The sequence below is a fragment of the Diadema antillarum genome, unplaced genomic scaffold (genome assembly GCF_040938485.1).
Source record: "Diadema antillarum isolate AM-2024a unplaced genomic scaffold, OU_Dant_1.0 seq00000264_RagTag, whole genome shotgun sequence".
Classification (NCBI taxonomy): Eukaryota; Metazoa; Echinodermata; class Echinoidea; order Diadematoida; family Diadematidae; genus Diadema; species Diadema antillarum.
This window is the reverse complement of record NW_027271302.1, coordinates 662,506-799,584: the sequence shown is the minus strand read 5'-3', so window position 1 is coordinate 799,584 and position 137,079 is coordinate 662,506. Positions and strand designations below refer to the sequence as shown.

Genomic DNA, 137,079 nt, shown 5'->3' with positions numbered 1-137,079 from the left:
AGCTACAGCTGAATTCATCTTCGGCATCTGTACTATAATAAGAGCACTACATCATGAGAATACATGTGCAAAGGATAAGTTTATATTTTGATAAATATTTGAAGGAGTGTACTAAGTCCTTTATCATTAATGACATTAATGTCTGGCTGGACTCAGTGATGATTGTTCTATATAATGAAATTATCAATTCAAGGAACACACTAATGATGCACCTATGCTAGGTTTCAGTGAGTGATGCAAGATAGCAGCACAGAAAATCTTTAAAAAGAAAAATGGTCTGTTTTCTGATAATCTCAAGGAGAAAATAAAAGTGAGAATTTATTTTACTCTTTTTTTTTTCTTATTGCACTACAACTGGACCAGAGTTGATTACAGCCTGGAGTTCGATTGATGTGATGTTGTTGCAATTGCATTTGTTGAAAATACCATGGAAACAAGTAGATATATCCCAAGAGCTAATCATCTATTGCAATTATTAGGTTTTGAATGTTTCTTTGTAAGGTGGTGTTGGTTTGTTCTGTGAAGGCATCTCATAGGATGCTTACATAAGAGAAGCATATTACTGTAAAAGTGGAAATTTTCGCGGTGTTCAAATTTTCACCAGGAACTAGCGCGAAAATAAAAGCACGCGAATATTTTTGCTTGCCATATGTGCCTGTGCGTGATGTCTTGATTACGCGGAATTAAAAACACGCGAAACTCTTCCGACCCGGCCAAGCGCGAAAAATTAGTCACGCGAAAATATCCACTTTTACAGTAATTACATGGCCACAGCTCCTAGCACCAAGCCTTTCAGTGAACATGATATTTGTGTATGCAGAATAAAGTGCCAATAAGGAATCTTCTTCCATGTTTTAATGTATTATTTGATGCATGAATTTGCAACAGCTTATTTTTGCCACCTGGTGTTCAAAATGATGCTATATTTTTTTGATTTTTTTTTTAAAGCTTTGCATTGTGCCAGGGTATTTGTTTCTTGCATAGATATCTATGAAATGTGATTATTCCAATATGTTCATGACAGAAGAATCAATGCAAGGTGTGATTGACTTCAAAAGTAATGTAGAGTCATCTTTTCCCCTGAAGGGAACAAAACAGTATTGAATAATAAAGTCATGTTTATGTTTATTTGTATCAACCTCTACTTCACTTGTTTGTTTTGATGTTTGTTGTTTATGTTTATTTATATGTCTGTGTTTGTGTTTGTGTTGGTGTTGGTGTTAGTGTGTGTCTGTAATGTTTATGATTACATAAAAAGCAAAATTATTGTAGAAATATAGATAGTAAACCATTTAGGTTGATAAATACTTGTGGAACGTATGAAATACTGTTTTGTGATCCCACAGGACCTATGTGTAGCTTTTTATTTACATGAACTGCATGCTCATCAGCTTTCATAATTGAAAGACCCTTGATCCAACCATCCATAGGTCATGTTCCCAAGTAATGATGCTTTTAAATGAAGCAATGGCTGAATGTCAGTAATTTTATCCGATGTGATAAAATTAATGACTTTTAAATCATAAGCCAACTCTTTTTGCAAAGTAACAGATTGTTGATGAAGGGGATGGTAGTGATGTTATAGACGATTGTGAAGATTACATGAGTGATGGTAGAGATGATGGTGATGATGAGGATGATGAGGATAAGGAAGATGAGAATGAGGTTGATGAGGATGGGGAGGATGAGGATGATGATGAGGAGGAGGAGGAGGATCGTACAAGTGATGTGAATGATGATGATATAGTTGATACCAATATGAGTACTGGGATGATTAGTTTGTTATGATGATGACAAGTAGACCTGGAGGAAAGAGGAAAAACTGGTGTCTCTGATATTCCAATGTTGCATACTATCTAATGTCAGTATGGGGTCATGCTAGAAAGTTCAAAACTTTCCAGCACAAAGCAAGCAAAAGGTGTCTGACAATAAAGGCATTAGTGGCAGTCTAATCAACAGGAAATGATGCTTGGCCACACGCTCCAGCCGACAAAAGAATTTCTCATTACCTGGGCAAGAAGAAATAGAGGTGAGTAGTTCAAGAGTGGCTTTGGAAAGTTGGGTAAAGTTCACATGAAGTCCATTACAGCCATGGGTGGCGATGGGGTCTTTCTCCAAGAATACCAGGCACCTCTATCACACCAAGTTTTCAGGGTAGACATTGTGTAGTGATCTCTAGTAAACCACAATCAAACACAAAAACTGCACCTTGTTTTCTTATGGTGCTTCTGAAGAGAATATTTGCTATTAAAAGAGTTTGCAATTAACAGATTTTCACAGGTATGGTATACTGGAGAGTAATATCCATTCTGTGTGTGTGTGTATGTGTGTGTGTGTGAGTGTGTGTGTGTGTGTATGTGTGTGTGTGTGTTGTTGTTGTTGTTGTTAAGACAGAATAAACTCAGACAAGTTCGTATAATTTTGTTAGAGTAACACCACCTCGACCTATATGCCACAATAGTTTTATGCTGTACAGCTCTTCACATATAGCTGTTTGCATTCCCAAGGCTTTCATCCAAAAAGCCTCGGGCAATGAGCAAGTAGTTTAAATCTTATTGTGAAGGATTGGCGTTGCTAGTTGGCGTTGATGAGTTTGTACGTGCTCAGTCGTGCGAGAATTGATTGTGAATTTGACACCATTTTCCTTGGCACCATCTTCCTTGAGGCATTCCTGCTGGTTCAAGGAAATGTCAAATTACCCGTCTTTAAGTTCACACATTATGGTCATTAAAAGTGTCTCAACGCACTGACGTATTTTGATGTTCATTCCTTCTTAATGTATTTATTATTATTATTATTTGTCTTACTGCACACTTGAAAAGATTTGTTTTAATCTTTCGCGTGTGAAAAGACTAGAGTTTGAGAAAAGTCTTACATAATCATGACGGTACAGAAGTTCACTGGAAAGGATAACTGTACTATTGGTATAAATAAGCACAATCACTCTATATCTAACCATTGAGCGTTGCGATGAAATTCTTTATCTGTATATTTACTCATGGAAGTTTTCATTGGTATGAGGAGGTGACATCTTCAGATTATGAATACAGAATCACCTTGGAATTAGAATTGCTGATGAAGATTTTACATCACAGCTCGGGCGTGTATACACTGTAAAACAACACGATATAGATGCAACTTTATTTCTTTGTAAAAAAAAAGTACAATGACACGGTTCACATAAAGAAAGGGTAATTTCTCTTTGTCTTTGAAGACTGTACCTAGCACATACCTACACATGCATTAAACTAGTAATTTCGATTTCTCATTAAATTAGATCACCATTTTTCTTGTAGATGAAAGAAACAACACAAAGGTGTAGGACGAATGTTATTGAATTTGAGTTATTTTGTTATAGAGCCTACTCAATTCAGCAAAAGATATACTTGCAGGGGCCGCGAAAAACTCGGGGAAATACGTAAACACACACACACAAACACACACACATCATGTTACTTTCGGAGGGTTCTTCCCGTCGAAGAAAGAGGGGGCGGCGGGGAATACCATTGACCCAAGGTGTATGTGTGTGTGTGGGGGGGGGGGGGGGGGGGGTGGATACCATTGACCCAACGACGAGTACTACCCTTATGAACTCCCCCCCCCCCCCCCTACACACACGTACACATACTCAAAAACACTCGGCAGCCCTTTTATGTCGATCATATAGTTGTCAAGTATTGATCATTATCGTTACGATGATAATAATAGCAATAACTATAACAATAATTATTATGATGATTATCAATGGTATAATGCCATTATTATCACAGTTATCATTACCATCACCACAATGATGATGTGATGATATCATCATCATTTCATCAGCAGCAGCAGTAACGGAAGTAGTAGCAGACATTAGTAGTAGAAGTGGTAATAGGAGTGTAATGCTATACTGATTGGTGTTTTTATTTTGAAATTGACTGTGTCGCTGTTTGGAAACGATTTAGAAAAAAAAAGTTAAAACAATGCAGAAAGGATGCAGTGAAGTCAATTGTCAGCGAAGAGTCACATTCCCCTCTTTGTTTTACCTTTCCGGTCTAACTGCTCCCCAGACGGTGATGCCACACGCTCTGACACCTCACATGCAAGGATGCTTGGGAATGCATCTCATGCAAATAAGAACGGATGTCATTATCTCCCCAATCCTTGCAGCTTGCGACATTTATGACAGCTGTGGGCCTCCTTTTCCTATAAGAAAGGCAGTATCATCTATTGTAAAGTCGTTTATTCGCCGTAAAGAAATAAAACATATTGTGAACAGATGCGATGAAGCAGTTTAGTCGAATCTGGCATCTGAAAGGCAGCAAAATTGACACAAGAATGCGTTGAATTGTTTATGTTTATTATTATTATTATTATTATTATTATTATTATTATTATTATTATTATTATTATTATTATTATTATTACTATTATTATTATTATTATTACTATTACTATTATTATTATTATTATTATTATTATTATTATTACCGCTCCTATACAGTGCATAATACCTTTGATAGGGTTTCTATATGCACTTTACAGAGAGAAAGAAAAATAAAAGGAAATGATAAGTAAAGAAACTAAAAGATACTGCATAAATCAGCGTTTAACAACCATTATGCTACCTTTTACATTGATTACTACCTACCGTTTATACAATGATGTCTTTAGGATTTTTGTCCGAATTGTTTTCAATGTGGGTGGTAACGGTTACGTTGATAAAGAAGGTGTGTGAACAGCATAGCCTAGAATGGAAGGATGTTGATGGGGTTAGTTGGACTTCAATCATACTCATATAGCCATTATCACTCTTCATTGTGTCGATTCCATTGATTTGGGGAATAATGTCCGGTAAAACAATGACTCTTTATTTCTTTTCTTTTCTTTTCTTTTCTTTTCTTTTCTTTTCTTTTCTTTTCTTTTCTTTTCTTTTCTTTTCTTTTCTTTTCTTTTCTTTTCTTTTCTTTTCTTTTCTTTTCTTTTCTTTTCTTTTCTTTTCTTTTCTTTTCTTTTCTCTTCTTTTCTTTTCTTTGTTCTTTTCTTTTCTTTTCATTTTTCGTTTTCTCTTGTGGACAAGCATCTTGCACTGTTATTTGATTATTCCATCGATTTGGGGAATAATGTCCGGTAAAACAATGACTCTTGATTTCTTTTCTTTTCTTTTCTTTTCTTTTCTTTTTTTTTCTTTTTTCGTTTTCTGGTGGGCAAGCATCTTGCACTGTTATTTAGTTACAAACAAAGATAAAATATCCCTAAACAAAAGGGGGAAACAAGACAAAATATTAAAAAAAACGAAATTAGAAGTGTGTATACTAGCCTCTACAATTTTATGCGTACTTGTTTAGTTGAAAACAAAAATGTGTGCTGTCGCCATATAGAGGCGAAAAATGATAACACCCATGTATGACACACGCCACGTAAAAAACATTAAATAAATAAATTGATGATAATGATAATAATAAAGAAAAAAATGTTTTGAATTCACAGACTGGATCATCTATATGGATACCACATTGATGCAGGAAGTTGAACTGCCAGTAAATTCTTTAATGTATCTTTACAACCCCTCACACACTTCAAACTTCCCAGGTCCCTTGGGGTGAGCGAGCAGTGACAATAGCACTCCGGCTTGGCATACCAGGTCCTGTAATGTATGACACCTCCATGAGGACTACGGATAGGGTAAAATGTTCTGCGGGGGTCTAGAGGAGCTAGCCAAAGCTTTGATGTTTCTTATGAAGCAGACACTTAGCAGACGGTAATCAGCCATGCTCCAACACCCTCCCTCGTGATAAACTCTATAGCGCGAATACTATATACGAACTCGGCTACAGCTTTGGGTGTACATGACGTGATCAAAACAGGCTCATTACGATATTTTTTTTTATTTACTTTAGAAGTAAGGCTATGTTCGACTGCTTATGAGAAAAGAAAGTTCAACAAGAGATAGCAATACCCAGTTGTAGTTTAATGTAATCTTTCCGTAGCTTCAACTCACATTCACATATCACTCACTTCAGGTGGCTAAAAGAAAAGAGGGAAAAGAAAGGAGATCTACAGAAGAGAAATGCCAAAGCATCCAGTGCATGCCGTTTTTCTGTTTCATATTTTCATGGATGTGGATATATATTACGATCAATACATTCTGTCTCCCCCCCCCCCTCTTATTCTCTCTCCTTTCTTTTCTCTCGCAAAGAACTCGAGTCTCTTCAAGGAAGAAGACTAAGTGTAAGAATGGTGTGGAGTAAATCTTAATGCTATAAGACCCTCGTGTCAGTGCATGTTGCAAAATTTAGGCATAAAGACCACATTTCTTTTGACTGCTTCAGGGACGTCTCCCCGTTCCCTTATAACAATTCAAAACATTAAAATCAGCATGACGTTATTTCATCCCGAATGAATGATCTGAAAACTACGGCCACATTTGGCAGTGTATAAAACTACAACTGAGTAATTCTATCGGGACACTCTAAGTTGATCGGCATCGATATGGAAACAGGTGGTCACCACCATGAAAAGGAACAATCCTCCAACCAACCACATGTGACGTAGTGTTGGTTATAGGTACTAGGTCCTACTAAAGTGGCACAGGGCCTATTAGCGAGCTTTAAGCTAGAGCTGCGACGCGAACGCTAGGACGATGCCAATCAGGCCAAAAATGGTGTTCTGCTCATGCGCAATACAGCTGTTTCCATTGTCCAACCTGGGAGGCTGCGTCGTCTATGTAGCGTTTGCGTCGCAGATCTATATCTCGCTAAAGCTCAGTATATTATATACAATGTATAACTTGGGCTATAAACAACAATAACAACAACTCATTTTCAAAGCATGCAAAGTAAACACACTGCGGCGTAAGTCATAATTTAAACTGCGAAAGACGCAGCAAACATCACAGAAAATAGTACCAAGTGGGGAAAATAAAATTCTTGATTGCATCGCGGAAGGGGAGGTAAAGCTGCACTGCTTTTGTTCGCATCGTTTGTACATTATTCTATACCTGAATGGAGTGCATCCGCTCTAAGTTGAAGGTCGGAGTAATTCTGTGAATAATTCACAATCAAAATAGACAATCTCACTGGCATCCCCTCACAAGGACACGTAGGTGAAGGTTTTCAGCACTGCTTGTTTTTCTTCCCATCCCTCCTCCCTTGCGTCATGTTTGTGAGGATACAATTTTTTTCAGCATTCAATATACAAAAAGAAATTTAGTTAAATCAACACTCACTGATGTTGATGTGTTAGCTCACCAAAGCCAGCGACAAACACTAGGCCTAATGAATAGAATTTTCATCATCCTATCAGGCGAATTTGAAACCCGCGGAATGTGCATCTCAACAGGAAAAACACAAACACAAACAAACATACATTAATGAGACACCTGACAAGTTACAGGCTTCCATCGGAAATCTTTTACGCATTTCATGATTGTTTTAGAAACCGCACAAGGTTACTTTCACAGGTTGACAATCGGCAGTCAGATTTACCTGATAATTACATACTCAGCATCCCCAATATTTTATGTTTCTGTTGTTGATGTTGTTGTCATATGTTGACATCGTTGTGTTAGTTACTGTGGCGATCCCAAGCGGTATCATAATCAAAGCAGGGAGATTTATGGATTCCAGCTGTCCCTATATAAATGTGTCTACTACATTTTTCTCTTCATATTTTATTGATTTCAAAAACAAAACAAAACAAAGTCACAGGAGGTATAATCGAACATAGGCTGCTTAGGGTAAAGGAACATAGGTAACCAAAAGTTTGTCAAAATGATCATGATTAACTTCAATTTGTTAAAACAGTATACCCATAATAATATGGATGACATTACTAAATGATTGGTAGTCTACTACTAACATTTCTTTATTATTGGTCGACCTATTCGAAAAAGCAATACCTCAACAACACGCTGAGAATGATATGATCGCGTGTATACTGGCCTATAGTCATGATAGTGGTTATAATGTGTAAATTTCATTGGTCAGCTACAATGATACGAGCGGGGAGTTTCCCATTTTTTTAATTATGATGTATTTCGTAGAGATGCACTGTTCATTCCCTACTAGACGGTCAAACGAATTTCATTGATTTTTTATACTCCGCATGCAGTATTCCATCAGAGAACACATTTTGCTTATGCTAGACCGAGTTTTTCAAATCAGAATGATGATCTAAATGCACAAAGTCTTGCTGTATTTGAATAAAATTAAAGAAAGTGTTATTCGGTTCTTACTTACTGTTTGAATTATGTGCTGTTTTAATTAGCCTGTATTTGCATTATGTAATATTGGAGGGCCCTGAGGTTAATACAAGAAAATATTGGACGAGCTATGCACATAATATTGGACGAGTCGAAAACGAGTCCAATATTTCCTTGTATTAACCGAAAATAGGACATCCAATATTATCATTATTATACAAAAGATATTGGTCGAGTTCAACAAACTTTCTAAGTGGGTCGGAGGTTATGAGGTGCGTCGACAAAATAACACTTGTATTTGGGCTCTATAAATCCTCTGTATGGCTGATAATATATCATATTGTTTGTTGCTGTTGTCCAATGGCAGAGGGTAGTGTTCGGCAGTTGCTTTGTAGGCCTATACGTCTTTTCTTCTCTCTCTCTCTAACTTCAACTTCCCAATGTCTCTCTGTTTTGTCCTGTCTACTTGTTTCCCGATCGATCGTTAGTTGTGCGTGTGACTGATGTGGATGTGTGTGCTTCTATGTGTTCTGTGTTTTGAAGTGTATGATATCTAGGGATATTGCCATGACCCCGTCAGAATATCCATTAACCAATGCTCCGGTCACTCTTAAGGTTTTTCTTTTATATTGGTTTTATTTCTTCGTAGACTGGGCCATGACAAAAAATAGTATAAATAATAATTATAACGACAACAATAATAATAATGATAATAATAATAATAATAATAATAATGATAATAATAATAATAACAATAATGTTAATGATAATAACGATGATGATGTTAATAATAATAATAATAATAATAATGATAATAATGATAATAATAATAATAATAATAATAATGATAATAATATTACACTGGCACTTATATAGCGCATAATCAATTAAAAACTGCTCTATGCACTTTACATACATCAGCTCTCCAATATCGTTACATTACAATAAAATTAAATATGTCTTTAAGTTTCTCTTGAAAGATTCTGTTGATGTACATAGCCATAAATATGCTGGCAAACTGTTCCACAGTTTGGGGCCACAAAAATCAAAGCTAGCCTCTGCTCTTTTTGAAACAGCTGTTTGAATATGTAAAGTTGAAGTGTCTTCACTTACAGAGTGCATAAATTCTGTGAAAAAACAAAAACCAAACATTTAAAATCTCACAGAACTCTCAATGCACTGTACATCCAATCTAGACTGAAGACACACACACACATTTATTGTATAAATATTGGATAAATAAACTACATTACCAAGAGTGTTACAGGTGAATTAAGCAATTACAGTAAGAATACATGCACAATGTGCAAGTTGTGCAGTAGATAGGTTTAGAGCTATTAGCAAAGATTTCTATCATGAATCAAAGAACCTGAATCAGAAATCTCAAAAGTAATCATGCTCAGATTTTGGACAAAGAGCATTGTGGATATTTTATATACTAAGAGAAGTACGATATATAACCAGATACAGTAGTAGGAATCTATTAGCATTGTACAATGTCTTTAAATGTTAACTTAATTGGTCTACTGTCTATAACAGTGTTTCTCTTTGTTTCATCGTGTTTCATTAAAGCTGGTTCCCATCATCGTGTTGTCTCATTCAATCCTCTGTAAACCACAATAGATGATACTCTCTATTATCTATGAATACCTGACTAAATCAGGACCTCACAATTGTCATGTGGGCATTAGATATCAGCCTGGATAAAATAATTTTGCAACTCAAAATGGTTAACCATAATTTCCTCATTGATGGTAATGTTGTGATTATTTGTTTGTTTGTTTGTCTGATTCTCTGGATTCTCTTTTTGATAGTATACTGTGGACAAGCTGTAGAAATCTTGCATTTCTATTCAAAGGGATAAATCGATTATTGTACACACACACACACACACACATACACACACACACACACACACACACACACACACACACAAAAACACATAGCTCAAAGAGTTTTCCTCGCACTGTTCACTGACTGTTGTATGGATTTTGTATATCAAAGTATATGTGTGCCTGTTTTATTGTAACTGCATTTTTGTTTGAAATGAAATGAAATGAAATAAAATGAAATGAAATATGTGAAATAAAATGAAATGATATATGGAATGAAATGAAATGAAATGAAGTGTATGAAATGGAAAGGAGTGAAATGATATGATATGAAATGAAATAAACTGAAATAAGTGGAATTATATAAAATGAAATGAAATGAAATGGAATGAAGAGATCTACAATGAGACAAATGCAGCGCTGTGCAGAGAGGCCAGTTTGACAAAGTGTTATATCATTCATTGCAGTTTGCACACTATATTGCCATCCTGATGTCATCGGGAGGACAGCAGTTCATACAGCCTGCATCGTGGGTTATCAAAGTGTTAGATAAGAAGCAGGTCACAGTCGGTGATAGGTGATGGAGGCTCACTTGTTTCATGAACTTTTTAATTTGACAGTCTCAGTTGATTGCTGCAAAGATTTCAGAGATATTCTACTCCCCCCCCCCCCCCCCAGCAAACAAAAGAAATATCACTGTTAAAGTTCAACTATATTACACATTTCTTTTTTTACTTTATTTATTGACAAGGGAATGTATTATATTCTATGTGTTCATGAGTTTGTAAACTTATCTATAGATGCATCAAAGTGGGATTTTATGTGATGAATTGTCATCTTAATTTGGAGGGGAAGTCAAGAGTATTGGTTCTTATATTTCAAGGATTGGTACTTAACATGAAGGACCAAGGGACAAATGAGGCCTCCTTAGTTTCTCATTTGCAGGCCTATTAAAGATTAATGGCCAGATCACGAGTGGAATCTTCCTCTGTCAAAATGCATCTGATAATAGCAAGATCAAACAAAAAAAATCAACCGCCCAGATCGATCCACATCTACCATAGAGCCTATAGGTTGCCGTGGTGATTGATGACGATGGTTGGCAAAGCTGGTGGATTACTCCCAGATTAGCCTCCGAAGGTTGGATCTTCCCGCAGCTTGAACCACGCTAATACTTGCCTAAATTAGCGCGGATATGTATGCCCCCTTTTTGGGTGCCCTTTTGACTCAGCTCCCCTATCAAACCCTTGTTCCTCTCAAACAATGAACTCATCCTCAAATCTTGATTCTCATCAGTGTGTTCATCTTACCAAAGAATTATTCCTTTAACATTCTTCCAAGCAGCTTACCATGGAGCCATATATAGCTGCATCAGGATGAACATCCAAAGAACTGGTCATATAGCTCACTGTACAGTTGATCATCACGCCCTCGACGTCAGCCTGGAATGGGTCCCCCCCCCCCCTGTTCTCTCCCCCCCCCCCCCCCCCTCTCTCTCTCTCTCTTCCCTCCCCCTATGAGTTTAGCAAGAAATAATTGTATAACATCAATCTTCTCCTGTTTTGTGAAAAGTAACAGCCACAAGACAGCTCACAAGCAAGTGGTTATGCAACCCTCATTTAATGTTAACACAGTAACCTGTTGATGTGTAGGACATTGATTTTACCATCCAATTACTACTGCAGAGACGAAACTGCTGGTTTTGATCAGAAAAGCAAGATATCAACACCAAACATAAAAAACTAAAACCTTGTGGCACATCCAAGAAAACTAAGGCCACTCTAAGTCTTTCTCAATTATCTATATTTTCAAACTACTATACTTTGCAATAAGCATATATACCTCTTTAAAATTTCATCACAGATTTAATAGTTCATTGTCTCCTCTAGGCGCATACAGAATCAGAATCAAGACATTTCTGCTTGGATTTTCTACAAACCCTTCGCACTAAAAATAATAAAGACACAACAAATGTTCATTGTGTATATTAGTGTTTGGATTTGTCTCTGTCTTGTCATAGTCTCCCCAAGGAGTACTGTAAAAGTGGAAATTTTCGCCATGTTGAAATTTTAGCGCATTTCGCGCAACCAGAAACTAGCGCAAAAATAAAAGCACGCAAATAGTTTTGCTTGCCATATGTTCCAGTAGTTGATGTCTTGATTCCGCGGAATTAAAAACACACCAAACTCTTCTTACTTGGCCAAGTGCGAAAAATTAGTTGTGCAAAATTATCCACTCTTACAGTAACACGCACCATTTTATATAGTGATAGCATATCTTCAACGGTAGACCTTGAAGGAGGTCTAACAAAGAAATAGATGAAAGGCAATGAGCAGACAGGTCTACCCACAGGCTTAGAATCCGTGCGCAAGTGGGATGGTCCAGCGAGGAGCAAGATCTGGGGTAGATGTGTATAGAGGGCAACGAATAGTTGTGCCTGTTTGTATGTGGGTATGTTCATGTGTGTGCATCTCTGTAAAAAAGTGTTTTTTGTGTGTGTGAATTTGAGTGTGTGTAGCTCAGAGCTACTAGCTATGGTAGTAAATCAGCTTTTAGTTTTTCTCCTAGCTGGCAAGTAAGCTATAGATAATCATAGCAGTGATCATGAGGATCATGAGGATGACGATAATGATGATTATGATGATGATAATAAATGACAATGATAATGATTTTAAAAAATTGACACTGATAATAATAATCATAATAATATCAATAATGATGATAATAGCAATCATTATGATAATGATAACGGAAGTACGATGATAATCATCATTATCATCATCACCTATCTAATTCAGCATATGATTAATAACTTCATTTCCTTTCTTTTCCTTCTTTCCTTAATCTCTTTTCTGTTTATGCTGTGTGAGGAATTTCTCATGCAATTTGAGCACTCAGTCAGTGGTAAGGAGCATTGCTATTATTATATCTATCATTATCATTTTCATTATTATCTTCAATAAATGGCTAAATCATCATTATCATCATTATCTTTGTTATTAGTACACTCCACTGTCAGATTGCACCAAGCACCACTGACAGGAAAACTGTAAAAAACAAAATACGGTAATCTCTTCTTCATCTCTCTTTCCCCTTTCTCTCTCCCTCTCTCTCACTCTCTCTGTGTCTGTCTGTCTCTCTCTCTGTCTCTCTCTTCATACGGCCAATATCACTCTGACATCAACAACACAAATCAATGCATCAGAGGTTAAGTTCCATTTTATGTTCTTTTATGGTTTACTGAAATAAATTAGACCATAGGTATATCATTACCTTTGATTGTTACTCTTGACAAGTATAACCAAGGAGGTTCAAGAGAATGGAGTCAAAACCGTCTTATTTCCTTTGCTAGATGTTCGATGCCGCCGCTCAAAAATATTTGAAGCATGTGTCAAACAGGATCTGCCACGCAGATAGGAAGACAATTCACTCATGTCTTATCGCATAATCACTTTCTAAGGAAGATATGTATTTGTGATGGTAATTACTTTTCGCTATCCCTTCTTACAAAAGGTAGGTGGTACAGACACGAGGATGTGCGAATAGAAATTGCACAAAAAATGCTGAAATAAAGATGAAAATTACTTGACTGGGCATACCATGGCACCAATCTGATATATCTATCAATAACGAATGATACTTGAAGATTATTCCATGTTAGTTTTATTTGTGGAAATTAAGTGGAAAAGTGATAAAACCAGCTTTCCAGGATGGTACAGTTTTAAACATTTTCACATGATACAGCTCTGATTTACACTTTTGCACAAATTTCTGCACGGGATTGACTTTTGTTTTACATGGTTTATCATTTAGTGAAATTTCATTTCATTTAATAAATAAATAAGCAAAATATGGCCAATATTATGTTAACATTCAAAATGAATCTGCAGATTGCTCAGCAAGACGGCGACGTCAAACATCGATCATCAAAGGCACAAATGCACCGGTGAAATTCTTTTGTTCATCAATAGAAATCTGACAACTGTTTGATTAATTACAGCCAGTTGGAACTCCAACTCTTAAACCTCCTTAGTATAACTGGATGTTTGTAGTCAGCACACCTTCTCTGCAAACCCCATTACCATAGCACAGCATGCACCTCGTGTACAACTACTGTTACACACCTTACAGGCTGAGGTTGAAGATTACCATATCATTACCCAGATATCACTCTCAGTCTTAAAAATTTCTTGGTGTCTTTTCAGACCAATGAAGTCAGGATATAGAACATTGTATGAATATTTCAAATCAATAGCATTTGATGTAAAACTGTTTAGGTCCTATTACAAAATGCCAGGTAATCTATGTCAACCAGTTCTATGCTGGTGTGCCACCTGTAACTAAAGAATTGAACATTGCACACATTTCAGAATTGCTCTTAGATAGGCTGGGTATTTGAGTTGTGAAAAGTAACTTTTGAGGCCAATGTTAGAATCTGATTTCTGCTCATCTACATGTATATCACAAAGTCTGTGGCCAAGAGTGACATTTCAAATAGAAGAGCACAGTTGTAGACCTTAGCGATAATGTGTTCAAGCATAATGCAGAAGTTTCTATTAATTGTTCTACCAGTTTTTCCTGATAACCATAAAAGCTTGTCCAGGAACCTGCCTGACACAGCAAGATTTCATGCTGCAAACTGATTCCATATCATATCAAACAGACCGGTTCTGTAAGGCTGCGTTCACATAGAAGTATTCGCTATTCGCTATTCGCTATTCGGGCACCGAGTACACCATCACCCGCACCGTCAACTCACCATCCCATGCAGTAAGGATTTCTTCCTCCTACATCCCAGCAAATCTTATTAACAATTTCTAAACTGCATCAGAAAGTCAGTCTACATGCTTATTTTTGCTAAAGGGCAAATCCAGACCAAAATTGTCATTATTTCATAAACGAGAGACGGTATACGCTGCAAGAAAATCGAACAAGCTTGATTCCCACTATGCTATACTATTCTATGCTATTCGGTACTTTCGAATAGTGCCCTCTTATGTGAACCGGTGTTAGGAAATCCTATCGTTCGATTCAAGCTATTCGCGTGCCCTCAAAAACGAGCCCCCATTTACCCGAATAGTATACTTCTATGTGAACGCAGCCTAATGTACAAGTATTCTGATTTTATGCATGCTTTGTGCACAAAGGTTGCCCTTAACAACCATGAAACTTGCCGAGGGCTTGACCTACCTAGCAATAACTAAGTGATTCCAGCCTGTGGAATTTAATGGAAGGGCACAGGTGAATGAAAATGCTTCCTTACTGGGCAGTAGGAAATAAAAATTCATAAATTATATAACATTACAGAAACAATCTATTGAGTATGCACAGGAGGATGAAATACCTCATTACTAGGTCCATAGACCAAAAATATCCATCCAATTTGAATATGTTAGAAACCCTGGCCTCGTGCAAGCTCTGTCACATGTACATAACATCATTTGTGGTTTTTATTCTCTTTTTTGTTATTATTAACATGCACACAGCAACTACAACTCAAAATAAGTTAGAAAGCATAGACAAAAGCATAACATAATGACAGGTATGCCTAAAATGCTATTGTGCAACTGACACTTTGTCACAATACACCAGGTGCATGATGTTCCTAACTCATCATTAATAAGCAGGGTATTCAAAGAATGAGAAAAATTACATTGACACAAAGAGCATTGTCTGGCTTTGTCAAATCTATCCTGATTTCAGGGCCACACTGTGCAAGGGGCGGGGCAATCCTAGTCAGTCAACCAATGAAAATCTTCCTGTGATCTGGCCAGAAATTGCACAGTTATGATTTGTGCTTTGAAGGGTGGAGTTGCTGACTGCACTGGCAATCCAGCCATGTCTGTGCACATTGTACATCCGAGTCCTTTTGAACACTGATAGGTGCAGCTACATACTTTCAATATTTAATAAGATGTTGGGGGGGGGGGGTAGGGAGGAACACATTAAGTTGTGAATCTCCCCAACTATAGCACACATTGCGTCAAGGCCATATGCTCTGGTTATAAAAGCACATACATGTACCTGCACACAGGAATGTCTCATTTGTGACAAACATTACTGTCTTGTAAAAGGCTGGTTTAGAAGAACTACATTTTTTTTTAAAAAGTTTTTGTAATGAACTTCACATCATGACATGAATCTAAATGCACTTTTGAGGTAGGACCACAAGGCATGTGCCCTGAGTTTTCCAGTGAACTTGAAAAAATGTGCATCCTACAGCAACAAATATGAATAGCAAGCAAGAGGTGGCTACTGATTGGCTGCTATCAGGATGTTACCATGCTCCATTTTGTAGCAAGAATTAAACAGAAAGTTTGGTCACTTTTAGAGAAAAGAAAATAGTGATCTAAAGATTTACCCTTTTATCAAAGAATGTCAGGACTATTTGTACTACATCAAGAAAACATGAACATTGAATTACCATGAAAATGGTACACAGGCATTAACACCACACTTTCACTGCACCTAAGCTGATCTCTTCAAGCTAAGGGTATGCTATGCAGAGATACCGGTACTGTATCTGAATCATCCTACAAGAGAATTATCTGACCTAAACATAACTGATTTGCCATTCAAAGAAAATTATGAAACTGCAAATAAAACTGAACTCATACGACAACTGCTGCGGCTCTCAAAATTCACTCTTAATTTGTTTGATTTGTAAAAAACCACCTCACAAGAAATCCTTTTTACAAGTTAAATTCCCCTGGTCCCATGATAACTTCAAACTCAAACTGGGTATTGTCACTGTGTGTCTGTTAACACCTTAAAATATCGTAGGTTGGACCAACCTAAAATACAAACTGTTGGTAAGATGTATCGCCATTGAGCATCAGCAAAGCTTATGCAGTTTCATTTCTTTTGTAACATTAAATGTCCAGCTACTAAAGGCATTCAGGCCTCTGAGTTCAGCCATAAGGAAGCAGGGTATATTTTCATGAGGAACATGACACCAACTTCTCATTGTATCTGTGCATGTATTGCTCATCTATTTCGATGTTACCTGTTGCCGGCAATATTGTTATTCACAAGTTATATTGGTTTACCTACTTTCATTCTGAATCCATCACCTTTTGATGACATTCTCCACCTCATTAGTGTACAGCATTTACAAGAGGTGCAACTGCAGTTGCTACAGCTAGGACCAAAGATAACTTCATGTAGCAGGCAATATGGCACTCAAAGACTTATCATTTCCTCTGTATATGAAGGAACATTTGCACAGAGGGTAAACTCTGTGGTTAGGAATATTTTCAGGAGATTCAGGAATAAGGGCTTCCTACAGAAAACAGCCCTATATCAGAGTTAGGGACAGATTTCAGAGCTGCCCTCTACTTCTTTTACACATAGCACTGCACTCACTCACACCTTCAGACAGTAACTACTGAATCTCACATCATGAATGATCTCTAATGGCTGTAACACTGCTGCAAGCAGTCAAGGGGTTAACTTTGGATACACTCTGAAGTACCTCTCCTCTACCAGACCATAATGGGAAACCCTGGCCAGTGAGTGGACACCATAATCTGGTTCTTTCAACACTTGTTCTTTTGAGTTAACTCATCCCATCTACAGCATTGTCCACACAGTTTTTTAAGAATGAAATCCAAAGGCTAGTATCAAGAGGCACGAGGTCTAGCGATCAACAGTCAATGTGAGGGCGGTCATCATCTCTTTGCTTCTCGGTGGTGGAAGCGCAGCTGGACAGCGGATGACCCATTGACCGATGGCGCACTGTGGCTGTGAGTCTCACCATTGTTCCTCATGTACTTGCTCATCTCAGAGTAGGCTCGACGCTGACCCTCTGTCTTTTGACCTTCGCCCTTTTGACCTTTTGCAGACTTTTCTCTCCTCTGAATAAAGGCAAGAAAGACATGCTTTCATTCTATTTTTTTGTTTTGTTACATTGGTTATTTTCAAGTACACTTTTCTGCAAGAAAACTAGCTATACCACATCATATGTCTGCTAGGAAAGACAATCTTATATCACATTGTGAATATGCATGGTTGAACCTTCTTTATATGAAATTGGACCCGGGCCCTGTTTCATAAAGCTGTTCGTAAAGTTACGAACAACTTACGAGCGACTGGTGATCAGTTCTGATGTGCTATACATATCAGAATTTCCATAATTCAGCACAAGAACTGATCACCAGTCGCTCGTAAGTTGTTCGTAACTTTACGAACAGCTTTATGAAACACCCTCCTGGTCAGCTGATTCTAAAAGTGCAAATTTCCTTTTCTTCCTGAGTGCATAAAGTGTGTGTGTGTATGCACATCAGTGAGCCCAGAAATCTGGGAGTAAATTCATAGAAGACCTATATCAAATGTAACTTCAAAATGATAAGAAAACCCATAGCCAAAGCAGGTGCTCAGCTGGTACTCCTGTTGTCATAGCAATTTTCATTTTTTTTTTCTGCTATGAATATTTCCATTTCTGTGGCAAAGCTGCACAATTACACAATACTGTCAGCTTTGAGCAGACTCTGAAATAATTGGCTGACGGTGAGCTTGCACAAGCCTACCTTGAACTGATTTAGAGCCGAGACATTCGCAGCAGGCTTTGGAGTGATGAGTGAGGAGAGCTTGTAGTAGTCTAGAAATGTCTTCACAAGGTTCCTGCCCAGTTTCATATCTGGTTGTGGTCAAGTGGTTAAGAATGCATAAATCTCTGCCTGTTTCTATCACATTGTTCTATAGGGTAAGGTCATAATGCTCTCGACACACATCCAAAACACATTATCCTTGCACACTCTAATATATTCAAGGCTCATCTTGTTAGTGGAATAGCATTTACATTTATTTTATTTTCTTTATCTCCATTCAAATACGCACATAAACACACAGACACACATGCACACACATTTGTTGCTGTTGGTTTTTTTTTTCACATTAGGCATTTTGTCAGCAATCATTCTCATCATATAAAACTGTCATTCAATTATTCTCAGTAAGACAGTGACAAGTAGTGTACTTGTACTCTCACAGAATTGATGGCCTTACTCATTCTTATTCAGTTTCTGATAGTTTCTGACAGCATGTGGTCTATAATACCTGTAGAAGAAGACTACATTATATCATATTTCATTTATCATATTCATTTCATAATTCATTATGTATTGAGTATTTGTCTTTTTCAAATAAAGTGCTAAAGACTAAAAACATACAAACGATCAGCATCGCCCAAAACTATGCTGTTCAACTGAGAGAATTCCCACAATGCAGCACATTACTCTTGATGTAAAATAAATAAAATTCATACATCCCAACGTAACATAAGCCAATGAATGAAACCAGAATAGTAGACAGATGTATGGAATGTAAAAACTAAGATTAATATCAAAACTAAACATTTTTTTTTCTTTCACAAGTCAACTGATTTTAGAACGCAAGGTACATTAGCTATACATAAATATAGGATTATCTTGCATTTTCTCTAAAATCCTATATAAGTGATCAATTTGTTCAGTGCGCCATCTTAAAGGCATAATTTACCATTTGCAAATGAAACAAAAACCCAGCATTAGCGCTTTGAAATAGGTCAAAAATGTGAGTTAGGGATAGAAACAACCACTGTAATAATTTGAATCAGTAAAATCAAAGTTAAGTATTGTTCAATATACAAAATGTGAACAATAGTTATGATAAAGATGTTTCCAGACTAAACTGTCTACAGTTACGATTTATTGAGAAAAATACAGATATTTCCTTGTATTTCAGGCTTTATCGCAAAAATTTTTTGATAGGATGTTTTGTGGTACAACAGACTTACACACATGCATTAAGTGTCATATCTTGAAAATGTTTTAAATCACTGTTCCCAAAGGTAAACAGGACCTTTAATGTCAACTGTTAAGGGCGCTGCCTGGTGCTATTCAATGCTGTTTTTCATCATTATTATTTGGGATTTCCTTATCTTTTTTTCTTTGGTATGCTAAAGATGAATCTTCAAAAAGAAAAAAAAAGGAAAAGGAATCTCCTGCCCACCTATAATATCAGGTACATGCATGAAATTCAACAAATAGCAGCGGATAGCCCTTTGTGTAACAACACTCCCCATTCATTGTACCGGCACGTCTATGCTTAACACTGTGGAAGTTAATTTACTGTGCAAGTAGTAGAAAGCCAAGCCTATTCAAACAAGACGGCATCTCATCCAGCCCAAAAAGCCAGATTGTAAATTCTCGTCCCTGTGTTCTCTGTAAAATTCTTTCATTTTCTTCCACGAGCGCGGGCATCTCTCTTGTGTCCACATTAATCACGACACAGTCATCCGCCGGATACCAAATGCGTAACCCTGAAACAAACACCCGATGTTGTTTACTGCCGTACCTGTTTTACCTGGCGCAGCACGACAGTTCGTCGTACTTTGATCAAACAAACAAGGTGGAAATCACCTATTGCCTACCTGGGCTCACCATCTCAATTCCAGATCAAAAAAAGAAAAGATAAAAAAAAAAGATCCCCCACCCTCCTCCATTTCATCACCACTCTACAACAAGAGGCTCATGAAAGATTTAGCAGGCTGTGGTAGAGAAACAATGAGAGCGTTGATTAATGGAATAGCTCATCTGAGTGCGTGTCCATTTCAGGCTAATCAAAAGCGACTGACTGCCTCCCGGTAGAGATTCCACACAGACAGTCACCACCCTACTTAATTGATTTTCAGAGACAAAAGAAATGCCGGATGTTAGGTGATCAGCTTTATGGATACAGCACATGGGTTGACACACTGGAATGATTTGTAATTGATTAATCCCTGTTGTATTTTTTCCCTTTACCTTGAAAAACATATAAAAAAAATGAGAGAGAGAGAGACACTAAATTGTGAGAACATTACAGTCAAGGGAATGACTTCAGATTGATTTACATTGTTAATAAAATCAGTTTTGGTAGGAGATAACTTCAAGTACTAGTAGCATGGAACAAGAAGCTTTAAGCAGAGTCTGGCATTGCAATGTGCACATTGATGCTCATGCTACATACAGCCACACAATAACTTACTGTGATACGCTAAGCATATTATACTGATTGGGTTGTTTTGTGGAAAATAAGGTAGCCGTATTTTCTTCTTTCTGAGCATTTTATTACCATGAGCCATGATCACTTGCTGATTTGTCCCATTTACTACCAGATTCTTTCATTCCATTGGACCTTACTTAGGACTCAATAGGTTCCTACAGGCAATGTGTTCATACAAAGAAAATATACTTTATAGGCGACATCTGTCTTTTCTTCAGTCATATTGTGTCAATATTGTGTGAATGTGAATGCTCCCGTAATTAATAACATTTCCTCTTGTAATGTGAGAAGGGAGATGATTTGATCATAAGGGATATCAGCACGAGTGTTAATGTTATAACAAGTATGTCCTCAATGCACACGTCTGCTTGAATGGTGCCTATCAATTCAAACTTTGCACCTTTACATCATGGTATCCTCACCCATGCCTACATAACGTAGGTCTATCTCCTGACTAAATCTGGAACAAAGGCAAGCAAAGTCAGTGTAGATTTGTTGTGTACGCATACTATTTAAAACAGACTGATTTAATTAAGCTAAAAATAGCCTCATAATCCTGGAATGGCCGTTTGATAGATATGATATCCACCAAATTTGTGACTACAGCCATCTTTCCAACAGTTTCATAACAGCTACTTTGAAGGAATGCGTGCATTTGTGAAAACTTGAGTTTTTGATGGTTTAGGGCAACTGCAATTATTCAAAGCAAAGTAAAAATAGATCTCATATAAAAACCTGTAGTATTTTGTCGCAGAGCAGAATGCTTAGAAGCATGATCAGGTACTATTTTCACTGTATTTACAAGTGTAAGTTTAAAAAATGGGGCAAAAAAGGGAGATCCCAGAGGATTCTAATTTCACCTATACATTGAGGATTCCAGAAATGTTCATTTTAATAAAGGTCCTCTTGGGTGAAACTTTTCTCATAACCAACATAAACAGAATTCTAGTGACTACAATCTTAAACTTAAAAAAAAAAAAAAAATGTTTTAACCTTTGATCATGAAAAACACATCAAAAAGGGGCAATTTTGTGTTTTGCAGTCACAGGGTTACTTGAGCAGTGTAATAGATCTACCTGCACTGTCCAGTCATGTACTATTCATGAAATGGACAATGTACTTTTCAGAATTCTCCCAGAAGCTGGGGAGTAATTAGGGTTCATCACACTTATCTCACCATCCTGGCTTGAATTGTCTCTGGAGAGCATTAGCTCTGCCTCGCTGGCGCCGCAATGTTTAAGGAGACGTTAATCATTCTCATTGATTCTCGCAGCTTGACACAAGACTAATGGTCAGCCCGTTCCTCCGCACTCCTGCGACAGTTTTACAGTAGCCCTCACTGAAGGCCTGACAGAGCTACTAGATGTAGTGTAGTCAGTGAGGCGAGGATGTCACTCAGCACCACAACTCTAAGCCATATAGTAATGTGTACTTGGAAGAATACGTAGGTAATCTAAAATGATCTTTCATTGAAACTAGATGCAGTGTGAACACCAAACCACCATTCTAATGACAACATCATAAAGCAAAGTGAGTTCCTGGTTTCATGTAATGTCTAACTCATACAAGTTCCTGTCATGAATGGCTAACTGTCAGAGTTCAACAAGTTCATGTCAGAATCAAAATTTGCTAAGTCTCTGCTGATGATTGGTTCTGGCAGTCATCTGCATTTGCAACTTTGCATTGAGAAATCTAATTCAATGAACATTTGAACACTTTTCCTCATTCTTTCTAAGACTGTCCTTGGTTGTTTTGACTATGCAGAAAAAGCTGCATAGTTGTACATATGAAGAGTTCTCTGATAGCCTTAGTTTAGTGTTTTCACTTTTAATAATTCATCATGTCCAGAGCTACACAAGACATACTATAAAACACGATATATTCGCGGCATGAAAATTTCGCAAATTGGAGCCGAATGCGTTTCTCACAGCATGAAATTTTTGTGACTTGACACTGGGATCCAATGCATATTGTGCAGGCAAGAACTTTCAAGTGCATTTTAATTTTGCGAATGTTGCAGCTCGCGAAATTCGCCAAATTCAAATGCATGTGAACATTCCTCATTCTACAGTATCTAGAAAAACAATCTGCAATCTACCATAACTTGACCAAAGATGAACCCTGCATTTCAGAAATTTAGATACTGTAAAAGTGGTTTCTTTCGTGTACAGATACTTTCGCGGTTTCCATCGGTGCCGACTTTTTCGCATGTGTGTTTAAATTCGCAGTCGGCAAAATCTGTGAATTCACAGTCGGCAAAAACTGTTTCATTTTGCACATGAAAACCCAAACTATAATCCAATTATTATTTTTTTAATTTATTAAATAGAAATTAAAATTAAATGCAGGCTTACCTGAAATCCCGTCCCTCGAGTACTTTATAACATGCTTGTATAAAACTATTGTTGCCTAGATGACCTAAATTGCGCGAATTCTTTGTGTGTGCATGTGCACAATAGCGTTGTAACAAGCGGCGAGTTTAAAACCATTTCCTTACGTGGTTAATTTCGCGCGACTTTTCGAAACATTTTCGCGTGATGTTAAATTCACGGTTTAGCCTCAAAGCGAGAAAAGTGAGAAAATAAAACCACCGTGAAAGAAACCACTTTTACAGTAATCAGCTTTCCACGGCAGAGGGGAGATCAGCAAGATATGTAGACAAAGACAATCATATGGTAAAATATTTACAACAGATCTATGACCAGAAAAAAATTAACGAAAAGTTAGTAATCAGTCAACTGTAATAACTTTCAGCTTGTTAACATTGTTAACATTATTAACATTTCAGCTTCAGTAACATTGATGCCAAGAGTTGTACAAAAACAAGCCAATATCATCAGGTTGATAAAACTACTCAACTGTTTTCATGATCATGAGGCCATCAAAATATGAATATATATTTCTGACAGTCTAAAAAAAAAGCTAAGATGTGTACACTCTGCCATATAGAGAAATACTGTACACTTTGCAGCAGTGTGAATGTGTGTTTTGAACATTTCTGTCCTTACGACAATGTCAAAAATAAAAGATAAATCCCCAACAGCACTTCTAATAAAACAAAAGGGGGAACCTTAGAAACACATAACACTTTTTTTTAAAGCAAACTCTTACATGTAAAAAGAGAAGTGTTGCATTTGTCCAGTAAATGCCTGTTTAGGCATGTTTTAAGTGGACATTGCACTATTTTAAAAGGCACTTTGCATGATAAATTGCTATGTGATGAATTAAGGCCATTAAAAGAGTCTCACTGGCATTCGCAAGAAGGACATTAACACTCATGTCTGGAGACATAAAAGTCTCTGCAACAATCATTGTAAGTGAGGGAAATTGGCCATCAATAAAAGTGCCAATATTTCTCACATTCACAGATAACTAGGACTCTACAAGTGTCAAAAGTTACTCTGGAAGACAATGGGATGATCTGGTTTATTTTTTTTTTTTTTTTCAAGATGCTGCTGGTTTTTAATGGTTTTTAACATCCTGCATTCAGTGTCTTGTGGGAATCATTAAACTACATTCTCATCCTGGTAAGCAGCGTGTTGCAATGGTGTTAATGGTATATACTGAAATAATCAAAACTGTAGTATCCATTAATCTAGATAGAAAAAAAATGACAGACAAATTGCATAAGAAGGCGAACTATGTGAAGCCGAAGAGGGGTGGGGGGAGGTACATCGATTGAAATTTACCCTCTGCATCCCCAGCATTTGTTTTATTTTCTTCCGTGAAAGAAGTAGCATTATGGGAAAAAACAATTATATTATTAAGCTATTGTTCCACAGTCATTGTTAGACAATGCTAATGTAATATGGCGTTTCCTGTCGCTTTTTCTGTAATATCCTAGTATGATGTCTGCATGTATCTAAATGTCATAAGAAGTGATAACCAACATCATTTCAATAAAGTGTGAACGTAAAACCTCATCACACAAGCATCAAGTGACAGGTAAGATATTTGATGTTTTGTTGCCTTGTAAGTTTACAATTCATTCACTGAGGTACCATATTGCTTTTCCTCCAACAAATGGGAGGAAAAAAACACATTAAAAAGCTATTTTTTCCCCTGTCTTCTTTGACTCTCTTTATTTTTTATTAAATGCTTGGGGGGGGGGGGGGGGGGGAGGTAATTTGGGTGGAGGCGTGCCTGCTCAACTATCAAGATTGAAAGGTTTTGTGAAAAGGAAATGCAGCAAAAAATATGCATGTAAAGTAGCCTGTCCAAATTATTGTGATTTATGAGTTTCATGTACCATAAAGTCTACTTGACTTTCCCCATGTTACCCATTCAGGTAAAACAAACATTAGATTGGCAAAGGAGAAGATACTTTGTACAGGGTTTTTAAAGTGTGTCTGGACACTAGCTGATAGACACAACTACCTCTGGCAAAGTGGTTTCTGGCCTTATCAATTGAAAAGAAAAGAAAAAACAACCAAAAACAAAAAACAAAAAACAAAACAAAACATGACAATAATAACAGTTTTAACAACAATAATAGTTCATATCTTTATAGCATCTTTGCCACTGAATACAAAGCACTTTAAAATGCCATCCCTGGTCAGCATAGGAAAAAGAATTATAAACAAAAATTACGCGGCAGTGACTGTAAAAGTCCAGTGCATACATAGGGATTATAGGGATATCAATATAGAATCAACTCACCTTCCACATATACACACAAGCACAAACAAACACACACATACCCCCCCCACACACACACACATGCATACACACTCAGAGTGGCCTGCCATCACATTCATTATTCCAATTGTTATGACAACAAGCATCATCCAAATCACCAGTCACCACCACCGTCCCAGTTGCCATGGCAAAGGATACAGCTGTCCTCATCATAGGGCACCACAGTGGAGGATGAGGTGGGGGTGTAACAGAAGAAGGAGACCTCCAGCGTGTAGCAGAGAGAGTTCTCATCCAGGATGCCTCCAAGAAAGCGCCGCCCCGTACCAGCTTTGACGGCATCTCGGTTGAAAGATGTGTTCATCTGCACAGAAGGACAGTCAAGGGATACTAAAAATTACTTCTGCTAATACATGCTAAGAGGAGCGCTCACTAGATGATGAAAGTTGTTAATTATATGCATCACTTTACACAAGTCCAAACTACATTTGTTTCAGCATTCTGTTTGATGTTAATATACTGTATACCTTCTCTTTTTTACTGTGTGGATCTCCTAAAAAAAGAAAATGGAAAACAGCTTTGCAGGCTTTCAAATCGATAGCAGGATATGAATCTACCGATATGACACAAGTATAAAAATTTAAAGAAGTAAATCAACATTTTAAGGGATATATAAATAGATAATAAGAAGACAAGTGAACAAAGTCCTTCTTGGGTCAATGGAGATACAGTCATAAACATGACATCTTCAGTGTAGCATTTGTCATCTACATGACTACGGACAGACAGACAGAAAGGAAGAACTGTTGAAATCCATAAAAAAAAAACATGGAAAGTAGGAGGTAGACATTACCTGGCATTTCAGAGGAAACCAAGTGTGCACTATAGATACACAGAAAACTGTGAGTGATTGCTGGCATATAAGCTAACTTTAGACACATGGCTGAAGATGAACCAAAAGGGGGTTGAATAACAGTGAAGCAGAAGAGAAAGCAAGCCACGCACTTACAACACAGAAAGCTAGAACACTATGGTGAGAGACATATGAAGATGAAGGCACTGTGCTTTTAATATGACAGTGAGAAAGAAAGAGCGAGTGAGCCAGATGAACAAAGAGGCAGAGACATAGAGAAAGACTTGGAAAAAAAAATCAGAAGTGGACACTAAAGACATTTTGCACCCTACCTCCTTCCACCAAATAAAGGATGGGGTGGGGCATGGAGGGCACATAGAAGTATCATCACGGAGTGGAAAAAAGCGACAGATATTCCAGGAGAGACAAAACATCAGCAGTTCCGACACACACAAAATCAATGTTTGCCAGCAATCTGACACCAGGGCTGACAAAAAAATTGGGGCGATGGGGGCCCAAAGGCATCTTCAAATTGGTGTCACCTTACCACCAATTAGCCAGCTCCGCCTCCCTAAATATCACCATGGGTGATATCCTGCCCGGTAGGGCTGGGTTGCCGGGCTGAGGTTCAAGGGGCAGGCAGAATTGATGGGAGTGTATCGCTACCAAACTAGGTATCATCCCGACCTAGGATGAAATCAGGGATGCGGGCGAGTCTGATCTCATTTTGGGCTTTTAACCCTGTTAACCTGAAGGGGGGAAGTGCAGGAGCTGGGAGAAAGTTAGCAAAATATCCGAGGGTGTGGGGTTTCTCTCCCCGGGCAGAAATGGACAGTAGGGGTGGAGGGGGATACATACACCTCATGTCTCGAGACAGGGACGGAAAGGTTAGAGAGTACATTGGCTGGGTGATGGCTGAGATCAATGACCAGTCCAGTGCCAGGTTGGTGGTGCTTACTGCTTAGTAGCAGTTGGGGTGGGATGGGGGCACTGGTGGGGATGGGGATGGAGGGCAAATGGTAGGGGGTTGGACAGAGGGGAAAAGGGGAAAAGGTAGAACCATCTCTCTCCCATATATGACATACCAGAAACTGAGCAAATAAAAATCATTCCAACACACCAATGCTCATAAATTAATGGAAAGATTTTTTTTTTTTTTTTTTTTTTTTTTTTTTTGCTTTAGTCTTCAACCAATCTGCTTTCTGGCTTTGAATGGTGAATGACAGGAGACATTTACAAACTATGACAATGCAACAGCTATACTTGATCATCAGTATCATTTAATGGTGGTTAAAGTTTAAAATGAAAGAATTACAGAATGGCAAAAACACAAGAAGAGAATTCTATCATAGTCAATTTCACCGTGTATGTGATGAATATCCAATGACAGTAATTAGTAACTTTACTTCAAATAATGATATTGATTGAAGAAGCAATCTAATGAGAAGGAACAAAACTGAAAATAATGACTATTACTTCATTACAATTATCTTTATTGTTTTAATCATCATCATCTTTACAATCATCATCAGTATCACTATCTTAACATCAGCAAGACAACTAATGCACTTCAATTCTTTAATGTAGCCAACTGGAAGTTCAACTACATGTAGATACACTTTGAGTGCAAGTTGAAGAGAAAGGGTTTTTGAATCAACAGGCGAACTTTGTTTGGAATGGATGATTCACTGCTTGAGGTGACAGTTGACTGCCTCAGCCAAGCATATCAACAACATCTCAAACTCAACCAAAAATACACAACTTGGTTGAAGAAGTATGAGTCACTGATTTCTCAGAACGCAGCAATTTTCACACGGTGAGTTGAACAACATCCTCGCGTACCTGTACAAGTACAAGTACAAGAAGTACGGAGCAGAAGGAAAAACACGCAAACACAGTGAAAAGGGGGAAAATGCAGAGAAAAAACAACAGCATCATCAACGGGAGCTGGGCAAAAACTTTGTTCTGGAAAGAGTGAATCACCAAGAAGGAGCACATGAAATTTGACAAGCCAAGTTGAACACCTTGCTCCCCACCTGAGCCTCATGATTAATCCATATGCCACCACAAGGAGCTCTACCCTTCATACATCTGACTCCATCGTATCACGGGGGGCACTTACTTGAACTTTGATGGCAGGCAAAGGGAGCTAGAGTCCAGCTTACATCAGTGCTCACTTTGCGAAATTTACACCTCTCTGAACAAACTCTCTCTTATCTCTTCGTATGAGTCATCGCCGCACTGAAAGTTAAACTTTTCATGAATTATTCAACAGATTGGAAAAAATCTTCAGAGCGAAGGAACAAGTTCTCCACCTCTCCCTCTCTCTCTCTCTCTCTCTCTCACTCTTTCTCACTTCTCTGTGTTTCTCTCTTTCTCTATTTCTGTGATTTAAGATAATGATGTAATGCTTTCATTAAAGCTTTCGCCTGTCTTGTGTTTTCCTGCAGTGGAATGGTGGGTAAGAGAGATGTGCATTAGGTATTTGACACATGCCTGACTTCACATGACCTTAAACTTTTCCCTACAATTCACAAGTAAGGAGAGGGGGAATCATTGCTCCTGGTTGTGGGGGGAAGAGAAATCCTCGCTGCAGTCATAATGGAACCAGACATACAGATCGCATCCAATGACTCAAAGTGATGTCAGCCATGACATCAGCACACGGCTCATGCATATGCACGAGCCATCGACCGTGGGTGTGCGGGAGAGCCCGGCCAGGGACATGCGGCGTGGAGATGTGCCTCCAGGGGGGGATGCGTACTTGAGCGAGCAGCGAATGGTAATAAGCCGTTGCTAAATGCATCCCATGCCAGGCCCTGCCTAACCTTGGACTTGTCTTCTGTACTGCAAACTGATGTGATTTGGACGTCTTTCCAAACAAGCAATCTTTAAGCTTCCTTCCTCTTCTTTTTTTTCCATCCTCTACCTACTTCTATCCCCTCCCTTCATCTCTCCCCCTCCCCAACTACTAAAAAAAGAAAAAAAAAATACTCATCTCTTTTTTCCCCTTCAACTTTCCTCGTTCTTACCACTTGGCTGAGCATTTTCTATTCATCTAATCAGATTTGTTTCTCTTAATCAACTTGTGCTCCAAAGCTCAAGAGAATAAGTCAAGGTCAGAGTTGCCAGCTACAGGTGATTTTTTTTTGTCTTTTTTGTTTTTTGCTCTTTTTATTTTTTGCATATTGCCCTTTCTGAAAGTTGGTGTTATATAAATTTTATGTGCAGCAGGAATGAAATGCAAATGAAAAAAATATGCCTCTTTCTCACTTTTGTTTCTGGGAATTAAATACTAATAAGATAATTTAGCGCATGTCTATTCCATTCAATGTAATTAAAAGGTGGTAAAGAAAATCTATTGTACTTCATTCTCACATCAGATAATCTTAGGATAATCCTTATTATCGCTTAAGCCTTCAGTCAGTTAATGTCATTAATGACTCACTATCAAGAGACTATAAGCATGGACAACACATGTGTTCAAACCAAATTAGATCTTTCATGATCATTGTACCTCAAAGTGTTGGCTTGAACTGGGGCATAATTCCTGGCCTGCAGGTTTGTACTCTTAGCAAAAAGTTTGAAGGTGCATAATAATTTTATTCACAGTAAATTTTTCACAAACATATAACAAAATCCCATCCATTTCTTTTTGCTTTGTTTGGTTGGTTTTTTTTTTTTGGATAAAGAGATATAAAAAAAGATACTGGCTATAAAAGTAATGAAGACAAAAGAAAGGAGGCAGAACTTAATGGAAATGCCTGCTCAATCATCAAAGCAGATTCTGAGCTTTGCCTGCAGAGCAAATGTAAAAAAATAAAAGCTATTTGTCAAAAGGAAAGAGCGGGTATAAAGGAAAGGAGGGCTAACTTTCGGTAACAATATTAACATGCATATTCATAAAAGATAAACAATGAAACAGTTATCTAGAGCAAGAGATAAACATTTTCTCTTTTTACGCAATAGTTAACCACATACACACAGAAATATGAAAATTTGAAGTATGATATTTGAACCCCCCCCCCAGAAAAAACAAAAAACAAAAACAAACAAACATGAAGATGCAGAAAACAGCAAGTTGTAGAGAAGATCAAAGGAGAATGTAAGATACGTTTAAGGTGATAATCCATGAGAGAAGAAAATTAACTGACACAAACAGGTGATAGATGATGGAAGTATTAAAGAGAGAAAGCACAATATGTAAAAAAATAAAGAGTATTTTAAACAAAATCAAAATGCCACAGGAAAGGTTGTGGTCCAGGTGTAATACCAGGGCAAGTTTGACTTACCATTGAGAAGTCATCTGCATTGGCTAACATGAGTTTGGGAAAGACAGCTTGTTTCTCGTAACGCACCGGGTCGTCATACACGTTGCCGTACATGAATCCGTTCATCAGCGTGGAGTGGGCATGGATGTCGATGTAGAAATCGACCTCAATGTTCTGTGACATGATCAAGAGACTCTCAACTCACATTGGACTCAATGATATTTGACATCATTTCCACACATTAAAAATTTGACATACATGTGTTTGTCACAGCTAGTTCAAAACAATATTAAGAAGACTGTTATCTTTATGACAAATATTTGCGACACTTCATCACAAAACCAACAAAAAATTGCCAGACATGGATTTTTGTTAAGGGCAGATTCTGAAAGAGCAGACTTTCAGCTTCAAAATTATGTATAAATCAATTCAAATGGACTCTCTTAACCTATCTCAATATAGACAGAAAGCACACTCTGGAAAAATGTGTACTGAGGAAAGAGGCTTTGAAGTTTAGGGTCTATTCTAAAGCACTTAATTTTACCCAGCCGAGCTCTAGGCAATGAATGGGACAAAAAGACAGGATATATAACTCCTTAACAATGACAATAAAGGGATTATCAGGTTATGCTGAAATTGAGCATGTTAACACATCATATTCATGACTAATGCTAACTTTCAAAGCAGTAGCATCACCTTTTCAAAAGTTATTGAAGTTGAAAGTGAATAGTGTGTAAAGGGCATTTTAAGAAATGAAAAGGGACTCTAAGACCCATCTAATGACACTATTCTACAAAAAAAAAAAAAAAGTGTTCCTCTAGAAAAACTGCCAAAAACACATTTCCCATTCATTTTATGATTCCAAACTTTAGGATAATGTAGCAGAAGAATTGCTCTTTCAGAAAATATGAAAAACAAAATACTGACTAGGCTGACCTGTTTCACCTATTTTGAGTCCTCACACGAAATCAGTCTTTTTTGTTGGTTTTGTGATGCAGGTCACATTTAGTATACATCAGCTACCCATCAAAATGGATAATGGAATGAGTTCCAGGATGGACAATTAAAATGTGATAGAACTACATAAAAACCTTGTACTTTGAACACATAGCCTCATATAAATATTATTCAAATACTATTTTACAGGTCTCTTGTGGTAGGAATTGGTAGATGAAAACTGAAGAAAGAGTTGAAGGCTGAAATATTCTTAAAGATCATATGACTGCGCTTCTCGGTCTTCTTGTATTTTTTCCCCTTTTTTAAATCAACATGCCATTAGTCAAACACCTAAAACCAAACTCTCACTTGAAAGGGTAGAGAACACACAAAATTCAAAAACAACTTTTATTCATCACAGTAAGCAATTTCATTTGAAGAAAACTAACAATGAAATATGGTAATGAAAGCCGAGAAAAGACCGGAAAATGCAAATGATTTGACCTTTTTCTTTTTTCCTGTCACAAATTGCAAAAGGAAGCGAGGCTCATGACTAGCTGAAGTAAGAATGAAAAGGAATACTGCAATAAACACATTTGCAATTGATATAGTGGAACTCTTTACTGGGTTTGCATTCATGTCCATTAGGAGCTGCTTGGTGGCGTGCAGCGTGGGGTGAGCCCAGGGCGACGGCTCGTGCCAATGTCTGTTGAGATCAAACCCCATGAGGGAGCACCTGAGGAGAGAGAGGCAGCCAAAGACCCGCACTGACAACACTATATACGCCTTTAGGGATCAGCAGGTATGATCAGAGACTTTACAGCCCGGTACACAAAACACCCTCATCATTACAAAACCCTTCTCAAGTCATCAACTGGCCATTTTCATGAAGACGTGGGACCGACAGCTCACTTCTTCATTTCACAGGATTCAGAGAAACTCTGGTTTATTGCTCGCCACTCAACAAACAGTAACATTATCTGTCAGGTAGAATTTTCATGAATATTGTGCTTTGACCTTTAGGTTTGAGGCAACACCTTGAAATAAAATCTTACAACAATATGTATAAGTGTGTTTATATTACATATATGTGTGTGTGTGTGTCTACATAATATGTTTATATTTATTCATATGCAGAGAGAGAAATAGATAGAGAGAGAGGGAGAGAGAGAAAGAGAGAGAAGAAACTGCTATAAAGGTGTCATGTCCTGGAGCCAGTATTACAGGTCATAGGTATCACAGGAAATATGTGATAAAAGTGGAAGACATGTTCAAATATAAATGCTTACAAATATTGGTAATTTAACTCTCAAATTATAATCATATTCGACTGTGTAAAGTTTCCTTTGAGCTGCGGCACCTACATATGAATATATAACCCAAGAACATGCATTTTAAGGTACCTGACAACCAGAAGGGTGTAACTCCACAGAAAAAGTTAAGAATTTATTAGCATTCTTCTGGCACTACTGTAACATCTTTCTTCAGAATTAACAAACTTTGCCATCACACACTCAATATCATGCACTCCTAAGAACACCAACACATACACACAAAACAAATATTAAAAGGAAAATAATCAGAAAGTTTAATTTTCAGGTGATCTAGGACACAGGTGAAGGCAGAAGGAATGGGATTGTCATTAGCAAAGCTCTCCCTCTCTCTCTCTCCCGACGGTGGCTCGACGTGGTGGCACTCGGAACTCACCTGTAGTTGCCAAGGTAGACACCGTCTGGGTTCAGCATGGGTACTACTTTAAAGACGACGTGCTCCCGCAGAACCTTGGCTACTGGATGCTGACTGAGCAAGAAATCCAGCAAACCTGGAAAAGCAGACACATACACAACACAAAACTTATCACTTTGGTGCTCTTTACAAACAGATTGGTAGATAAGAATGCTACATGGCTATGGGTAAGACTGTAGTATAGGTACAAAATTGTGCACTGTCTGATACTGATACAAAGTCATTAGTGACATAATAATTCAAGGTGCTCCAGAAACTGTCTGAATTCTTACCACAAAACAGAAGTTACACACATTATGATTTACACTGTACCTTTCATGAGACAAAATTAGTGAACACAATAATGAGGTAGAAATTTAAGTAATTTTTCTTAATTTCTGATTACTAGATTACTTCATAATTGAATTTTGAAGAGCTACTGTACTCGGCCTGAGATTGTCACAAAAAAAGCACAATATTTTCATTATGAATTTAGGCAAGATGCCCATGACGTAGTCCTTCTATTATTCATTTACTTTGTAACAGCCTACCATTTTTTCTGATACCCAGCCACGATAAACTGCAGAAATCATAGCTTTATTTAAAAAGTTGCTATGTGCAATTTTGATCTTTTCTTTTTAAACAGCAAAAGTACACCTGCTGCACAAACTGTCCTTGTCCTCAGCAAAGACGCTGTGAATCATTTTGATGCTCGCTTGGTGACAAGATACAAATTATAATGACTAATTCATTTCATATTTTTGTCCATCCTTTGATTGATATCAGGGACATAAACTTAGGTGATGAAGAGCAAGTCATCATATTATAATCTGAATCATATTCCTTTCCATGGCAAGGCTGCATTTAGCAAGATAGATAATCACATCAAGTTCATAAAAACAATCAGTGATTGGTTTGTGTATTTGGATGTGTTTTCCCCTGTGGTTTAATGTGGTATAATAAAACTAATAGCAGTAACATTAATCAAACTCCATTGTATTAGAAGATGGAATGAATGTACACACAGATGTTCTAATCAAGGCTGTGCAAATATCCCAGCATTATCTTTTCTCCCCCACCCCTTCCCTTTATCTTCTTCTCTTTCTAATCTATTCCCCTCTCCACTAAATCACTGAATTATACACCAGAGTGTAATCAAATCCATTATACCAGTCACCTGGTGAGGATGAAAATGGAGGTGACTTTGACAGGGAGCTTTTAATGACCCTCGATGTGCTCGCTAATCAAGGACAATTTTTCACCTGAGATTGGATGAGGGGGATGGTGTGATGCGGTTCAATATTTTTTTTTTTTCCACAAACCTTCCGCTCACGCCTCCAGAGGAATGCATGAGATTCAGCCCAAGGGCACTTTGATGGGCACACACACCAACTCGTGTCATATCATCCTAACTTGCTTTGCATCGCGACCCCTCCCCCTCCCCCCCCCCCCCACACTTTCAAAAGAAGTAGCTCAACTTACACAAACTATCTCTTTCTGCCACACCTCATGTGACGTCAGTGCTTGTTATCAGCACAAATTGTTATCTATTCAATCTTACATTAAACTACCAACTGGTTTGACAGTCAGATTAATGAAAGTGTTACCCAAACTTTTACATACATTGTCTTCGAATGTTTATAAAAACCTTTCAGTAATCCAAAGACAGCCAAGTTGAATAAAGTTGAGGCATCACTGTTACCATGAATAAACTGTCGCCAATAGTTCATCTCCCTCACTAACCATTTATAGTAACAGTAAGAGAGAGAGAAAGAGAGAGTTAAAAAAAACCCAAAAACTCAAGACCCATGCAAATACAATGAATGTACACCTAGGTGTGGCTTATGCAATGCACGATTAGTAGTCAGCAATGCCAGTATTTATTTAAACCTTTTCAGAGAGGCTCGCAATCAGATATTCAACCATATGAAAATTTGTCTTACAAGTCCCAATTTAGAAAAAAAAACAATGCCTAATGCATAAATAGCATATCATACAGTATAGTACTGTACAACAAGAAATTTTCATGGGCATGATACTTTCATTTATTTTGTGAGGAACCACGATTTGCATCAGAAAAATACACGCAAAAGTTTTTGTCTACACAATGCAGCTTCATGCTGCATATGTGTCTGTTTTTACAGTACTGCAAAGGAAGAAACTAATGTGGCATTAATTTTTGCAAAATGGAGCCGATGTCCTTTTTGCGCGCCATGTTATTTCTGCAAATTGCCACTGGCATTCAATGCATATAGTGTAGAGAAGAAATTTCGCATGCATTTCAATCTGGCAAATCTTGGCTCTTGTGAAATTTGCAAAGGTAAAACACTCATGAAAATTTCTGGTTTTACAGTAACTAGAGGTGAATCTGAATGAAGAATGACCTCTGACCTTGACAAACATAAGAAGCAGGTGTTTCTCCAGGGTGCACCCTGGCTGTGATGACTACTACTCTCTGTTTGACGTCAGGCTCCAGGTTCTCTGCAAAGACAGAAAAGAAAGAATCACAATAGCTTCCATGCAAGACAAAACTTTTTTCGTCTAATCTTGTTTCTTTTCTCTTTCTTTCCCCTCTCTTTCATACTCTCTATTCATCTATCTCTCTCTTTATCTTTGTATACAGACATTCATACATAATATTGGATTTTTGTTTCTTTTTTCTCTATCTATCTCACTTGGTATACTACTCCATCTATCATGGCCTTCTATCTATTCATGTTTCCGTGTTTTTTGCTCTTACAGTTTACTAAAATGGATTACTGCATCTCATCAATGAAAGTGCACTTTTGCACATTTTCATCTGCACACGTAAATGCTAATCTATTCAAACTTTTCTCTTTGTCGTGATACATGTTTGTCATGAATGTGCTATCACGCTGAAACCAACACACGAAGAAGACATACAGCACATAACACAGGGTACCACTGTGAATGCTTTGCTGTTGAGCTTCATGTTACAAAGAATTCTTTTTGCCCACAGCAACTCCCTAAGCCTGTAGTTCATTGCGCAGCATAATTCATTGTGGTCTTGTTCATTGCGCACAAATATAAAGATACTGTCAAGACAAAACCAATTAGAACAATGGATGAAAGAAAAAAAACATGGAATAACAAGAGTAAAAAGTTTGTCAACATTAGGGATGCATGAAAGAATTGATATACAAGGTGTTTTCTTCATGCAGTAATGTCTGCACTGTATAGAAGCACAAAGCCCCTTACATCATCTCCTCTTTACAATACACACAGGCCATGTGTTAGCGTGCTGTGACTGAGCCCCCTTTTCATCAAATCACTCACTCAGGCAATGTAAGAAAGGCTAAGTATCTACATTGTGTCCTGTACCTCCAATTCATTCGCTTTGTGATTCTCTCCCCACATGAAGTGTAAGACAACCCAACCTCATTCTCATGCATGGCCGACCATTTCACAGTTTCCATTGCAGGCAAACATACAGAGTTGGTCGGCCAGAAACGATATCGGTGGTATTTAGCTGGCTAGGTCCTTCCGACAGGCAGCCCACATAACAAGCTGCCTGCATGGATTCTTACACCTTTTCCCACAGTAGAGAATTCACCATCCAGCCCACAAGACCAACTGTTAACTTATCACTTGCAAAGCTCCTGTATTTTGCTAGTGTTAACTCAAGGTCAGAGCGAGGGGGTTCTTTTTAGATCCCTTTCAACCCCCCCCCCCCATCCCAACCAGTCCCAAGAGTTTCTCACTGTCTTTTAAGTCCAATGTATGAGGAAAAGGTGACAGGATTCAGGAAGAGGCGCTAATGAGAAACAGGGGCAGGCAAGCGAGATGATTGAATAACCAGCCTGAACTTGGCACTAGCTGCAACTTATTTGGAAGAGTGGCCTAGCGGAAAATGCGAAGCAGCTTCCCAAATTGTTGGGCTCACGCATCGGTGGAGTGTACTTTCTTCTGGGCTGATCGTGCGTGAAGAATAGTTTGCTATACACCTCCAGCATCCTGCCAGCGAGGTAGGACGGGGGGAGTGCAAGACGGAAGAAGAGGGAATGTTGGGAGTGAGAAAAGAGAAGGCGGAGGACGAGGCCAGACAGACAAAAAATAATAGCAAGCACACAAACAGCTTAGGCTTTAGAAGGAGAGAGAGAAAGAGAATGAAGGCCCAAAAAGACTTCCTAGCACTAGGAGTGAAGGCTTACAAGGATTATTAGATAGTGGGGAGTGATAACTGGATGTTTTGGATCGACAACAAATTTGGAAGAGAAATCTGCAGAGTTGGTGCATTTGAGAACAGCATAACATAAAGAAGGGGTAGTTCAAAACAGAGAAAGATAAAAAGTAATTTGCAGTTTAGAAAGAGATAAGGTGTAGTCAAGCTCAAACATGGTCTATAAGTGAAAGGTAATATAAGAAGATTATTTTCAAAATGTTTTATACAGAGGGGAAAATACTGTCATATCACAAACAAAACAGGTAAGAAAATCTGTGTAACAACATGGGGGGAAATAAACAACACCAGGCACTGTACCATCAAGGCAATGGCTCTAGCTTTTCTTACATTCCAGATTCCATCAAAGATTTTTTTTTAATGATATTTTTCATTTGATTTCATTCAATATCAGGTTCTTTTTCACAATAATACCAATTCAAACAAGAATAAGCAGCTGTTCTTCTCACTTGTGCTGTTAAATCACATTCTCTTTTTTTTTCTTTTCAGTAGCACAAGTGTTACTGTTATGAAGCAGATATTGATTAGTTTGATCAGGTTGATCAAGATAGCTTTTTCTGAGATTTATGCAGAGTTTGATATCACTTTCGTATACATAGTTTGATTTGTAACAAAAAAGAAAAATGTATTGTATGTTCTTTAAAAAAAAAGTGTACCCTCATACACACACACACACACACATGGGATGAAAGGTGTGGGACATAAAGAAGACAAAGTTTCCTACTAGACACAGACCAGAGACAAGCTGGACAGTCTGCCTGAAAATCATGATACATCTCATGGGCTACTCCATAGAAGTGAGTGGAAGAGATGAAAAAAAAAACAGAGAAAAAGAAAAGTGTAAGAGAGAGAGGGAGAGAGAGAGAGCAAAGAGATACTGGATACTGGTCTTTTTGGGGGCTGAAAATTATGTAGGAAGAAGGGTAGAGGAGTGACTGGGGTGTAAGGGTCACGCACTACTCTAACTATGAATTATCAACTTGTGATGGTAGTCATCCATACCAGGACTGTGTACATTTCGCCTCTTGCCAAGCCTCCAAGGATCACAATTGTGCCTTGCACCCTGACCTACGGGGGGCCCTTGTTTGACTGAAGAGGTCTTCCCTAAACGGGTCCCGACACTTGACTCACTTTCGGTCTCCACCAATGGGTGAGATGCAGTGGAGTGGGGTGGGGTGGGGTGGGGCGGGGTGGGGCAGGGGTGATGGGATGGGAGGGGGGTGGGGCGGGGTGATGGGGTAGTGCAGATGTGACGAAAATCCACCATGATTCTGTCAGTCAGAGCAGCAGTGCTCCACAGGAACACCTGCCAGGCACAGACAGCACTGAAGAGGGTGACTTTAGGGGCAGACAGTATACTGTCTAATCAGGCTAAGATGTGAACTAACTGGGAGAGTGTGTTTACATTTTTGGGTCACTGCGTGTCCTGTGCAATCTCTGACACAATCACACAAGTCATGTAACTGGTTGGGTGGGGGTGTGTGAGATGCAAGATAATAAAGATCCTTGTAAATGTATAGAAGTGTATTCATTTGCAAATACTGTAGCATATTTCTTGGATTACTGCCAGATGGATCAAGATAAGACATGGATGTAACTCATATTGAAGGATGTCTGAAGTCCAGTAAATTCCTTTCATCATTGACATGGATGTGGGCAGAGCTGGTGTCCTCATGTGATGGATTAACCAACTCTATAGTGTCAGGAGCATGATACATGAGGTACGAAATAGACATGGGTAAATCATCATCTTATTGACTGATTCATCAATTACTCCTATGTAGAATGATTGATAGTTCAACAGTTGAGTGGGAAGAGCAGATCTATAATTGCTTACATTCAAGCCACATCATCACATTACAACACAATCAGTAAATGGGTAATGCGCTACAAAGTGACAAATGATGTCATTTTACTGTCTTTTAGCACAACTAAGTAACCAATGAATTCTGGAGATAAAACCCCTCATTTGCTAAAGATCCTCTGGGCAGAGAAATGGGCGGAATCAAAATTGTACTCTTACTGGTGAAAATGACGTATTGTATGGCAAAGAATTTTCAAAATGTAATTAGTGGGCATGTTCATGCAGGAATGTTAACTGAAAGTAACAAGAGTCCCCCCTCCCATCCCCTTCATCTTTACGGAACTGGAGGAAACTGGTGCAATATGAAAGTTTATATTTTTAATGACATTTTGAAACAAATTTGCACTTTCACTGCCATGCCTAAATGAGCTTGAGACATTCACTCTTCAAGAAATTTTAGAAAGATTATTGGACAGCTCTTGAATTGAAAACCATTGCACATGTTGGTGCAGCAGTACTTTTATAAGTGCTACACTCACGATGGAGCAAAGACCTCAATCAACAAAAAAAAAAAAAAAAAAAATGTAAAGATTTTTTGCTATGGCACAATGACATAGTCCAAGGAAATGCACTCCCGGCAAGAGCATGACCTACATCAAACCCTGCACATGGGACAGCAGAAACCAACAGGAGCTGTGTCCCCCTCCGATGTAAATGGTCTCTCCCGAGGTGCATTTTGTGTTCTTGCTTGATTAGTCTAGCAATGTAAGCCTGCCAAATCCACCCCCTAATCCCGGTATACGCTACGTAACCTTCTTCAAGTCATTCGTGTCTGGCAGTCCGCCTACTTGATGCTGTGACCCTGCACTGCACGGTGTCTCTCTCCATGTGGAGAAAGTGCAGAGGAGCAGGAGTTCACGCTATGATGTCATTCCTCATTCAAACTTGTCATGGGTGATAGATGGGACTTTGTGGACAGCTAAAAATACATGTTTTGAAGAATGTTATATCAGTACATGTAACAACAGTTTTCTTCTCCTAGACCGCCTTACAAAAAAGTAGCGAGTAGATTTAATGTTCTCATATCGCATCAAAAATGAAATCTACCCGCGGCAATTTGATACCTAGGGTAGTACACCAATTCACACCTGAGAAATATGTCTGAGTTGTAGGCTAGAGGTTACCACCTGTAAATGTTCTGTCAAGTATCTGAAAGAACTTTTGCTCAAGTATTTCAACCATCCAGGGAGGCATTTCATGAAGGAACTTGTCGGATAAAATATCTGACAAGTCAATTATATCCGACAAGTTTTGTGAAAATCTTTAGTCTGATTGGCTGATTTCTCTGAACTTGTCGGATAATAATATGAAATGCCCCCTGAAGGAACTTGTCGGATAAAATGTCTGACAAGTCAATTATATCCGACAAGTTCAGAGGAATCAGCCAATCAGACTAAAGAATTTCTCAAAACTTGTCGGATAAAAGAGACATTTGTCAGATATTTTATCTGACAAGTTCCTTCATGAAATGCCCCCCTGATCACACTATACCATAATATGCATATCTACCACAATGAAAATGAGATGAATTTCTTACACTACCTCTCAACGATATACACATACCTTTTGGAATATTCTGGTAGTCAGTAAAAATACTACCCTAGGAAAATGTAAGAAAAGTTAATTACATTACATAACTCTTGTGCAATGCTCAGTTGTTATGTTATGTTTTGTTTTTTCTGTTGTTGAAAAAAAAGAGATTTCACTCATTCTCATTTGTCTGGATGCTCATACAACACAGCTACACTGTACATGGAACTGATTCTTTTTGACAATTTGAAGTCCCGAACACTAGCTGACATCTAAGGCTTACTTCTATGATCAAGTTTTTCTTTGTATAAAGCTAGTTGTCTATGAGCCACTACTTGACACGAAGAGACATGAAATTTTGACACTCTTTGTTGATCTACAAATCAAACTAACAACAAAAAAGCATACAATGTAACATATAGGCAACCTACAAGAAGGCCAATTAGCTAATTACAATCAAAAGCAAACAACATTTTAACACTTTTTGCAGGAAAAAGAGAAAAAAAAATTCCACACACATTGCGACGGCATAACCACAATGTCACTGCTCTACATTTGTTACACAGTGTATGATTCAGTACTCATTACATTGATTTTATTGCTCCATAACCATAATGTACAGTGCAAGGATATGAGGGGGGAGGGGAAGATCACATAGTAGGATACTGTACTGGAGATGTACTGTAAGACCAGGAACATTCGCTAGCATGACACTTTCGTGTATTAGAGCCAACAGCCTTTTTCATGGAAAGAAACTTTTGCAAATTGAATTCAATGCATAAAGTAGACAAAACACTTGTGTGCATTTTACTTTAACAAATCTTGGCTCCTGGCAAAATTTGCAAGTCTCATGCACTAGAAAATTTCTGGTTTTACACTAGTCTAAACCTTGTTCTCCATCTTTGCATCATCAATAGGTATACATTCTTTGAAATACATTTGCAACCATTCCTGATGTTATGAGGTTGACTTCACCTAATGTACCAACCCTTGTCAGCTATGCAGAGTGTAGAACATTTAACTACCAATATCTCAGGAAATGATTGCTTTCTATCATTGGTAACTTTCTTTGGTGACGTGAGCCTCAAGCCTTGAACTAACCCTTTGAAGACAATGTCGGAGAGATCTCTGGCTGGTGTCTATGGAATAGATGTGTTGCAGCATTTTCAATCTGACTGCAATGGGTTCATGGATTAAAGGTATAAGGTGAGTACATGTGGCATGTCAGCCGCATGAGGGAGACCTGCAGGTTTGCATGCATGTTGAAAGGTGTGTGGGCATGATGTAAGAAGCAATCAACTAGCAGGTGGCTGCAAGACAAGAGTGCTTGATTAGAATTAAGCGCTTAATGAGAAATGAATGCCCTGGTCAATCCAAGAAAAGTTTGATCACATAAGCCATCAGGATTGCTCGATTCAAAAGCTCACTAAGAAACAAGAGAACTGCCTGGTAGGCTATATAAAGGGGACGGAAGGCAGATCTAATATGAACTTAGAATTAAGGAATTGTACTGCTTCATCAGAGATTTGAACATTCACCATCTAAGGTTAGATGCATGCAGGGATTACAGCATCTGACACAATGGGTAATGCTCTGCCAATTACACTAAAAAAGAGCTGTATGAACAGTTTTAATCAATTTAGGGCCGACAACTGTAATCAAGTGTCAGAACCCAGCGCATGTACTGCACAACTCTCCACACCAGTAGCTGTCTATCAATAGCACTGAATCGCAAGTGACATAAGACCACATACAGCACCAAGTGCAACGAGAGTTAGTGAAAGTTTTGTCATTTTTTTCAGTCTTCGCTGGATAGTCATACAAGAACATGATTTTAGACCATTCACTCTCATACGCGTAGCTTCCTCATTTCAATGGCTTGGAAGAAACATCAGCAAAAAGCAGAGTTTAAATAAACAGCATAGGCATGAGGAAGGACGATTTATGTGAAGTACAATTTTGATTTCTTCATGACAAAAATATAGATAAAAGTTATCCTGTGCACTCACAGACAACACTTAAAGAATGAAATCTAGGAATAACATAATATAACACACATTGTTTTATTGCAGCCAACAGAATCCAACTAAGTTCAGAATGCATACATGTCTTTATGTATGCATTACAACCACCAGGAAGGTACAGTAAAGCATACCCTTGATATCTGTTTTGCGTTTGGGGTGGGGGTAGTATGAATGAAGATAATATGTTCTCATTTCTTCTGATGGTGTTATGGCCTACTTTCTGGTGGGAAATCAATTTACATCAAATCAATAGAGGAGGCACGCACAGCTCATTGTATCACCTCAACTTCACAGTGATGTGGCTGACGTCATAGCACAGATAACAAGTGGCACAGACTCAAACATAGAAACATGTCCTCTCCTTCTCTTTGACTCATAGAGATTGAACACAAATTGATGAATTGACTGTAAGAAAATAACATGACTTCAGAACTAGAAGGGCTGTAACATAGTATGAAGTGAAAGGAGATGACCCTATTGTGTTTCCATATCTAAGGTAGATGTCATTTCACCATAAGACCTGCAAAGGTCTGATAGAAACCAATGAATTCTTCCCTTTTTGGGGGGTGGGGGGGGGGGGTATCCGAAATGTACTTTCAGCAGAGAACCATGTATTCATGTGCCCATTTCAAATTTCATCACATGGAAGGATACGAGTGGTCCACCTTCTAGTGAAGTGGACGTTGTGAGAAAATTTTGCTCTTGAGTCTCATTTTGTTTCATTTCATTTCATTTATTTTCAAATTCTCATTACAGTGTGAAGATCAACTGTGAGAACAATAAGATTATATTGGATTGCAACATCAAAAATACAATACATTGAGAGAGAACAAAAGATTAAAATGAAATTCTAAGAGAGAAAATGGAGGAGCTAGCAGAGGCCACTGGCCTATCTATGGCTGGGTTCCCACTTGAGATTACGTATACATTTTGAGATACACTTAAAACAGGGAGAGAGAAAACAATAAATGACAATGTTTCTTGCTTAAATTTTTATGATTAACTTAAATTACTTTTTGACATAGTAATACATTTAGCTATTCAATTATGCTTTCTAAATGCAAATTTTTACAATTTCTCTTCCAAATATTAGCAGTTGAGAATCAGAAGGACATATTACAGCTGCATAGAGCAGTTCGTACTATCCTAGCTTTTCACTGATGTTCTGATGTTCAGAAACGAAAACTAATCTCTTAATTGATAGCTAAAAGAACACGAAAATTTTGTGAAAGTCTCCTTGAGCATAAACAAAAGTAACATACACTTGGCACACACAAAGTTTTGCAGAATAGAAAAAAAAAAGCCACGATAACAGACAAACTTAACTTCAAGCTGGATTCACTCAAAAGTAAAGTTTATTGTTGTCTCACGCAGGTGCGCACAGAACATTCATGGGCCTATTTTCAATTAATTTTTAATGAGAAGTGCTTCAATGATTAAGGACGGAGTACAGCATCTGATCAGGCAGACAGACATGACATAGCAGCAATCAAAAAATAGACCCGGGAGATAGAAGGGAAGTACAGGAAACGGTAAGAATGTGAAGGTCAAACGGGCATCTCTCCCTGCCAAATGCATTTGGTAATGTCAGATTGGAAAATTCCAAGGTTACCAGGCATTTCCATCTCTTCCGTTCTCTCTCCCTGTCTCTCTCTCCCTCTCCCTCTCCTCCCTCTCTCTATCCTTCTCTCTCTCTGTCTCTCTCTTCTCAATCTATCTATATCCATCTCTCTCCTTTTCTTCATAGAATATAATTGTCTTTGCCTTCATGAAGGAAGTATTCTCTCTTCTGCGTAGACCTAGGACTTATAGTAAGTATATGTCTCTCCCTCCCTCTCACTATCTCTACCTTTCTATCTTTTTCTTTCTCTCTCATCCTTGTTATTTCCTTCAATGTCTGACCCTCAATCTTCTCCCTGGTTGGTTCCTGAGACCAGGCCCAGTCAAAACGAATCATTTCTGGTGGAGCAGTCCCACCACAGGATGAATCATTCCCCTTCCTTCCCCCGCTGCTCTACCTGCTCAAGCCAACTCTATGTCTCCTCACAAGAGGATGCTGCGAGCAAGATTCTTTTTTTTTTTTCTTTTTTTTTTTTTGGGGGGGGGGCGGTTGACTACTTGGTCAGCTTTGAAAAGATGCTCCAATAATCCCAGAACATGTTTTGTTCCTTAGGACACATTACACTGCAGTTGTTCATGTAAAAGAAAAAAAAATCTTTGCTATCTTTGCTGACTCAAGTATATAAAGATTTTAAGAATTACCTTGCTGACCACATACATCAAAATATCTAAGAATAGATGCCGTCATCCTTCTAGAAAGCAATTTTGAAAATACTTCATTCTAAATATGTGTATTACTGCCAACTTGTGAATTTTAGTTTACTAAATATTTTCATTCAGGAACTCAAATATTGGATGGTAATAACTGAAAGATAATAAGCATTCCCACAACAGTACTAAAAATTGCACATGGTTTTAAGCAAAACTAACAAAATCCCCATTGAAAACGCCGTTAAGATGAACACTTGGACATTTAAGACAAATAGTGCACTTCCACCTACAGAATAGCAGTCATACAAATTATATGCTTCAAACCCTATTCAACCCCCCCCCCCCCTTTTGTGTGTTTTTTTTATTTTTATCTGGACATGTTTAAAAGGCCAGAATGTCTGCGGCTGGACAGGATAGGTGGTGGTATTTCTCCCAGACAAGGCTTGTGGTCAGAAGGGTGCAGGGCTATGCTGTAATGTGATTAGTTCCAGGTGACGCACCTCTACATGCACTGTTCACTTCACTGCCCAGCGCAAGTGCGCTTGTGAGAGAGCGAGGGAGGGAGACGTTTACAGCCATTTACTGCCTCCGCTCCTCTTTTTGTTTTCATTGGCTTCCAAAATTGGCGAATCTCCCATTGTTTTTAGCATGAGCGAATCACTGGATCGTACAAACTTCTGGCAATTCAAGCATGGCAAGAACAGATATAGGCATTTATAATGCAAATCAGAAGAGAAAATGTCAAACTATTTCCCAACCTATTTGATAGTCTCTAATCATATTCTTTGGTCTTCTTCTTTAAATGCTTTTTTTGTGTGTGTGGAAGTGCTCCTCATCATGAATATGTTTTTCAGGACCAAGAACCACTGCAATGGAATGAGAAGCAGGTATCACTCTTTTCCCATTCCCCCCCCCCCCCCCTCAAAGAAAAAGGGAAATTAATTGATGCTATAAGGACATGCCAATAGAATCAATTTCAGTTTGGTTCTGTTAAAGTCTGGTTCTGATGCATAAGATTACTCCAAGTCATATGCACTTTACGCAAAATGCATGATTTCATTTCTCATTTCAAACAGCTTCTGTAAGTCTTACAGAAACCATCAGTTTGCCCAGAGAATAAACCTCTAGCTATCATGACAATTTTGTGGTGTTTACACGGTCTTCAGGTAGCAATCAAATGCAATTTTTGAGTAGTGCATGTACCTTTGCTAGAGTAGCATTGACTGATGGACCATGAGGGATCTGGCATGTTTGTACCTGGAAGTAGGAATGTCATCAATTAGACGCCAAAGACAGGAGGGCATTAAACCCTTCCTTCTTATACACATGTTCCTTTTCATTGCCTCATAATTCTCTGTGATTAATTCCTAAGCATGTCGACAATTGCGCTTCAGAATTTTATCATATGAGAGAGTGGGGAAAAAAAAAATCAGCACCCTTCCAAGGCGCTTGATAGTTCAGCAAGATGTAATGATGGTGGTTTTACCAAGAAATGCCCCCCAGGAGAATGGCAAGCCCAGTGCATGTGGTTAAGCCATCCGGTAGCAAATGACAGACACGATCTTTGACTGTAATCTGTGCCCCCCTCCCCTCCCCCCCTCCCCTCCCCCCCCCCCCCCTGCACTTCCCCCTTCCTCCTCCCCTGCTCCTCACCCTGCTCTCCAGGCTGCTGCTAACTGACCAAAATGGAGAAATGCACATAGATGAAGACTAAGTGCATGAATGTGGAGAGACTACTGCAGAAATGATAGGTTGGTGATTGATGAATTACGTTATGACAGGAAGAGGGGGCAGTGGTGATGTCATAAAGCATGTCATCTGACAAATGACAGAGCAGACCCTATTCTCCGGATCTTCTCTTTTTTTTTTCTATCTCCTTTTCCGCTTGCTGATGGGGTGGGCGGTCTAAATTTGGGAAGCAACAAGCAGACGGAACTGGCATGGAGGGGATCAATTGGTTGAAATGATACGCACTGACTCCCGGAATGACTGATCCTCACTTTGGTTGGCTATGATTGGAAATACTGCAGGTCATTGCATTGGAAGTAGGGCAGTAGTGCCTCTTGTTTTCTCTCATACACATGAGTCAGTGTTTGGCCCTCTGGCTCCCCACACTGACCTATGAATAAGGTCTGAGATAGATCATCGAACCTATTATAGTCCCTTTCTTTTCCTGAGCAAGGGAAAAAAAAATATTGATTAAGATTGATATGAATCACTCAAAGAAAAGAACACAAACAAATTTAAAGAGCAGCAACAAAGCAAAACAAAACAAAAAATTGCATTTTGTTACTCACACATTTGACATAACATGAGTCAATACTTTACTATCGGTGGCAAACATCTATTGACGCAGATTGACAAAGTTATAATCTACAGGAAGAACTGATTCAGAATCGGGCGGTTATTGACAATTTGAGCATACATTTATTTGATGAAACACGACTGAATGACATGGATCCCCATGCTGTCACTTCTGGTATCACGCTGCACATGAACTAATCTGCCTCTCTCCCATTCATTTGGGCAAAATTAATTGTGCATCCACGGATCACTTGCTTTCATTTCACAGAGTACATCACTGACAAGAGCCCATACCATCCCATGGCACAACTCAACAGGTAAACGGAGATACAGGGATTGGGACAGGATGAAATTATACACTGCAGCTCATGAAAACTGCTCCTGATTTCCATACTTTGTCCATCTGAAAACTAACATACAACTCTGAGAACATTGTTTTTAAAAAAAAAGAAATTTTCATATCTGATTTTGATTTCAGTGCATACTAAAGAGATTCTTATTGTCACATTTCAAACCCTGAAAACTCACAGAGAATCTTTCACGGCTGGCATTCTCTATTTCTAAATCAAGCAAATGAACTGGTATATTCAAATGGCACCAGTGATCAAGGCTCCTTGAAACCCATTACAGACTTCCATGCTCGTCCCATAGGGCTCCAAAGAATATGCTGACCAAAGCTACTATCAACAAAGGCTTATATTGAGTGAGGTCATAGCTTCAAAAAGAGCTTTTTAACTAACTCCATATGATTGAGGACCAAAATTTTCCATGAAGAATTAATAGTCATCATTGGGTGACTCACTAAAAGACTGTAATCAAGAGTTATGAAACAGAATCTCTCACCCTGGGGCACAGGAACGGTAGAGTTGACTACAAATCCATGTACTTTTGTTTACTATCTACCCAAAGATATCAATGATCTGTGGAAATGTGTTTTTGATGTCTTATTCACATTCTGGCTTGCATAAATGACAACATCTGAGAAAACATCTCTTTGGAAGAAAAAAAAACAACATATATTTCAATTAGAATGAGCTTTATCAAATACATCATAGCAGATACACATTTCTTCAACATGTCATGCCGTTCGTACGTAGGCTTTTCATGTTTTGCTCATGAGACACCCTGTACTGCTTGTAAGCGGGCTGGGATTAGATTGTTGAATGTCATGTTAATTCCCTGATAGTGAAAACAATTACTCATTCTTGTGAGGATTGATTGCGTGCCCTTGGCTGCTCACATTCAGATTAATTTCTGAAAGGCCGCAGTGAGTCGAATAAAAATATGATTAACGAGAGTGAGGAGAGGATGAAAACCCCGGCCCCTTCCCTCTCTAAACTAAAAGTGGAGAGTCCGGGAAGAAGTAAACTATAAATTGTTGGTATTGTCAAACAAAACTAGAACGCCAAGCAACACAGAAACTTTGGTGTCATAGAGATAAAGATCATACACGATTGAAATAGAGCATCATATCCATTTGATGCTTTATAGTGAATAAATCAAGACATTATCTTGTTTACAGGGTATAATGCTATCAGTGTTAAAAACACACATAACTAAGGCAGCAGGCACCCCTTCAACTGAAGAAGTTCAAGAAGATGGAGTGTCAAATGGCTATAATTATCCAAAGGGCTGTCAGTTTTCTTATATGTGAACAAAAACATCCTACAGGTGTATTTGTGCCTTCAATGATCAGGGTGTGATGCTGCCATCTTTCTGGGTAATGTGAAGATTCATTTTTAACACTAACATGATATTGGGTATATATTTTCGTTTTTATCAAATTAAATTAAATGAAACTTCACCTAATGATAGAGCATATGAAACAAAAGTCAATCCCATCCCAAAATATGTGAAAAAAAATTAAATCTGAGCTGTATGTAGTAAAAGTATTTGAAGGTATACTTTCCTGTAAAGCCATCTTTCTCACTCTTCTGATTATTTCCACAAAATGAAACTGGTAGGATCTTCAGGTGTATATAAATTGACATGTCAGGTTAGTGTCGAGACAATTTTCATCTTTTATGTCAGCAATATTTGTGCAAATTTCTATTTGTGCCTTTCCATGCCTTTACCATTCTGCACTGCTCATTTTTCCTCAGTAGGGGTGGTGAAAAGCAATTACAATCGTTAAGACATATTTTCAAAATATTCTCCAGAAAAGTTCCTGAGCAGAATGGCTATATTGAAGATACATTTCAATCACAGGTGCACACAATCTACGCATCTCGTCGGTCGAGAATGATAAGGGCGTTAAGTGACCACAAAACCCATAGTGTTCGAGAAGACTTAAAGCCCTTCTCATTCTCAACAGACGCTATTGTATGGTATCACACTTGGTGATATAGACACACCTCTGGTCAGAATAGAAAACAATCAGACAAGTTCTTATAACAGAAAGGTCAGGTTACGGGCACACATATAACATTTAGCACTTGGATCTTAGCTTCTCACAAATGACTTATTAATCTAACTCATTTGACTTTTTTAATGCATCCCCAGTAGCTTAGATTAGCGAATATATCATACTCTCACTCTCTTTTTCTCTCACACTCATCATTGACACAGTGTACCTTTAGCTGAACCTTTTTCCCTTTTCTTGCAGTCTGTATTTGATGGAAACTGGCACGTTAATAAAATAAATGAGGGAATTACAGCCATTTCCTGCGTGATTATGGCCATAAATCACAACAATTTAGCCTAATGACCAGCATCTTTATAGTTTGTCAAACTTTGCGCTAAAATGAATTGAGTAAACAAGCATGGCAAAAGTTTCGATAATCAATCCCCTCCCCACCCCCACACACACAAAAAAAGAAAGGTTAATGACAGTCGCAAAGGTTCAAAGTCTCAAAATCAAGCTGTGTGAAGAAACTATAGCTCTCAAATGATTTCAGTTGCATTTATCAATGCCAATATCCATCAAAAGCCTCGTTTTAACAGAGCCTTGTTACCATGACAACATCCAGGTAGCATCCGGGTAACTTTTTTACCATGCCTGTTAAAACAGCCCCTTGCAAAATGTCGCTCTGACGTAGTTGCGGTAACTTTTGCCAAATCCCACACTAGCCAGCTAGGGTAATTACCACGGCATTACCCTGATATTACTTGTGTAACCCTTCTGTTAGAACGCAACTGCAGTAACATTCCTTTGACACACTCAATACGCATGAGCAACATTGCTGGGGCTTAAAAGCCTTCAAGAACTTCATACCAACCATGAATCCAAGAGTTGTCATGTTTGTGACAGCAGTTATGTGGGCTCCTGTAGGTTGTGTTTGCATTACTTACAGCATTTTTTGCCAAAGGTTTCTGACTAGGGAGTTTATAGGCAATGTACACTTGTATCACATCTGCAGGACGGTAATACACAGTTTGCTTTACATTTCTACCATTCACACCTCTTTATTTCACCCATAGACTACCGGTACCATTCAAACCCTGTAATAAAACATGGTCACTAACAGGATGCAAAGGCAAAACCTGCAGATCATTCTATTGCCCATGGGAACCAGAAGCATATTGCATTGATTCCATACAGGGCATCTCTTTGGAGGTAACTGGTTAACCCACTGAGGACAAGTCCCAAGTATACTTGGGCAAGTATCTATGAGAAATGCATGTTGTTGCAAAATCAGCTAATCCTCAATGAGTTCACGGCTATTTATATCATTTTTAGAGACGATGCACTGGTCCATATCACAAGAATTAACTCCGGGAGATCAGTTAACTAACATACCAGTACTTAAATTGCCTGAAAACCTTCATTGCAAATTTTTTCCCCAAAACATAAAACTCTTAACTGAGGTATGCAAAATGCAGCAACTACTGAAAAATGCAGCAAAGAATCCAATTATTGTAGAAAATTTAGTGGGAACAGGTGAATCAAATAACTCTTTTGGTAGTCTGCATGGAAATATCCATATTATCTTTGATCACACAATTGGCCTACCACATGGGGGTAACAAGTGATTGGGTATCTACTGTGGAGAGAATGTATGGAAAACAGGCATAAGTAGTATTTATGCATTGTACAGTTGGTCTATAATTTCATTTCAAGCAATTCAGAATAATAGTAAATTAAAAATGAAATATAAGATCACTTTTCCCCTTTGGTATCCATGCATATGCCTGACCAAAGGATTACAAAACTCATCACTGTCAGTGTACAAGAACACCACTGACAGTCAGTGTATAGGTACACCATTGACGGTCAGTATACAGGTACCACCACCAACAGTCAGTGTACAGGTACACCACTGGCAGCCAGTGTACAGTGACATCTGCAGTCAGACAACAGGTGATGCATTTTCCATACCCTTTTAGCATGGCTGCATGCTGTCAGAGATTTGAGAGTCATATCAAGTGATAGAGAAAGGGGTGGAAACTGTTGGAAAGAGAGAGAGAAAAAAACATTCTCACCAATGGCATTTTGTTTACAGGTGGGGATAAAAGGAAGGAGCAGCCACCTGTCAATCATTATTGATTAGTTGTTTTGACAGTATGGTACACTGTTGGAATGCTAATAATCCATCTAGGTTTCATAAACAAACACAAACTCTGGTGTCAATAACCCCCTGGATGCAAAAATCTTGGGTCAAGTAGGTCATTGACTGACACAGATTTGCATGGCCGTCATGCAAACTTAAGCATTCACTCTACCCTTCATAAGCAGAGCTAATATCATAAAGAGTCACTTTATGTCATGCTGCAGTAAATGTGTAGAGCATTCTAGTATGCAGCAGCTCCTTCATTCATAATCTGCATACAAATGTACCATTCTGGTCCTTCATTGCTTAATCTACGGCATATATGCATTGTATAATACGTACTAATTCTGCTATATCAGACAAGCCACTGCCAACAAGGGGGGGGGGGGGAGGTCGCACATGGTCTGTTATGGAAATATTAACTGGATTATATACATTACAAAAAGACTTATTCATGGCAGTAATTGACAAAATACACAAAAATATGTGAGGGGAAAACTGACTCAAAGATATTAACAAAAACACATACTTTACATGCTCAAGTAAAATCTAGCTGTCAAACAGCTTGTACAGTATTTTTGTATACACGTGCCAAGACATGATTTAGAATATTTTCGTTTCCTGCTTTGAAGTGTCTGAATAGGTTGGACAATAATAAAAAGTTGTAGTAAGTGAATCTGCACACAAATCACTTCTGGTCCCATCAGCTGAGAAAAAAAAAGAAGAAAAAGAATGATTCTTTCCTCAATTAGTATGCAGCCAGCAATGCACTGAATTCTTAAAAGTTTTTCTGACTGGGACAAGACATCAACATTCCATTCATGACTGTCTCCCATGAGTGCTAATGGTCATTGCGTGAATTGGTATGGACAAGCTTCCTTGAAGACAAAAAATAATCTACGCTACAGAGCCATAGACAGGACCCTTTTGTCTATGGGTTGGATATTCTGGTTTCTATATATGTTACATTCTATTTCTTGCAACAACAACAACAACAACAAAAATATTAATGACTGTGGCCCATCCACAGATGCCCACTTGATTTTTTTTTTTTTAAACCATGGAATATATCGTCCATCATCCCAAACTTTTGTGAATCCATTTTTTTTTCTACGAAAAAAGAAAATGCAGTCTAAATTGATGTTGCCCTATCAAGTGGGTATTGACAGTTGCTGTAACATATTCTAAATGATACTATTTTCCTCTTTTTTTTTTGGTTTCTTTACATTATGTAATGATGGCGTCAACATTTACTGATGTATGCTGGCATGTCATGCAAAGAAATAGCAAAGCTTTGTTTGATTACAAATGTGTTGTTCTCATTAACAATGGTCTTGTTTTACGGATGTTCTTTTTACAGCAATATGGGGAAGAACATCAAGTTTTGTGACAAATGTGCTCTTACTTTCCAGGGAGTTAGCAATGTGTAATGATTATGGGCTGTCTAGACACTCGCACCCCTGCATACAACAAACGCACACAAAATCTCTGATGAGCTTTGAAAATTGTCAGCTTCATCTAAATCCACTTAGAGAGGCCAAATTTTGACATCACCCTTTGCCAATTGAAAGCAAGGCCAAATTTAAGAGACACATGCTTGCCTGGATGCGTGTTTAGTCAATCTCTCAGTGTGGTGAAAATACTCTTGTTTTCTTTTTCTTTACCCCCTTTTCTCTTCAGCAACATGACAATTGAATACGTTGGCTCAGCGCCTACATAATTCATGTAACAGTAAAATACAATAAAAAGAAAAATGCAAAGGACCTAAAGGCTCCAATTAATTGTGCATTTCCTTTTATAAATCACACCTATAAATTGACATTTAATGCACCTCCACTAAAACGTCATCATCGCACGCTGCCGGGCTGCACGGTTCGTGGCGAGAAACTAATGAGCTGGGATGGGACCAAAGTCCGTAGTGCTTATTAAGCAGCCCGAACACGGAAAAATCCCCCGGAAATTTCAGCTTTTGTTTTTGTGGTGCACTGTGTTTTTTTTTTTTTCCTTTCCTCTCACTCTCTCTCACTAGTTAGTCCCATTCCCGTTTATGGTGCAGAAAGCTGGAGATATAGAGGCCCTGTTGCTATGCTGATAATTAAGAGTAATGGCAAAGAGTGGTTTTGATGGGGTGAGAGGAAATATGAGCTGTCATGTCACATTAGGTGTTTATGATCATAAAACACACTTCAGCCATGGGAGGGTATAATGTGCCCTGTAATTGAGGGGGTGAAAATATCATGATTTCCACTGACAATCAGCCACCACTAAGTGCTGGGAGCCGGTTCTGCCTTTTGGGAAGTCAACAGAGACGAGAGGAATTGGTTACAGAGAGGCTGGACTGCTGCCTGGCATAAATTTCACAGACAAATCCTGTTTTAAACTAACCAGTTGATACATACTTCCTGCTATCACTCACACTTTGCACAAGGGTTACATAACACTGAATTATCCATCAGTCCTTATTGCTCAATAATTACAGTAAATACAAAAGAAAAGCTGAAAGTCAATGCAATGTATATACAATGTGGACTCTTTGTCTCCAAGCTGTTACTTAATGTGTCTCTAGACACACATACAAGTCTGCAGACCATCAATCAACAAACACTACAAAATGACAGTCAATTTAGCAGCTCTACTCTTCTCATATGGAGTCTTTAAAATATGATCCGTAATTTCCATCATAAATTTCTGGTCACATTTTATATCCTGTCCCAAGGCAACTAATCTTCACACCAAAGATAGGGACATCAGCATGCCATACCATAGCCCATTGTTCAGGAATGTCAATGTCCTAATCCACTGTCCTTCCTTATAGTTGGTCCTATTATGTTCTAACCTCCCCAGATACACACACTCCCACACACATTAAGTAGAAAAACAGTTGTGAAAATCTCTGTCTCAAACACGTGCAGCTCTATTATCATCCATTAAAAGCTTAAGATTCATATTAGTACAAATTTGTCAACAAACAAGATTCGTGGCCATGCTGCTAACAAAAATAGATGTGAACAATAAAATCTTTCTCAGGTGTAGATCTATTCTATGTTCAGGTTTACTTAAAACATCAGAGCACACAATCAAACCAAGAAATAAGATGATAATGTCATGGCCTCAAAAGTTTTCATTCTCCATGCCACAATTTCAGCTACATTTCCACCTTCTGACATGCAATAGACTGGTTCTATAATGTATTCAGATTTTATGCATGCTTTGTTCACATAAGTTGTTCTCACCAACCACATAGCTTGCTGGAGGCTTGCCCTACCTACAGCAACAACTACATGAATTCCTGACCATAGAACTTATAATGGAGGGAACAGGTGAATGAAAGGCTGTAAGAAAAGAAACATCCATAAATTGTAATACCTGGTACACTGAGTACAGCAATGGTCTATTCAAGAAGAAGAAATTAATGATGAACAAAGTTCAATACTATGTCGGGCCAGTCTCAAGGCAAGCTTTCTGATTTCAATAGCAGGCTTTGTATAAAAAAAAACCAACAACATAAGATTTGAATAAGCAAGTAGTTAAACTGTTCTTTTGTAATGAAAGACTACAATACAAAGCTGAAATAAATGGCAACCTGGAAGGCCTGAAACATGCATGAATTTGGTTACATTAGAGAAGCAGTCTTCCAAGGACTATTTGAATGATATCTGAGGCCTGCAGTGCACCTGTTTAGACAATGGGGGAAATAGCTGGTTGTTGGGTGCCTGAGGTTAGCAGTGGTATACTCTTGGATTGCTCTTTGTTTTCACTCATTCACAAAGCACAGACACAAACAGGAGTAAACATTCATGCCATCTGTAATATGCCGATGTAATACACAGCTACCATCTTGTTCAGCCTTCACAGATTCTTAAGATGCAGGCCCAAATGACACGTATGACAAAGAAAAAAAAAGTGATGCGAGTACAAATATGCGATGCACGTATAGAAGAATTTGGTCATTTATGCATAAAGTGCCTGCAAAGTCCATACAACTGGACTTGTCACATTCAACTGAGCTTTAGCATGGCTATAGCAAATTGTGTTTCACATTTAATAACCTAAATGATAAAGATCACACGAAAAAATGCAATGAAATCATGACATTTACAGTCATAAAATATAATCCCCAACTAATCATTAATTACTCTGAGAAACAACTTTTTAATCCTTGTTTTTCTTTGTTTGTTTAATCATTTTTGTTTAGATGAAGAGAAACTAATGCTCAAGCTCAGTTGCAATGATATAAACAAATATCTTCTATGTAATGCGCACTATCTCCTGCCCTTGGGATATCAACAAGTGAATGTATCTCAGAACTTATGGTACAGACAAGTCTCATGGCAGATAAACAAAATAGAGACTACTAAAGAGCATCTATAGAATTACCATTTTTAGGTATGTGAAGAACAAAATAGCCAGAGGTTGATTCACTATCATTTACTTTTATTTCTTTTTTTAATACGCCAAACACTAATGTCAATAGGCGTTTTCACATCAGCCCAATGTTTCGAAATAGCACGCTATTTTCTGACTTGGGAAATTAACCCGATCACGAAATAGTGCGCTATTTGATAATGTGAACACAAATTAGAGCGCTAATTGTATCGCTCTGATCGAGAAAATTTCTTGAGTCCAACTCAGGAAATTTGTGAAATAGCGGGATAATTGGCAAACTAGTGCGCTATTTGATAATGTGAAAACGCCTCAATAAATTAGCGCGATGCATCCCATCATGCATAGCGTGTGTGACCCGATCGATCGAGGCAAACTGCACACAAATCATGAGGAATTTTTGAAAGTGCACACATTACTGATGCTGTTTGCACATGCTCAGCTGTCGAATTAGCTCGAAAAAATTTCAGCTAATTCTCTTCGGGCTGATGTGAATAGGAAATGAAATAGCGCGCTAATTCGCAATCGCGAAAAATATCTCGAGTTTGGATTTTTATCGGGCTGATGTGAAAACGCCTAATATGACATCCTAAACCTATCGAAAGCCCTGGAAAATATAGAATACAGACTATGGACAGAACAGCAAAATGTCTCTGCATACACACCCTAGTCTAAGGCTTAGAAGCAGTTCAAAAACACACATTATGAAAGGTTATGAACTCCCTACTTCTCTAACAAGAAGGTTCCATATCCCTATGGATGGACCCCTCCCCCCCCCCCCCCTCTTAAAAAAAAGGGAAAAAAATACTTTTATGCCACAGGAAATGAAGACACCTGTCTTTTGTTTGAACTTTTTCTCCAGATATGCATTGGGCTAAAGACACACAACAACAAATCTGTGACAGGCATGAATTTTTACGCTGAATATGTTTTGAAAAGGAACAATTCAGGCATGCTGAATTGGGTCTGTGGCAGATGCAAATTGAGCAGCATCATCCTTTTTTTTTCAGCTAACCTACTTATTTAATTGTACAGAACATAAGGCTGCTGGACATTTGGTTTACATTTATCAACAACTGCTGAGCTTGTTTACTGGCGATTCTGGATAATTTGCATGGTATGCCAACCTGTCAATTTCACACCTCTGTGTCAGTCAGTAAACATACATTCTTCAGTTTTGGTCTGTCTATTGCATTTTGTTTTTGCTGGGATTTTTTCAGGGTCATCATGCATACATTTTATTAAAGAGTTTGATTACTATGATAATGTAAATTTGAAGGTTTAATCACAAAAACAACTATGACCTCCTATTGTTTTTATATTGTCTTTTATAGTAATTTCCACTTGCCTTTGAATCTTTTTTTTAAATTGCAAACAAATCCACCGCATTAATCTACCTCGCTGGTGTGTTTACTAATCCTGGCAAGAGCAGAATTTTGTTGTTGTTGTTGTTGTTGTTAGCTCCTTCCCCTAATCTCCATATTTATCCCTCCCAATGACCTCCATAGATTCAGACGTAAATATGAGCACACATCAAACACTTGGAATGTCGAAATAAGGAGACACACAAAATGATCCCACATACCTGGAGCTGTTATTGTCAGCAGATCCAATCTCCGTTGTTGCTGTAAACGAAGGAACAAAAAAAGAAGACACATTACAATTTCTTATTATGCCCAATGTTCTGTTGTTACCATGGACATTATTTGAAACATTTCCACTGTCTTGTACTAGTTTATATTTTATAACATATATTCTGTTTGTTTGGACCATTAGATTCACTGGCACAGTCATAGTGTTGCATTGGATATGTTCTGGAAAGCAGGATACATTCTACTATTGCATTGTGATATTGTGGCATACTAAATTTTACATGATATGGTGATGGACCTTTTATCAATGAGGAAAAGAATTTACTTGTTCTTTTAGATGACAAACAGAAACACAGAATATTTCCAAACAGAAATAGGCATTTATAATCAGTATCTTCCATCAAACATAATATCTCCAATATTCCAAGATCCAATGTAAGGATACTGCACTCACAGCTTAATTGTGCGTGATAAATTATCACCAGGGCAATGAAGTATTTAGCCAAGCCATCTCATGATACACTCCCATAATGGACAAGCCACTATTTGAAAGCAGAGTTTTCAAGATTTTCACATTCACGCCAAACTATCTCAAGAGAAAAATACACACAGACAAAAAACAACAACAACAACAACAACAACAACACAACATACACATATACAGGACAATGGCTTGCATTTTGTACAATGTGTAAAGAGTACTGGAGGCAATATTACTTATGAAAGATTCTTAGGTTATTGGTCAATGCACTCTCTCACACACAGTCAGATAATTTCTCCAATGAGCTAAACTAGTTTCATGACTTGATGTAGCTCACTCTGTGATAACTGACACCATTTATATCAGCAACTACACATCATTCCAGATGATGGTCAGATACGCTACTAATTATGTTGATTGTGCAAATCACCCAAGCTTTCATGCATAGCTACCCACCTCCCTCCTAAACATCCTGCCCCCTTTGGTAAACTGATAGCCTAGTGACCAGCTACTTAACGACTCCCATACCCCCTTTCAAATTTGTTTCCCTTCCCTGCATGGTTCAGCCAGGCCGGCTAGTGGGGGATGGATGGCTGCCCTGATGCACCTTGACAAGCCCCCCTCCGGTAGCGGCCCTCTCCCGTTTCACCCCCAGCCAAGCCCGAACACCATTAGGGAAATTACTGCTAGCCAGAGCGCATCTCGCCTCGCTCTGCCGCCCTTGCTGGCTGCTCCCTGCACAGCGGAGAGATGAGAAGCCCCATGATGTGATTACACCATACTAACGATATCGTCTCCATCCAAAGGAAGGTAAATAATAATATACAAAGTGGGGAAGAAGGAGAATGAGAGCCAGGCGTGGGATTTAATAGCATCCAGGAGTGACAATACCTCATTTGAAAAATTAACCTGAAAGATTCTGGCAAGGAACATACTGCTTGCATTAGATGAAAATATAAAACTCACTAGCAGTTTATAGCATGGAGAGGAACACTAGATAGCGACGGCAAGATCACTGCTTAAATTCTCTCTTGATGAATTGTAAAGATATCTTGAAACCAAAAGTGAGCACATTTCAATTGAGTGCTCCTCTCTCCATAAAATCAAGCTTCAAGTCTTTAGATTTGCATGGTTAGTGAAAATTCAGAAAGGCAAATTCTGGTTTTTATCCAAGTCAATGAGATTTGCAACAGATGAAGGGCATAATGTGAAGATTTTTGGAGCAAACACAACAAATTGGCTATATTAGGGGACAGTGACTTCTCCCTCTCTCTTTCTTTCTCTCTTGTAAACAGAAAGTGAATAAGTCTATAGGGATCAGGGTCCCTGGTCAATTCAAGTTATACAGACATCCTCTAACAGTGATGTATTATTCAAATCACTAGTATTACCTTCCTAATGGACAATTCACAGGTAGCACTGAGTCATGAAATAAATCACTGTCAGCTGCGTGGCTCAAATTACCACGCGAACTTGGTACACCTGCACCACTAATACTACTTAAAAGACAAAAGCAACTGTAAAATACTGCTGTGGAGAGTGAAAACAAAAAAAGAAAATAATATGATGATGAGAAATAAAGACAAATATATGACAAAATGATCACTGGAGAAGATTTGGCTCAAATATAAATTCTACGGAAATCAAAAGGCAATAATACAGACACTGCTACTAAATGAAAGAAAACTTTGATTTATCATGATCTGGCCATAGTTCCGTTCATATCTTTCATTCAACATTTTCTCCAAAGTGAGGGAACTTTTGTCACAACATTACCGTAATAAGTGCCAAATTGTCAGGTCTGTAGAAGCCTTTCAAAGGAATATTAGTATCACAAACTTGAAATACAGACCCTCACACTTTAATTACATTAAACATCCCCACATACAGTAATGTTTCAATTCTATGCACGCTTTTCCAGCATGATCAAAGTTGTGGCATAATGTACACAAGCCACAGATTCAATGAAAGTAAAGCATTAAACAAGTGCTTAGCTACCTTTGAATATTTGATAGTCACTCAGAAAATGTTTGAGGACTTATCATTTTGCAACAGCAACAGTTTGTGATAAAGTAGCTCTGTGTCTACATACACACAAACCACACACACAGACACACACACAAAATGCTGTAACATAATGTCAATCTCTGTGCTACAATATACACCATTGTGACATACAGAACAAGTGAATTACTTTGGTTATAGCTTGCTTAAAGCTACTAAATCACTCCAATAATACTATTTCAAGGTTTTCTACTCTTTTTTAAAAAAGTAAATTAGAAAAATTATTTTAAACCTTTGTGAACATCTTTGAGACTGGGTGCAGATATACAGTTGAAGGGAACTCTACAATGTCTCATTCTAAGATACAAACTGTTGACTTGCATACATATTCCTATTAAGTTAGATACATAGATATATTACATTTTTATCTCCACTTCATGCTATCTAATGAAGATATGAAATTACACCAACAAATTCACACATTAATGTTGAGTGATCAATGCTTTAATGTGATACTGCACATGGGGAAATATTGGAAAGGGCATATGAGATACATTCCTGAAGAATCTGTGACCATCAACTGTACGAATCATGCTTTCATATAGCACAGCAATTAAACCAATGATTTGGGTGTGCTAAGCTACAATATCAAGACTCTCAAGTTCATAATATTGACCATACACATAACGATAAACATATAAACATAATTTATGTGTCAAGTACAGGTATTACTCAATATCCAGTAAAGAGAAAGAAGAGTCGAGGATCATGTTTTCATTGTGCAAGTCCTTTTTATTCATCTTGCTTTGATGTGAAACTACCAAGGCCTGCAGCATGTGGTATATCTGCACAGTGCACAGCCAAGTCAGAATCCAGCCTGTCTACCTGTTGTGCATTCAGGAAGAGCGCCCCCACTGGCAGAGTTTGTACAGTCCAATCTTGGAGATCTTGCCTTTGAAGGCATTTCTCTCCACTGCAATGTCATTCCCATCACAAACCAGCCTCACATCCCAGACAAAGTTAGCTATGACCAAGGAGGTTCAAGAGATGGAGTTACAACTGACTATTTATTATTCAATCAGCTGTCAGTTTTCTATGGATGGACAAAAGAATTCCACAGGTGCATTTGTGCCTTTGATGTTCGATGCTTGAAGCCGCCATCTTTCTGAGCAATCTGAAGACTCATTTTTAATGCTCACATAATATTGGATATATGCTGCTCGTTTATATATCAAATGCAATGAAATTTCACCTAATGATAAAGTATATAAAACAAAAGTCCATTCCATTCGTAAATATGTGCAAAAGTGTAAATCTGAGCTGTATTTTGTGAAAGTGTTTGAAATTCTACCCTCATGGAAAGCCGGTTTTATCACTTTTTCTCCCTATTTCCGCCAAATGAAACTAATATGGTATCATCTTCAAGTATAGTTCTTTATAAACTAATATGTCAGATTAGCGTACAGACATGTACAGTCGAGTAATTTTGATATATATCTATTTCAGCAATATTTGAGCAATTTCTATTCGCGCATCCCCGTGCCTTTACCATTGTCCACCGCCCATCGTTTGTAAGTAGGGATAGCGAAAAAGTAATTACCATCACAAAGACATATCTTCCTTGGAAAGTGGCTGGTGATTATGCAATGAGACACGAGTCAATTGTCTTCGCATCTGAGCGGCAGATCCAGTTTGACACATACTTCAAATATTTTTGAGTGGTGGCTTCGAGCATGGGATCAAAGCGTATAAGACTGTTGTGACTCCATTTCTCGAACCTCCTTGCTATGACCAAGAGCTGGCATTTGTAGAACTCTGTATATCTTGCCCACTCCATCATGAGAAAAATAATGTCAGTCAAGAAATTAATAGAAAATAGTGTATTTATAATTATATAGACACATATTCATATAGCTTTTCAAAACATTTCCATGCACTTTCAGGAATCACTCTCAGGAAGCAGAGTAATTCTACAGTCTTTGATTTTTTTTTTTCATATTTGCTTTACTTTGGAGAAGGTTTGCTGGTGTCTGTCTCTCTGTCCACTGTGCTGTTTTTATGACAATAATTTTATATTTAAAGTATGTTGACAAGAACACAACAGTACAACATCACTTCAAGGAAGGATTAATTTTCAGAATTTTAGGTTGTCATTCACCACACATAACTACAGATCCTTATATCATGGAAGTGGCATTCACTTGGTGAACAGCCTCAGTTAAGTCTACATTTGAAGTAAGTGTATGCTCCACATTCCTCACCCCCCCCCCCCCCCCCCAAAAAAAAAAAAATACTATCACTTACTACAGCTGCTTTGGTGTACTGAAACTTCACACCAATACCTTGTAAGCCACAAAATGAAACATTTTCACAGCTGTCAGTTGGAATTTAATCAAGCAATATGCCTCTTTGGTGATTTAGGTTGGATTTTATGCTGTATATCAGAAGGTTTGAATATACACTGACTGGAATGTCTCACATACCCTAGGTGAACGGCAATCACCCTGCATACAAGGCATGCAAGGTGTTATGTACAACAGATAAATAATTCATGAAGGGACTTGTTTTGTTCACGTAATCCCGGCAGGACAAATTCAATGATGAGGCTGGCATATAATTCCCCACTTCACAGGTATGGTATATGGATTAGGGGTTTAGTCCTGCATTGCTGGATGCATAATTGAGGAGCTAACTTTGCGGGGTTGGTGATCGCAGTGCTCTCCTGAAATCATGGTGTCAAACGCAGTGTAGGATGGATGGAACCCCATAGCACACAGAATGCCTTGTCTCAAGAAACCTTATATGATACTGCAAGCAAATCTTGCAGAATACATGTGTTTGTCCAGGTAGATGATAACTTATACATGACAGGGAAAAAAACACACAAATTTTACTCGATCAATCTTACCCACACAAGAGACAGCACCATTTTAGCAAATTTTCTACTTTTGAAATCAAAACCACATACACTATGTGTGATGCAAAACCATTATCATGCAATACTAATGTTTGAATACCATTCTATGTCATATTCAACATGAAATATCTGTTTATCATTAGTCTAATCCTTTATCTGGGATTTTTTGCCACAAACAAAAGAAAAGGTTTTACAGCACTTTCTGTACAATGTGTACTTAAAAGAAAAAATCCCCAAACTAAAAAAATTGATATTGTATTTAAAAGACGATATCAAGGGACCATATTTTCCCCTTAAACATCTCTACCATCTCATTTTTGGGTAATCAATGCTTCTGTAACTATCTTTTTCTTGCATTTGATTATTCAAAAGAAGAGTTTTACTCAATCCACATTGATATTTGGGCTAATTGTTTCCTGTGAGTGAATGTGTGAATTTAGCACTGTTGACTAAGTTATGAATTATCACAGTATGCAGCAGACCGTGTAAAGAATTAACCCGTCTCAAAGAAAGTTATGAAATCTAAGCAGACCAACAGGTCTCCTGCAAGTTACGGCTTTAGAATCTCTTCCTAAACAACAGTGACGTATTCCAGGTGCTAACTTCATGAAACCTAGGTGTGTCCAACAACAGACAAATATCTATCTCAGCCACAATATCTATGAACAAAGTCTGCGCAACTACGATCTGTAGTGGAGCGGCTGGCAGTAACCAGTCTACCCTTGACTCAAGGTCACAGCAAAAAACTTTTCATTAAGGGCACGATTAGATGAAATGCAGAGTGGCAGAGAACACAGCCACAGCTCACGATCCGCACCGGTTGCAGACTCAAGGTCGCTTGACAAAAGTTAATGATTCCATTAACTCAAAATCACACTGACACACACCCTGTACGCTTGAATTGTACATGTGACAAGAATAGCCACAACGCTGATGAAGGGGATTCAATGTACCTCTACACCAATACAGCATCAACTGTAGCTCAAATCCCCATCCCATTTTTATCTTTAATTATTCTATATGAATAATGACGACAGAGTTGGGCCTGAGAGCCAGACACAACAGCTACCAATTTTGTGAGATCCTACAGTAATTGATATTGTTCGAGCAACAAGTGGCTGGTAGCATAATCTCCCTACGTACACCATTAGAGAAATTAATTGCGTACCATGCATCCCATAGCACGACTTCCGGTTACACTACCACCCACTCTCCTTTGTCTCAGCATTACACGATTTCCCTTCATCGGCAGCATCCTAGAAATGCTTTCTACACATGATAAGGTGTTCTCTCAATCTCTCAGACATCGATCGACCGACATTTGTGATGGTTCATTTGCTGTAAATCTAAGCAGTCAAGTACAAATACCTGTGCCAATAGGTAATGGAAAACCTTACACCTCTCCCTGTCCATTTTGGTGACCCAATGCACATAATTACCACAGTACAGGTCTTGACTACTGTGCATCTATGTAACTACCACTCTGTTTATGCAAGTACAATGCTCATGCATTAATTTGTACAAGATCAAGGGAAAGCATGGCGCCGTTCACAGTGAACAATTAATCTAAAAGATAAGGAATGCGCTTCATTCGTGAGTACATCATTCAGTGTTTGGTGTGATCTATTCCTTTCTGATTCATATCTATCAAGGCTCAATACTTCTCATCTTGGCATTTGTAATCAATGTGTGTACAAACTTGTACAGAAGCTCTTTCATGCACACATAGTCTGTGTTGTCTCCAACGCATGAAAAGATCAACTGATCAACACTGCCCTATATCAATATTGATAATCTAGTGTGAACAAAGCAAAGCTTCTGGTCATTGTACTTTCATCTGGTTCAAAAACGATACTGAAAAGCACACACATGCAAAAAGAAAAAAAACAACAACACACACACACGCACGGGTATCCAAGCACATGTCATTATTGTTATCATGCTTTATTATTCATGAATTTGTGGGGGGTAAAAATTATTCATGTCTCGTCTTTGTTCCATTTTCTCTCTTTCTCTCTCAAAGACACACACACATGCACACACACACAAACACACAAACACACATACAAACACATTTTCTCTTTCTCCCTCTCTCTTTCCTTCTCTCCCTCTCTCTTCCTCTCTTTCTCTCTTTACCCATTTCTATTGTTTTATAATTTCTTTATGCACTTTGTCCTGTCTCCTTGCATTTCTAAAGTGTTCCTGTTGTTGGTTGGAAATTACATATTTTTCTCATTTCCAGACTGTACTACTGAGATTGGTGATAGCAGAGGACTCAAATGTTGCCATTTACTTCAGCAAATGCCAGCAAAGTCTCAATAATTTAGACAGCAAGAATAGGCCTTTCTCATATACCCAAACCAAAGTCCCACACACTCTATGAACTGTTTTAATATCCCCCCCCCCCCATCCAAAAAGTCAGGGATGACAAGCATTCAAGTACAACAACAGGTCATGCAACAGCTGCAGTATGCAAGTATGACATTGCATTAAAAAAAGAAAAAAAAAACTGAGAAACACATACATAATTGAAACACTGAATAGGTTGCCTGGAATACGGATTGGGTCATTCTTACATAACAGCCCTTTCCTGCACGACTTCCTGCTTTTAACATTTTTTCTCATGTGGAAAAATGTCTGCCATCAACGTATTTTAGATTATGTCAAATACATTAGATCAAATTACCACTTATCCTTGATATGAATGGAAAAACACTTCCTGAATTTCTCTAAATTTCTACAAATTCAGTAAAAATCCACTTCCATGGAGGTGATCTCTTGGACCCCGTTTACAGTGCGAGGCGAGGCCACGGCGAGGCCACGGCCGAGCCCGCCTTCATTTCAGTGTAAACGCGCAAAAAGGCCAATGCGGGGCCAAAATTGGCTGCGTATTTGGCCATGCTTTGGCACCCGCGGCCGAGCCAAGCCTTTTCTCAGAGTAAACGCAAACTGGGCCAAATGCGCGGCCAATTTTAGTCTGGCTTCCAAATCCTCTGCATGTACTATTTCGTTATTCAGGATATTAACCCCCTCAAGATCGAAAACTAGTATAGTTTAAGGTGGTTTTGTCCTGCAAAGGATTTTTCCTTCGGCAAAGGCCTTTGCCCGAACGGCGACTTCCTCGCCACGGAATCCAGTTGGCAAAGGGTCTGAAAACCAGACTACTGTAAACGTTGAAATTTTCGTGCATTTCGCACAACCTGAAACTAGCGCGAAACTAAATGCACGCGAATATTTATGCTCGCCATATGTTCCTGTGCGTGATGTCTTGATTCCGCGGAATTTAAAACACGCGAAACTCTTCTTACCCGGCCAAGCGCGAAAAATTAGTCGCGCGAAAATATCCATTTTTACAGTATACCAAATTGCGTTTGTTTACAAGCAGAGCCCCACTACGACAAAATATTGAAAGGTTTGAATTAAAAGCATGGCTGAGCCCGGCTGTGTAACGGACAAAATTGCGGGGCTCAGCCACAGCTCGGCCCAGCCCCACACTGTAAACGGGGTCCTAGTGACAGAAATACTGTATGTATAGGTAACTTGTATGGCCGCAGAGATGAATGACTGTCGAAAGAAACATGAAATCTTGGGTCCCTTCAAAATAGATGGATTTGATTTGATTTTTTTGTTTGCATCATTTGCATTTAAATCATTTCTTAAGATGGTAAATAATTTTGCTTAAAGCAATCCTTGAAGTTTTTGTGCTTTTGTTCAGAAAGAAAATTAATGAGAAACCACATGAACCAATAATAACATTTTTCATCTGCCATTATATTGCATACAATATTTCACATTGTCACATATGATGGGAACATTTACAGTATACAAAGGTTATACCTGACTCTGTAAGGACAGAAGATTTGACATCTAAGTAAGATTTCCATTGGCAGAGGGATGAAGCCTGTAAGTGTAGTACAGGACTGAATGCATTATTAAATGAACACTTTCTGTCAAATTTAGTTTTGGGTTTTGAGAAAGTAACACAGCCTAAACACAAACTGCAAAGACGTTTACTGTATCTTAAAATAAAAACCTAATTTTTTACATGAAAATGCTCTTGTTTACTGAAATGTCTTAGGGTTGTTGTTTTTTCTTAAGGTAAAATCATTGATTAATCCAAGCATGATTGTACAACACAATGTACTTTCATTTTAGAGTCTGAAGTCTCTTATTTCAAATGTTAAAAAGGAGAGATTAAATTTACTCACAGTTCCATCGTAACTTGATTAGCACTTCCTGTTTGTTAATATTTCACGCATTCACATAAAGTTCCCTTTATTCATTATTGTTTATCTTGTTCTACTCTTTGCGAGGCTCTATGTTGGAAGCCTGCATTATAAGAGATTAACATCAGCGGATCTACCATGTGCTTTATACTGAAGTATATGAGTTTTCTCTCTGATGTGGAAACATGGACAGCAAACACATTCAACAGCTAAAAAATAAATGTGTTTCAAGGATTATGCAAACTCTGTATCGTTGACATCTAGGGCCTGCTGCACATTACATGACCTAAGGTCGTACGACATTCTGACTGTCAGTTTGACATCATCAAACACCAAGTGTCAGATGGTAGGACATGGTTGTATGACCTGGTCGGAGGGTTTAGCATGTTGAATCTTTTCAAGTGGTCATGTGTTTGTAGCTAGCTAGAGCTAGCTGCTAGCTGCTAGCTGCTAGCTGCTAGCTGCTAGCTGCTAGCTGCGCACGTACTGTGTGTTAAGTGCATGGGAGGCAGGTTGCAGGTCCTACAATGACAATGAATAACATTTATATAGCGCTTAATACTGATGTTTCTAAGTGCATCGATCCGGAAAAAAAGAAGTATGACATTGAAAAATACAGCATTATATACATGTACATATTACAATATAACAACAGCAACAAAACAACAGAATTAAAGTTGAGTGAACAGATAAGTTTTTAACAATGACTTGAACTTATCAACATTTTCAGCATTACGAATATAGAGAGGAAGTTTATTCCAGAGAGACAGAGTAATAACAGAAAAAACCCTATCACCATAGCGGGTGCAGGTGCGGGGACCATGTGATAGTTGGAGAGTGGAGGAAGAACGGAGAGAACGGGTTGAAGTGGAGGAGCGGAAAGAAATTGAGTATTTAAGGTAAGATGGAGCAAGATTATTACATATCTTGTAAACAATACGGTCAGGTTGCATAGCATGCATTGCCAGATTGCATGACCTGGTATCATGGTTGGAAGGTTGTACAACTTCACATCGTGTAGTGTGCGGCGGGCTCAAAAGTTATAACTGATCCTGAAATCAAGTATAACTCTGAATCATTTAAAGTCAATTTTAAATTGTGATGAAATATAAGTTTCTGTTTTATAACGAGACTTACAATTGATTTCAGCTTATAACTGATGGAGGTGACCTTTAACTGACTCTACTGAAATAGCAATTGTTGGACAAGCCGAGTTTTTACCAGTTTCACAATTTCTGTGAAGTCACCGTCCCCTAAAAAAGGGGGATGATGACATGTACAGTACACAGGAGCTGCACATTTTTAATGCGCTGACGAATATAACATCAAGTGACCCCTCAACTTACTCGCAATCGGCGTTTTATGACTGATTATGTAGAGATACCTTGTGCTATCGATTGTGTCTGGATAGAGATCTCACATAAGTCTCACATGCACCCGGCCTTGGTCTCCCATGGGGGACCATGGGGAACATTACTAGTAAAAGCACTATAGCTCACGTGAACCTAATATAGAGAATGGAGTAAATAGCAAGCGTGAAGTTTTGTGCTCATATCACATTGAATACAATGCATTTGAAGAGTTCCTCTATGCAAAATAGTTGACATTAATGGTAGTTTGTCTGTGACTTTGGCTGAAGGAAGCCTAAACATCAATTAAGGGAATAATAGACAAAATCACAGAACATGACATAAATAAATGGGAGGTGTAAACTTATTGCTTTAAACATTCATTAAGGAAAACAAACATGGTGTTCCTATCAAGCAGGTAAAAAGAGCATTTGTGCTGCTTAATATTTATAGTGGAAATCATATACAGTATTGTTATCAACAAGTGGAAAGACTCTATTGACATGAGCTAAAATTACTGTAACTAAATAGCTGAAAAAAAAAATACATTTGTGTCGCCCAAGAGAATGAAGATTATATGCCAGGGTGTTGTTATCAACAGGTGGAAAGTAGATCTTATTGGCATGAGCTGAAAGTACTGAATAGTTGCATAAAAGATATTGCATAAAATACAGTGATTGCCTGATATTGCTGAAGTGTCATAAATTGTCTAGAATAAATGGGTCTAAATCGCTTGGCCTGTGTTACAGGACTACAACTTCACTACAGTCCATCTTTTCCACATGAGAAATGTTCCTCCTCCGCCGCCCCCCCCCCCCCCCCCCCCCCCCCCCAGGAAAAGAGGTGGGTTAGTTTTCACCTTCAATATTCATCAAAGCAAATCTATTCCAGACATTCAGGTAGATGCAAATAGCTATGCAGAATGCACCACAGCACTTCCATTTGTGGGGCCTTAATTCTGCATCTAAACACTTGATATGACACGCAGAGCCACCAGTGCAAACCTTCACTGAGGACCAATCCCTACCCTGGAATGGTTAAAATGCTGGGTGCATTCTCAGACATTCTTGGTCTATTTGGGGGGTAAAAAGAAAACAGTGTTAAATATGTGCATACATGATTTCTGTGAGGTGTTTTCTTTTATGTCATTCTCTCCTTTCCTTCCAGTGGCAAGCCAGCGCCAAACAGAAAGAGGTACCAAACAGGTGCACACTTCAAAACAAGAAAACTCCAAACGCCCACATCCACTGTTTCTCCACACTGAGTGAAGTTAAACAGAAAGAAAATAAAAGAATGATTTTAGTGCTCTTCTATCAAAGTTCTTTTACCATATCAAGGTATTGCATGCCATCATCCCTATTTCCAAGGGCAACTAAAATTTACTGTGAGATATATGCAGATTATGGACAGCACCTTGCCAGTTCAATTTATTGGACCTTTGCTTTGTTTCCTGACAGGACAAGTGGAAACATATAATAATGAATTATGCTTGTACCATAGTCAATACTATCTTTTCTTCTTGAAAACAGAATGTTTTCATTTTGTCCAAGTAGCCAGTTGCATCAAAATGAGAGTTTTTTAATACCATGCCAAAAACCAGTATCATGATCTCCCCAAAATGAGCTCAACTGATGCAAGTTATTTGCTTGAGATGTACACACAGGCTCTTGAACAATTAACTCTTACTTCACACAGTTCATGCATTCATTCATTAAGGTTTTTTTTTTTTTTTTTTTACACACCATAAAAACTGACTCTTGATCTAGGATTAGATTAGATTTCAGGTGATTCTCATTTCCTGCTGCAGTTACCAGTATGAAAAGGACTGTCTGCACCTTTTGGGGGTCTGGTCCAGGCTTGGTCTTATAACAGGTGGTGGTTTAAGAAACTTTTACCCTGTAAGAAAACATTTCCTCCTTATCGAATGGAAGTAGCAGATGAGCAAAGATCTGGGCAAAAAGAACAAAAAAGGTGCAATAACAACAATAACATAATGAGAATGCTGATAATTATGAACCTTTACAGAGGTTTTTACAGGTTTTTCAAAATGACTGCCCTGAATGCCTGACCATAGTTTGCATATTACTCCCCAGTTGTTTTGTACATTCAATGAACGAGAATACAGGGGAGGGATTGTTCTTTGTGTTTGCTTTTTGTTGTTGTTGTTGTTGTTGTTCAATTCCAAGAAATATTGATTCCATCCATAGTGGAAGACATTCTACCATGTACTGTATACACTGAATATTTCGCGAGGTTTTTATTTTCACGAATTTCGCGAGTCAGGTGCTATTCGCGAAATTAAAGACACGCAAAAGTACTGACTCTGATCCCAATGTAAACGTGACGTATGCATGTACACTTCTCCGTTCAGTACAGGACTCCATGAATGCGAATTTAACCACTCGCGAAATCGTCGGGAATTCCCGATTCGCGAAAATTTAGACTCGTGAAATATATGGCATATACAGTATATCTTGTCCATAAGTTTTAAGCAGAGAAGAGAGTGTCTTCAACAAACCTGAGAAACTGGGTTTGAGTTTGTTTTGTTTTGTTTTGTTTTCCACATCACAGTAGATCAGACTAAAATCCTCCAGACAGCATTACCAATTTAAAGGGATGGTACAGTATTGGTGGAGATGAGAATTGGGCTTTTAACTTTTGGCGAGATACCAAGAAAACACCAACAAAATAGTACAGAGCATACCATTTTAAGAGGAATTCAAAGTTTATTTGATGAAAACTGGGTTTGGAATAACTGAAACATCCAAAAACAAAGCAAAAAAAGCAATCGTATTAAAAGGTGGGTCCAACACTATATCAGAATCGCTCAGTTTTGGATATCTCAGCCATTTTAAAACCTATTCTCATCAAATAAATGTTGAATTCCTTATGGAATTACATGCTCTTTCATATTTCATGAGAAGTTTCTCATTATCTCACCAAAAAAAAAAAAAAGTTAGTAACCTGAAATCAGATCTCAACCAAAACTATACGATCCCTTTAATTACTGGCAGGCTGTTGGTACTGTTATTCATTTGATATCTATTACAAATTTTTTTTCAGTGAGCTGGGGCAAATTTTTTGCTCTAAGAATTATTCTCTTTGAGGCTCAAAATCCAGAGAGCATGAATATGATTGATTGCAGGTCAAGGTTTACCAAGTATACCATTTTATGTTGTATTTGCAGAGACAAAAATATCAAGAACTTATATATCTGAACTATGGATGTGTAGAAAACAAAGTCGTGGGAAATTTTGTCCCTACAGTACCTCATGAGGTTGCACACACTCTGTACACGGTCTCAAGCAGCTTCACCACTGGTACAGCCAGAAGTCCACTTCTAGTGCATTGTTGTCCCACTCTGCCAAGTACCCAGAATTTCACATGATTTTAATTCAGCAGAATCATGACAATACATAGTGGTTATCAGCAAAATCATGACATTACATAGTGGTACACATAACAAGCAAAAATATTTGTACGCTTTTATTTTTGCGCTAGATTCTGGTCATGCGATATACACGAAAATTTCCACTCTTACAGGACGGTAAAAACAGAAATTTTCCTGTGCAGAAAACTTTCGCAAATTTCGCAAGGAGCCAAGATTTGCAAAAAGTAAAGTGCATGTGAAAGTTTTTGACTCCACAATGCATTGAATGCCAGTACAATGCTGTACACCATTATGGTTGGTAATTCGTGAAAGTTTCATGCTAGCGAAAAAGGCCATTGCTTCAATTTGTGAATGTTTCTGGTTTTGTACAGCAATAAGCCTTTCAAGAGCCTGGGCTGAGCCTTCAGACAAAGCCAAAGGGTCAATCAACTATGTGACTGGATTGTTAGACTAATATGGATCTCAGACAGGTATCAAGCAAAATATACCATGGTCATAAGATATCTTTTCAGGCATTACAGGACTGGCTGGTTATAACTTCACATTAAAGAAAATTTATTAAGAAAACACTACTATCTCAAGGAGATATGAACTTGTGTCAAAAATGACCACACATAATGCACTTTTGAAAATCATTGTTTCTTCCCTTCCTCGCAGTCACTTCAGGATATGAGAACACCCTGTATTCAATAATCAGTCTGTTCCGTGAGATTATTTCATTAATGTAACCAAAGCCATATTAAAAGCTGTCAAATGAAATTGAACTTTGATATTAGCCTATTGCATGCTATAAAGCATCATATTGTCTCTTATTAAACCACAAGGAAACACATTGCCTGCCTAAAATTGAACTTCTGGGCAAACAACATACATCATTTTCTCCACCATTGTTGCGAAAAGCTCTGCGAAAATCACGTCCTTGAGGCACTTTTAAACCCCCCACTTAAAACAATCAGGAGTCAAATTTTCAATACCTGTGAGAACCTATAGGAAAAGAGAACCTCTATGCCTGATAGTCTACAGACAGACATTTTTCAGACCCCTTGCTGTTCATCTATACAGAAACAGCAATCAATATATTAATAGTCAAATGATATGCATGAAATCTATGGCAGTGCAAAACCTTAAAAACCTACAGCTTAGTGTATAATAGAGTATCTTGCTGCCGTCTGGGGAGAGAACAGTTTGTCCAGATGGGTTTGTTTATATAGCTCTAGATGGACTGATACCTCAGCCTTTGAGACTGCCTATCTGGGAGACTACCAGTCCGGTTGGAGTATAAAATGTTGATGTTCGACGAGAGGAGACCAGAGCGTCATCCGGCAAGCATATATCATCAGCACACAATGTCCCCCATTGTTTTCAATAAATCAAGGTAATGCATCTGTGGCTGGCTGCCAACAAACTTAAAGCAGAATTAATTTGGGAGATGGTACGATGCTTCCGTCGCCTTTCACAGTCAATGCGGCCATGTGGATTTCAAAAATCATGGAGTGGGAGGGGTTCTCAAACAATCAAAATGAAAATTGATCTCTCTCTACAATACTTCCCTATTTCTGTGACAGTTGTTTCCACAAAGGAACATTTTAGTAGCCATCCACAGTCTGAGCAAAAGGGTTTATAAAAATAATTATGTGTGATACTCATTACAGGTGAGGTCATGAAGAATCAAGTAGACAATCACACTGGTGAAAAATAAAATTACAGCTTCCGATCTTTCACAGCGTATAATGAGTTTTCTACGCGTGTGAGTGACATTATTGGGATATCATCAATAGATGCAATTTACACTTACAAAAATACACAAGTGTCATTCTTTCAAACACATGAGGCAGGAGATGACAAAATCAGTTCATTATACCCTAGACAGAGACACAGTACGCCCACAAGAATTTCATTCCATGACACCTAACTTCCATTAACAATGTTATCATCTCTTTACAACAACAAAAAAGTTGTCATCTCTCCCTCTCCATCTCTTTTTTCTATAATTCACTGTTTCTTGCCCGTAGTTTATCATCTTTTCTCAGATTCATGGTATTTCTATCAAAATCAACCAGCATTGTAAAGTGAATAAAATATGGATATTTCACAATCGAATTTACATCATTTATACCATACATAAAAGTAATGATTAATGGCCAGTGATTTTTTTTTTTACAGTCACTATCTACCCAAGTTTATCTAACCAATCTGATTATGAAATTCCTGGATATCAAGGTCAATATGAATCTCAAAAAACTTCTTTGTATGTATTCTTATTGTTTGTTTGATATTAGCCTCTCACCCCTGAGTATTACTGTATTGGGCTGAAGGTAAATGTGATACTTTATTCTGTAAATTTCAATGCATGCACAAAGTCTGATTGATCTCTGTGAAGCGTGTAACACTGCATCAGTTAGGGGGGAAATGATTTCATAATTTGACTTAATGCTCCCTCATTATCGCACAAGTAAATTCTACTTGTTTATAGAGGTAGGCTGGAGTAACATTGCTGAAATATTTTCCCCTGTCATACCCTTTAAAATTACTTTCCTAGCTCTCTCTCTCATTCTCTAACAATTATGTTGATATACCTTGTTTCTGATTGCTATAGTTTTCATATGGCTTGCGATCAGACATAGTGCCAATACTTTCTACATCTTCTTGATTTAATTATTTTCATATATATTGCTGCTTAAATCTGTCAGACAATGTTATTCTTTCATACTGTATATGCCGAATATTTCACATGGTTTTATTTTCGTGAATTTCGCGAGTCAGGTGCTATTCGCGACATTAAAAATTAAAAACGCGGAAATTATTATCTTAATCCCGACAGGAATCTGACGCACATGTATACAATTCTCCGTTTAGTACAGTGCTCTACGGTCACAAATTTAACCACTCACGAAATCGTCGGGAAGTCCCAATTCGGGAAAATTTAGACTCACTAAATATATGGCGTATACAGTATCACCCAACAAGTCTTTGTTTTATCCCCAATGATTCAAGTGAATTTAATACATTGTCACTGCTTAACACATACAAGAAGTGAGGAATTCCTCAACGAGAGATGTAAAAATCGTTTGTCAAAGACTGATGCTCTGAATCACCTACTGAGTTCAGATGGCCTGTCTATATAACAGCCATGTCTTTCTTGCCTTTGTATCATATTTCTAACATTTTCATTATGCCTTTTGCTTTGTCTATTACTTTCTCTTGGCAGAGCACTTCCCTTTAAAACAAATGTGTGTGCTTTGTAAGGAAGCATGCTATCAAATGCTGTTGACAATCAGCCATTGTCATGCTAGTCTTCCATGCTCATAAGCAAAGCAACAGTCCATGCACAGCCTGAATAGGTGACAGACAAGTCACATCTGTCAAAATCAGAGCCAATCCAAACGACATTCATCATACTTCTGAGTATGACAGCTTTTTCTTCCATCCCCCAGGCCTTCTCACCCAGCATCATCATACCCCCTGTCTGACCAGCTCTTCCCTTTCTTTCACTTTTGGTGTTTATGGTTAGCTCTGGTATTTTTTTCCCCCTCCTTGTCTTTCAGTGTGTGATCGCAGGAGATAGACATGCGTCGGTCACGGAGCTTCGCACAAGCTTGGCAAGGCAAACACGGAGCGTGGTCACAGCTCCGTGAGCACCCACACTCAGCCCCTTACGCTCCACTGGCCCTCCCACTGTGTGCACCCACACCCCAGCACTTAATTCATTATCTCCCAATGACTCTTCTTCTCGCTCCATCTCTCCCTCTCCCTCCCTCTCTCTCTCTCTCTCTCTATCCTTCTTTCTCTGTATCTCTCTCTCCCTGGTCTGTCTCTCTTTGTTCCTCTGTGTTTGGACAATTTTCTCACATTGATTCAGAAAGGCCAACTCTTGACCCAGCTTGTGTAATAATGTGCACAACACGTACATATAGATGTTATAAAAGCGCTGTATACATTGCATATATAAATAATATTATCACTCAAATACAAAGAAAAAAAATCTGCATTTACCATCCTCTTTTCATTGTTTTTTTTCGCAAGTTTTAAAGTACATTATAGTTTTGTTTTGTTTCTTATTTTCTATTTCAGTGTCTCGCTCTTCTCTCTTTTCACACAAGAGAAAAATATTCCTTACAATCATAAACTTCTTGACTTTCTTTCAGATGGAATAGCAAGTAAATATTACAAATCTTGTAAAGATATCATTTAAATGCAGGTGATCTATGTACACACACAAACAAAATCAAACTTTATTCAATACACAAAATTGCCATTTCTCTCATCCATACGAATTTTAACCAAGCAGATTGATGTGTAGATGCATACATTCACTACATTTATAATAAAAATATACATATAGTCTTATAGAACAATTTGGATAATGCTTACTATACAAAGGTGCTTTAAATCAACCTGAAATTATCAGAAGTTTGAATGCCACATTTGATCAGCCCTTGGAACCTGATCTTTGCCTTTTTCTCTTTCTCTCTCTGTGCCATGCCAAGCCTGACTTTATTTTTCAAACATGACTGCCTCTCTCTTGACCTTTCTGTGAGGGTACACATTGTTTTTTCTCCCATTGATTCACAATGATATTGATTCTCTCAATGAATGACGTTTTACTATTTAAATGTCCTTTACAGTAGTAAATTGCAAGTATCATAGAAATTGATTTAGTTATTATAACTAGGCTTCCCATTTTTTCTCTATTAATTTCATACTTTCTCTGTCTTTGTCTCTTTTATTCATTTTTTTTTCTTTGCTCTACTTTTTTCACCTCATTTACCAGCAGCTGTCGAACTCGTCACATTTGGTTGGACATTCCACATTTTATCCCTCAATTCTCCTCAACGGTATCATCATTTCATAGTGCTCTTGCCTGCCTGTCCCATGCTCAGTGCACTACACGTCTGACAAGGCGAGGTTGTGACATCGATATGGGAAAGGGGCTAATTTCATGGATAATGAACTTCAGCATTCATTGCGAGCTCCACTAGAGTAGTCAGCTGAAATTAAAAAGCCTATTGAGTCAATGACAGTAACTCTCATATTTTCCATCAATTAAGGGACATCCTCTGCAGCTGGCTAATAATGTGATTATCAATGAAGAGAACTGGTCAAGCAACGACAGAACAGTGTCCCATCAGTACTGCTTTCTCCAAAGTCTCAATGGTATGCTGTAATCCACCTTTGTTTTGAAGACTGTAGACAGCTTTGTACAACCACATTCAGTTTTTGATCTAGATGACATCCTTTAACCATACTGGATGATGATATTGGGGCATATATTACTACAACATCCATCAATCTAAATTCTTAAACATTATCATAAATGTGAAATGTATGGCACTGAAAATCATGAAAGCAAGAGACAATTAAGCAGACGGGTGAAGGTTGAGGTTTGAGTTTTCTTCAATTTGTCTGCCTCTATGAATGAAATTAGTAAGATCGCAACTGCTGATCTATAGTTTTAACAAACATGTCGGAGGAAAAAAAAAGGAACCACGGGACTCAAACCAGTCATCTACTGCTTTCTGGGCAGTGACACTACCATCAGGTTATCCCTGGCTGCTGGCAGTGACACGATGGACTTGGAATAAATACCCAAGTACACGATGGACTTGGAATAAATACCCAAGCTCCGAAATTCCAACATTTTTAAGTTCAGTAGTTCACGATATTTGTTCAAGTTCATCGTGCCACTTTCTTTGAAAACAATTTCAGGGTTGTTTCTTCTTCTTCTTCTTCTTCTTCTTCTTCTTCTTCTTCTTCTTCTTCTTCTTCTTCTTCTTCTTCTTCTTCTTCTTCTTCTTCTTCTTCTTCTTCTTCTTCTTCTTCTTCTTCTTCTTCTTCTTCTTCTTCTTCTTCTTCTTCTTCTTCTTCTTCTTCTTCTTCTTCTTCTTCTTCTTCTTCTTCTTCTTCTTCTTCTTCTTCTTCTTCTTCTTCTTCTTCTTGACTGCATGCACCCAAGTGTATAATATCAGCAGTCCGCAGATTTTCTCTCCTTTTTTTTGCACAAGATATCAATCGACAACAGTGTATCAAATGCAAGTGCACTTCAAAGTCATCACAGTTGGTCCACATTGTACAACAGCCAGTCTTAAATCATGTCTTGCATGGAAAGTGCAAATAACTCAGGAATTGCATTTTTATGTCCAAAACCCTAGATGCTTCCTAATATATCAATGTACTGACTGAATTGTGAATGCCTTTTCAGCTGAAAAGACATCGACATATAGATCATTCAAAAGCAAAATCTACTTCAAAAAGTGTTTATCTGTCTTTGTGTACATTGGGACACAAGCAGTACATATTGGTCCATCTAAACAATCTACAAATTTTAGAGAGAAATAATTGCTGTCAGTAAGAAGAACAGGAATGACATATTATGACTTAGGGAATTTGGTTGTACATTGGGACAATAGCAGTAAATATTGGTACCTCTAAACAATCTGGAAATTTTACAGAGAAATGATTGCTGTCAGTAAGACAGACAGGAACGACATATGACTTACGAAATTTGGCTGTGCAAAGAACAAAAAAGAAAAAAAGAGTCATCATAATTTTGTGAACAATATTCAGATGACTTTTCACAGCATTACTTGTCAGTTTCTTATCTCTTGCTCATACTAGCAGTCACTGGGGAAAGCAGAATAGTTGGGTCATCAATCTTTCTATGAGAGGAAGCATATTGTCACTCTACAGCAATCTGCTCCTCAAATAAAATGTACATCAAATATGTATATTCATACCACAGTCAGATACAATATGGCTATACATTCCCCACATGTCTCCTTTTCTGTAGCTCTTCACATGTAAATCCCCTCAGAAAAGGGAAAATCAATCCTTTATAATTAATCCTTCACTCCATAAATCAAACACAGAGTTGAATAAGTTTTGTATGCTTCTCTCAAGCATCTTTATTTCTCTATCTATCTATCTATCAATGCATCTATCTATCTATCTATGCTCTCTCTCTCTCTTCACTAATCTATTGCTGGACAGAGATAAGGGAGCAGGATTTATCTTATCTCCAGATGTCACTAAGATGCTGGCAGTCACTTTATATTGCCATCATCTTGATGCCAGCTAGTCATGTGATTCCAGTGAAATAGGCCAGTATCTACCAATGATCTCCAGAGATATATGGAGATGGAGAGATACAGATATTCATGGTACATAGAGAGAGAAAGAGATAGAGTGACAGACACACAAATATACACACACATGATAAAACAAAATACCTCTGTTACTCTTCCTTTCATACTTTTTCTTCCTCTCCCCTTCCATCTCCTTCTCCCGCCTCCCCCTCCAACTCACTCTCTCTTCTCTCTCTCTCTCCTTCACACACACACACACACACACACACACACATACAGACGTGTGATGGAACAAGAGATGAAGTGAAAGACTGAGTGTGGAGTCAATGCACTCTTTCCTCCATCCTCCGCAATGATCCGAGCGAGACAAAACAAAACATGGCTGGATTGGCGAATGAGTGCTATGCAACGCCGCGGCACCTGTCCTGTGTATTGTTGTTGGGGCATGCACATTTTGTGGGATAATGGCCCTCAGAATAGGACAGGATATCCGCAGAACGGCACAGTGTGAGTCGTACAGGTGGAACCTGTCATCAGGACAGATCACCATCCTCCGTCTTTTATGTTTGCAGCCCTGTCATATCAAGACTTACTTATGGAAACAAGTCATTCACAAAACTTGTCTAGTTAAAAAAAAAAAAAAAAAAACAAGGACAAAAATATAAGGCAATGGCGTGAGTCTGTGTGTGTGGTGGGGGGGGGGGGGGGAGAGGGGGAGAAAAGTCAGGTGATCAGCTCTTTGTGTCATGAATGCTCTACTCTGTCCATGACGTGACCTTTCCAAAACATCTGTATTCATTTGACACCTTGAAGCTTGTAACTTCTCACAAGAAGCATTTTGGTTTTTGGTTTTTCTAAAGAAATTATCACAGAAGTTGCCTAGCAACCAAAGTTATCAAGGACTGCAGAGATTTCTGCTGAGCACCAGGATAGCATATACAGCAGGTCCCTCGGAGTGATGCATTTTGTTATGTTATGCCTCTGTTATGCTCTGAAGAGAAACATGAGTAACCCTTAACAACACACTTGACATTTAAGGAGCAGAGGCAATGACATATAGAGAAAACCTCCACAGGTACATTTTTCATTGTATTGTGTGATGCTGTGTACATCTCATAACTGTAGATTAAAATAAAATCAGTGAGCAGAGCTTGATTTATAACATCAGAGAAAGATAATTTGTGAGTTATTACATTCACAGGCCAATTACCACGTATAGCAAAAGAGTTTGACAAATGAAACGTTTTGAAAGATGGGTTGCTGCTATGCAATATACTGCAAGAATTATCAGAGATTTGATCAGGTTTATCTCCATATAAATTACACTGCACCCATACAACTTATGTTTTCAATTCCTACATGTAAAAGTTACAACAGGGAGTAGCTTTTAAACACGATAGGTGGCTGTGTGTAGATGCACAGATTCATTTATCATATGAGAGAGAGGAAAGACAAAGAATTAAAGAAAAGAACACAGAAAATGGACTGGAACCAGTAATGTAAAAACCCTGAATATCACCTAAAGCCCTTGATACTCAGAAAGGATAACTGGTATCAATAAAGAGTCTCTACCTTACAGATCATCATAATTTTGAGGAGAAAAAGAAAGAGAAATTGGTTTTCTTTGGGTGTGTGTGCACTGGAGGGAGTGTGTTGGATCAGGTTCATTTGTCAGTTAATTATAATCAGTAGGATCCCCGCATCAATCATGGGAAGAAAGGAGATTAGGCGGAAGTCTCTCCCGGAAGGAAGCTCTGTGTGGCTGGAGAAATCGCAGCTTGATTCACGGAGCACCGTATCTCATTCTCTTCTCAGTACTCTCTCCTTTTCTATCTCTCTCTCTCTCCCTCCCTCTCTCTCTCTCTCTTTCTGTGTCTTTCTCTCTCTCTCTGTCTTTATCTGTCTCTTTTCTTTCTTATTTCAATCTCTCTCTCTCTTTCTCTCCTCTTTCTAATTCATTTTTCAATTCTTGCTATCAAATTCTCCAGATTCATATTGGTACATTGTTAAGTCATCAATATATGCTTATTTGAGCATAAACCTTGCTAATACCACTTTTATCTGTCTGTATTTCCCTATCTTTTCCATTCCATTGGTGCTACCATAACCTTCTTCCCTTTTTTCAGTATATCTTGCTATAAACGTTATCTTGTTCACTTGCACTTCTTTCTCTTAAACTTGTGTGTAATGAAATCTATTCATATAATCATGCAATATTTCCCAGCAGTAAATCTAAAAGTATCGGACATCTATATAAAGCAGGCCATCAATCTTCTAAAATCAAAATTGACCAATACACTAAAATAGACATGAAATTAATTATCATGCATTACATCTTGCAATTCAACCTGTTGTATTCTACATGTATACATCATGGTGTGCAATATTTCAAAGATCTGCTTTTCTCAAATTCTTTCCCTGTATACAATCTCTCTGCGAATAAGTTAAATCTTAACACCTTCCTTTGGGCTCATGGATGTCAGGGCAGATTCTGTCATGGTACTTCACATAATTTTCCTTCTATCACTCTCTGATCTTTTAGATTCATGTTCCTTGATAGTTGTTGTTTTATTAAGATACCTTCTTATGAATTCTTTTGCAGTATTTCCCGTGAAATCCTTGGCCTGCAAATGTACAATTTTTATCAGGCATAATGTTCCTATCCTTATGTCAGGTGAGACAGGCTGAAAAGCTTGGGCAACGCTTTCTTCTTAGTCCTCACATAGTTGCTAATGTTCCCAATTGATCACTTCACATCCCATCTGGCTGAAGATTGCAATCAAAACTTGAGTACACATATTCCAAAGGCTCCCATCTACCTGGCCAGTATTTTGCCAGCATCAGTATTGTATTCTAATAGGATGTCATAAATATCATATGTTCAGAATCACTTTGGTAATTCATATCATGGCATTTTCTAATAACAGAAACACATAGTGACCTTTCTTTAGAAACTTGCAACACAGACTTAAGTGTCAGGAGGAATATTCTTGTTCAAATACAAACCTTTGAATGCTCCTGCGTATATTCTACATCAGACTATACATGTTATCACCTGTTCACAAGCTTTCGACTGTCAAATCTTGAACAATCATCTCTCCTCTATACTCATATATTCAGGGGGGAAAGAGCTATGAAAATAAGAAATATAAATTGTATCTATATGTGTTTAACGTCTTGATAAGCGATATCAATACTAATAAAATATTGTTAATGGTCTCTTTATTGAGCAGAAATTGTGATTAAACATGCCAAATAGTATTTCAGTCCCACATAACATCTGCACATAAGTAATTGTTCCCAGATGACTTTGAATATACACTCTTATTTCTGCGGCGTCAAAAATAACTCGGAAAGTGTGAAATGTGACTCGGAAATGGCGCCAGCTGGGAGTCAACTCCTTCCGAGTGAAAGCTACTCGGACTTCCGAGTCAGATGATTTCTCTCGGATTCCGAGTCACTTTCTGAGTCATTTCTGTAGCGTCAAATTAACTCGGAAAGTGTCAAATTTGACTCGGAAATGGGGTCTGTTAGGTGCAATCTATTCCAGCAAAATGACAGGGATTTCCGAATCAAAAGATCACAATTTCACTCTGATACGGTGTCGTTTCCCGCATTGTAAGTAACCCATTTTTATGTAGTAATGACTCGGATTAGGTGTGCTCTTTTGTAGAGGAATGGGAATGGAGGAATACATAGAAGTTTTCATCGGTGAATACCCACCTCATTCACAACAATCATATAAATAATTGCCTGAAACATGGTCTTAACAGTCAGTTTTATTTAGGGCAAAATGAACTTTCGACACGGACACATTGACTGGTAATGGGGTCGCCGTATGCTGCCGTACGGTAGCTCGAATTAGCAATCAAGATCGTACTATGTGTATTTTATGCATGCACGGTGGAGGTGTAGCTAGGTAGGTTCACATCTATTGTAGATTGGTTCTAACGTATAGCATATAGCCCAGGGCTACGTACAATAAAGGTACGAGCTACCGTACGGCCGCCTACGGCTACGCCATTACCAGTCAATGTGTCCGTGTCGAAAGCTCATTTTGCCCTAAACAAAACTGACTGTTTAGACCATGTTTCAGGCAATTATTTATATGAGTGTTGTGAATGAGGTGGATACTCACCGATAAAAACTCCTATGTATTCCTCCATTCCGCATTCCTCTAGAAAAGTGCACACAAAATTGTCCATCTTGAAGACAAAAAGTTGCAAGACATCTCACGGCCGCGGCGGATCGTCGAGAAATGACGCCTTTTTTTTTTCCATGGGGGTACTACGTCACATAGGACACATGACATGTTTTGTCCAATTGTAGCGCGTGTATGTCATGTACACCGCGCTGGGTATTTCTGATGTGACTCTGCGCAGGCGTAAAAAGTCCGATAACCAAAATGATAACTCGGATTTGAGTCAGAAGTACACGGTTGGTGTTAAATTTACACGGATCGGAGTGAAAAGTTTTTGACTCGGATTCAGAGTTGAAATTTTGACTCGGCAGAAATAAGAGTGTAGACAATGATAAGAATGCAAGTTTGTTTACTTCAGGTAATTGTTAAATCGCTCCTATCATGGACCATTTCTTACTAATCACAGGAGTACCCTGGGTCTGTACTTTCTACAGGCAGACAAATTATCACAGTTGGACAGTCTACTCAATGTGCCTGTGAGATATCGCTGCTTCATTAACACCAGCCATGTTGTGCAGATACCCACAGGAGAACAAAGGTTAAAAAAAGTAAACTAAACAAAACAAAGAAGGCTGGCAACACAAAAAGAATAATCATTAAATGATTTACAGCATTTAATTGTTCACCTCATATCCCCCTCAAGTGGCATTGCGCAACTACCTAACCTTTATCGACGGCGGCTGAACGAAAGGTGGTGCTTTTATTCTTCCTTCTCCCATTGTGCTGGGGAAATTAACTCCAATATTCGTTAACGGATGTCAGCTCATTAGTTCGCGAATTTATATCCCGCACAATTCCATGATACATTATTCACAAGAGCCCTTTGTGTGCACAGGGTTGAGGCCATAAATGAGATTTTTTATGACAATGTAGAGTTAAGTAGATTCACTGACTGAGGCAGGATTAGATGAAGAGAGGAAATTAATTGTTTTTGTGCAGCTTGGTAACACGATAGCTCTGCTTGCCATTGTTGGGTTGATGTTGTCTACATGTACAGTATGCATTTCAACTGGAATGAAATGATATGCACATGTTTAATGTGCTGCTTACAATAGCCAGGATAACGAAACTGTTGAAGTGATCTCGCTTTATATCACACCTGCCACCTCATAGAAAAAGAAGACCATCCTCATTTACTGATAGAGAGATTTACACAATTTGTTGCAGGCTTTTACACTTAGTTTAACAAAAGCAACAACAAAACATACTGTGTGTATGTATAATATTATTACATAGATTGATAGATAGATAGATAGATAGATAGATAGATAGACAGATAGATAGATGGATATATAGATAGATAGACAGACAGACAGATAGATAGCTGGACAGACAGATAGCTAGACAGACAGATAGATAGATAGATATACAGATAGATATAAATAGATCCTAGATAGATAGATCATAGATAGATAGATATACAGATAGATATAAATAGATCCTAGATAGATAGATCATAGATAGATACAAATAGGTAAATAGATAGATAGGTAGATAGATAGATAGTTAGAGAGATAGATAGATAGATAGATACATGTAGATGAATAGATAGATAGATAGATAGATAGATAGATAGATAGATAGAAAGATAGATAGATAGATAGATAGAAAGATAGATAGATAAATAGATCTCTTATCATCTGACATACTATGGCTACAATTGCAATAGTCACACTATGATGAGTGCACATACTTCGTATGATGTAAATCTGTCTTTTCAGGTCTATACTCAATTGGGAGGGAAAAGGCATTAACTCAGTAAACATGTGTATTGAGTTGACCTGTTTTTACAACTAACATCAACAGTCTACAATTCAGTGATAAACAAATGCTCAACCACTGAATCCTTTGTAACATGCTTTCAAAAACGTTGATTTCTGCAAGTCAGAGCTCAGTGCTTTTTCACAGGGAATATCTTGTCGCCATATATTTTCTCTTGCCTGAAATTAAGGACCTTCTACCACAGTAGCTAGTATCTTTATCATACACATTTCAATGTTGCTATCCATCAAAATTGATTCTTTTTTTAATTGCTTTAGTCATATGTGATGCACTTGATTTGAATAAAGTCTATCATGTACATCAATATGATTTGTTTTCTTTTTGCTTTTGCAGCATTCATACACAGCAAAGATTGGATGTCTTGTACGCTTCCTAACTCCATAATATACACTGTTGATCGTACATATACATGTACTGCAGTTGTTCACATTTACTAACTCCCAACTGAGGTTGTTTTTGATGAATTTCATCCCATCATCACAGTAAGCTCTGATTTATATCATAGAAGGGCAAACTATGGGGCATTTGTTTATAGACTGCCCAAGGGAATCCCCAATTCCAGCATGCCGACAACAAGAGGGAAAGTATGGTGCGTGGGGGTGGGAGGGGGCACCGATTCCTTGCAAAGATGCCTGGCACATATGATATGATCAATGGCTCATCCGAAGCTTTCTCGCAATGACTTTACAATGATGCATCCTGCTCTTCGTCAACCATTAAAATTTCAACATCAGCAGAGGAGCCTCATATCCTATTCTACAAGGCTCCTCAGGTCAAAGAGGGTACACAAAACAACAAGTTAAAATTTTCATGCCGTCACTATGACAACTGGACTGCTAACTCCTCCCCCCTCATCAGGTCCAATTCACTTCCTATGCCTCTCAAAAACCCGGTCACAACCCCACTCCCCTCCTCCCGACTCCATCCACCATAAATCAAACCAAGAAACATCTAACACCTCTGCACGATCTTCCACCTTGCATCGTTAAAATGTGATGAGCCAAGAGACAAAGGGGTACATTAAAACACAGCCCAGACCGCCAGACATGGGGTCTCCTCTCCCAATATTCTAGATGGGCTTAAAAGATAAATCTGCTTATTATGCTGTTATCTTCTTCTTCCTCATCATCCTTTTCTTTTTAAAGTGGAGAATTAAATCACATCAGTTTTGCACTGGTATCTTGCATAATCAATGAATTCCCAAAAGACCAACATCCATTTTAAACACTATAAGCACCTTACAATGGCACTGCCTTCACTGTTTGCCTGTTGGCATTTACTCTCTCCATCCGTCCATCTCTCCCCCTCTCTTCTCCTCTCCCTCTCTCTCCTCTCTCTATCTCTTCCCCCTCCTCTCTATCTATTTCTCTATCTCTCTCTTACTCTCTCCCTTTCTCTCTCCTTTAATCTTATTTAGTAGCAATATCAACTATAACATCTAAATGTATCTATTTATACAATGGAGGATATACTGCAAACAGGTGGTGGAATATGTTAGATCTTTCTTTTACCAAAAATTCCCCCGTTTTTCATCAAGCCAGTCTGGAGATACCATAGTGCAAGAAGCCTGCTGTGAAATGATATTGGTTAACTGACAGTCACAAAAAATTGCTTCCCTTAAAAAATATCAGTGACACACATGCTGTACATAATACACATACAGTATGTGTGCACCAAATAAATAATGGGTTATATAATGTTGTTTTGTCCAGGGGTGTCCTACTTGTAGAATGACATGTGAATACTGAGTACTGTATACGCTGAATATTTCACAAGGTTTTTATTTTCACAAATTTCACGAGTCAGGTGCTATTCGGAAATTCAAAGACATGCAAAAATGTTGATTCTGATCCCGACATGAATGTGAGGCGCACACATACATTTCTCCATTCAGTGCTGTGCTCCATAATCGTGAATTTAACCAGTGCTCATGAAATTATCTGGAAGCCTTGATTCAGTATCCCATCAATTGATTTTGAAGTACCTTGGATTTGCTTTTGTTGCATGTATACAATTTCACACACAGTAAAATTAAAGGGCTATATTGCAGAAGAGTGTGTATTGTTATTTAACTGTCAATGGAGCAATGAGTAGAATTTGTCAGTGCTCACAATATTACCACTGGGAAAATATCTGTTTTTCAATGGTCAAAATTGGGAGAAACTCTCTCCTCTCTCTCTTTCTCTCTCTCTTTCTCTCTTTCTCTCCCTCCCTCCCTCTACCAGACTACCAGGTTATTACATTTCTGTGGCATGGTCCTCTAGGGAATCGACATTATTCTAAACCAAAGTGCACAGTATGTTTATCACTACATTATGTCAATGAAAGGGGGAGGGTAAATCATTCTCAATGCACATCATGTATCCTGATCATTACTCTGTCCGTCTTAACTGCAAACCATCAGCCTTATTGCTGTATTTACAATATTGCAGGAAAAAGAAAAGCAAAGTGAGCTCATTGGGGTAAAGGCAAATCACTCACATTAGATCACAAGGGGGTGAAAATGTGTGCTATGCCACGGCATGGCGGTAGAAAGAAAAAGATCCCTTAACCCATTTCTTCCGGGAACCTAGTATACACCAGGTCCCAGCAGAATCAACTTATAGACAGAAACCAGGAATGTGGGGGGGGGGGGGGGGGGGCATTTATGAAGCGTTTTGTCAGACAAGTTTGCTCTCAACCAATCACAAGCAAGGATTTCAGAAAGTTTGTCAGAAAAAAAACAAAACAAAAAATTATTAGTGGAAAAATGCGCAAAGAGCCTTCATTTAAGGAATTAAAAAGGGGAAAACAATTTTAAACAAACAAAAACCATTAGGGACATTTGCGCTCACACACACAGGTTATGCAAAACTGCTGAGTGACAAGGGCGCAGCAGTTAGATTAGTTCTAGTTATAGCAAGAGGAACATGTGTAAGATTATAGTAAAGCCTTTTCACAACAGAATTCCAACTGCGACATAGTGGGTACACTTAATGGGGGGTCTTTAAGTGGGGTAAGGAGAAATCTTCAAGGACTTTGGGTAACTTTGTGTTAAATATAAAGTAAAACAACTTTCAGCACAATCCCACAATGCATTGCTAAAAAGGACTAGAGGAAAATCTGTCTTTATTTCACTTGGTTATTGTAGCAATTAGGTATTTTGTCTTCTGGACTCAGTAGGCTACAGACAAACTGAAGACAACCAAGGTTATCTGCCTGGCTCACTTAAGTGATAAAATGGACTTTTGCACTGTCCCATGCACAAAACTTTCTTTTTCCATTTTAGAGAAAAATCCATCCCATACCACATACAGATATACACATTGTAGAGCGTAAGTTTAATCAAAATGTTCCTCCTTCTCTCTCTCTCTCTCTCTCTCTCTCTCTCACACACACACACACACACACACACACAAACACACACACACACACACACACACACACTTATGCACAAGTTTTCAAAACGCTTCTTGAAAACTTTATACAAAGCTATTGATGTGAGAGAGGATTACACATACGGATGCTTGGAACAGGTCAATATGAAGGAATTCACACATCATACTCAATACATTCTATTCTAAAGAAATCCCCCCCCCCCCAAAAAAAAAAAAAAAAAAAAAAAAAATCACAAACACTTAAAGAACACTATCATCTAATTTTGATCATTACTATATAACATAATCATTTTCTACAGTAAAAAAAAAAAGAATGAAATACTCCCTGTTGGAAGGAATCTGATGTGCGATTTCACATCTAAGGAAGATGAATTATTTGCATGAATAATCTTTTGGCTGATTTAAGGAAGAAAGCCTTTGAAGTAAACAGAATGGCAACTTGAGTGTTATCTAAATCACCTCTAAACATTTTCCTGCAGAGTCTTGTGTCTTAACATCTACCTGTAATACACTACATGCAGACAATAAATTTGCTTGCATAGATCCATAGATAAGTTATCAAGAAATAGAGACATACACATTTCTACTGATGTATGATCTGTGTGTATGCCACAAAATGATCAGAATTATGCATTGTTTTGTCTGCTTGCATACAATGTTCCCTCAGACAGAGTTGGATTTGGAGCACAAGCTACTGAACAAAACAAGTACATAATTTGCAAGTTCCTAAACAAGCAAAACCTCTTAAATACAGACTGTACATCATGCCTGCTCCACATCATCAGCCCAGTCTGTATGTGGCACTCTGGGGGGTACTGCTGACAAGTCTATGTTAAAATTGCACTGAGTACAACAAGTTCTTTCTTGACAGGCTATTAATAGTCTGAAAAGTGAGTCACAGGACAAGCTATTTTCTGACAACTACTAAGACCATTGGACACAGACTAATGTATCCCCAATATACATACATACATACACACACACACACACACACACACACACACACACACACACACACAACCTAAGAGGTCACAATAAAAAAGAACAAAAGAATAAAAGAAATGTACAGTCTGGACAGCAAATCAATAACAGAGTGGGACTGTACATGTGGAGAATAAAATGTGATGGCGAGGTTCATTTGTGGCTAAAGAATCTGGCGACACATTGATGAGGGTCAATTCAATCACAGATGGTTAATTTATTGGGCGAAAGCAGAGCAGAAAAGAGACAAGGGATAGTGGACACTTGGCCAAGTTCTGTTCTGTTTCATATCAATGATTAGCTCTTGAAAACCCTTGCTTTTGACTCCATCTATGTGGAGACGTGTTATCGGGCAATGGCCTTTCTCTTGTTTCGAGTCCAAAATTTGTATCGCAAGCGCCGAGAATGGTTACAATGGATTACACCACCAAGTCACACTTTCAAAATAATCAAGCGTGTGGCCTGCAACTAATAGAGAAAGCTAATACCGTAACTAAATACACAGGTACAAAAGTCTAGACTTTCAACACACAAGTTTTCACTGCTTCCATTCAGAAAAAATATTTCTCCTGCACAGGTAACAAATAAACACTCTTCACTTTGAACAGCATCCCCCTTTCGGTATCCAAAGTATTACTGTTAATGAAGATATTAGATATCTAAACTATTCTATATGAGTTTGTATATCATATATAAGTTTCACAATTGATAGGCCTTATATAACCCATTCTGCACAGTTAAAGAGTTTGTAAATAGGTGTTTCCTTTAGTGTGTGTGTGTGTGTGTGAGTGTGTGTTTCCCTTCTGCTATGTCATATCTTACAAATCATGTATAATTCTGGATGAAAATGAACGATATCATGCATAACAGTATGTCACTGTTGAATGGTTGGAGCAAAGAAAAAAAAATGGTATCAAATGAATATCATCCATGCACACTGGATTAATCATCTAATTCACAGAATACAGCAGTACAAGATTGGACAAATGCAGCAGTCAATGCTGTCATTACAGACCATGGGAAAAAATGAAAAATAGCTGCTAAAAATAAGAAGTACCCTCTAGCCACCATATCTCTAGAATAAAAGTGCTTCTGGGTTTCTTTTTTTTCTTCCTGGTTTGTGCCCAAAACAGACAGGAGAATCACAGTTCTCTTTCGCACAGAAAATGGGAAATGAACAAATCCAACAGTTTAAATGTGGATCAATCATACTGCCCCCAAAACATTGATGGCATTTCCTACAACGAATAAATGAAAATGTCTGGCAGAGGGCAATCAGCAAATGTTGCCAAGAAAGACCCGTAAGGAAGACAACCTCAAAAATGCAAAGTCATTTCTAGTTCATCAAGAAATCCATGCCTCTAGCAACAAGATTTTTTTTCCCCTTCTGTTTCTTGATTTCTAACTCACTCCCTGTGCTTCCCATGCCTTCTACAGAGTGTGGCTTTGGAAGGGTTTACCAGAGTAACACACTTCATGACTGGGAATGTTTAAAAACTGATGGCATTCGATTTTTATTTGTTGGCAAATCCATTTGAGGGGGCACCCTGACGAATATCTGGGGGGATGGGGGTGGGAGCACAAGAAATACGGAGAGACGGGGCATCGCGGTAACGCACGTGTGCCCCCTGGCAGGTAACACTCTATGATGTGCTTTGCCAGGAACTCAAGTGCCGCCCAAGCTCAATGCAAATGCATGAGGGATGAATTATGGATGCCGGTTATTTCATACCAGAAATCAAGTGCTTATAGGTAGATGCCGTGCTCTGGAGGATCTTAACTTTGGCGCGGAAGAAGCGACAAAAATAGGCCATTTCAAGAAAAGAAAGGAAAGGAAGGGAAAGAAAGGGAAAGTGAAGGAGCGAGAGAGAATGGGAGTGCTCCTCTAGGGCAGTGCTGCAAAGACGTGTATAGTGGCGAAGATAACATTGGAATAAGCGCTCCACCAAGGCGAGAGGCTAGAGGAGTGTGTGATCATTCCTCATAGCTATGAGGGGTACTTGTCTTGGCAGGGGTGTGCGTGGCAACCCGTTGGGTCAGCCTCCATCATGCATCTTTAAGGTGCTCCTAAGGTCCCTTATCACCACCTGCCCTCCAGCCCAGTTCCACCCAGAATCCAAAAGTTTTGGGGGTAAAGTGTGAAAAGGGGGGTGAGGGGGCTCTGTACCAACAGTAATAGGGGCAGGCTATCCCACACCTTATCAGTGACAGCTCTATGGCTTGGGTCTCTGCGGCATGCAGCGACATGTAGGAGGGTGACAGGAAATGCATTAAGTTGAAGGTATCTTTCAAAGGATCTTTGTTTTCTTTTGTGTCTCCAGTCCCATCCTTTGGGGACCACAGGGCTTGAGATATCTTCATACCTGTAGTTCCACTCAGGAGTGACTCTGAATATTCAGAGCTGACTGGAGAGTTTTGTTTTGAAGTCTCGGGGGAGTTCACACAGGGCACCAGGTAAGCACTTGAAAGACACCTTGGTAAACCGGTAGGGATGACATTTTCAAATAACACCTGCCTTTCACTGCCGACTTTCTAATGAGCTTTGACATTCAGCATCCCTAGTAGAGGGCCTCCTTTGTTTTTTCTTCAATTCTCTCACCTTTCGTTTCCTCTATCTCTTTCTCTCTCATTCCACTAACTTCCTACCTTTATTGCTCTTGTTGCTATTATGCATGCATGGGAGCTCTTTGCTGCCATGAATTGTGGTGCAAAGTTATCACACATCAGGGTGTATTTCAAAAGTCTTTCCTCGTGTATAAACCATCTCAAAACAAAATATCTTATCCCTGTATTTTCTTCTTTTTTTGAGGGGGGAGGGGTCCTTTTGGCGGTTGCGAACAAAACTGATCAACATCATGTATTTTGCTTAAATCTTGAATTCTCAGTCATCCTGTATATAATGCCTCATTCATAAACCACACCACACAGAATTATTTAGTTCTCATGTAGACAAAGTATCTTTTGGAATAGTTGCTTTGATCCCTGACTTGTACATGATATATCATTCTGTTAAAAAAAAGTACAGTAATTATAATAATTATATTTTCTGCAATCTTTGTCACAAGCACTATCTAAGAACCCTTTTAAATCATCATGTATGCAAAAATCTCATCAAGGACAAAAGTTCTGATGAACAGACATACAGATGAACCAAAAAAAAAAAAATGCCTCTGGTACCATCAATGAAGTTAATCTAAATTTATTACAAGCACAAGTAAAGGAGGGAATTACATGGGGATATTATTATTTCAATTCTAATTTTCAAAAATTGTTGTAATGATAATAGTAATAATACAATTTATGCATAATGTATACCATGGCAGGAGTTTAATGCAACTGGGAAGCTTTTGTTTCTGTTTTGTGTTTTTTTGGGAGGGGAGGAAGGATAAAAGCACATTGTCTTTTTCAAGGTCATATGAGCGGGATTCACAAGTAGACAAATCAATGGGATACAAATCTCAAGATTTGCATCAGGAACAAAATCTCGAGATTTTTGCCTGTGTGGATACAAAAATCCCAGCAATAATCGTAATCAGCATCGCAATGCAAATCCCAAGAAATCTTGCACATATTTCTGAATTGTCCGAATAACTTGCCCCACGGTGACCGTGTGAGTGCTGGACCATATAATCTCAAGATTTTATATGCCATCATTCAAAGCGCACATCAGCATGTGCACCACGAAAACGGAGTGTGCATCATACCACTGTGACCCACAAGAACACAGGGAAAACAGAAGTGTAAAGCGCACTGTAAGCTTTAATTAGTGGGATATTTCAGTCCGTGTGAACGCTTGCAAAAAAAAAAAAAAAAATCTCCAGATATGGATCGTGATTGTTATGCCGCTATTTTGCACTGTGAATGATGCTATGGACACCATTGAAAACATCATTTTTCAGAGATTTTTGAGAAGTGCACAAAGAGATTGATGGAAATGGATGGACACACAGCAGAGTGCCAGACTATGCATTGTGATGCCAGCATGTTGTGGGGGGGGGGGGGGTGACACAAAAGGCAGTGGCAAAGAGTACTGTTTTAATGTGGAACAGTTCTGCCTTGAATAATCTGTTAATGTTTTCCAATGAAGGATCAATCTTAAGAAGAGTCCAGTTTTGAGGACTAACCAGAAAGTTTGGTTTTCATTATGGAAAAATCAATGTAGACACAGAACAAAATGCCAAAGTAGACTGTACAAACAAAGAAAGAAAAATCCTCTCTGACGAAGAGTCTTTCATTTGACAAAAATAACGATTTGAGTGATTAATTATTCAGAACATATTTGGCTTGTTTAAAAGTAAATTTTCCTCAATACTGGGATTTAAGAATACTAAGTTAACAACATTTCTGAGAAATAACAATTCAAAAGTCTGAATGGCAAAGTACAAACTTATACTCACCATCTGTATCAATGTCTAAAGTAACAATACATGATAAAGCTACTTTAAAGAAAACTGTAACAATGCACTTCAATTAGACTGACTAGTCACAAAATGTTAATTTCAAACAATATTTGTTATGGTGGAATAGGTACCAGCAGTCATAGTCTGAATGTGACAGACATCAGTACTATCAAAAGATATCACACCGACACTGCTCTCTTAATCAAATCAACCTTGTGGGGGTTGTCAATATTTTATTTGGAAGAAAAATATGATTCACCCATCCACTGTCATTTTCAATTAATCTTTCAGATGAGATGGAAATTGCTTGTTTCACATCATGTCTGGGGTATTTGAAGCGTTTCTTGCCCACAGTATGGCTCAGTTAGGTTCCTCATTAAACTAATATGTTGTAAGGTGTGAACATAATTGCCTGCCAAAGGTGGAGGCTACAAAACAGACATCTAATTCATACCCTATCAATCGCTTTTGTGCAAAGTCCCCCCAGGCTTATCTCAAAACACCAAGGCTTTGCAGGCATGGCTACAAAGTAGTGCCTGATGTTTTGACACCTTAGACAATTCATACAATAGTAAGAAAAACTGAGCGGAGTGAGCAAGACGTTTTAGTTAAGTTTCTCACAGAAACAAAAGCCGGCAAACATCATGTGCCCTGAATGATTTGCCACATGCTTTCAGGGTAAATGGATAACCTATCATGCCCACCATTAACTCATGTGCAAAGAACCACTTCACTGAATATAATCTCAACATGCAACAATGGTTAATAAAAATTCATGATGTCTGTAACAAAATATGTGCCATAAAAAGAGCTTGTTTACATGATTTGCTCATCATTCACATAGTCCCTGAACAATCACAAAAAAGTCACTTGCATTACAAGTGGTAAAACTCCACAATATTCATTAGGTTCTGTATCTGTTTACATGCAGAAAAATTTGAGAAAATTGCATAGATTTCTCTGTATCAATTGTATGTGGAATACCACTGTTCATTCTAAACATTTGTTATGGGTACATCGTAAAAATTACAGAGCTAAGAGACTTTATTTTTAAGACAAGATCCCATAGTGAGCGACAGAGGGATGAAATCTAGTTTTGTTTGTTTGTTTGTTTGCTTGTATGTTTTCTGACTCAGGTTTCCATATCACATCTGTTATTCCAATCAAGTGACTATCATATAGACTGTAATTGCGCGCCAAGTGGTAACGGTGTTTTTGTTGGATTGTTTCCTTTTGCTTAGCTGCTAAAAGTGACTACAAACAATTGCAAATAGATAAAGCATTGATCTCTCATGGGTCGGCCAACCTTACACCTTGACTGGAATGTCTTGTGTTCTAATTTCTGTTTTCATTCAGTGCTGAATCCACAGAGAGACAGACAGATATATTACTTGGCACCATTTTCCCATTCATCCTTTCTACGTGGCTTTATTTCCAGCATCAATCAAGAATATAGCTTGTAATTCTCCGCATCACCGCCTCTTGAAAGTAATTCATGATTCCTGGTTTTCATTCCTTGTTTCACGGAAGTGTAAACCTCAATTTATTTATCACAGGCACTACAGTAAACAACTCCAGCATCATCTAATGGCTATTGAGGCTGTCTAGTGATTGCAGATTGTTTGTGGTTTAGCACTTGTAGATGATAAAAAGAAATGAAATGCACATATGTGAACATGCATCACAAAACAAACAAAAAGTCGCCCCCTTGATTTTTCGTGAGGACCCAAATGAGGTGAAATGGGTCAACCGAGTCAATCTTGATTTTTTCATATTTTCTGAGAGAGCTACACAATTGTATCCTTCTTCTAGATTATTCTTTAAAATCATAACACGAATGGGAAAGTTCTTCAACCCTCTCTTTTTTTTTTGGGGGGGGGGAGTAAAATGATCAGGTACATGTCTTAGAGACCCTTTTTCATTTGTTGAAATCCCTGGCACACCCTTCACTTTCAAGTCTAATAAATTTTGAAAGGAAAATGCAACTGCTTTGAAAGATGGCACTAATCATGGACAGAATGTGTTAATAGAACATGCTCAATTTCAGCTTAATCTGATAATCCCTTCATTGTTGTTGCTCCAGTGGTTGACATCCTGTGTTTTGTCCCTTTCATCTCAGAGTAAGCCGGCTTGGTGAAAGATTAAGCACTTGAATAGACACTGTACTTCAGAGCCTCTTTTCTCAGTCACACTTTTCCAGAGTGTGTTAGGTAGGTTAGGGGAGTCCATTTGAATTGAGTTATACATTATATTAAAGCTTAGAGTCTGCTCTATCAGAATCTGCCCTTAACTAAAAATCCATGTCTGGTGACTTTTTGTTGGTTTTGTGGTGTAAGGTCACATATATGGCGAGTGGATGGATAGTTACATTAATATTCAATGCATTCATATCTCACCTAGATCTACTGATCTACTCGTGAGTAAACTACATTTCGATCAAATTAAAAATTACAAGGCAGCCTACTTGATTTACACTGTATCTCTAGGTTAATTTTGCACTCTCTTTTCACACTTGCACAGAATTACTGAGAATTATTCTTTCTCACACACTACTGCATGCAAATTACATTCTATATAAACCTAATCAATCATAATGCACACACAAATACACCACACAATATACATACCTCTAGTCTAAGCATACGGACCAACTCCTGATGGACTCATAAATAGTTCTTTAAATATATTCAACTTACAATAAATAGTAACAGGTGATGCCCATGGTTTGGGCGTGGCTATAGATGGTCAGTGTGCCTTCCAAAATGGTCCATGTACGAGGGCACAAACAAGTGCAACACACACACACACACACACACACACACACACACACACACACTATAACAGATTCACTTAAGTACTGACCCCAATCAAGGGACTTACAAGGACTAACGCTGGGAGCAACTTTCACCATTAACCCCATCACCAAACGTGTCAGATGGCACTCAGATATGCTGAGAACTCTCAAATTGGAAATTGCTCACTCCCCACTGGGGTGAAAATATGGCAAGATGTGAGTAGCCTACTCTCTCTCTCTCTCTCTCTCTCTCTCTCTCTCTCTTTCTTACTTTTTAAATTGTTTCTGAAGTGTTTTTGACCTTTGCATATGGATGGCCGGAAACACAGAGGACACAATGTTATATCTGGTTTCAAGTGAAAAACCTCTGTGGCAGCCAACTTTTAATATGGATATGACTGGGAGAGTAATATTTTGCACAAACAACGAACAGGGAACAGTTAAAAAAGAGGTTAACAGCAGTATGGATCTGGAATTAAATCTGTTTTTTTCTAGTGAATGGTGGCAAGAAATGTGTGCAGTTGAGCTTGCGGATTTATCTCATGTGGTCAGTTAGGAGCAACAAGATATGCACAAGCAAACAGCTGTAAGACCAACAGCTGTATAGACTCTACAAGGACCACACAAATAGAATAAAAAGCACTACTGTTGGTGACGTCAGCACACTTGAACCAGAGACCCATTGACAGAGAGTGTGGTCTAATCCATGACGCCACAGGAGCTCAGCCAGTGGTAAAGAATGCGAGGGGGTTCAGGGAAAGACCAACAGCTAGACATGGGTTATAATAATCCCAATCAGAGAAAACAGAACTTATGCACACAAAACAAAGCCAAAATTAAAAAACACAAAATCTGAGGATCAAAAAACAACAAGAAAAAAAACAACAAGAAAAAACAAAAGTATGAGGTATTCTCAAAGGTAAGCACTATCTTCAAAAAAACAAAAGCAAGGTAAATAGAACGTAACCATAATATTTTTGTTGTCTCTGTTTGTTTGTTGTTGTTGTTGTTGTTTTTGTCATCAAGACAATATCTACAGATACATAATACCACATGGGACTGTGTACATACAGATTCCTGTCTTGCATCATAACTATAGTACCAAGCAAAGTATACATTAAAACGTCAAATATCGAAGTCTTTTCTCTGTAAAATGACATTACACTTCGATATGGCACAGATCCTCATTCAACAATCCACTGTACGCTGCTTCAGTAATGTATTAACATTTGTGGTGTTTATTTTCCCACAGCCCAGTAACAAGCTACTTATTCATCGGCTCCCTCCAATTTAAAGTTCACTCTGCGTTCATTAGCTGTGCTAGGTAAGGTAAGCATCTGGCAAGCTTTGTGGTTGTTATTTAGGCAATCTTCAATGAATAAAGCATGCATAGAATTTGTATACTGTACATAATACAGAAACAGTCTATTGAACACATAGTGATTAAATCAGGTCAATGTATTCTCTTTCTTCTGGGAGTAATTTTCCTCTTCATTTGCACTTCCTAGAAAACTGTGCTGAGGAATGTTAGATAACAAACAGCATGACTTTTATACTCCACACATTAAACTAAGTGACAGATTTGCAAACATACATTGTAATATGGAAAGCAGTATGTCTGACTTCACATACATGTCCTGGAACATTGACATGATTGTTTGGTGGTTTTGTTTTGTTTTGTTTTTTTTGTTTGCCAAAACTAATGCATGAAAAACAGTTTGTTTGTTGTTATTTTCCCCATGATATGTACTTACTGTGTAATGCAGCAAATATGAAATAAAGGTTGGTTGCAGGCATCTCCAAAACTGTATCACAGAAGTTGATTGTCTGGAATTCATGTTTTCCTTATTTTATTAGCTGTATCACTGGCATATTTTTACATTCTTAATGAATATTATGTAAATATACATGTCCTTACGCAAATGGACAACAGAAATTAGATATCATTTGCTTACATCCCTATCCACCAACACATATATAGGCTAAAGTGTTACTAAACATACTGACAAGCTTTGATCCTGTACTCATCAGCCCACAGAAGAAATGATCACCAAGTCAGATTGGAAATAAATGAATAACATGCCACCATGCTGCACAAATGTAGTACCAGATGTCTTGCATTCCATTTGTAACAGTAGTCTAACTCTTCAATTCGTATTACAGTGTATGACTTACTAAACACTACGACAGTTGTAGAAGTAATACGATGTGTATCAGGTTTAATTTTCACTAACCCTTGTGATTTTCAACTGGCTATTAATTCACCAAGTAGTCGATTGAATACACATTGGGCAAAGTTTTTGAAAGGTTAGGTGATTTCCCTCTCAGTTGCCGACAACTCATCAACGGCATGACTATGGCAAATCACGCATTGCCGCCATAAAAACATGCATAATTCAATGCTTTATGCACTGACTCTCTGGCTTACAATATCAATGGCACCCAACCAAATCATCAAAACTTCATTAGCATCAGTTTGAATCACATCATCTTACATATACCAGCTGTCTATAGATGCATTGTTTTCAATACACTGCTTTCTCTCGCATTTGACATGCTTTTTTTCTTCATTCTATTTGCTGTTACCAGTCTACACATCCCATCCTTTCAAAGTCTTTTCTATGATTTATGCATGTTTCATCTAAAACAGTCTCAGAGATTGATGCATTTACAGGTTGCTGGATTATCTATTCTCTCTTTTTACTTGCTAGTTTAAGGATGCACTTTGGATCATCTTACATTCAAATTAATACCAATACAGGACACACACAAAGAGAGCAATGATACAGTTTTATTCATTCGTCATTATTCAATTTATTCCATCAAACTAGCACACTTTTTTACTGAACTCACCTGGCTGTCATGGTAATTTCCAATTCTGCTATGAAAGGATGATGTCCTTTTTCATTATAGTCTCTCATGCTTAACAGGACTAATTTAATGATTTCTACACTTTGTCAAGATCACCTAGCTGCTGTCAGACATTTGATCTACTGAGATTCCAGGGGTCTATTCTACAAAGAGGTTCACAGCTATCTCAAGCTACAATAATTGCAGCAGCTGGGAAGTAGCCAAGCATCTGTGACTACTGAAGTATGTGCTGCTTTGAAAAAACAATGATATAAAACATAAATTACAACTTACATGTACATCTAAAAAGTAAGAGCTAGCGGTGCAGTTCTTTAGAACCAAGCCTTTCTTGCAACACTTGCATAGTACACACTGCTCTTGAGGCATTATACCTTAACCTGTTGAGAAAGGGCTGATTTTGCTATAACACACATTTCCCATAGACACCTGCCTGAGTAGTCTCAGGACTAGTCTTCAAAGGGTTCAAGCTTTACAGCACAAGGAGTTTTTACCATCACTTCAACCGCATACACACAGAAACAAAGACACAGAGGCACACACAAACAATGCCACCACATACTCACCACACTGAGACAGAGCAGCTCCCGCTTGACAAACGGCAGGCGGCGCTTCTCCACAGCAGCCAGGTAGGTCTGTAGACGGGTGTAGGAGTAGGGGTAGCAGTAGGCAAACTGGTACGTGTCCTCCTCCTTGTCAAAGCAGAAGGCAAAGGACATGACATAGTTCTTCCTGTGGTCTGGGCAGCGGTAGTAGTACACATTCTTGGAAGGTATCCGCTGCCTGCATGAGTGGAAACCAACAAGGACTCATTTCAAATAATATGCTAAAGAATCTTAAACTTCTACGAGGTGTGATTTGGTGAAATCAGTTTCTAATCTCCATACAAAGTAAGGAATGAGAATCATAATGGAAGGATAATTCCACTGAAAGAGGGTCCCTTTCAGTGACACGGTGAAACAAAGATAGATAGCATATGAAGAATATGAGACACCTTGCAGACTGATACACCTGGTGGTACAAGAAGCACAAGTAAAAATGGAGTCAGAATCACTCAAGCTTGGTATGAAATGTGTCATCAGGTCTCATGAATTCATGACTCATATCAAGCAGTTAAAGATGCTAGGTTCCTTCTCTTATGGTTCAGTAGTCTACAGTAGGATTGCATGTACTGTCAGAAATGTTGCACTTTTTTTCATGATAGGTTGAACAACCTTTTTTGCAACATCTTTAAAGGGTGGCATCTAGCTAATCATTATGATTTTTTTTTTTTTTTTGCATCTTCAAATCCAGATCTTGGGAAGAATTCATGAATGTGACCCATCCCCATGTATTATTCTGATAGACTGAGAGACCATAAAGTCAAGAATATTGCACATTAAGGTGATCAGGTTGAAAAGTAAAGAAATCAGGCATCTGTTCAAATATATGAAAGGCTTGAATTTCAAAGTCTAGAAATGCTTTGAAATTGTACACATTTGATACTTTATGAAACTAGTCTATATTATGCTGTTTGGAATTAATCCATTATATTTCATACCCACATTCTTGATTTGCCTTTCAGCTTCAAAGCCAGCTTTCTCAAAACTGTGTGGTGGCCCGACTTGTAACATTGTTGGATATTGTTTAAACTACCAGTAACCAAGACAAAACTGAGACAAATTACATGACAATGGAAAGCTTTCTTTAGACGTGCATGAAAGTTTGTAACTTCTAAAATTAGGACATCAGTCTTTGGCAACTTTATTAGGCTGTCAGAATGAGGACAGGCCACAAATACACTCACTATAAACAAATCAATTTGTGATATACACATCATTAGACGGAGACCAGAACAACGTCACTTGATACAAGCAAACTGGGCATGAAATAAAATAATCTCGTACAAGCTTTATGGAGCTCAATTTCAGAAGTAAAGATTGATTAGGTCTAAATTTAAGATTTTGCCTTTCTCTCTTACTTGGACAGGTTAACATTAAATCCCTTACCTATGCTACAGTGAATATCTGCACACAGAATGTGCAATTCCTCACACAAATAAAAACTCAATGACAAAAATGATATCATTTACTTTTGAAACATATGAGAAAAAAAAGATAACAAAAGAAAAGGATTTTCTCACAATCCAGCTTCATCTATCCATCATTATCCAAGTCATTTCATCAAGCCACTGCACTTACTGACAAGTTTTTCTCACATCATGATTCTACACAATGAAGCACACCATGCAAACACTATTCCCCCTGTCCCCCTTAAGCAGCCTTTATATCACTAAGATATCAACAATTTTTACGCAGCAACAGCACGTAGCTACACACTTACAGCAGGCTCGCTCTCATTGTTTTCACGTTGTATTTTCACTCAATTGCCCAATCTAAAACTTTACAATACTTGAGGAATTTACTGGAATCAGAGCTTTAGTGTGATATACTCTCCTTCAATGACAACTTACAAGTAAATTGTGCTCCCAATACTCATCACTTTTGATCTGCAAATGATCACAGCCTATGAGCTTATTGAAAGCCACCTACTGTCCACTCCGCAAATTTGTGGTTTTTTAACAAAAAGCCAACCCAAGCAAAGCAAAAACAAAACAAACAAAACAATGACCGCCAAAGTGAATACTGCTCTGCGTGTGTGCAATTCAGCAGTGGTATCCAGGACTGGCTAAAGCTTTTGTTGTTTTTGCCACAGCGCCACGCTTGCATTCCCATTGATTGATAATGGCTTTGGCACAAAATATCGCCCCAAGGCCCCGTTGGCTTGGACCACTTAGATCCATAGTTCAAGTTGGGGGCAAGAATAAGCAAACTGGGAAAGGGGAGAGGAGGCAGAAGGAAAAAGGATGCCAGCAGAGAAGCATTGTAGTTTTAGATGCATGGTCAAATTAACAAAACGAGGAAAATCACGAGGGAGAAAGAAGAGTATTTTTCTAATAACCTTATACGAGTGGCAGACATATTTGCAGTTTGTTTTGATAAAATTTAGTCTCCTTTGTGGTAAGGAAAATGCAGTTTCTATTTTCAAGTGAGTTCTCCATTATGCAGTGGTCATATGCACTGACTGCAGGAAAAAAAATATATATGTAAATTTGGACTGTCAATCAATGCAAACAGACCCTTGCATCAAGATGTACCATTTTTCAGGCTCTATTTGTCAACTTCTCACATTCATCTTCTATGGCTGGCTTTCTACTTATGGTATTTCATATCAATACAATTTGCAAGGAAGACAAAAAAAAAAATAAGAAGAAAAAATTGATTCAAATATTAGGGAAAAACCATCAGAGGAGTGTAGTAATGTGGTTAAAATGGCTAATTTTCCAATGCATGATAAAGTAGCATGAGGATGAGTAATACCACAAACAAGTCAAAACTTCTCTCCATGGTGCGCACTCAAAACCACAGTCTTCATCTAATTCCTCAGCATGATATGCACAAGGGTTTGGGCAGACAAGACATGTCGGCAGAGGTCAAGATCCATAGCAATGTTCACCCCGTCTGATGACACCACTCAAGAAGAGAATCAACATCTCTCTACCCAGCACGGGTCGTGACTGCATGATTACAGTCTGAGTGAGCCATCTATTGTGGGACGGAAGCCCTCACTGACAAGTCTGATGGGCCCTCGTAGTCAACCCGTCTGGGTCTACAATTGTCACCGGCTCCCAAAATCTCTTCCCAGACTTTTCTGAGCCCACTTTCTGATCGCTTCATTTCCTTGCAGTCATGTCCAGACAGAGAACATGACATTTAATTAATAGTGTAATTGGAACTTTTTTTTCCTTTTCCTATTTCCTCTCTTCTTTTTTTTTTTAAATCTGTGTGAAGAGAAGTCGATTACTCTTAGATTCTTGTGCATATTACTTCATGACACAGCACCACTGGATTATAAGTTAGATGCCGACCGAATGCAATCTTCATATCAAAGTAGTGTAAGTCAGCACGCAGGCTTGCATCCAAAGGAGCACAAAGTCAGATTGCTCAAATAATGAGGATATGTCTCCCTGTCAACCCATGGCATTTGTGTTTTTGTCTTTGGTGTTTTGTTGTTGTTCTTTGTTGTTGTTTGGTTGTTGTTTTGGTTTTTTTTTGTTTTGGTTTGTTTGTTGTTTTTGTTTGGTTTTTTTTTTTTGGGGGGGGGGTATTTACTTGATAATGGTAACCTGATATTGATAGTAACAAGCTGATGACTGAGTTATCCCTTCAAGGTACCACGAGGACAAATTTTGTCTATTGATCCTTGATTGCCTTGTGGGTGAATGACACAAGGACTTAAACACAAACACATACCCATGAAAAATGCAAACAGAGCTTTATAGAAATGAATCCAACTGATTCATGATCTGCAATAAAGAACAGTACTTTATCATGCTCCATGAAGGCAAAATTTAAAGTGAATTAATTATAAAATCACACCGTGTAATACATAATTATCTGCAATGCAAAGTCTTGATAGCAGACGCCACATACACGGAAGAGAGATGAGAAAAAAAAATGGTAGTCAGTCAGAGATGGAAAGTACTACTCACCATCGTGTCCTGCTAGAAGATTTCACCATTGGTGCCATACCCTCTCTGTACAGGCTCTTGGTCTTACTGAAATTAACGATATTGAAGATCACCCTCTGGAAGAGACCACACAAACACATACATGGAATCAATAAAGGATATACCATTCACTGGCTTTCTGCAATAGGGCCACTGTAGACATGCTCTTTAAAGGTGCATGGTCCCGGTGTTTTAGCCAAATGCGTACGCGGGCGCATGGCGCAAGTTTCCTATAGAGACCTACGCTATCGACTCCTCTTTAGCGCTTACGCTTTGGCCCACTTCCCCGAGTCCGAAGAAGTCCAATTCACTGAAGTCAGTGGTCCGATCACAGTTCGGCTCATGATTCGGCTGAGGGGGATGACAGCTTTAGCAAACTTCTTTTGTGATGTCACAATAACAAGCACATATGCACGCACCCTGGCATTACCACAGACTGCGCGATGCGCAGAGAAGACAACGAAGGCAACGTTACTAATAGCAACACCTACGCTCTTTACTCTTGATGACAGCTCAACTTCGGTAATCTTCGTATCAATGCTAACAGTGATCGGCAGTATCATTATCAGCGCCCTCTACACTCCCGGGACTATGCACCTTTAAAACAATTCTAACAATGGCCTTTTGTGCAAAGAACTGACAAATTAATCAGGAGGCACACTCCATTTACTGTCATTAGCTTTAGTTCTCATTTCTATTCTCCATTAAACAGACAGTCATGAGTAGTAATTGTTGATGATTGTGCAGACAGTACATGAAATCACTAAAAATTGCATGAAATGTCCTAGATGGATTATGATTGTTCTATTACACAATTAAAACATCCTTTGAAGAAGGTCAATGACTTTTCTGCTCATAGTCTTTTGTCATTAATGTACATTATACACAATGTACAATGTACATTGTATAATGTATACTTTGCTACTTTAAAAAATCAATTTTTTCATTTGATGATGGGACACTCTTTCGGAAAATCCCTCTTTAAAAGTAGACACTTAATGTGTCCCACTCTTGGATAGAAGTTTAATTGTTACTGTTGTCATCGTTTTGTATGGGTAATATTCTTGTTTTTCTGATCATGAACATATACAGTGTATACATAGCCCATTCATGAGAAATAGAAGTAGGAGAACATGAAATAGCTACAGGAAGATTTGAAAAAGAAAAAGAAACGTCCAGTTTTGCCTGCTAAGAAGATCATACAAACTTGACTGATAGACAAGAGGAAAACAGAGGTCAATTACACTTTTGACTTTGCAATTCAGCAGATATTACATGTATCTGCAGAAAAATAGATAAAGACATATTTCCTTCTGCCAAGACATGACTGAACATGACTGAGTGTGTCTGTCTTTAACACCTGCTGATGAGTAGTTAATGGAATGTAGTCCATATATATATATGCAAATTTCTTCTACATAAATGCATGTGGCAAATTCCATGACACACCACCAGACACTGTACCCAATAATACAGGTGCATTGATACGCATTTGAAAGGTATGCCTATTTCACGCTTATTTTAGTCCATGAACAAAATTTAAAGCATTGTTTTGATTTTAACCCCCTTCATAAATACGGGCCATTGTGTTGGTTTCAGTTGTGGTCGTCAATAAGAATTTACCCAGGTAAACCATTTCAAGTTGGTGTGGTAGACTTGGGTGCATTGTTACGAGTTTGACAACCACAAATAATACAGTCCAGGAGTCATACAGCCCATTAGTTCGACACTACGCAGACAAGATCCTCGAGTTCAACACTAAGCAAACAAGGCCCACGGGACCGACATATTAAGCCCTGTGATGTAATATCAAACTCGTAAGTCATTTTTACCTGGTATCAAACTAGTGGGCCTTGTTTGCTTATTGTCAAACTCGTGGTCCCTGTTTATGTGGTGTCAAACATGTGGGCCTTGTTTGCCCAGTGTCAGACTCATAGATCTATTAGTACGGTGTCAAACTCATGGGCTGTATGACTTGTGGGCTGTTTGGCTCATGGACCTCTTTTCAATGCCGAACTTGTGGGCTGTTTCACTCATGGACCTTTTTTCAATGTCAAATTTGTAGGACATAGTGACTCGTGAGTGTTGGTCTGGAGGGATGACCCCGTAGAGTTCCTGACCTGGGGTCAAACTATGAATGCATTTTATGCGTAGATAAGTTTCCACATTAGAGCTAGTTTGAACTTAAATCATCATTGACATCTAACTGCTTCAATTGATTATGTCCCACTTTAAGCTATCAAGTCCAGGTAGAATTTTCTTGCAGGTATTTTCATCTTGTCATCATTATATTCAATAGTAATGGTGAAATGTATCTAATACATGTCTCACATTGGAGAAAGATCAGATGAAATTGGTTTTATCCGCACAAAGTAAGAAATACATTCACACACACATACAAAAACAACAACAACTACTACTACTCATTGACAGACAAACAGGAATTTTCATCTTCTAAAATGTATTGATGATTTTATAGGAAGGTTCAAATGAATTTGGCAATAGATAGGGCCTTGACAATTTTGTGACCATTAACAGAATTGTACATTCATGAACAACATAGGGCTCAAATGAGAGGGAATTCTTATTTCCCCTTATGAAATGGCAACAGTGAATAGCAATAAAATAAAATAGAAATAAAACACCTAACTGCGGAAATGCGCTTTATGATTAACAGCCCTAATGGTTAACTACATACCTATCACTCTATGATGTACAGACTAGTTAGCCTTCCTCTGTTGAAGATCCCTATTTGGCTTTGAAAAAGAAAGTTTGATAATAAATTCCATGCTTCTCAGATAACAAACTTGATATACTCTATCTACCTGGTCAGCCTTGACGTTCTCCACAGTGAAGTTGAACCAGACCCTGAAGCGTGGGTTGCAGGTGTCCGGCCGTACAAACAGGTCATACTCATGCTCCGTGATGTAATCTACACGCCCAAGATTGCCTGGGTTGAATCATAAAATAGATATCATCACAACAAGGACCCCCATGATCAGACGCTTGTGGAAGTGGGGGAAGGGATGATAGTGATGAGAATAAGCCTGTTAGAGGGGTACCAATCAGTGGCGGATCCAGAGGGGGGCGCAACCAGTGCACACCCCTTTTATTTTTTTTTTTAAACAACAAAAGAAATAAACAGAAAAAAAATCAGATGAAACCCGGAAGTGGCACCAGTATATTAGTTGCACCCCCCGCCCCCCTTTTACAGAATTCCTGGATCCGCCCCTGCCAATGACCAAATAATTATAATTTTAAAATAAAATTGTTAAATACATAATGATTACACAATAGGATACCACCCATGGCTCTGGGCACATTCACATTATTGTAGTGTTTGTCAGTTGGCAGTAGATAATAAATTCATAGTGTATTTCTGTAAGACCTAAACACTCATTGATATACAATTTACTGATTTATGTGAGTGACGTACACTCAATTTCATTCAATATCAAGTGGATTAAATTTGAGCAGGATCATTTCCACTGTCCTTTTGAGGCAATTGTTATGGTGTTTCAAACATTTTTTTAATACATTCCCTTGACTGTCCTCTTCTGCTTCCTTCTCTTTCTCTTACCTTAGTTACTATAACACTACTTTACAAAAGACCTGTATGAAATACTGCTTGATGGTACCTATAGCTGTATGTGACCATGCATCACAAAACCAACAAAAAGTTGCATGCCCTGATTTTACATGATGACTCAAAATAGGTGAAACGGGTTAACTTCGTCAATCCTTTATCATATTTTCTGACAGAGCAATTCTTCTACATTAATCTGAAATTTGGGATCATAAAACAAATGGGAAATTGTGTTCTTAGCAGGTATTTAGTTTGGATACTTTTTTTGTAGAATAGTATGATTAGGTATGTAGGAAGCCCCTCTTTTCATTAAATTCTTCTAACCCTTTAGACCCTCTTCACTTTCAACTCTAGAAACTTTTGAAAGGACGATGGTACTGCCTTACAAGTTGGTAATAGTCATGAAAAGAATGTGTTAGTAGAGCAAGCTCAATTTCAGCTTAATCTGATAATCCCTTCATTGTTGTTGCTAGGGAGTTTTACATCCTGTTCTTTGTCCCATTCATTGCACAGAGTACAGCTTGATGAGGTTAAACACTTGAATAGCCCCTGTACTTCAGAGCCTCTTTTCCTTTATAGTACACACTTTCACAGCTAATGTGTGCTTTTATTTCTTTCCAATTTTTAGATCAACTTGAATTGAGTTATACATCATTTTAAAGCTTAAAGCCTGCTCTTTCAGAGTCTGTCTTTAACTAAAAATCAATCTCTGGTGACTTCTTGTTGGTTTTGTTTATGTAGAGTCACATTATATGTAAAACACTGATTGAACTGATTGAACACTATCTGAATATTCCATTTGCTGTAGCACATGGTTGACTTACCTTTGAGTACACTGTATGATGGGTTTGTCATAAAAGAGTATTAAAAAAAAGCATGTACATGTATGATGCTTCATTTGTGATGACTATAGGGGCCCCATATATCATTACAAGGTTTGAAACTACTAGTGTTGCAGATGGCTTAATTCATTGCAGTAACTATGGTAGCAGCATGAAAAGACCAATCAGCCTTCAGCATTTCAGTTACTGCTTTAGTGTGCCTGGAATCACTGCAATTTACAACAATTGCTAACATCTTTGTAAAATGGGCCTAAATTCGAGTACAAACAAATACCAGTAGATTGAATCTACTAAAAAACAGAAATATCATGCCAATTATGCATAGTTATTCACACTAAGTACTTTGCATCCTTGCAAGTTGCAGTGTATGTACATATTTGTATCTCAAAGTACAACTGTAGGGTGTTGCAGTGCAGCAGTAAACTTGAGATAGAAGAATAAACAAATCAAATCAAATCAAATATGACTTGCTTTGTCTCAAATGAGTACACTTATTATGTGACACATACAATTATATGTCATTTTGAAAAGAAAGAGATATAGCGGAAGCAATCAGCTAGTTAGAAGTCAAAGAAGATCAGATATTGGTGTTAAAGATTCAAGACCACTTAATTTTGTTAGAAGTCAACTAAGTTGTTATCTTATTGGCATAAACAGAAAGATGGCTACGACAGTCACAAATCCAACATTGATTGCTAAGTCATCTGCTCTTGTCTTGTACAAGAAATATTCAAATTTTTCGCATGTACCTCAATATTGACTGCTGGTTCGCATGCTCCCTACATCCCATATCATAGTACACAGGTGCAAGGCTATTGATTGTATACAGCCACCATTGTAGTTCTTGATCTGTATACAAGGTTCTGGGGCTCTTTTGTTTCCATGTGCAGTGTATAGGTGCTGGTACAAGGTACCATTGTTTTGGGGGTATTATGTACAGGTGCTAACTTAAAAGGGTGGCAAGGACACATGTCTGTAAAGGTAAAGCATTAAATAAGTGCTATGGGTAAGGAGAGGAAGTGAAACTGACAATAGACATAAAAAGAATCATCTCTCTTCACATACCCACCCCTTAGGCTTAACATGTTCAGGACGGACTAATTTTGTTAAAACACACATTTCCCATAGACACCTGCCCAAGTATAAGGGTAATAGTCTGCCACGGGTTAATAATACACCATTCAGTCCATCACAACTTGAATGGGAAGCCCAGCATGTGACTTTTTGTTCCACCCCTCCACCTTCTCCTTTCTCATCAATCTTCTATTGTTCTTCCTCCTTTTCTCTTCATTTTTTCTTTATTATCATTCTCCTTCTCTTCATTCTTCTTCACCACACCCCATCTTCTTCTGCTTCCTCTTTTCTCCTCTTCTACTTCTTCTTCTTTTCCTTCTGAAGTCAAATTTTCTTCAGGAAATTGATTATTGATCAATCAGAATGGCAGACCACAACAGCTAAAGATCTATGTTGTACCTCTTCCTTGCATCAAATCAGTCTCTAATGAACACCTACGAGAAACACAAAATGTGGTCACTCTACACAGGTTTGATGCGATAGCTATCAATGATCCCCATGACTACACAACCACAATAACTAAAATAATACTTTGGTACAGTTCTACACAAAATGCACCCTTATATACTTGCATTTATCACATGTATTATGTTCTACCTGATCTCTTTTATCAAAGATGTGTCGATCACGGTCGACCAATATCTAATGACCCCAAGCGTATCAGCTAACTCGTCTTCTGTGCAAGTTTCATATCTCATTATTGATTGATTTTTATTTTCCTCTTCTTTTCTTGGGGGGGGGGGGTGGTTGGTTTGCTCCTTTGTTTGTTTGTTTGTTTTTATGTTCTTAAAACACCTGCCAGTGGTGGTTTCAGAAGCTACACTGCTGTGTCAGACTCAGAAAATGCATTGCATGCTGGAAGCAGCTCAAGCTCTTTGTCAACCTAGAATTTAATATTTCAGGTCACACTTTACGATGTTTCTGTTAATGTTCTGAAACCCTATCATAAACTGTACAGATGTACACCACAAGGTGAATTTCATATAAAATGGAATTTTAAATGCTGTGTACTATTGACAAAGGAGCAATTGGTTACAGTTGGAGGATAAATGTTCATGGCAGAATCTTGAATGGATATACTCAGACATGTCTGTACTTTGTCTTAACAAACTAAAGACTGATAGTTTAAAATAAGCTCAAAGTAGCTCAGATTTAATTTTTTAGAGTTAAAGGATGCACACGACCTTTCAACACATCTAACAATGGAGCAATACTCTTTAAAAACAAACACAAAAACAAAAAATCTATTTTCTGCAGGATTTTTATATGATTGTAACTACACTCATTACCAGCACTCACTTATAGATTATTACAAACATTAGGAACTTCTACTGCAAATGATGTGCATTTTTTAAATGTCTATTGCACATTTACATGTACTTACCACATTCAAAGCAGGCATCAAACATGAGATGACCTGGCTTTGGTCGGCCGCTGTAGCCAATAGGAAGCACCACAAACTTGCTGAGATTCCCTACCACAGCCTCATCACCGTCACTCTCAGAGCCTGATCAGGATGTGACATAAAATAAGCAAAAACAAGATTGGTCATTAAAAATATCATTACGGAAGGGAGAGAAATATTGGTTGCCTAACAACATGTCACACATTCTGACAACAAACAAATCACCACCACCATGATATCAGACTTAAAGTAACGATAAAACCTTGTTCTTCTCTAGCCTCAAGCGCCACTGTCCCAGTCTCGATCCATGTTCTTTTCAACGTTGGCCAAACAGGCACACCCACTTTGTACAAATGCATATATTCATGACAATATCATGATAACTTGCAATTCTACTTCTTTCCCTCTCCATCCTTCATGGCATTTATCTGATCTCTCAGGCAGAAGTAGAGCGTACTTCCTTAAGAGTGACAAATGGTATCATTAAATGATCACATATAAACAGACAAAATATTTGCGAAGACAATCTGACCTTGTGAAAAGCATCCATAAATTGCCCTGATAAATATTGATCACTGATGTACATTTACCCAGATCTGAAAAGATGAAATGTGTTACAATTTAGGTAAAGTTTTTATATGAAATATACTTTTGTGTTGGAGCACCATGCTGTAGTATACTAGTATGGCTCTGCGTATTTTCTTATCATAAGGACCTGTGTTTGAATGCTCCCTGATGAACTCATCATTGGACAAGATATTTTACCCACAATGCCACTCTTTACCAATGTCATGCTGGACCGGGAATAATGACAGTGCTTTCTTGAAGAGCACTGCTAACACTTAAGAGGCTGTGTGAGCATACATCATGACTGTATTCTTTTTCTTCTCCTCCAAATAATGATTTTAAGGGTCATCATTATTGTTATCATCGCTTTCATAATTCTTTTTAATTAAAGAAACATAAAATGCATTGCATCACAACTGCCATAACACAGGCATAGAATAATTTGCCCGCACGATACAAAGCCACCAACATTTATAATACAAGGTTGCACGCCACTCTGGATTAATCAGTTTTTTATTGCTGTTGTTGTTGTCTATACATACTGTAGATATAAAGCAATAAATGAGCAGTGACAATTTTATTTCACTCCACTATCTCAACCTTCACCAAATGTATCGTTCAATCGTCACAAATGTACTGTAATAATTCAACCCAAAACAGGTCGCTATAAGACCCAACATCAAGAATTTTCAAACTAACACTGAGCCGACATCAAAATTTATGTAGGAATATCACAATACACACATAAAGTTGGCGAGTAAATGTCCTTGCCTAAACCCCACACCGATCATAACAATTCTGAAAGTGTTTTTTTGGAAAAAGGCCACAAAGCCAGAGTTCAACAATAGAAAAACAACAACAACAAATAGATAGAGAGAATCACAACAAATTTTCCACAGTAGTTTCAAAATAAAGCAAGACTCCTAAATTTGGCATCACACCCAAACTTACTCTTCCACCACAGGACATCAAAATCATCTGAAATGAAATATCAAAGGAATAATGTGCTATACTCATGGACCTTTTCTTGGTGTTGGGTAAATATAACATCACTTGATTACTAATGCAACACACCTGATGCTAGCAGACAAGCCTTTCAGCAAAATGCTTAACGCAGATTTCTTTCATTGAGTTGCAAAAATCATGATTCTTTGTGTTTCTGCCATCTGAAATTAGTTTATAGTTCATTCTTTTCTTTGCTAACACAAACATATAAGCATGACAGCAGAAAATTTGTGGACTAAACAGTTCTGCAGGGTTGGGGATAAGCAGGACATCTGTCAAACAATTATTATTACATTCTCCTGATCATGCATTGGACTTTTGACAAGTTACACACATACATTGTATGCTGTTAGGAAGCAATATCTCACAAGAAGTTTTCAGCAAGTAAACTCTCACTAAGTTAGATTTGGCCTGCATGGAAACCTTCTCCTTTTACTTCTTCTTCCTAGATATCAACACATATGTGACAGTACATCATAAAACCAACAAAAAGTCACATGACCTATTTTTGTGTGAGGACTAAAAAGAGATGAAATGGGTCAACTTAGCCATATTTTTGGTTTTCTTATTTTCTGAAAAAGCAATTCTTCTTCTTATTCTGAAGTTTTGGGATCATAAAATGAATGGGAAATTATTATCTTCTTCTTCTTCTTCTTCTTCTTCTTCTTCTTTTGTAGTTTTTCTGAAAACCTTTTTTCATCTTATCTACGTATTGGTAACTCAGATTTATGGATTCGGAGTGAGAGAAACTCCTTACACATTCTTCACTTTCACCCAAAGCATTAGACATTTACAAAGATGAAGAAAATTCATATCAATCATGAGTAGAATGTACTTAATGAGTGTTCAAAATTTCAGCTTTTAATCTGATAATCCTTTCATAGCAGTTGCTCTGAAGTTTCACATCCTTTTCTTTGTCCTATTCATTGCACAAAGTGCAATCTGGTATTCAAAGATTACAAAAGATTTCCTTCCTTTCTTCCAAATCATATCTTTCTATTTCTCTCTGTCTCTTATTCTTTCTTTCTCCTACTCTTCTTTTCCTTTCGACAGCCACAGCAAAAACTTTCAACAATTTCTTGATAAAGCACTTTGTGGCATCATGCAATACCACTGCAGTGATTCTACTCTCCCTCCCCCTAGTAAGGGGTAAACATTTTCCCTTGGATAGGAAATAAACTGGAGGTCTCATGCATGAGAGGACAACAAATGCAGAGGAAAGATTCTTGTTTCACTTCCTTTGCAAAGTCTTACAGAATACAAAGAGCAATATAGGGCAATTGTGCACTTTTGGGCCCTAAATCATCGGTGCCAGATTATACCCTTATCAAGCAGTGGATGCTAATTAGAGTACTGTATATGCCGAATATTTCGCTAGGTTTTTATTTTCGCGAATTTCACGAGCCAGCTGCTACTCGCGAAATTAAAAACACGCGAAAATATTTACTCTAAGGCCGATATGACTTTGACGTACGCGTATACATTTCTCCGTTCAGTACAAGGACTCCACAATCGCGAATTTAACCACTCGCAAAATTGTCGGAAAGTCCTGATTTGCAAAAATTTACACTCGCAGAATATATGGCGTATACAGTACCTATTAGGCACCAGGGGTTTAAAAGTGTACCCGTGTTCCAGTATCGTACTTTGTCCTTGTGTGTGGAATTTCACGTTGGGATACAGTGTATGTGCCAATGTGTGTGTGCATATTGAAGGCACTTACAGTACGCCACCTGGTTGCTACACCCTTCCATGCAAGGCGTGGTTGAGCAGAGACAAACAGGATGCTGTGCATGGCACACAATGCAACTCAACAGTGGCAAAATTTCGTCCAGCATTTGTGATTTTAAATGAATGGATGCTTTGCTCCAAGTATATCTCAAGCAGGGGATCACTAATCAACCCTATTGCAGAGCCAGAGGGCAAATACGTCCACTGTCCTTGGCAAAATTATTCTGTGAAATAATGAAAAAAAGAATCTACAAAAATATTATCCCGATCAGGCATGAATAGCGTTACCATCTACACAGTTACCAATTTACAGCAGCCACTACATGCACACACATACATTGTAGTACATGCATACACACACAAGCCTTGCCCTGCGCAGGTGGTTTGCTCGAATCGTTATGGGATCGCAGCAAGGCATAAAAATATTCATGTAATTGTTGTGGCTAGCTAGGAAGTTCACTAATACAGCTGTAGAAGGTATGGAATTGCAGACTTCCTCACACTTTGCACCATAATCAAGGCAATTTTCTGCCATCCAACACTGTAAATGTAAAGCTCAATAATCCTGCAGCAGAGAGCAAAGGCACAAGATATCGCGCAGTGTTCGATGTGCCAGAAGTGCAGTGGGAGCCGGGCTTCCTAGTGACTCTATCATTTGTCAAATGGCATTCCATACATTTGTACAAGAGAAGCTCGCCAGCTGCTCAACAGTGCATGGTGGATCATGTGATATCACCTATATTGCATATGTATGGGGAATGAGGTACTGAGGATACTCCAGGGCCCTAAAGTGCATGATTGCCTGTGCACTTTAGGGCCCTGTATCATCGACATGAACCAGTAATAATTAGAGCCTTATAACAGAGGGTCTAGAAGATAGAATTACTAGATTTTGAGTACATAACAGTTAGAGTAAAACCCCCAATTTTCGGACACTTAAGCAGTTTTGCAATATTTGTATGACTCAAATAATACTCTACAAACTTATATCTATAATAATAATGTATGGTCAATTCCACAGAAAGGTTGCATTTTATGAAAATCAAACTATTGAGTATAGATGATTAATGAAGCTTTATCAGATGATCTGGTATTGTTTACTCAAAGCAGCCTTTCACAACGGATATTTTGATACCGCATTTGTGAACATCGGTGAACGTGGAGTGGAGTTATGTCCGAAAAACCTTCATTTTTCATGAAATTTGCCAATTTTTGCAGAATTTATGTATCATTTCTGATATGACTATAATACAGCTTGTGTAATTCTCAGATGGCTTATTTTCTGAATGTTCTTTGGTCATATATTGGTTTTATGATGTTCTAGAACTTGTTCCGGCATCAGTAAATATTATTCTCTCAATCTCAAAATGTGGTAGTTGATAGCGTCCCATAAGTCACGTTTTTGTGTCCCATCAGTCACACTGGTTTTCCTTAACCTGCTACTGTACCAATGAATAGATATTCATACCACTTGGCTCAGGGTAAGCACCAACCCTTTGCTACATTCAGGAAAGAAAATACCTTTCCAGAGACTCTGTGTGTAAGAATATTTCAGAACTTACTTTCCCATGTGAAAAACGGTGGTCCTCAAATGTCCCATAAGTCACGACAGCAATTTTTCGTTGCTGTACGTAATGCAATGATACTTTTCAAACTATGTATGGTGTTTTCATAAACTGTGATATGATGGATCTAACCATGAACTGAGAAAAATGCATTTGATGCAACTATTTTCTCAAAATACTGGTTTGAAATTGCCGAAAATTGTCACTTTGTCCCCTAAGTCACAATGGAATTGACCGTATGTTAAATATATCAACCTACTTTTTCCCCAATATTGATTTTGTTTTAAATACCGGTACATAATAAAATTTCACAGAATCCCCAAATATTATCACCCTTTCAATTCCCCAAAATTCGGACAGCCTCTCCAAAATTCAGCAAACGGGCAATGTCGATACGCATACAACAGTTCGGGAAACCCACTCACAAGGGGGGCCCCTCCTTATAAGTAACCCGTCCCCCTTATAAGTAACCCCGTCCCCCTTATAAGTAACCCCCGGGGCACCCCTTATAAGGAGTCTCCACGCTTTTTTGCAATGCAACGCGAAAATGAAAGGACTGCGGCAATTCGCTTGATTATGTCCACAAAGCTTCACAAGTTTCCTAGTTACTCACGAAATTTGAGCAAAATCGGTTTGAGGCATCATATCTAAAATCATGGATTTAAATGCGATGTCAAACGACCCATGCGAATGCTGAAATGCGAGCGATTACTGGCGTGAGTGTCGCCAGGCGCGGCGGCGCGGCAATGCTTGAGTGCAGACGTGGCGACTGAGTACAGTACTCGGTCGCCACGTCTGCACTCAAGCATTGCCGCCCCGCCGCGCCTGGCGACACTCACGCCAGTAATCGCTCGCATTTCAGCATTCGCATGGGTCGTTTGACATCGCATTTAAATCCATGATTTTAGATATGATGCCTCAAACCGATTTTGCTCAAATTTCGTGAGTAACTAGGAAACTTGTGAAGCTTTATGGACATAATCAAGCGAATTGCCGCAGTCCTTTCATTTTCGCGTTGCATTGCAAAAAAGCGTGGAGACTCCTTATAAGGGGTGCCCCGGGGGTTACTTATAAGGGGGATGGGGTTACTTATAAGGGGGACGGGTTACTTATAAGGAGGGGCCCCCCTTGTGAGTGGGTTTCCCGAACTGTACAAGGCAGCTGAAAAATGAGCACGCGCCATACCTTGTTGGCGCAAGATTGTATAGGGGACGTTGTGGCGCCCATTCGTGTCCAAATTTTGGACTCTGCACTTGCATTCAGCCCCTGTACATTTATTTACTGCATCCGCACATATGGAGATTTTGTTTTTCTTTTGTGTTTTTGAGGATATCATCACACACTAAGCTTGCGATATGCGAAAAATCTCGCAACAGAACGGCATAATTTTTCAATCTTTAGCGCTTTTTTGGCGACATCGATTCTAATACAAGGGACCTGATTCACGCTCTTTCGAAAAGTTGCGGCAATTCTGCGTTTTTGACAGCAAAATTTGGGAATTTAGATGGATTTTTGGAGGTGAGTCAGGCACTTTCCTGTGTTACATGGTGAACTAGTGACGTGTGCCAGTATGTGAAACGATGTGAAATGCGTGCATTGTGACAGTAGAATTTGCTGGCTTGTTTATTGTGATCAGTGATAAGCGTCCGGATTTTGGAAGCCGGCCAAAAATTGTCTTCTTTTTATTCTAGAGCTACATGTAACTGTCTGTAGTGTTAGAGCCTACCAACAAAACAGTGTAGCGTCAACCCAGGGCAGTGGTGGCAGTGCAGGAGTGCCAGGGCCCCGGGGGCAGAGCACCTATCTTGCCACCTTGTTATTTTGACAGCACACATCAGGTCACAAGATGTATAATTCACCTGACATGCCCAAAAAAGGTAATGGGGTTCTTCAGTTGGAAAATATGATTGTTTGCGATGATTCATTGTGGCAATGGCGCACACCGACACCGATCACCGACACTGCAGCTGCGCTGGTCATGAACAGAGCTCTATCTACGCTACGCACAGCATAGGAAGCACAACATAAAATTGAGCATATCGGACTATGCAAAATCGACACCAGTGCATCGATATCACAGCGTTGCGGTTCAACTTTGACACACACTTCTCTTATTTCACAATAAAGTAGAAATCTGAGTCATTTCGACATATAATATAGGTAGCGTCAAATTATGTCGTCAATACAGTACAGCACTGGTTTTTTTATTAAATCATACATACACTCACCCGAGTCTGTACGCTTATCTGCCATTTTTGACGGTACACTTGTGCGCATGCGTGATCGCGGTTGCTTGGCAAAAGACGCCACCCACCATGTACCATACTTCAAGTACAGTAGCTGGCTAGCGCTAGCTAGGCCTTAGTATCTGACAGTTTTCGTTTGCGTGTGTGTACCAGACGCAAGAAACAGTCTGAAGCCAGCCAGTCCCGTGACTTTGACCGCAGTCATACAATCAATGATTATTATAAGTTTAAGAATATATTGTACATAAGTCTTCGTGCCGAATGTTATTTTTAGGCTGAATTTAGATTGATATTACGATGATAATTCAGTCAATAGTTTGTCATCAGTTTCGAGCACAAGCTAATTCAGAGAGACTTAAAAGCAATTACTAGTACCGGTAAGTAATTAAGTGAGCCTTAATAATCAAGTTCGTAAACAATATAACAGTGGCTATGATCAATTCAATGATATTAAGAGTCAAGTCTGCCATTCATTTCCCTTTGCTAGTATGGGCTCAGATCCAAGTGCAATACAAGGGATATATCCATATTACACAGTGTTTATGTGTTTGATGAGTGATCTATGTCTATAATTCTTATTTTTTCCTGCATGTTCATTGATTACAGACATACGTCTTGTCTTTGGCAATGTGATATCGGGATAATAGTGTAATTTTATTGTGTTGTTATGTTTTTCTATATTTCCCTCTGTCGTATGTGGTAGGCCTACATTTCGATATCTTGAAGTGATGATGTAGGACCCTATTAGACTGAGCTCTACACCATCGGCTGATTTATTCAAAAGTCTTAAATGGATGACACTAGACAAACGTTTTGATTTCAGCCGCGTTATGATGATATATAAATGCGTCCATAACTTAGCACCTTCGTACCTTCAGGTGCACTTAGTTAAGCCTAGTGATGTACATGAACATCATACAAGGCTAATAGACAGTGGAAATCTATGTGTGCCAAGATTTCGCTCTGATTGTCACAAGTGCAGCCCAATCGTATCCTCTGTACTTGAATGGAACAGGCTAGATCATTCAATTAGATCAGCTCAGTCCTTCCATATATTCATTTAAGAGATTGTTTAAGCAAAGTTGCTATTTGTAAGTAACACACGAAATTCATTCTGGGCTTTATCATTCCTGTATAATAGCGTTTTTTAATTGTTATTTCGGCATTCTGGTGAACTCTTGCTGTGGCATGTACTTTTTATGTTACTTTGCAATGTACAGTATGCTGGTATGTATCTACACTGCATTATGTTATCTTCTGTATATTACGTTTTGCTATGTAATGTACATATGTTAATCAATATTATTCAGGGCTCCATGGAAGACCACTATTCATTGGTGAATGGACTACCCTGACAAAAGATTAGAAATAAATAAATAAATAAATAAATAAAAAAGTCCCGGGCCGGGGGAAGGGGGGGGGGGGGGGGAGAAGGAGGATCCCCTCCCCCTCCCCCCCCCCCCCCACACACACACACACTTCTTCTTTTTTTTACCACGGAAGTGGCAGTAGAAAGTTGCGCAGAAGGGCCCCCCCCCCTTTTTTTTTCTTCTTTTTGTTAGCTGATGAAACCCGGAAGTGGCATGCACCAGAAATACAAACTGCCCCCCCCCCCCCCCCAAGTGGCGCCGGCCATGCAGTTTGCGTCTTTATGGAGAAGGACAAGGCAACCGGGATTTGTAAGCCTTCTCTCGGCGCCTTGCCTGTGAGCCCCGCTGCGTCGAAGTTGAAGAGTTAGAGTTTTGTCCTGAGCTGCAATGGGTGCTATATAGATCTGGGACGCGAGCGCTAAGACGACGCAGCCTCCCGGGTTGAACAATGCAAACAACTGTCTCGCCCAGCTCTTACACTAATTACCATCTCCAGAAAACTTAATTAGCGTCGTCTTTATGTGAATTCGGGTCGCAGATCTAAAATTCGCTATGGCTCTTAGGGCCTATTATAGTGAAAAACTTGCGTGCAACTACGAGTACTCGATCTACAGGGGCGGATCCAGGAATTCCGGAAAGGGGGGGGGGGCAAAAAATAAACTAAAGGGAGGCGCACGCGCCCCTCCCCTCCCCCACCCCCCCCCCCCCCCCCCCCCCGATCCGCCACTGATCTACTGTATAGGGCCTACCGGCATTATTATTGATAAACGCATGAAACACACGTAATACACCATGTGCACTTAGTACGTAATACAAGTATACAACGATAGTACATGTACCTGTAGGCAATGCACTCAAAATGCCAGGTAACCTGTTTATGTACTACTGAAGTATTAATTAGGGACCACCTACTTTATAGTATCCATAACATCCATCCTATATGGCCCAGGGCACTGTTTCATAAAGCTGTTTGTAAAGTTACGAACAACTTGTAAACAAGCGACTGGTGATCAGTTCTGATGAGCTATACTTATCAGAATTTCCATAATGTAGGACAAGAACCAAAAGAACCGAAAATTGAATACCGTGGTACTGTATTTGATAATAAGTATAATGATTATAGAATTTATTTAAATGAATGAATTGAATGAGATATATGTTATATGTATTATGAATATAAATGGTTATTATTTTCTTTTTCCTGCAACAAGTAGTGCAAAACAATCATGTTTCATGTTATTCGTAATCTGTGACGTATATGTTGTTCAATGAACAATTGTTATCTGTTTGTATCTCTTGTATGTAACGCTGGTGGAAGGCGCATTTCCACATTCGCATTGTGGACAATAAAACAATCAATTCAATACAATCCAATTCAGTTCAATTCAATCACCAGTCGCTCGTAAGTCGTTACTCGTAACTTTACGAACAGCTTTATGAAACACCCCCAAAGAGATTTTCCCCAGTGTGGGGAGGAGAAAAATCTCTTTGAACACCCCCAGGTTCGACTGAACTTCATTTTGTACTACACTAGCACTGTACATGCACACTAGTAGTAATGCAGTATGTGCATGTTGCTTGTTGTAGTATGCACTGTGTGGATGGTGGAAAACAAAAAGCGCGCGCTTCCAGAAGAAAAATGATACATCGACTTCCACAGCGGGTCGCGCACGTTAAAAGTAGGCCTACTTGTTTATACTGAAGTTTTTGATTTGTGTGGTTCAATGACCGGAAGTAGGATTGACTGTAGGCCTATATATTGCTGCCCACCGTACCGCAGTATGTAGTTTTATTAGGATTAGGCTGGGCTCCATAGGTAGGCCCAGCATTTCTTGTTTCCCGTTCTAAAAAAGTGATTTCCATCCTGAACATAAAAGTCAAAAAGTGCAGGTAGAAGTTAACTCCAATGTGTACGTAGACTGTCTACAACCTCTGAATGAGTAGCGCGTACTTTTGCTGCGCGGGCACGTCTGGCACCCTGCCGTTATCTGCGCCTAACTACTCGGCCGCTTTCGGGTTGCCGTCGTGGACATTTTGGCAGCGCTAGTGATGTGGAAGGGGCATGGTCAAATACGCGAAGAGTTGACAAGCCAGTGGTAGACTCTAAATGAGGGGGCTTAGAACAATGTGACTAACAATAGGGTCTAGTCGATTTATGCATAGCAATGCACGTAACTCATTTTACATTTACTGAATAACACATCAAATAATAAATCTTTTCTTCTACTAGTATATAGTAGGGGATCTATAGGCCTGTTGGAAGCATCTCCAATCTATAGTTGACGTGTTTTAAGCTTGGTAGGTCTATGATATACTAGCATACAACGAGAATCTATTTTGGTGTAGCATTTTTCTTAACTTTTTTCTTTCCATTTCAGTAGTGCGATTGCATGTTTATTATTAATTTTCAATTGTTTTATTCATTCTTTGAATTTGCTCTTGGATTTCTGTGATTTGTTTACGATTTTAAACCTATGTAAACGAGTATTTATGCAATCCGTACCAGTAACTTTTCTCACAACTTATGACATTTGAAATTCCGAATCAGCTTTCCCACCCATTCCACATTTCAAAATATTTCTTAAATAACTATTTACAAATTGTACCTGTTCTATTCATTGAATTGTTATTCTTTGATTTCGATTCGTTTTTACTGTTTTTAGATTTATTTCATACTTGTTATTCAAGTCTCACTCAATTATTTTTCTTGAAGTTATATATAACGTGATATAATCTGTTTTGGTGTACCATTTTTATGCCTCCGCCACGAAGTGGTGCCGGAGGCATTATGTTTTCGGGTTGTCCGTCGGTACCGTCCTTCCGTCCGTCCGTAATGATTTTTGTGGACAGTGTAACTAAAAAACCTTTTGAGGTATTAGTATCCTAATGAAACTTGGCATGTATGTGTATTAGGAGGTGAAGTTGTGCCTATCAACTTTTGGGTGCACATGCTCAAGGTCAAAGGTCAAAAGATCAAGGTCAAATGCTTAGAATTTCACTATTTCCCCCATATCTATGCAATGCCTGAAGATATTGTCTTGAAACTTAGTGTATACATGTATTACCCAATTAAGATTCTCTTGTAAAAGTTTGGGGTCATGAGGTAAAAGATCAAAGGTCAAAAGGTCAAGTAAAAATGTTAAAATTTCACTTTTTTTTCCGTATCTTGGAAATTGTTCAAGGTATCTTCGTGGAACATAGTATATATGCATGTACTGACGGGCAGTGGTTATCTAGGGAATTTGGGGTTCATGGGGTCAAAGGTCAGGGATCAAAGGTCAAGGGCAATACTTCAAAATTTTATTATTTCCCTTTTGTATGCAATGCCAGCAGGTTTTTTTTTTTTTACGTGGTATATGCATGTATAACCCAATAGAGATTCTCTGGCGGTTTTTTTTTTTTTTTTTTTTTTGCCAAGAAGGTCAAAGGTCAAAAGGTCAAATATCAAGTGAAAGTGCTGAACTTACTTCTTTCTCCATATCTCGGAAGTGGTTCAAGTTATCTTGAAACTTAGCATATACATATTTATGTATGTTTTGCCTGACAGTGATTCTCTTATAAATCTTAGGGTCAAAGGCCAGATGAAAATGATAACAATTTACTGTTCAATACAGAAATTGCACTTTTTTCTCCTTGCCTTGAAAATTACTCAATGCATAAACTATGAAAGGGTCAAAGTCGAGTTAAAGTTCTTAAATCCCCAAATATACATGCTCTCCTATTCATCCAATTAAACATAGGTCAAGGAAGGTGAACATTCAACACATTGTGACAAACATGTCATTTTAAATATTTTGCCAATTTTGTGAAAATGTAATCACACATTGTTCACATGAACATAGCGACATTTCTAGTTCTTAATTGTTTTTCTTCCATTTCAATATTGCGATTGCATGCCTAGTATTAATTTTCAATTGTTTTATATATTCTTTGAATTTGCTATTGAATTTCTGTCATTTTTTTAATGATTTTAACCTTGTGTAAACGAGTATTAGTTATGCAACCCGTACCAGTTAATACTATTTTATTATTTTTTCTCACAACTCATGACATTTGAAATTCCGAATCAGCTTCCTATATACCCAATCCATATTTCAAAATATGTCTTAAAAACTGTTTACAAACTGTACCTGTTTTATCCATCGAATTATTATCCTTTGATTTCGATGCAATTATTATATGCCTCACCTTTAGTTTTCCGGCCTTGACATATCACTTGCCACGAATTTTAGTTTTCTTAAGTTGTCATAGATCCATCTAAGCATTTTGTACAAGTCTCCAGTTTCTTTTTCATTCGTTTATTACGTATTTCTATTTAAATTGATCAAAGTAATTATCTTACAACAATCTGTTTTTCCTTTCACCGCATAGATATGATTGAGGATTTTATTTCCAAACACTCTATTTTATATTCAAATATATTTTTAATCGTTCATTGTTATATTTAATTGCCTTTAAGACTTTTCATTATCCGTTGGTGATTTTTTTTTCTCTCATTTTACTGTACGTGTTTCCACCTGCATGTTTCATGTTTGTACAAACGTTGGTTTCATTTTGTACATGTCCATTTTAAATTGTATATTGTATTTATTGTATGTGGACCCCATGGAAGAACAGCGTTGCCATGTTGGCAACGCTGAATATGGGCAATCCACCCGTTTTTATTGTTTTTATACGAAAATAAATACCATACCATACCATATATTTTTTCCACATAGGCCTATTATACCTACCACTGTTGTGAATAAGATGTGAGGTCAACTTGACATTTGAGTTGAGGAATGGATGCTAAAGCTGCAAATTTTGTTGCGCACACTTTGTTTTTGTGAGGCGAATTGTCAACGTTTTCTTGGGCATTCGTCGACGATGTATTGATATGTGAAAACTACAAAAACGTATGAGGCTAAAGAAGTGATCTTGATCAATTCTGCATTTTAGACACATTTAACGACGTAAAATATATAATATAGCCTATACAAGCTGTCGACTGAGCCAGGGTACGGGTCGACTAAAATTACTCCGTATGCGTCTTTTAAATCAGACTTTGTGGAATGTCCAAACTGTTTATGTTCAGAAACTACAGTCTGCAAACAGCTAAGGATAACTAAATAAATACTTAAAACTTGTTTTGGTTTGAATATTCACTCAAGATGTTTGATGAGCCATGGTATGATGACCGCACGGCCCACTTCCGAAGCAATGAGCCGTAAACTTGTCAAAATGAACGAGCTTCTTTCGGGCAAGTACGATTCTTGCTACGTGCTGCAAATGACATGACATTAGGTCGGTGTGAGCTTCTATCTCCCATGTCAAGTCTCGGGGTACGCCGTCCATTTTTAGAGAAAAACTGCAAATTGTAGGCCTACAGTCCTTAATATGTTAAATTGTATGTTTTCTTTTTTATAATTGAACTATAAGCCTATAAGCCTCTTCAGGTGTTACTTTGTTGTTTCCCCATATGTAGATCTATCTAATTCGTGTTGAACGTGAGCGTTCGTATTTCTAATCCTTAGTTTTGAATGATTTGCACTTTTCAATGACCATTGCTATAGTATTGGTAATATGGATAGCTGTGTAGGGGCCTGATACCGACATCGATGTTTGATATTGGTATAAAATCACAGATATCATCTCCCACACACTATACTAGTATGATAGTACTTCTCAAGTCTACAGAGTGTTGCTATTAACGTTAGATGTCTTCTAGGCTACTAGGGCCTACGTCTAGAGTTGTCTACTACTACTACTACTACTACTACTACTACTACTACTACTACCACTGCTACCACTACAACCAGTGGTGGATCCAGGCGGAGCGCATCGTGCGTCCCCTTACTAGTATTTTTTTTTTTTAAACAAAATAAATAAAATTCCCCCCACCCCCTTTCCCCCTTTACGGAATTCCTGGATCCGCCCCGGACTATTAGAAACTACTACTGCTACTGGTCTACTACTACTAGACTCTAGGACACAAGGTTATTGAGGACAAGTGCAAAAACTGGCTTGCTGGAATGGCAACTTTACATTAGCATCAGCCAATCAGGAAGCTGGATTCTTGTTGTTACCATGACAATTGCCATTCCATCAAGTTCAATAGTACAAACAACAACAACATTAGAAGCATACTGGAATCAACTAGAAAGGGGTCTAGGTAAGCGTCGCTGTGACCAATACACGGTAAAATCTTCAGGAGGAATACTATTTAAAAAAAAAAACCGAAAAAAAAAATTGGAACTGCTTTAACGAGTCCACACTGAGTTGAATAGTATTAAGTCCACCAAGAACTGCATTTGCACTTCAAAATGACAGTTTTCGCAGATTACGACTGTGATAGTCGCCCTCAATCCCCGAATCCCTATTCACATGCATGTACTACGTCCGCTGACTAAAAATAGTAAAATTGCATGAGCTGCATGCCTTGATTGTAGTGCAATGACAAAGTCGGGGGCTAAAAGGCTATCCATGGGTCTAAAGGATCATTGGTGTCGAGCGCGCGGGATATGAATGGTGAAGATGATGCGGGCTATGTAGCTGTGTGTGTTGTAGTAGGTGCACGCAGCTAACTGTAGCAAGTTCATCAGAGAGCCTGTAAATAGCTGCTTTCAAATACCAGTAGAAACAAACAGGGGCATTAATGCTCAAGGCAGACACTGGTCAGACAGCAACAGATTTCTTGCCCGGTAACCTGTAGATAGCTACAGGTGTGCCAGCCACAGGTGCTTTGTGGGCATACCAATAGAAAGTAGTTCCGGTATTGTAGGCGGGGCCATCATGAAAAGTTTTATAGTGGGTCTGGGGTAGCCCGCGCCCCACCTGTCCTGTGCGCGTCTCCTCCTCCACCTGTAATGATTTTCTTTTACAACTCTTGTCTAGGTCTTAAATTAGGTACAGATATGCTATGGATTGTATGCAGAGCCATCAATAAGGATCACATTAAACAAAACAAACTGCTGACAAGGGTCCAAATTTCATGTCTGTACCTGTTAGACAGGTCTACGTGATCGTGATGAAACATTTCGATTCACAATGACCTTGTGTTTATTCCTCATTTCCTCTACAAGATCTTAAGACATAATGAATTTGACGTGAACGTGTAGTGTTTATTCCTCTACAAGATCTGAAGACAAAATGAATTTGACCTGAACGTTTAAACATGACCTGACAATTTTAATCTGACTGAAGGTGAATATTCGGGTTGATTGTTAGAATCAAGAAAATCAAGAAAAGACACGATACAGAGTTTTGTTTTTGAGACGTGCCGATATCATGGCTATAACCAGGGAGGTGTTGTCAGAAGGAGTGGAATCTCTTCGCAATTTGTTTAAAGGTTCTACTGTAGTATACAGTCAGACAGCAGCATGATCACATGAATGCTTCTCCAGTGGCGGATCCAGGGAGGACCGCAACCGGCGCACGCCCCCCCCCCTTTATTTTTTTCTTAAAACAAAAGAAATGAAAAAAAAAATAAAAAGAAAAAATGGGGGGAGGGGTGCGTGCGTCCCCCCTTTAATTTTGTAAACGCGCCCCCTCTTTACGGAATTCCTGGATCCGCCCCTGTTATCATTTCACTGGCTTTGGATGCGCTCCAAGCTGCCCTTCCATAAAGTTTGGATACGGAAATCAAAGAAAGATCTTGATTTGAAAAAAAAAAGTAATAGCAACAATGTTAATAGAATAAGTTGTATTTCAGATAAAATGTTGAAATCCTGTAGGGAAATTGATTGTAATATTGTACGCGACAAATTTTCCAGTTTTTCGTCATTTTTATTCATTTATTTGTGCCTACATACATACTCAGTAGACCTACAATACACTTACCTGTATGTGGCCTAATGAATATGTAGATACGGGTCATACATTTTGTCTTTTTTCTACCATATTTCTTATTTTACTTGGATACCCTCACAAAAAGCCTGCCAAGTCAAGATTCTGTCAATTATACGTCACCTGTCAATCATTGCTAAATGACTTGGTTCGATAACAAAATGCACTGAAACGCATATATTTTTCTATTAGATTGGGCGTATCCTGCTTGTTTCAAAGTTACTATGATAATGATTAACGAAATATATTGCAGTGGAACATGAAATTATGCTCACTCTGGGGGAAGGAGCATTTCAACATCTTTTTCATAATCATGATATCAACGAACCTCCAGAAAGTTGCTTTAAAGAAAAATAGCTGAAAATATATGACACATTTTTGGCCACATACTAAGTGATGATCAGAGTAGGGTCTATAATGAATCCATACAAGTCAACATACGTTCCATTGCACGTTTAGTCCCTTTAAACAGAAGCGCGTGTCTTTTGTCAAATCAATCTATCAACACCTCAGCAAAGAGCGCATATACTTCTCTGCGACACGGAGCATGGGTACAAAGGAGATATTCTTGTTCTTTGTTGTTCTTTAAAGGGAAATTCGAGACCATTCACTTACAAGTTAATATAAGAAGAAAGAGAAGCACAACCGATGATAACAGTCAACATTATTTTGATCAAAATAGAGTCCGTTTATCAAAACATTTTGTGGCGCTGTTAAAGGTTCGTTATTCCGAAGGTTTGTTTATCCGAATATTAAATAGGGTTTGTTTAATATTCAAGGTTCGTTAATCCAAAAATGGAGAAAATGTATGGACGACGAACCTCCAGAATTACGAACCTTTTTCGCTTTCTGGTCAACGAACAGATATAACGAACCTTATTTCATTGCGGATCCGGAATAACGAACTGTAAACGTTTTAAACAAACTAACAGCTTATAGGCCTATAAAAAAAGTTTTGACATGTGCGTTACTGAAAACATGTGCCAAGAAGACTTCGCCTTCATTTCAGCAATAATGACATCGGTATTATAGTGCCCCCTCATCAGCTGTCCTTCTTCTTCTTCTTCTTCTTCCTCTTTTTCTGGCTTCTTCTTCTTCTTCTCCTCCTCCTTCTTCTTCTTCTTCTTCGTCTTCATTTCTGTTGTCATCTCCTTGTCATAGTCGAAGGTTGTTTTCTCTCTATGCCGTGTCTTCACGGCGTGATCTGCACTGAAAGCTGCATGGTGCAAGTTTGAGTCTCTCACGAGCAAGTTGCCGATGGTAATGAAAAAAAAAAATAATGATAACTTGGACGGTGATCCAAAGATGATAACAATTGATAGTTTTAGCCAACACTATAAAAAATCGTCAATCCCTGAACACCAAAAGTGAATTTCGCAAATGACGACTAAGTAATCAAGTTATATAGAAGATCCCGTTTTGTTTTCGATCCTTCTGTTCCATCTGCCTTGATACTTTCAATTTGAAATTTGTTTTTGAATTAAGCTCGAAGGAAACCATGCAGCGACACTCAGCCAATCTCCAATGTATTACCACAATATTAATATAATAGGCCTATCCCTCACCGGCGCTTCTTCTAATTTTGCTTTACGCTGATACTTAAATTTCTTTTCTAATAGCTTTTACTTTACTCCATCGTTCTTATTGCTTTTTGTTTCTCTGAGATAGCAGCGTTCAGTGGTCGCCCAGCATCCTTCAACTTTGAGCATGATTTTATACCTAAGAATACTATTAGATCACACCCAGAAAAACATGTAAAAGTATAGGTCTATATATTATGATATTCATGAATGGGTATCGTGAAACCTGAACTCGTGTTCTTTATCATTGGTTCTTCTTGATTTAGATATTGATGCAGTTAATATCAATTAATTTGCGTGTCAATCTCCCGATCGCGTATAGCTCTCCGAATCTGAACGCATGTGGCGCTCTCTGTTTTTGTTTTGTTTTGTTTCATTTGTGTTTACCTTTAATTCTTGGGACATTAAACTTCCGGTTATGAACGCACGATGTGTAAAATATGAATACGCTTTTATGCACATGAATACCAAAGTACTATATAGCTAGTAGGCCTATTCATAGATCGTATCAAAATCTGTCTTTATAATCTTGCAAATAATCGAGTTAGTTTCTAATGTGTATAATTTTACATTATTTTGATAAATGGGATTCTTCTACAAAGCTGCCCAATGCTGGGCCGCCTACGGGTGATGATGCCAAACGACGAAATTATTGAAAATATCCATTCAGAGATGAATCAGGACCTGACGTGAGTGGAGTTCCCAACAGACAAAGTTCAGTATAGAGAGCGTGGAGAAATCTGCTTCGCAGGAAAGAAAACTTCGACCTGATATCAAAGATATCCAGAATGAATGTATACGATCAAGGAGGTTATAGAGAATGGAGTCACAACCGTCTTATTACCTTTGCTAGATGTTCGAAGCCGCCGCTCAATTAATATTTGAAGCATGTGGCAAACTGGATCTGCCGCTCAGATATGAAGACAATTGACTCGTGTCTCATTGCATAATCACCAGCCACTTTCAAAGGAAGATTATGTCTTTGTGATGGTAATTACTAAGGTCTTTTCGCTATATCCCTCCTTATAAAAGGATATACAAACACGAGGATGCGCGAATAGAAATTGAGCAAAAAATGCTGAAATAAAGATGAAAATTACTCGACTGGGCATACCCAGGCACTAATCTGATCTATCAATAAAGAATATTATACTTGAAGATTATTCCATATTAGTTTCATTTGTGGAAATTAAGCGGAAAAGTGATAAAAGCAGCTTTCCAGGATGGTACAGTTTTAAACATCACATGATACAGCTCTTAATTACACTTTTGCGCAAATTTCTGGACGGAATTGACTTTTGTTTTACATGCTTTATCATTACGTAAAATTTCATTTTATTTGATAAATGAATAAGCAAAATATGGCCAACATTATGATAACGTTCAAAATGAATCTTCAGATTGCTCAGCAAGACGGCGGCTTGGAACATCGATCATCAAAGGCACTATATTTGTGAAGCAGTTACTGTGTATTGATAGAATAATCAGAAATTGACACAATGACAGTCCTAAGAATATTATTTTGTAATATTTTGATATGTTTGAAATGTCACGCAGGAAGCAACACAACTAAATGTTGAATTGTAATCAACGATGGATGATGGAATCGAAATAAAATATTGTTTGAAACAAAAAACAACACCTGTGGAATTCTTTTGTACATCAATAGAAATCTGACAACTGTTTGAATAATTGCAGCCAGTTGGAACTCCAATATATTAAACCTCCTTGGTACGATCAAAGATCCTACACTATATACGTAGGATCTTTGGTACGATTTTCCAGAACCGCAAAACCGGAAGTAGTATACGTCCCAAGAGCGATCAGTCAGATATCGGTATCGCGAGGTGATATCGCTTAATATCTCGGCTGTATAAAAACCAACTAATCAAACATGAACTCGAGCCCTTGATTTTGGAATGGGATTAAAGCGAGGTGTATATGCCGTTCGTGTTGTTATTATAATGTATTTTGCATTTAATGCAAAAAAAAATGCTTATAAGACAGCAAATAGTATATGTCACACTTCTTAATTGTCTCTCTCTTTGAGGTTGAGCACAGGGTACCGTTTCATGAAAGTTATCAGCCCTGACAAGCTGCCAGTCTCTGACCAAAGTCAAAACTTTACTACCTAAGTAGCAGTCAGTGACTAGAGCTTCTCAGCCAATCAAAACTAAGAACTTAACTGATATTGTCAGAAACTTACAACTCTGAGAAAAGGTGCCCATTAGCCTATATCTCGTTCATCGTGTTGTGAACACGATAATAATGAAAAATATCTTAAATGCAACAGAAAGCAACTGTTATGCCTATATACTTCCGTGTGCAGCAAGTTGAAACGAAAACAATCATCGTCTGACAAACCAAGCAAACAAGATTCAACTCTTCACTGTCAAGATGTGAACAGTATTTCTCCTCCCTCTTTTTTCTTCTTTCTCTTCTGCTGTATAACACATACTGACTATACACTTCTTATCCTCGCTCTTGCTCTTGTGTTGTTTTTTTCATTAAAACAACGTGATATCATAATCAGTTTAAATTAATAATTAGTCTGCTTTAAAACGAAAGTGAAAAGGAAGAACGTGGGATTTGAACGGAGACCAGCAGGGACTGTGACACCGCAGCGTTACAGTACTCATCGGTTGTTTCCAAACCTCTGTCTCGCTAGTCTCGATCCACTCAGGTCATAAAGAAAGTTTTTGAAGATAAATGGATAAATGGCATATTTCTCACTGACCTGATACAGGGTTATCATGACAGCATTACCCATATTATAATCGAATTGATCATTATGATGTATAATCAACATTGCATTGTAAGATAGATTGGATACTTACATTTTGCGACAGCTAAAAGACGTGTAATCATTCAAAAAATGATAATAATTACAATATTATGATTTTACTGAGTGACCAGACTAAGATCGTATAACTATGTTAGGAAATATACCTGATATAATGATCCGCAAAAACAAACGAACAAAAAAAAAATACACCCAAAAGCATGCATACATGTTATACAAACAAATGACAGACAGAAACACAAAGAATGACAAAAGGAAATATTCTGCAATATCAAAAGGTGAATCTCATTCGAAAAGACTCGGATCACGGACAACAATATACATTTTTAGTATATTTTCCATTTCTATTCACCAAACATAATAAGCACTAATGGTAGAGTATTTCACTCTAAAATGTAACTTTGCAATCAATAAAAGAATTTTATGAGACAGGTATGCTTTCGGGATGCACAACTTAACAGCGACCATCTTGAAATGCCCGCAGGAGATATCAATATTGCCTGAAAAGCACATAATACATGCATATAAATGAATAGATACATAATCATAATATAATTATCATCAAAATGCTTTCAACTTGCTATTGACTGAAATGCGTTAGTTTTAATTCTAATTAATACATTGTTGCTTTTGCAATCTGTATAATATACGCCATATTTCCCGAGTTGTTGTTTTGGGTGCTTGTTGTTGTTTTGTTTTTGTTTTGTTTTTGTTTTTGTTTTTGTTTTTTGCGAATTTCGCTAGTCGGGTGATATTCGCAAATTTAAAAACGCGCGAAAATATTAACTTTGCTCCCGGCATGAATGTGATATGCAAAAATACATCTCTTCGGTCATAACTGGGCTCCAATCTCGCCAATCTATACTTTATACTCACTAGCAAAATTGTCGAGAAGTCCCATTCGCGAAAAAAACTCCCAAGAAATATTGAAGACTGGCTTGCTGATACGCGTATTGCAATTAGCTCTGACGGCAAATAACTCACATTTTCTCTCTCTCTTTTAAGTAATATAATGTATTACCTACAGTGACTTTTCAAAAAATCCCTTGTGATATTCTAAGAGCAGTGTATATGCCCCGTTTCATAAAAGATGTTATAGGATGTCAACTTTTGCTATAATGACAACTTCCCATAGCAACAGCCAATCACGAAGCTGCATTCAATTCAATTCAATTCAATTCAATAGTTTATTTATTTCCATCATCACAAGGAAAAGAAAAGAAAAAGTTGACATAATCCAAAGTGATTCTTCTTGTCATTACCATGACAACTGCCATTCCAGCCAGAGTTTTTATCATATCAACTTTTCATGAAATGGGGCCTAGAATATTGATGCGCAATTCTCAAAACAAAACTCGATAGCCCTCGAATGTGAATTTAATGAAGTCATGTGTTGTTCATACCTTATCGCTGAGGGCGTAGTCGCGTATTATACTGCAGAGCCTTCTATTACAAGGCTCTGTTACAGTCACCAGGGAGGTGGGAAAACCCACCTCCCTGCATGGTTACGCTGTACCTCTGCACTCGAAACACAAAGCGTGTGCAGTGCGTATATCGTAACTGAGCATCATTATTGTAATGATAAATCTTATATCCGAAGAGTTTGTTCGCAAAAACCGATAAGGCCATATCGTTCAATTTTGTTAAATCAAGAATTTCGTTAAAAGTGATAGCGTACAACGCGAATGATGTAAGAGATCAGATTATCATACTACTGTTACCAACGTGATAGAAGTTTAATTTTCAGAAATCTACACAAAGATGTAAAAGCAACATTTTGTTCTTTTCAATGTGTTTTGCTGAAAAAAAAAAGAGAGAAAGAAACCGATATGTCCACATTTTGTTTTATTGCAAAAGCCGATAAGTCCGCCGCTCGCGGTATAAAATTGGTGCGTTGCAAATCGTGCGAATCAAATAACTTCTTCATGTTGTTGTTGTTTTGTTTTTTTTAGTGCTCATGAAATTTAGCATATTGATTTGGGGATGACGATGTGAAAGACCTTTTTTTCGAATGTATTGGAAACTGCGTTGCCCCGACGACGATATAGGCCTATTGTGGCCATAAATCAGGGGCCCGTTGCATAAAACTTACCGTTGAATTTCAATGGTAACTACCGTCAAATAGGCATCACAGCCAATCAGCATCAAGGATTATAAAAATTACCGCTAATTTGAAGACTTACCGCTAGAAAGGAGCGGTAAGTCCAGCGGTGGGTTTTATGCAACAGGGCCAAGGACATAGTTTGGGGTGATCGAGCTACTTCTGCATTAATCATGAAATTTGGCGCGCACATTGGCCTTAGTGGGTGAAGATGTGCAAGTCACGTTCTTAATATGACAAAAACTGAGTTGCCATGGTAACAGCATATTACGGCGATTGATTAGGAATATCAAAAGGGATTTTAAAAAAAAATCCTTATTTTCAAGCAAAATGCACACGAATCTTGACACACACATTGGTGTCGGGGTGAAGATGTATGCAAGACATATTCTTCGAATGTGGGGGTGAAATTGCGTTGCCATGTTAATGTGTAATAAACGACTTTTATGGCAATGAATCGAGAAAATACTGCGGATCGATTAATTTAATTTTTTCAAGCAATATGCGCACCAGGGCGATGGTTCTTGGTGCACACATATTTGTGTCGGGGTGAAGACATGTTTCGATTCGTGTTGCAAACTGCGTTGCCATGGTAACCACATATAGGTAGTGTTCATTCTCAAAATAATGTGTTGTCGGATATACACAGGCGTGAGTTAAGTTTAACAACCAAAACACTATAATTCAAGTCATCTGTCTCTACCGACAGCATCTTCTCGTGAATTTTATGATAATAAGTGAATAATCATTTAGTATGTCCTCTCAGCTTTGTTATTGCTCTTTCCGAGGTGAGTCACATTCTTGCAATGTTCATTATGTGGCTTTATATTAAAATAGATTTAAACAACAAAGTGATTGTAGTTTCGTTGAAATCGGACTTGTTCATATGGCTTCTTTTATTCATTTTTCCTTCTTTGCACAGGAAGCATGGAGTATTATGCACGCCGGAGTTGTCTTTTATTACTAGCGAGCGATAGATCTGCGCTTGTAAGACGACGCAGCTTCCCAGGTCACGGACATCGCGCATGTGCAGAACACCAATTTTTGCCTAATTAACCTTGTCTTAGCGTTCGCGTTGCAGATCTTAATGCTCGCTAATGTTGAAACATTGGTAACAATGCCTTTATTCATGTGATACTCTCACTGCTTGATATGAAATATTATTTTTCATGATAATCATCTGAAGCTGTCTCGCCACAAGCCGTGCCTAACTATCGCTGAGAAGAAACGCGAGGGAGGGAGGTGTAGTGAAGAAAATTGATTGACAAGTTACATCATCGTGCTGAAGGGGCAAGACAATAACTGATTAAAACATCAGCCGCTCAAAAAGTAACAAACAAAGAAGGAAATATACATGGTTCGAACCTGCAGTATACGCGCGTATGTGTACATTCCTAGGTGGTGACGAATCATTCTAAAGTTACCTGCAGTGTGCTCTAATCCAAAGCGATACCGATTTGCTGCAGCCTGGGCCGCCACGCCGGCTCTCAGCTCTTCGAGTGTATTTTTATGGCATAGCGCCCTCTCTTGCTTCCGTTACACTTGTTTCGATACACTTTCAATATATTCTTGTACTGGTATTTCACTGAATCCTTTTCACTGATACTGAACTGGTCACTATCTAACTCATTTCAATGGTGTTCCATATGTCATATTCTCTCCAAATTACACAGTAGGTCTAAATAAATCTATAATCAAGCAAGGCTTTTAGAGCCTCATGAATTAATCATTTGGACAATAATGTAACATGTATCGCAAATAAATTCACTGTTTATTTTGCTTAGTTTATTTTTTGTTTTTGTTTTGACTTAAAAAATGTATTTTACACTTTCGAGCGTTTTGATAAGAATGGGACGCAGTAGCCCTCTGGTGGTTTATCTTTTTAGTTTTACCATGGTTTAAATCATCTGCGGTATGATAACTTGATTATTACATTATTTTGGTAAGCCAGTCTTTTTTTTTTTTTTTTTTTGATCCAGACAATGAAGATGTCTACAAGCCTACCATGACGAACAAAAATAACCGAAAAAAAAAACGACGACGACAACAACAAAAACAAACACAAAAACAAAAACAAAAACAAAAACGGAATTCGTGTATATTTATAGGCCCTTACTGGCAAAGTATTTTCATGTATCATCGAACTGAGGGACAAAAAAAAAAAAAAGAATAGGAAAACACCGAGGGCCATAGCCCGCAGTCCGCCCATTCGTATTATTTACTATTATGCTACAACCAAACTAATGACATTATCTGCTATCCGGGCCTCAACTCTCCCTTTTTTTAAAGAATATATAGCCTTACGTTTATGGATAGCTTGGTTACTAAGATATTAAGTTTTCTCTTTGCGAGATATCTTTAACCTACATTGTGTCGAACAGGTGGTCAACAGCAAACGAGATTTATAACGATTTTGAAAAAAAAAAATACTCCTGAGCACTTCATTTTCATTCCCCCCCCCCCCCCCCCTGAAATCAAGAGACCGATAGGCGCTAGGCTCATCAGACTAGTGAGAATGGAAACGGTGCAACTTTGGAACCCCTTGTAATCGTCTGACCAGAAACCGCCAATTTATTAAATGGTCACTTACAGCTTTTAAAACAAGGGATTGTTGCATTGTACGTTAAGGGCTTAGATAGGTGGATAGGGGAAGTAAAGCTAAATCGCGATATGCCCCATTTCCGTTAGGTCTGACACCAAAGCATTGTCAAGGTAACTATCCTTTGTGCTGGAGCAGGAAATTCACAAATCCTTCAAATTTGGTGCTGATGTATCTCGGGCTTTCTTCTCGTGCGACGGTGGCACGACCATCAAACCACCTCGCACATGGTACATGTGATAAGTGCGAGACATTGCA

The 137,079-nt window shown here is 38.2% G+C and overlaps 1 protein-coding gene across 1 annotated transcript; it reads right to left on the bottom strand.

The window, feature by feature from the left end:
- Positions 1-17,687: 17,687 nt before the first annotated feature.
- Positions 17,688-118,551, bottom strand: LOC139729807 (cytosolic carboxypeptidase 6-like). Its single transcript, XM_071640737.1, has 13 exons — positions 118,527-118,551; positions 111,410-111,532; positions 107,349-107,473; positions 104,506-104,600; positions 100,541-100,757; positions 58,115-58,154; positions 35,854-35,943; positions 33,445-33,559; positions 32,362-32,473; positions 30,823-30,975; positions 25,879-26,041; positions 18,546-18,655; positions 17,688-17,873 (listed from the first exon to the last, which is right to left on the bottom strand). The coding sequence occupies exons 1-13, from the start codon at positions 118,549-118,551 to the stop codon at positions 17,688-17,690; spliced, it is 1,554 nt and encodes a 517-aa protein (XP_071496838.1).
- Between the last annotated feature and the right edge of the window lie 18,528 nt (positions 118,552-137,079).

Coding starts and splice junctions, on each gene's coding strand:
- LOC139729807 (XM_071640737.1), bottom strand. CDS start 118,551: ATGGCAGATAAGCGTACAGACTCGG. Junction 32,474..33,444: donor GTCTACCTTGGCAACTACAG/GTGAGTTCCGAG, acceptor CTCTCTCCTCAG/GTGCTCCCTCATGGGGTTTG. Junction 17,874..18,545: donor CGGCTCTAAATCAGTTCAAG/GTAGGCTTGTGC, acceptor GCCTTTATTCAG/AGGAGAGAAAAGTCTGCAAA.